This window comes from Amblyomma americanum, chromosome 8 (assembly GCF_052857255.1).
Source record: "Amblyomma americanum isolate KBUSLIRL-KWMA chromosome 8, ASM5285725v1, whole genome shotgun sequence".
NCBI classification, from domain to species: Eukaryota; Metazoa; Arthropoda; class Arachnida; order Ixodida; family Ixodidae; genus Amblyomma; species Amblyomma americanum.
In genome coordinates, this window is record NC_135504.1 from 56,362,527 (window position 1) to 56,506,705 (window position 144,179).

The following is a 144,179-nucleotide window of genomic DNA, read 5'->3' on the forward strand; positions in this document are numbered from 1 at the left end:
TATGGTCAGTGCGGATACTGGAGCATATGCTTGCAAAGTCGCCAAGTACACGACAGAATGCCTCTCCGGCAGATCGACATCACCGAAAAAGCGACCTCGCAAAGTTGGTCTTTGAAGCCCGCGTTGTGTCAAGCACGGCAGCTTTACGCTACATCCAGTTCTTTTGAAGCTTCATCACATATACCATGAAAAATAAATTTCAACTCTTGATAAACTTAAAAAAGATGTTAACGAAGACGACGGGCTGCCGCTGCTCACCAATTGGACACCATTGAGGTTGTTGCATGACATCGGCTTTAGTTTTTCACAAAAAGAAACGAAAGCTGGCGATCATCGAGTGTGATGACATCATCGCTTGGCACCGGATATACTTCAGAGCAATTTCATCATCATCATCATCATAATTAGCCTGACTATGCCCACTAGAAGGCAAAGACCTCTCTCATGTCTCTCCAATTAGCCTTTCTTTTGCATGCTCGCGCGTGGCCACTTAATAAGTGAAAAATCGTTGCCCGCCGCAATGCCTCACTCGGTAGGGCGCTCGGCTGCTCAGCCGGAGTCCTGGGTTCGGACCCGGCCGGGACGGCCGCGTTTCGATGGAGGTCAAACGCAAAAGGCTTTCGCGTGCTTTGCGATGTAAGTGCACGTTAAAGATCCCCAAGGAGTCGAAATTATTCCGGAGCCCTCCACTACGGCACCTCTTCCTTCCTTTATTCTTTCACTCCCTCCTTTATCCCTTGCCTTGCGGCGCAGTTCGGGTGTTCACCGAGATATGAGACAGGTAATGCGCCAGTTCCTTCCCTCGAAAACCAATATTGAACATTTTTTTCTGAAAGCGTAGAGCAGCCGACACTGTGGCTCAGTGGTCATTCTAGTTCACTGTAGATCGTCTGCTGACCAGAAAGAGGAGGGTTCGATCCCTGCCGCGGTGGTCGAATTTCGATGGAGGTAAAATTCTAGAGGCCCGCGTACTGTGCGATTTCAGTGCACGTTAAAGAACCCCACATGGTCGAAATTTCCGGAGCCCTTCACTACGGCGTCCCTCATAGCCTGACTCCCTTTGGGACGTTAAACTCCCGTAAACCAAACAAGCGCAGAGCTACATGTTGCTGCAAGCAGCATATGGCATGAAACTTAAAATTGCAGAGCAGATACGGCTTGCTTCATTTGCCTTTTACACATTCGAGCACCGCAAAATCTAAAAAAATTCAGCTTAATAATTCGTATCACAAAAAAATATCCCTCAGGAACAGATTTGTACTCTGGCCCTTCGAAGGATACCCGCCGCGGTGGCTCAGTGGTTAGGGCGCTCGGCTACTGATCCGGAGTTCCCCGGGTTCGATCCCGGCCACGGCGGTCGCATTTCGATAGAGGCGAAGTGCTAGAGGCCCGTGTACTGTGCGATGTCAGTGCACGTTAAAGATCCCCAGGTGGACGAAATCATTCCGGAGCCCTCCAACACGGTGCCTCTATCTTTCTTCTCTCAGATACCTTCCTTTATCCGTTCCCTTACGGTGAGGTTGAGGTGTCTGCCGATATGTGAGACAGATACTGCGCCTTTTGATTCTCCTAAAAACTCATTTTGATTTCCATTTTACCTTCGAAGGTCAAGTAGCCTAACGACAAAGTCATTGGGCCACCGCGGTGGGTGACTGCAAACATTTCTAAAAAAGATTATCGCTAAAAGAGCTTTGCATAACGATGATCGGCGTGTTCCAAAGCTGTAAATTGAATGAAGCTGTGGAATAGTGATAAAGCAAAATCAGTACTATTTCTAAAATGCCAGTACGCTTCTGTGCTGGAAGTTCCTTTAATCGCGGTTTGCAAAAAAGGTCTCTCTCGGCTTTCTTCTCTCATCGCTGGCTTCGTGGTTGCTTTGTAGAGCATTTCTTAACGCTGGCACACGGGGGATATCATGAAGTGATCATGAACTCAGTTAGGCTCAGAGAAATCAGACACTTGAAAGCCTCATCCAAGAGATGTTTCAAAAAGCGCGACGGCAAGAAGCAGCAGACGGCTACAGCGAAACCGGTCACCTTCAAAGCGTTACAAAAAAAAATAATAAACATGGCTTGAGGTCATTATCGCTTCGTTACCGGATGAAAACTCTGTCGCAATGTGACGCTACGGGAAAAAACGATGTCTTCGGTTATAGAATAACGCGAGTGAACCGTGCAAGGACAATTGGCGCACGAAAACCGGAAGCAGATGTCGCCACCTGCTGTTCGGCCATGAAAAGGCACCTCTGATTTATCGACTTTGCCATTTTGGTCTCCAAAGCACTTCCGAAATGATTATGTAAAGTAATGGAAGAGAAAAATAGCTCTGCTTTACTGCCGCTGCTAGTGCAAGTGCTGCGGTAGCGCACTTCGTTTTATGTTTTCATTCCCGCTCAGTTTATTACTGCACGTCAACTCCTCGACAAGCAGTGCCAAAGTTAATGGCGATAAATCAAGAGCTCGTGTTTTTTTTTCGTGTTGTCGCGCTGAGTGTCTTTTTTATTTAAACTGCATATATGCTGGGTGTTCAAAACTGTGCTCTTGGTATTTTATGAAATAAAAAAGATGAGCTGCGTAGAAAAACTGTTTTAAGCCGCCGCGGTGGCTCAGTGATCGTGGCGGTCGGCTGCTGACCCGAGAGACGCGGGTTCGATCCCGGCCACGGTGGTCGAATTTCGATGGAAGCAAAATTCTAGACTCCCGTGTAATATGCGATGTCAGTGCACGTTACGGAACCCCAGGTGGTCGAAATTTCCGGAGCCCTTCACTACGGCGTACATCATAGCCTGATTCGCTTTGGATCGTTAAACCCCCATAAATCATTAACCACAAAAACTGGTTTCGCACCTTTGTTTAGCGGCCTGGTGATAATGGAGAGTAAGAATTATCGCCGAAAATCTCCGAATTTAGCGAAAGAAAAACTTTCTTTAGATAAGCCATTTAACTTCCATGTTTATTTTGGAAATGTATAGGTGTTTGCATGGCTTGATTACTCCATTTGGTTATTTTATCATACAGCTGCAATAAAAGGTATTTCGTTCGAGATATCTTCCGTCCAATTTGCGACTCCACCTTCATAATTACCCTTCCAACTCTATAACCATCGCCACAAAACTCATCCCGATGTGGCGCAGCTTCTGAGCATCGCCTTTCAAATGCCGGTTGCGCAGAGGAACGGGTGAAGATGAACATTGTTTTACTTTCACTGTATGGGCTGCTGTATCGAAGAAAGGCCGTATGCAACAGGTACCTTAAAGCAAGCAGTAGTTTCGCGCCGAGCATCACCCACCTGCACGTGGAATTACACGGGTTAAGTTGCAACTTATAGGAGGCAGTTATCTTATAACATGGGCTCCCATATGAATTCAAATTAATTAAATATTCTAGGAACACGGTAGCCTCTAATGTTCCAATATAAATAAGCCTACCAAGTTGGGCAGCAAAAAGTTTTTATTTATTTATTTATTTGCGGTGACTGACCGCGACAGTAACCTATTTCTTTGCGCTTGTCTGGCCACGCAGCCTACGTTAAAAAAAAAAACTTTCAACTACTGCTGATCTCTTATTTTTGAACAAAATTTCAGAAACTCTGGATTCCAATTTTATGCATATTTTCCCTAAAAAGATAACTGGAGTCTGTTCCTTTTTGTCCATTAAGAACTCTTGCCCCGCGTCCCGCGTCTTGGGCTTGATATATCTTTGTATTTTTGCAGATTATTACAGAGTGAAATATAGCCATCAATTCCGGACAAAAGTATTTTCAACGGGAAAGCGTTTATGACCGAAATGTTTATGCATTGTAAAATTTCCTTATAGCAATTATTATACCTTCAGATCTTCGGTCTGCAGGCCTTCATTTTTGTTATTAACGTTTTCGCGATCGATGTGTATCCCATTGGTTTTCATCGCAGTTCCGCTGCTAGATTAGATTGATAGAAAAGCTTTGAAAGATTTTGCTACGCATCGGAGGAATTGACCATTATCTTCAATATTTTCATAACATTTTTTCTAAAAAATTTGAATATTCAAATTTTTTTCCAAGAATGCTGAACATGTGAGAGTGATCTTTAAATTGAAGAAACTGAAAGAATTAACTGAAGCAAAGTAATCAGGAAGGACTGTTGGTACCTTTAAAGTTCTAATGCGCTCGTTTCAGTTCTCCACACGTGCTCACTCCTCGACTGTTTCTCCTTTCCACTCCGTCAGTCCAAGTGCACGGCTCGACTGGTGACCCTCTCGTCACGTGGTTCGTTTAGCAGCAGCAGCAGCGCTATACTCTTCTGTTCTTACCCTTCCCTCCTTCCACGGTAACCACCTTCCGGACGGCATCCCTGGTAACTCTCCCCCTCCTTCAGGGTAACTACCCTCTGGTAGGTTGCTGTGGCAACCACAAATCGCTCGCTCCTTACGCTGTTGCCACACCCCCCTTTTTCCATTGTAACCGCGCTCGCGTGGTTTTCGTGGTAACCACCCTCATGTTGAGCCACACTCCACTCACGTCATACACTCCCGCTATACACATCCTCAGAGTAGTGCCTTACTACTATTATTACGACGACGACACGAAATCTAGGAACGGGAGGTTAACAGCTGCTCCTGTCAAACAAAACACAAAAATTGGGCCTTTCTTAACCATTTTCTTAAAGAAAAAAAAACGCGAGAGCATTTGGAAGTTGGCCCAGCCCCAAATATTACAAAATGACCCCCCCCCCCCCTCCCCGCCCCATTTCCAATTTGGAAGAAGGCAAACCCCAAACCATTGACAAGCGTGAATTTAGTGCGAATTGGTGGGTGTATCAAGGTAGGTTTGTGTGAGTATTGGATAGAATATCGTAGATTGGTGGGTGTATTAGGGCGTATCAATGGCTGGATAAGGGTGAAGGAGTGGGTAGAGTTAGTGCAATCCCATATGATAATTCAACGGATGGTCCTCGAATTTTCAAATTTTGTGTGTGGTGTTCACGTCACGACTATATAGACCAATAAGAAAATTTCGTTAAAGAAAAGTCCTGAGCTTTATGCAAGACGAAAATGTAAATGCTACGGCATTAAAATAAACCAAGAAAAAAGAATCGACAGAAATAAGCTTAGAAATGGAAGCACACGCGCTTCGCTAGCGAGTGGTGAACATGGAAAGCAAATCATGGCAGTCACACTCCGAGACAAAAATCACTGAAAGGCGTTAACTGCATGGCGGAACCTACGCATTTAACCCGCTTTGGTTGACTGCCTCTAGCAATGCTGTTTCGTAGTGACCGTATGAGGGCTGATGATAATTTTGTGATTTTATATGCGCAAGTGTATCTTATCAACAAATCAACATCATTAACGTGTCTCATCTGCGGTAGAGAATCATTATTGTCAAGCATCCACCACAGATAAACCGAGCAACTACAAGGCCAGAGGAAAGCTTATAAATTTTGAAATTTCCCGGGTTCCCGGCGCCCCTGGGGAAGTACTTTGGTTTGGGCAAGTTGGTTGATTGCTGTAGTTGATGTTAGGACGGCGCGAAAGTAACAAGGATAAGAGAGGTACAAGAATACAACAGGCGCCTGTCCTGTTTTGTTGTTGTGCATCCCTTGTCCTTGTTCCTTTCGCGCCGTCCTAACATCAACTACAGCCACTGGGGATCGAAACTGAACCTCACAATTGTTACATACCTAAAGCAGAACCGATGCGTTATGACTGCTATTTTGGGGAATACTTCTTGTGCCAACACTGTGAATTCCCCGATGATTAGTCCCGTAGCCAGCGTAGTGTCTACTGGGTACCTATGCGAGAGAATACGGGTACTAGCGATGAGCACGACTTTCCGTTGTGGAGGTGTTAGGGACATAAGAAGAGCACCGAAAGCAAGGTGTGCATCACAAGGACTTAAGTGCGGGAGACTAGAAAAGAAAGCTGGGACTAAGTTTGTCGAAAAGAGGAGTCATACGAGTGGTGGTCGTCGCCAGAGCAGCGGGCATCAGCAGCCATGGCAGAAGATGGCGTGCTCGGGGTACGATGTCTATCAGGTGCTCTGAAGACTGCGGTATCTCCAGGGTTCAACGAGCCCCATATTTATCGCACTCAGGACAAGGGGAGATTGTTTTTCTTCCGTTAACACGTGTGTTCACGAGTTCCTGAAAACCACCAAAAACATAAAACAACAAAAGCAGGAATGCAGATTACCTGCAAGGGCCAGAAAAGTTAAACATCGATGTATCCTGTCCTTCTGGCGATACAACATGACATGAGACCCCCTGCAGGGGAATGAACCTTATTCTTTTATTGAGTAGTAGCCGCAGCGGTCGAAGATAATGTGGATAATGACATCAGAGTGTCCCGGATGTGAGTTGGTTGTTTTTCTGAACGGATCAAGTGGACACCGTACTGCTAGGATAAGCTTGTGCATCCATCAATTACTGACACAAGCCCATTTTCCAGAGTACTATGCGCGTTTCGGTAAAGCGTTATTCTGGAATGCATGTGCCTGGAAACACAACTCCGCAGTTCTGTTTTATAAATCACTGAAGGAATAAAAGATCATGTTGTGAGTGCGTGCGGCTGTCATAAGCAGCACAAGGCATTGAGCAGTTTCAGTTCGTAACGCACATTACGAGCACGGCGGGACATTTTCCTAGTTGGGATCAATTAACGAAATAAAAGAGACCTGTATATGCTGTATAGGTTTCTTTTCGAGCCGCTTGGCTGAGCTTGGGTGGATACTAATGAGTAGTTGCTGTCCGGTTAGAATCATCCTTTATTTAGACCAGGGAAAAGCACATGTAGGAGGATAGCACTTGTACGTACAAACGAGTACGTATACAAAACGAATGAGACCAACATTATCATGTGAAATCATAATTAACAAAGTACAATGTGTAGCGCTGGAGGTAGCCTGTATATTCTGGTCAAGGATTGCGCACTGCATGCGCGGTATTTATCACCTCTATTGCTTTGGGGACGCATCAGTTTCGAACAACGTTTTCATGAGTTACAACCTCTGTGATTGTGCAGTGCACGAAATACTCTAGGAATACATGCACCACGGTTATGGCACGCCGGAGTACCTTGAGTTCGCATGATGAATTCCCTGTAAGGGTAAAGCGAAACATGAAGAAATTTGTTAAATATCACTAGGGTAATTACATGTGCAAGTACAAGAAAGCCACGTAGCAAGTTGAAAGTACATGACATCAAAACGCGAAGATTGCATAGTATAGTATATAGTATAGAGAGTTTAACGTCCACAAGCTGCACATACGCAATGTTGGACGCTAGAGTTTAACGTCCGCAAGCTGCACATACGCAATGTTGGACGCTGTAGTGAAATGTTCAAAATTTCGGCCACACGGGGTTCTTTAATATGCGCTAGCATCGCACAGTACAGGAATGGTTTTGCATCTCGCATTCACCGAGATGTGACCACATTCCGCATATGGACCTTCAAAACTTTCAATCGGATCTTTATTCCACTGTATGGGCAAAAACAATAACATGTAGCCCTCGAGCTTATAAACTCTCATCCAGTGCCTCCACAGCGAACTATTGACCTTATTTAAAGTGTAGATGCTCGCATAACGCCCGCCAGGTATTTTTTCGATTCCCCATCTTTGACTGCATGAGTAATGCACTAACCCCCAAACAACCTAATCAACATGGAGCGCCCACACACTTCAAATATTGATTAAGCCTAAAGCTGCTGATCTTTATAGCTGCTGACGTGGTCTGTGTGCACCGTGCCGCCAAAGTTTTCGTTTTATCGAATTTGACAACCTAGAGTGACTGAACTTACGATGGACGCCGTAGTGCAGGGCTCCAGTTACTTTTGGATCACCTGGAGCTACACAACGAACATTGGCATCACAAAGTACAGTGGTCTCTCGCATATCGCCTCCATCGAAAGATCAATGCCGCGGGACAAAAAAAAAATGTTCACTAAGCAGGAGTTTAAGCTGGCCGTAGTGAATTGATTAGTGCCTTCTCCGGAGTGTCATCGGTTAGTGTCACAAAAGGAGGAGCTTCTTGAAGCCATTAAATAGACAGAAAACTAATTTTATCCCAATCACCAGTTTTTTTCGTGCTCAAACTGAAGTGACGTCTAGACCGATTACAGCACGCCGCTTTATAAAGCATTTTCAATGAGCCTCACAAAAAAATCAGGACAACCTCTCTCTGCAATTATTCAAACGAGCTGGCAGGTTTTTGTGAAAAATACTTGAAAAAAGGCAATATTCACACTATCAATCAGGTGATCAGAGGTGCGCAGATTATAACCAACCTTATGTATAGTAATAATAGTTTACGAGAAAGCAATTGACTCAGTCAGAACCTTAGCAATCCTGTATGCACTGCGGAATCAGGGCGTAGTACAGCCGCATGTAAAAAAGCACGAAGATATCTATTCTGGCTGCAAAGCCACCATAGTCCTTCAAAAAGAAAGTAATAATATTCCAAAACAAAAAAGATTGCTAGACAGGGAGGCACTATCTCTCCACTGCTATTCAACGCTTGTCCACAGGAGCTTTTCACAGACCTGGATGGGGAGCAGTTGGGGTTAGGCTTAATTATAAATACCTGTGTAATCCACGATTCGCTGATGACATTGCCGTGCTAACTACTCAGAGGAGTAATTTCAAAGCATGATGGATAGCCTGGACAGGCAATGCCCAACGTTGGACCTAAAATTTATCTCAAATAATTTAATGCAATGTTTAACAGACTCGGAAAGGAAGAGAAGTTTACGATTGGTAGAGAAGCGCTGGAACTGGTAGCGGTATACGCCTATTTGGGGCAGGTAGAGACCGCAGATCTGCGCTAGGAGAGTGAAATAACTGGAAAATTGTATGGTGTAGTGGATTTGGCAGATACTCTCAGATCATGAAAGACAGGTTGCCAGTGCCCCCAAAGAGAAAACTATACAAATGCCGAACTCGCCGCGGTGGCTCAGTGGTTAGGGCGCTCGGCGGCTGATCCAGAGTTCACGCGCTCGAACCCGACCGCGGAGGCTGCGTTTTTATGGGGGCAAAACTTTGAGGCGCCCATGTGCTCTGCGATGTCAGTGCACGTTAAAGATTCCCAGGTGGTCGAATTTATTACGGAGCCCTCCACTACGGCACCTCTCTCTTCCTTTATTTCACTCTCTCCTTTATCTCTTTCCTTAAGGCGCGGTTCAGGTGTCCAAATATATATGAAACAGATACTGCGCCATTTCCTTTCTCCAAAAACCAATTATTATTATTATACAAATGCCGTATCCTACCGGTGCTCAAATATATAGCAGAAGTGTGGAGAGTAAAAAAAAAGGTTGAATTTCAATTGAAAACCTCGCAGTGAGTTATGGAAAGAAAAATAATAGGTGTAACGTTAATAGGAAGGAAGAGTTGAGAGTTGGACAGGGAGCGAACATGTGGTAATGACATCCTAGCAAAAGTTAAGAAGAAGAAATGGGCATAAACAGGACATGTCATGGAAGGAAAGATAACTGATGGTCGTTAAGGGTAGCGTAATGGATTCAAAGTAGAGACAAGCGTGGCAGGGGGCGACAGAAAGGTAAATCGGCAAATTAGGTTTGAAAGTTTGCTGAGGCGAGGTGGTCTGAAGTTGTAAAGAAGCGAGGTAATTGGAGAGACACGGAAGAGACCGTTCTCCTGCACTTGGCGCAGTATGGATGATAGTTGTTCTAATGTTGCTGCAGTATGTGCCCCTGCAGTAGTGCCGTTCTGCGGCCAAACTGTATTGCCTAGCATTTAATAAGCCTTGGGCATTCTAGGTGCTGGAGGTATGTAATCTTCCTCTCCCGAACTCCCTGCTGTCTTGCACGTCCCAGCCCGTCTAGGCAAACATGTCGTGTGTACGTCAACCGTTTGTTGGTGACATATTTGGTGGAGCAGCAGGGTAGCGTCCCAGGTATACTAACTTCGAGGACACCCTTGAAGTCAGTTTTTAACGCGTGGACTCAACACCCGTCCATAAGGCGAGACGCCGACTGCGAGGCCTACAACCGGAGTTGGCCAACTGACAACGCCAGTAAGGGCCATGACGCCCGCCACGACTAGACAGACAACTCAGAATTTTGGGGATGCCCCGCCGTTCGTCCTTCACACAACTCGGCCGCTGTCGACGTTTAACATTGGCAGGTTCAAGGACGTTGAACTCTGTTTGGCAAGCTTTGACCGAGTGGCGAGATTCAATGGCTATGTCGGAGAGCGCTAATTGTGCAACGTCTACTTTGTGCGGCAGGACTCGGCCAAGAGGTGTTTTGAGACCCACTAAGCTTTCTTCACAAACTGGGAGGTTTTTCGCCGAGAGATGCTAGAGATTTTTAGTACTAGCGGAAGGAAAAAGAAGGCTTTAATCGGCCTGCACTCGAGGTCACAGCAGACGAACGAGAGCATCGCCATGTTCATCGAGGATACGAGGCGACTCTTCAGCCAGGCCAGCTTGAATGTACGCCACTTAATGCGCGGCGTAAAAGAGAAGTTGTTTGCCCGACTGGTCCGTGACCCGCCAAGAACGGTGTCTGACATTATCAAGAAGGCGAAGGGTATGGAGCGTTCTCTGCCCACCGCTGCCCGCCGAGTAACTTCGGAAGCTTGTGACGAGCCTTGAGGGTGAAGAACTGGCGAAACTTTGCTTCGAAGCCCCACAGGCCAGCGTCGCTGCCGTAACGGACACGGTCCGTGAGGAATCCGGAGGATTCTTCAGCCCCCATCAGCTCCACAGAAGGCGCCCTACGTGATGAGCTACAGCGACGCACTACGACGTCCTGGGCCAGAGAAGCGAGACTTTTCCCCTGTCGCTCCTGCGCCTTCTCTGTGGTGCCCAATCGCAACAGTACCCTCCGTGCCACAGGAGTTCAGGCCCCCCATGAGGAAAGCGCACGTGTGGCGTACGCCTAACAATCGGTCGCTCTGCTACCACTGCGGGGAGCCGGGCCACATCGTCCGCCTCTGCATCTAGCGCAGAATGGGTTTAAAGGGATTTTCATCTGACGCACATTGACCGCGCTAGAGTGAATGGCCGCGAGATATCGAGCAGCGCCTGGCCGATAACGAGCAGCCCTCGACCTCGCAGTGACGCTAATTCCGATCGCCATCCCCAAGGCGGTTCTCTTCGCCCAGCTGCCCGTCGTCTTCTGGCTAGTTCAGAGGTACATCCTGACATAGGCAAAACTGAAGACGGCGTCATCCGGAGTTAGGGCAGCCGCTACTGGACCGAGTCAAGAGCCTCCACCTTACGATTCGCCGCAACGGACCGACTGACGACGACCTGACCCGACGACCTCAACAATGCGCTGCGACAGACTCGTTTCCGCCGAAATTCCGGTAGCCGTCGACAACCGAGGCGCTGTAGCATTTGTGGATACCGGCGATGATCTTTCTGTAATGAGCAGTCGGTTAGCCACTGCCCTGCGGAAGGTTCTGACTCCATGGTCTGGACCGCTGATCCGCACAGCGGGTGGCCATGTGGTGACACCGATTGCCATCTTCACTTCGCGAATAGAGATCGGCGTTGTTACTATCCCTGGTTGCTTTGCTGTGTTAACCCATTAGGGACCAGTTTCTTTTTTCTTGCTTTCTTGAAATAAATAAAATATATTAATTTACCTTTACACCAATAATTCACATGCAAAAATATTACCCTTGCTTGATTAGTTTTCGCAATATAGCCCGTAACCATGTGGTCACACTGGGCCCTTAGCTAACAATAAAAGCAGGAATTGAAAAACATCTATTTCAAGCCATGAGAGAAAACAAAAAATATACATAGCGGATAGATGAGCACTCATTTATTGTGATATGAATTAAAGCATGGAATACACAAGCCGACGTCATACTTTGTGAATTTTGTGCGCCCCGCACTGTTGCAATTATCTCTAGCACAGCTCCCCCTCTTGCTATTTGGTATTGGTTGAACAAACAGGGCCACTTCGTCATACCGTGCAAAAGCCAGGACGTCACCAGTCTTTGGGATTCTGCGTCGACCAGGTCCTCTAGGCTTATTGTCTCATCGCATCAGAAAGCTTTGTGCAATTTTCCTGCGAAATTCCAGCTGCGTGACGTTGTATCTAGTGCCACGAATTAGCGCCAAAGCGTTGCTGACAGATACATCACAGAGCCAAATGAACATCAACCACCACCACTTTCTGCCACGTATTCCAGTCCTCTAGGCGCCCACATTTGCATACATCTGGTCCGTCCGTGCCTCCCATGAAACGGTTGCTATGAGCAACCGTGTTTGGACGGGCCATCTTGATTCGCTCCTTCAGAACCCAGGAGTATCTTTCTGCAGATGACATTGGCTCTGCATCGTGAATGGAGAATTGTCGATGCAGCGGACAATTATCCCATCGTCGCTTCGTGCCCGCGAGGCTGGCGCTTGACGAATTCTGGTCGAGCGATAGGGCATTCTTTGGGAGCAAGGTTATGCCTCACTGTGCCCGTACCTTCGTAGCCCTGTACCTTGAGATGCGTGAGTAACTGCATGCTGGTGAATAAATCGACAAAGTAGAAAAGAAAGGAAGGTCGTGAGTCTCTGCTGGGAGTTCATCCACCATTTGCAGATGTGGCGCCGCTGCTTTTCCGAAGTCCTTTGCACATTTTTCAGATGTTTCCGGATCCCGCTGATTGCCTTGATACACTTCGAAGTTTACAAGGTATCCGTTGTTGACATTTAGGCACCAAACTGTATACCCGAAGCGGATAGGCTTTCCGCATATAAACTGCTTACAGCCATGACGACCATAATACTCATACTTTCGTGATAGATTAGGGGACGCACAGGTTGAAAGTACTCCAGGAACCTTATTTAAACAGCGCCATCAGTAGACGCAACTTTGTTAACGTGTCACAAAGTGTTAGGCTTGCATTGTCAGCGCAGTGCAGGAATCGCATTATCTGTACGAAGCGATTTCTTCACATAGCATTGTAGGGTTGCGCATATCCGTGCCGCTGTCTCAATTGTATTGCTTTCCTGGCAAACGGTTATTGTCGGACAAAACGAGCACTCCAACAAAGCATCTCAATTCTTCTTTGGTAACCTCCCATCGGGCGTATTCAAAAATAACGCATACTTTCTTGTTTGCTCGACGAGCAGCTCCCGGATGGCTTCGCCAAAAAAGAGTTCGAACAAATCAACACGTGAAAAGTCCCTGTAAGCAGCAAAGTTTCGGTCAGGAAATATGCCAGGGCTTTTGTGGAGGAACGCCCGCATCAACTACAGCAAAGAAAATTTCGGATATTCCGTCACCTCCTCCCCCGGGGTCGTCATCGTCTAAATAACATTCACTAATGTGGCGCCCGTCAGGCAAAACAGTTTCAGCGCCGGGTCGTAGTTGCCTCCCGCTTAGATTGTTAATGAGCCCGCCTGAGTCTTCATCGGCCGAGTCTTCATCCGAATAGGTGCTAGCCTGTGGTGGCTCGATAAAAATCGCTGACACGTCATGACCTTCCTCTCCGGATAGCTTCGCTATTTCTTCTAAAGTCAACCTATACAGACAATAAATAAGAAATAAGTACTGTGGGAACGCTCCAGAAGCCGTGCGAGATATGAGCATGCAGTTAAAAAAAAATAAAACTTTAGGTAGCCTAAAGGCCCAGCGTGACCATATGGAAACGCGGAAGGTAACACATCGTTCATGGCTAAGTCAAACATTAATATCTGGGAAATGCTCCTCAAAAGTCACATATTCAAAGAGCAATACGAAGGTAAGGATTTCCGAGTATTGCTTAAACAATTAGGTTGTGCAAAAAAACACACTTACCCCTTAAAGCGATGCATGGCGACGCACCTCGAAGAGCAAAACTTATTTCCGCCTTTGCAAGGAGCTCCCACAAAACGACTGACAGCTGCTGCCACCTGGTATCTATAAAGTGATCTCTGATCTGTTAAATGGCATGTCAGTTGTGATTTTGGCGCCGTTTTGTTAACCTGAATTAATTGAAATCCACTGTGCAGACTAACGTGACCATACGGTCACGTTGCTCTTCAATGGGTGCTGCAAGAACGTGATACTCGGCTTGGATTTTCTTCGAATGTACGGTGCCATGATCAACCTTCAGTGGTTAGTCGTCTCGTTTTCCACTCAGCGCCCTGTCCACGACGATGCCGAGCCACGCTTGATTAAGTTACGCTTCTGTGTCGTATTGATACCGTCAAGAGCCAGCATATTTGTAACCGCTTAATGTGATAACAGCTCCGTCACTCGTGGCATCGCTCAAACCGACATGTTGCTGCTCCTCTGTCAGCAAGTCAGCGCAGCTGGCGCAATAATTGAACTATACAATAGCCGCACCGCAGTTTTGACGACCAGCTTTGGCTGTGAACCTCAGTGTTTTCCGGTCAAAACAGCTACTTGCGTATACTGTGGCACGGATGCGCCAAAGGTACCACTGGCCCAGGGTGCCGCAGTTGTGAAACGTTACAACAGAACTTGCCGCGAGTACCAACGTCGAAAGACGCCGCCGATTAAGCCAGCCGGACTGCTGCAGCCTATTGATCCGCCACAAGTCCCTTCCTACAAAGTCGAGATGGATTTACTCCACCCATTGCATGTTATCTATGGCATCAAGGCTAGCATGAGAGGGTTCTCGCACAGCTTCCGCCCTAACCATTCGACTACGTAAATACCTACGTTCCTACGCTGCACTCGCGGTATTACACGAAGTGCTACGTCCGCCGCCATGGACGAGTGTGGCGCTGGTGAACACGGTCATGGTAAGCTTACACTGCACATAAATATCCCGGAAGCAGCAGATTGGACAGCCGTCGCCGTAGCTCAGTTCGCAGAGCACCGGACGCGAACTTCGGAGGCCGTGTTGGGATCCGACCGGCGGCATGTGGTTGTTTTCTTTTCCTTTTATTAATCTGCCATTGATGAAAAACTAGAAATAAAGAAAAAGACATCCTCTATTCTCCTTGGTTTCGGTGGCTGTTGGCTTCCGTCATATTTATACAGTAGTGAACAAAATGTATTACAATTACGATAAATTTAAGATACTGCAAATATAAACAGAGCTATTTGCTATTTCTGAATATAATGTTAAGTAACATAAACCTCTTCTGCCGCCAGGAGTTGTTGGAGGCGTAACTGTTTGCGTTCAGTTAATTTTTCATTTCTGTGCTTTCGCAGGCGCTTCCGATTGCATTCACTTTCCGCCCGTTCTAAATTACTACCCTGCTGTTCTTTTCAGGTGGCATATGGTACGGGTACATGAATCACTGCACATTTAGGGAAGTACTTTCTGGAGTATGTGATTAACGTAGCGTTACCAAGACTCATTAAATAACGGTAATCAACGGCCACATGTATGAGATGAAGCACCATCAGCTTTCTCTGGATCTCAGAGTAACACAGTTCATGAATTCACATAGTTTGAAGAGTTATAGGTTTAAATAATGTTTGGTTTTTCGATCTTCACAGGAGAAAGGCAGGAACAACGAACTCAATTTTTTGAGAAAGATATTGTTCGCGCTGGCCTAAAAATGTCTACAATGACGGCTATCAACATTTTCAAAGATTTCGCACTTATCACACTGTATGTAGCCCCATGAACTGTGAGCTGACATCTGCATTGTGTTGAACTAAACGACAGAAGCCCAGCTCAGAGCCCCGCCCAGCTGAGAAAATAATCGGGCTTCCAGTATGGTATAGGTAAACGAACACGTGGCGCACATAGGTCATGAAAGGAAAATAGTGACTTTTATTTTTAAATCTAAGTTTGCGTCGTGTGAAAATGATGGGAGTTGTTGTATACGTCTCCACAAAGGTAACTTCTATAGACATCGTTATGAACGCACTACGTTAAACCAGAAAGGTGAGAGCGCAATGGTACGCGGCGGATCCTCCGCTCATGGAGTTTGTGTCCTCGACTGCATTCATGGTAGCATCAGCGAATAGGATAATCAGGGTATTCTTCAAATGGTTATTCTTCCATAGGTACGCGAGGCTCTGTAATTTGGATATGTGTTTTTACAGAATTACGACAAGAAGCACACTTCTACGATTATAAAAAATTTGAAGATCAAGAGAACACTGGACAATAAGGAGAGGCCAAGGTGAGCTATTGGGATTATTCTAATTGAGTATATATGGATAAGCATCGCGTATTGTCTCAGGGATAAAAGAGCCAGCGGCGCTTAGCCCAAAGCCGAGAAGCTGCTGCAAAAGTGTGGAAATGGGATCTAGATGTTCACTAAGCCATTCTTGAGAGTATTCACGAGCGCAGGTGGTGAACGCTCAGTGGTGAACAGCACTGGTGAAAACTCTCAAGGTTCGCTTACACCCAATAAACATAAATACCCACGAGAGCAGCAGATTGGACAGCCGTCGCCGTAGCTCAGTCGGTAGCAGAACCGGACGCGATATTCGGAGGTCTTGTGTTCGGATCCCACCGGCGGCATGGTTGTTTTTTCTGCTGCTTTATAAGTAAACTTCTTTAAGCGATAGATTAATTTAAGTATTATTATCCCACTGATTAGTACTACAGATAAAAAAATTAAACAATCCCATGTGCCCCTTGGTTTCGGTGACTGTTGGCTCCCTTCATAAGTTTGTCAAAAGGAGTCCTTCAATTCCTTTACCTTGTCTGCGAGACAAGGTAAAGGAATATATATATATATATTGCAATCCCCTATATCAAGACTCCGGTTAATAGATTTTCAGCGAATGTTAAGAGGTTCAAAACTGCACAGAATATGTAATAAACTGACTTCTATTTATTCTAGAAACACTCTAAACACTTAAAAACATTTATATTCTCGCATTCACGTGAGACGTGTGGGTTGTAAAGTGGTGCAGAAGACATCTCCAGATTACGGCCACGTAGAGGTCCTTACCACGTACTCAAGTCTTGCTGCACACGAGTGTGTATGCATTGCGCCTCCATTAAACTGCGGCCGCCACAGTCCGTACACTATTGTGTGTGCTCAGGAGCATAATTCAACCGCCAATGGGGAACCTGCGCTGCAGAGGTGGCACTGCAATTGTTCCATTCCGTGACTCAAAACTGCTTTTGTCAGCCGCTTGGGCCGCAGCAAACGCGAGAACACATTCTGTGCGATTAGATACCCGCGTTTGGCTGACAGCATTCATTGCCTAGCTTCTCTCGGCGTATCCAAGATAAATGACGCACGGCACGTGCGCCTTCGACAGAGAACGGAGGCTCACGCCAATAAGCGCCTGAAGGTGGCGCGGAAAAGTACTAAGAGTACTACCCAAAACTGCTTGCTCTTCTCGCTAGGCAATGTGTTATGGCGCTGCAATTGGCACCGCAAACTTCAGAGCAAAATCCCCATAGGCAACTGCAGCAGGTGGTTTTCAGATTGAAAGTGATAAAGCTTCACTCCTTACTGCTTCTTTTCTTGCACTGCTATAAGCACCTTCCTTGTCTGCAGCTCAGTAGGCGCTTAAGTAAGTGGAAACGCGTCGAATTGCTTTGAACATGACACAGGACAACGTGGTTTTCGAGCAGAACATATGTATTGCTGGCGATACAGGTGCCACTTGATCACGTGCAGAATCTTCCGTGTTAATTAAATCATCCTTTTCTATATCGTATGTTTAGCTTACGACACAGAAAATAAGTTGCACATCCTTGACTATGAGGAATATTCTTGCTCGTCGTCGTCGTGTTACTTCGGGAAGTTTGCTCAGCCACCTACAAAGAAAAGTGTTTGATCAGATTCCCATTCCGTATTTTACGTAACGTACCAAGCTTCGGTAAGCAGCTTGCAACCAATACACAGCAAGCCCCAGTTTCTTTTTATATTCCTCAGAAGCTGAAGTTGAAGTGTAAAGCTGCCTAACATTTCGCTTTCTTTCTATTGATATTTTTTCAGCCACAAAACGGACATTTATCAAAGACGAAATTCGACTTAAAGATGAAGCCTTGTATTATGTGCTATTAACGCAGATTCAAGACCAGTAAGAACGCCGTGGTCACCATCGGAAATTGTTCGGAGACTTCACCGAGCCTTAGAGATCAGCGATGAAAAACAACTTGTGTGTCGCCACAACAGTTTCGTTTGCGAAAGTGCTGCTCTGTGGTGTCTACAACTAAATTTCAAATATTTCTACTCTTTTCCGGGATCTAAAAGCCTCATATTTTGTGCGATAAACATGTTTGTAATTAGACAGCGGCTACCTAACTTTGAAGGCCAGCGTCAGTTTGTGTCTAGTATCACTTGTAATGAGGATAGTACACAGATGTTGATCACTTCTGTTCAGACACAAAGTTCATGTTGTGAAATTCCAACATTTTGGAGATTGTTCCGAGTAGAACACATTGTTGGCGCCTCCACCGGGCGCTTAACAAAGGTGAGGCTGCAACTTACATTTGACTTGGAGTTTGATGGCGAGGACCAGTGTGGTACACGCGGCCTTTATGGCAATGGTGGCAGTCGCAGCAACGCCCTCCAGCAGGGATACCACGGCGCAGAGCAGCCCAGAGAGTAGGTTGCCAGGATTAGTGCCAAGCAGGACTCTCAGCAGGCACTGCGGAGAGCCAGGCTCGTTACTTCTCATTGTAGCGAGAATTTGCACATTTTTTATTTCTATGTGTGATTGAAGAAGTTCGTCTGATTCTGCAGTATTGTAGCGCTTTAATATTCTGCTCCCGCATTAAAGCAATGCTTGTCGAAGCCTAGTCACGTGCTTGCAGCGCGTTTCGCTCACGAGCATTCTATTTAATGCAGGAGCTGTAAAGGTTATGTAAGTGCGGTGATACTAGTAGAGACTGTGGAAAACTTTTTAGAGTACCGCAATCCCCCTCTCCTGGGCAACGGATTCGGAAGGTTTATGGCGGCCCGTGCCTGATGCTCCTGGCATGACAATCACGCCTACCTTTTATCTTCCTTCGTAATGTCCGTATTATAAATAGAAAAATAACGTACTGCGCAGTTAGCAGAAGCAGCTTTAGGGATATCGTGCGCAAACACTAGGAAGAAATTGGAAGCAGTGATCCTTGTATGTAACTTGTTTAGCAGAACCTTGGACGGCCACTGCTATATACAGTTACCTGCGCATTTTCGTGCTCGCTGAGCTGGTAACATTCGGCCGCGGTGACCATATACCTTCCAAGCGTTGCAGCGCAAGAAGAAGGAATGCGTTACAATAAAGTTTTCCAGCGACTGCACATACTCGAGGAGAACGCTTTGACAGTGCACCACCATCTAGCTTTCCTGTATATATCTCTTTCGCCGACCACCAAGGCTGCATACGCAGATGGCCACTCTGCATACGCAGGCTGCATGCACAGATGTTCCCTATAGGAACGAGGTGGAGGCGGCGCGTGGGGATAGTCTTCGCGGTGGCTGTTGGTGGCTAGAAACACCGGTATAGGATAGCGGTACATGCTAGTGCTAGGCTAAATGTTTCTAATCAAATATTTCAAATTATTTTTAACTTATGTTTGAATCGCAGACCGACGACTTGGCGACTTTTGGGCTCATGTCTCACTTTGTTATTGTTGACTTTTACATGTCAGTTTTTCATTCATTTTTTTTAAATTTTGAGCCTCTACCTCCATTTCATTTCTTCCTTTGTATTAAATTTATGGCCGGGAAAAGCTGTTGTGGTCCGGGCTTGACCTCTTTATCATATATGCATATTTTCTCTCATGAAAGAGGACTAATAGAGCAGTAAAAAGACATATGCGTGAAATAAGGCTGTTGACTCGCCAGATGTTGCTCAAGTATTTTAGGAAAGTGGTCAGCCCGTATAGAAGTTGTGCGGCTCAAGTGTTATCGCAGTTCGCGTGTCACAGGCCGGCAGTTTCGCTTAAAAGACTGCTCCACACCATAATTTCACACAAGCAAACAGTACTGTGCGATTCCAAATTGCCTTTCGGCTACGTTAACAAATAACAGTTGCAAAGTTGTTTTCACTGCAAAAGTCTTACCACTAAAGCCTTGACCAGGCTCACGAGAACTTCATCCTGAAACAGAAAAGAAATAGCGCTGTCACCAAAAAGCTCTCCTACGTAGAATAATTACAACTGACCGTTCTATCGTTTATTCCTGCCCGTTTGGTCAGCGCTGGTGACCACTCTCATATTGCAGTATGCGTTTTAAAATATTTGTTTTATATTAATTATGTGGAGCTGGGTAATTTTAAATAAGCCGCATGGTATTTCTGGCGCACTTCAGGCATAAGAAGACATGTAACGTAGTGCCTGGCAAATGACAACATTTCATCGGAAAGAATAATTCTAAAAACACGACAAAATTAACGTGCGTATACATTTTAGTTTCAAGGCTGGAACAATTTAACAAAGCACATCTCATCATTGAGGATGCTAACCGAAAACATTTGATCAGGAAGTTTTGTTAACATCATGCAGCGTTATCTGGTGGCCGCGTTCACCATATCTAGTTCGAACGTTTGAAATAGAAACCGTTTGCCTGGTGTAAGCACGTTTTAAATCTGAATTAAACTTAGTAACCGTAGAGAATATATGGCTCCCGTCCCACAGCAAGACTAATTTAAAATTGATTTCTTCAAAATATAGGAAAAAGCGCTATACATTCGCGTTTCTTTCAATGCGTTCTCCTTTTGGGCAATGATGGCTTTCGTTTTCTTAATTATGAATTAACTGTTATGTGACAAGCCGAAGCGCAGACTAACTATCAGGATTTAATGTACGAACTTACCTTGCAAGGATCGCCTTCTTTGCACAGAAGGAGAGCGTCGGTGAAGCACTGGAAAGAAAGCATTACATTAGGATTCAGTAAATGACGTCACGACTCGATCTCCGCGAACGGACACAGGCAGGCACTGCTGTAGTTCTATAACAAGGAGTTCGTATATACAATCCTTACCGTCACGTGAGGGAAGATTTCTGCGGCAAAAGCAGCATGTGCAACCCCCAAAAAAATATTTCACACAGTGTTTGCAGTCCAATGAGGACGTTTTTGACATCGGCAGCAATAAAATAACTTTGTGAATAGGCCCGCTTTGTGGCGGGTGTATGTGACCCGTAGGATTTAAAGGCATCGCATGTGACAGAACGATGTAGGCTGTCGTGCGCCTGCATTTCCTTGTGGTGCGCCACAAGGCAGACTTATCGCCGGCCATCTCTTCGTTAGAAAGAAAGTCAGCTCTTGTCCCTTTCTTGCTGTCTGCGTTCGCTTGTGCGCTGCCATTCGATTAAGATGCGAAATCATCTAGCCCAGTCTGCTGGTTTACTGGATTTGATTTCTTGTACAACGGGCTCTTTTATGTGTAGGAAAATTACCGCTTGTCTCCTTCTTTCTGTCTGTGTTTGTGCGCTGCCATTCCATTAAGATGCAGAACCAACTAGACCAGTCTTCCACTCCTTTAAGATGCAGCTTGTCCCTTCAATTTTTTTTTGAGTGTCAGTACACAGCGCAACACAAGCTTTTTAACATACGTTCACCTGTAATTGCTTTGCGTTAGCTATCAGGGGAAGGCAGGACGTTTCAGATGCGATTTGTTACACTAGCGGCGCTGCTCGCCAAGAATAATGTGCTTATGCCTTCCAGCCTAAAAAAACAACAGTCCTGCGACACTCCTAGACTTTTTTCCGCACAGCTCCTACGGGAATATTCGAAATACAAAAAAGAAACAACGCTTATTGGAACAGAATACACAGCAGGAGAACAAAAAAAACGGCAGGTCTGTCTTCATGTCTTCTGTCTTCAAAAATGTCTTCATGAGAACAAGACAGGTGAGCGCACGCGGCAAGTGATCAAGATGGATAAGTGTCAGATCATTTGCTTTCTATTTTTAAAAACTGTTTAGCAATTCTAATCTACGCCTGCGGCATTCCTTTTGGAACATTCACAATTGTTTTAGTGAGAGCTCAGAAAATTCGGTTAAGCGTAATGTTAGACGTGGGCTGTGCCTTTGGAAAATTTCTCGCAATGTTCTGAGCATGAATGTGGCAGCGACTTCAGCGTAAAACAAGGAGCATTTTGCACAAGGTTGAAGACCTTCGCTGTGGGAAACAGAGCGCAGATCAACGCCCGTTTTTCAGCTCTTTAGAGCCTTATTTCTTCGCTTCAAAGGCATGTCAGCGATTTTCAGAAAATTGTGACTGTTCCACACTTCTTTTGCACGTGAGTAACCTTCGAAAGGAAGTGGATAAACTTTTTTTTCTAAAACCGTTTTTTAGTCATATCAGTCCTTGAAGCATTTACAAACGGGCCGAAAAATTTCATTTTAATGCTCGCAGTATAGAGCGAGAAATTACAGTTTACTGAATCGCTTACGGCACGCCCTTTGAACTGGCTTCGAAGGTAATTTTCTATTTTCCCCTAAACTCCACGGCTAGAGAGGGCGACAGGGGAGGTGATATCCAAGAAAGTTGGACATGATGTTTACTGATGTCTTAGAAGTAATGCCGAAGTTGGAAGATGCTGCAATAAATTAGTGTGCGCAGGTCATAAACAAATCATCTGATCATGTGCTCTGCGGCTTACATGTGCTGACGGAAATAAAACCGTGAACCGTCGAAGAAGTCCAGGCTTACCTTCCCCACGTTGAGTTGCCCGGGAAGAGTAATTGGGATTGGTGTTTTGCACGTCTCAGTTCCTTTAAAGATCTTCTTGCATCCGGGCACGTTGGACACGCAGCAGAGTGGCTTTAATAATTGCGAGAGTTTGACCAGATCTGCAACGCCATAGCGACAGAACGGAATGAGCCAGCCATTTATGCTGTTTATCTTAGCCCTTAAAGACTAGAGGGGACTGCACACCTATAATCTGTGGTATTTCCACCTGTGCTGTACGTTTTATTTATAAGCTAAAGGGCATCTTCAAGGCCCCTTGATTCAATCAGCCGACACATTAACGGTGCAGAAAAAGCATGGGGAGATGACGAATGCATACAGAGTTCTGAGCCATTACACCTCTCTGGAGCCTCGGCTGTAACTACCAGAACTATAAATTCAAACCTTGCTCTTATAAAACTGTCCTCAGAGCTGAGCCGGAAAAGGGGCCTGAATGGGAGCTGATTGAATTATTCGCAATAAGGCCCACTTGGACCGAGAACAATGGAAGCAACGCCTTAGTTACCATCCCAGAAAGAAAGATTTACATGCTAAGGCAATCAAATGATTGCCTTGGCAGCTTGGAAAGCTTTGAGCATGCCAGGTGTTCCAGGAAATATTTTAAGTAATTTCAAAACTATAGCCTATTGTGGTATGAAGACGGCTTTTGTGGCAGATTAATATCGGTGTCAGTGGACATCAAAAAATCAAATGATTAAAGATTATTAGTTATTCGGTTAACTAAATTCTGATAATTCTGTTTTTAACACGCGCAGTTAGACACCTGGTCCAAGAAGAGATTTTGAAGCCGGTTGTTAGTAACAGCGATATCGGCTTTAAGACTTTCGAAAACGCAGTTACCCTCTGTGGTGTGGCTGGACAAAATTTGGATATTTCGACTTGTTATGTGCAATTGAAAGGTTGATTTACTTGCATGCTTTTTGAAGGCGCATGTACTTTGCCACAATGCATCCCAACTTCGCTGGGCCACAGTGCCGATGATAATTGCGTTTTAGAAATTATAAATATTGATACGGCCTTATTAAGACTAATTAAAAATTACTTCTTGCAACCAGGAGTTTATTTGGCATAGTTGAAAACTTTCAGAAATTCCGAAAATTCAGTTTTCAGAAATTCTGCTGTTTTTCTGTCTGCTGACGCTAGCATTAGTCTGCCCCAGAAGCTGTCCTCATTCAATTAGGGCCTAGTTTTAAAATTAAAGTCTTCACAGATACACCCAGAAATTCAGTTCCAGCCTAGATGATCATTTCGCGCCATTGATAAAGCCACGACTATCATTTGACCTAGTCTAAGGTAACGAAACACGGTTGTAAGGAAAGTTTTGAATTTGTGATGTGCATGTGTTTAAAAGCGTCTACCAGTTATACGAGAAAAAAAAGGTATAAAATTTCAGGACACACAGCGGAATTTCAAAACTTAACTTACTAGCGCTCTACCGATTTTCACTTCGATAATGAATTCCGCGCTTGAAGCAATTTTCCTTCTTAAAACGCGCAGATTATTTTGTCTGTTTTTACCGTCGTCCACTTCAGTTAGAATTGAGAAACTTTGTTCGAACGCACAAATGTGGTTGATCCAAACTACACGAACCACTCATGAAAAAGAGAAATAGGAGGAAAGCACCGGTATTTTTTAGTCACGCCTTCGAAAACTGAAGTTCCATAAATTTTGTAACATATGAGGTACATATTTATGACGACAACGATTTTTCGCTAAGAAATTGCAGTGCGACCATAATAAAATAATTAAAATTAAAAATAACAGCTGATAACTTTGTTTATTCGACTTTGGTTATTAATCGACTTACCAAGGCCTATAAGGCTGAGGATGAAATCTACAAGTTCCAACAAGGCAGCCAGGGCACTCAAGGCATCGAGTTTCAGTAGGGCTTCGATCAGGCACTGCAAATCAAGAGGGATTAGTTCTTACAGACAGCGGGTTCGAGAAAAAAAGACATCGTAATTAGTTATGCAGTGCTGATAACTATGACCGAGAAACACAGCTTTTCTGCTTTCATCCTGAATAATATTACCGATTAGGCATTGCGGGCATCAGCCAAAACAGGAGCGCATATGTACACTTCTTGTATGCAAGCTGGCTGCCCACTTTAATAGAGATTCTGCCTGTATAAAACGCATCAACTAGAAGGTGTGGGAAAAAGAAAAGAGAGGTTCCGAGAGTCACGTGCATTCTGTTAGCAGATAGTGGGTTTATTTAGTCCTTATTATTCAATTTTGAATTTGTGTTTTGATCTTGTTCTGCGGAAGCCGATAATAAAGTGGCCATTTCATGATACAGAATATGATGGCATGTAGAAAAACAATTTAACGCTTCTTTTAGGCTTTTCCTTGCGGTTGAAAAAGTGTTTGCATATAGTATTTTCAAAGTCATCCTACAGTTTCCTTATTTAAAATTGATTGCTTCGAATCAATTTCTGAGATTTGAAAATTGCTTTAGGCCACATTTTCGTAAATAATTTTTGACGCGGCAAAGATAGCGAAAGGCAGTAAATTATATCTTATGATCTACAAGAAGCATTAGGAAAAAACCTTACATTTTATAAGCTCCAACGCCTTTATATACAGCAGGCAATAAAGCAGATATATGTATTCTGCGTAATATTTTATCTAAAATCTTCATTCCCTATTCATCATTGTACCATTTTGTTATAGTACAAGTGCGATTCCCTGCAATAAGTCATCACTGTTCGAGCATGTACTGTACCCTTTCTAAATATTGTAGATGACAATCGGCATTTCCGGCCACCTTATATCCCCTATGACCGACACTTGATGTGGAACTGGTAAAAACATTATGTTATGTAATAAAGGGTTTCTATTTCGTCCTATGGTCATCCCTGAGGCCTTTGGATACTGAAATAACACCATTCTATTATTATATATCTTCATCGACTCCCCAAATGTGACAGCAGAGAAAAACAAAAAGCTCGCTTCGGACACTGGAAGACAGGTTTGCGTTGGCGCTGCTCCAATACAGCGCCGTTTACACAGACATAATGACGGCAGCCATGGCCAATTACGACGCCTGTGGCACCGAATTAGCTCGATTAGTCGAAGGTTAGCAAAAACGTTAGTTAATGTGCTGATATACGCTTCATGCGGCAGTTTTCACTTGCTAAAGTCAGAAGTAACCTTTACGGTTCCGGACTACTCATGCGGAGGCAATTTTTTTTTCTCAGCATGCTGTAAGCCGAGACTAGCAGTTACGACTCACAGCTTCAGCCGTACGCAGCCAACGAAAGCCGCAAGATGGCCGCCGTAAATAGCCATGCGCCACGGCGGTCCCATTTGCTCCTGACATTGGTCACATTTTGTGCCTCTCACTGTAGTGAGTTTTGGAATTGAACACATTTTCGCGGGTTCACGAGCCTGAGCTCAGTGATGCTTTTGTGGCCGTCTAATGTTTATGTGTCTCGCGTGACTTGCGACTGGCAGGATGCTTCAAGTTTTATGTTTTGTATCCCGTATGAAAATCTAGCATTGCTTTGTTTCTGTGCTTTGAACAGCGTCACCAAACCAGAAAAATAATTCATCGCCTTAAATTTCATCGCTGCTGATGACGGAAGAGAACCGAACCGTATGTCTCTATAGCCGTTGCATGCATTCGGATGCAGACAGAAGGGCTTTGTACTACCAGTCAGAAACGTGATTTCGCTGTAGTTACCGACCTTGCGGTGCAACACTCGTACAAAATGCATATATTTGCAAAGATATTGCATTGCGAGAGCGAACTGTGTGTTGAACGGTACGACGAAACAGCGCTGGCGGACGGGACGGTAGATGAGACAGACACATGCGCTTAGTCAGAGCATGTGTCTTTTTCCTCATCCGTCCCGCCGTTAGCGCTGTTTCGTCAAACCGTTCAACATGAACCAACCAGCCCGACTCAGCCTTCTCAATGGATTCAAACTGAATGCATTGCACGAATGCCCAGATAGACCGAAATTTTGTACTCACCTTCAGAAGCTTTACCAGGGCCGCAACAATGTCCGTCTACACCGCATAAATAAGACGCAAAAGAAAAAAAACGAGTTTATGCATTAGAATCACAGTGATACATTGAATTTTCACGTTCTATTCATATTGGTATTTTCTATGGTTCTCAAGGTCTACCATGCACTACACCTTTTCTTGACGATGTCTTGCCTGCTCGATAGACTGACTTCGCGACCGGCAACGTCCTTATTTGCTTACTTTCCCCTTTTGATTTCAATCAAGCTATTTTACCCTTCCGTTTATATCACTTCCCTCAGTTCAGATTAGAAATCCGGCACTTTGTTCGTCTTGACCCCCTCACCTTTACATCTCATTTTCTTCCTGTTTGTAAGGGAAGCACTAGTACCGATTCCGACACCCAGACAGACTTATGGCATGCACGCATTCAGCTTAATATCCGCAAATGACCGATTAGAGATTGCTTGATCTCAGAAATAAGCTCAAAAAATGACGCGATCGTTGGACGACGTTTTGTTTTCATAACAAAATGCGAAGCTTAAAATAAGACGTGTAATAAGTAGAAAGCAGTGTAATAAGATCTGTTTACGAATTTTTTTTTGTACAAAACTCGCTCACCTAACGTCGCGGCTATTTTTATTAGTGGAATGTAGAGAAGGTTGCTGAATTTTGCTTCTTTCGCTCTGTCCTCAACCCTTTCAACTGTTTTGCTGAGAGAAAACCGGAAATATTTTTATAGAAATTCCTACTCCGCACGTCAACCCTTGTCACTGTTCAAAAACCTTGCCTCTGGGGCGCTTTCGCATCATTTTTTATTTCGTGCATTGTATTGCCCATCTGGCAGGGCTCATGAGTTCATCGGTCAAGCCTGAACGAATATACTTGCGTAACGTGTAAATATATTTATGTTTTTTTCATTTATACATTTTCTTCATTCTGCCCTCAGCACACAAAAAAGCTTTGCACAATAGAGTGCTGACGTACCGATGAGCATAGCGCACACAAAAACAAGGAAATAATTTAAGCAAATTCTAGCCTGTTTTCATCACATAGTGAGGACGGGACCCCTTTCTGACGATGCAAAGACTTGTTCTGTACATCTTTCTCTCTTTTGTTTTACTCGTGTTAAAAACAGATGATAAACTGTGGCTTACCGTAGTTGCTTTGCAAAGATTCAGGGAAGACCCAAGGCACTGAAAGTAAAGTGTTTGGTTAACACGTAGTTCGCAAAAAAAATTATCTTAAAGGCATATCATTTTCAGGTTTCCTGCGTTTTGGTGTTGAGTGAAAATGGAAACGAATTTTTCCTGAGCACCACTCGTGCGCAGTAAACTTGTACGATTTTTCAAGCGCCTCATTCAGCAGCTTTGAAATATTTTAAAATTTTCATAAGTTATTATATATACTTTCAAATTCATATAAGTATGCAATTTGTGATGTCCAATCATCTCTAGGCAAGTATTTGGACGAACTGAATTAATATATCAGGAGCTTACTCTGCTATTTCCGCCGGCAATGGCGGTGAAATAGTGAGTACAAAACGAGGCCTTGTGGAGAGTTCTCAGTTCAGGAATTATTCTCGAAAGTACGTCTGGAAATGAGCTCAAGCTCCTGATCGTTTTATAGAATTTCTGGCAGGAGCGATGTTTGCTTTTTCTCCTTGAACGATTAAAGAATATGAAAGGATTCTAGCTTTGAAAAGCTGGTGGAAAAAGTGTATAAGAGCCTCAGTGTTGTTTCCACCACACTGGCACTCGGCACCTTTGCATTATGCTACCACTGACAATGATGAAGTTCCGTTCACCTTTCCAATGTCCAAGATGTCCGGCAGGGTGGCATTAAGGCACTGTGTAGCTGGAATGCAAACGTACACGTTACCGAGCATGTCTGAACAGGACACTAAGTGGGAAACTAAGCGAAACTGAGTTGCAAGGCTTGCGTTGCAAATATGTAATAGCAAATACGTGATTGTTAGTAATAACAGAGCACAAGCCAGAAAATTGCCTAAAAGCACGAAGCGAGTAAAAATGATGTACACGTGGCGTCACCTCTTGAGGATCCTTGCAACTGCACCTGGCCATGATTGACTCACCGCTTTTTCGTGCAGCGCTATTTAGACGGCAATAGGCAGGTGCCGTCACAGAACCGACCGCGCCTTATTATAGCACTGCACCTGCAGATGCTTTTTTTTTTACCGCGTGGTGCTAGAGGTTGGTAAGTGGATGAACAAGCACGCCCTATGATGCTGCCTCTAAGAGAACTTACACGCGCGATCTACGTCCAACAGAATTTGCACTCCGCCCCTGCGAATTACGGCAGAGTAAATTGGTGCTCTGTTTTCGATAAGATCCAGCAGTCCTTAAAAAAAAGGGCGTAAGGCTGCGGGTAACAAAAAAATATTACCGTTGAGATATCAAGTCAAAATCAGCTGCATTTCACCCTCTATCCGCCTTCATAGGCAGCACGAATTCATATGAAGGAAGAATTTTTACGTCATTGCCTATTCAGTTATTTGCACAGAACACTGAACGAGATCAACATGATCACAAGTAAAGAGAAACCAACGATAGCCCCCCCCCCCCCCTAAATTTACTGGGATACCAAGCAGTAAAGAACAACGAATATATAAAAGCGGTAAAATTTATTTCAGATTGCAACTCGAGGAGTACGAAATATTTTCCCCGCGACGAACAGAGGAACACAGCGAACGCGTCATGTAGCTCGCAGTATGATTACGAATAATCACTGCTCTCAGTACTTCGTCATTTGTAGACATTTCTTTCGCAAATTCCTGATGAGGAACGGGTGAGAGGCGGGCTGATGCAAACGGACGCCTACAAGCTGCATTTTTTTTTTCATGACATCAATGCCTTTCCCACAATGAGCCTTAGGTCCCCAAACCCCGCTGTCGACGTTTATCATAAATTCAGCGGCTGATACTGCGCAGACGCGCGCGATGCTGTGCCATGCACTCATTTCAGGATGTTATCTAGAGCAGCATTTCATTGCGTTTAGTGCCGTGTTGTTGCGACTGCCGCCCTACTTGTTGATGAAAAAAATTTGGGCAAGGCTCCTGACTGGGTACCTCGGCTTTTGAAGCCATCCCTTTAAAATTTTAGCCCTTCTTTGTCCTCACTTTCCCGTAGTTTTTTTTTTTTTCTTCACCACATCATCGCTTAGTCGAAACATCCGCCCTTCCACGTCTTCAGCATTCTTTCGGCAGTTTTATCTTTCAGCTGCTATTTTATTCTGTCGACATTTCATAGCGTTATTAGGCAGCAATCGGATATACATACAAATCATCGGAAGGTTATCAGCGCGAGAGTGTTTGCACTTGATTTTTCTAAAAGTTAGTGATTTTATCAGTTTTTATACATGAAGGATCAGATGCGAATCGGCCATGTCGTTGCGATCGTCAAGTCGTTGAACAGCCTCGCGTCGGACTGCGCATAAATTATTATTAGGGTAATTCTGTAAACTGGTACCCCCACGTTTTTGTGGTTACTGCAGAAAAAAAGTACATTTTTTCTAGCTGAAGCAGCATGATTGAAAAGTGTTGAAGAAATTGTTTGACGTTGATGAAGTAAACATTAAAGAAATACAGCTTAAACAAGCCTTGCTTCTAGTTACTATGCTTAAATTCAAACGACAGAAACAACTGCCGGCGACAGGATGCAAGTGACTATAGATTGTCGGCTCTAAAACTTCTTCCCGCACACCATGGTAGTTGCTGTCCGTCGACGCCATGTCACTACGTTAGATGTTGAGTAGATGAGGATGAGGACGCCCTAACGCAGGCAAGGCTAGGCCATTATAACTTTCCTCGTTCCAAAATTAGCTTCTTCATTAGCGCAATTAGCATTGTATACTTTCCACCATCTCACCATTTGCCTCATGACACGAGGCTATCAGTCTGTTCCGAAATTAAAAACTCAATGAAATACAAGGGCAATGAGGCTTATTTTTTGCCACTTGCTTAATTGTTTGGCTTGCGTTGAATGAAAAAAAATTAAGAGATGCAGCGAAAAGGGTTCCAACGCCACCATCATCAGTAGTAGCCATTGACACCTTAGAACAGGCCGTTCATTGAATTGTTTTTCATTATGTCTTGCCTTGTACTTTTTCTTTTTGTTGTTATTGTGACCCTCCTGCAGGCCTTTTCATTGGGCCCGCAGTATGCTCTAAATAAATAAATAAATATAAATAATAAATATATTTGTCAGCTGTCAGCTAGGCGAGAAAGATAAGTATTTGATTTCCTTAAATTTATGTTTTTTCAAAATCCGTCATAGAAAAGAAATATCAACAAACAAAAAAAACCAAGGAAGAGAGTCGGCGCTAATAAGCGTAGCAATGGGGGGCACGCGCTTTGTGAAGTAGTGCTAGAACATCGGAAACAAACCATCAAACTCAAGCTCCGAGTTTAAAGGCGCTGAAATGGAACTTGCTGCACCACGTAATCCACGCAACAAATAGCCTGTCGGAATCTAAACTTGGGCGATGCTACATTTGATTTTAAAGGATCATGTATAGCTTGTACAAAATACGGCATGGTTACCGCACTTGGCCTGAAAGAGAGGCTCTTTTCCCCAGGAATTCACCCAAGAGAAGCCCAGCACCAAGAAGGCCAAGGTAAAGCTATATACCTCTTGGAAGGCCCCTCAGCACCGGCGGCACTGGTAATTGAACGCCACAAATTTGTCATGCGTAAAGGAAAATGTTTGCCAAATAGTTCCTGGTGCAAAGATTGGTTGATGCAGCTAAATATTAACAAATGCAAAGTAATGTGTGTGCCTAGAAAAATTTCGTCCGCGCCTCACTACTACACCGATAACATTTCGTTGGAACCAGTTTCGTCATATAAATACCCAGACATTCGCATTGCTGCAAATCTTAACTGGTCTCTTCATGCCGAGAACATAATTAAAAATGCTGATCGCTTGCTAGGCTACTTACGTCGCAACGTTTGTAATGTTCCTTCGAATTCGAGACTATTGCTTTGTAAAACACTAATACGATCTAAACTCGAGTATGCAACACCTGTATGGGAACATCCTCAATTGTTGAGATGGCGCAAAATAACTCTGAACTTTTCAGCTTTGCTAACTGCAACCACAAAGCGAGTATAAGTGCTACGAAGTCTAACCTCTTACATCGCGCAGAAAAGTGTTTCGTATTGCCCTGTTCCACAAGCTGTATCATCATCCCGGTCTACGTGATCACCTCATTCCTCGCCAATATCTGTACCCCGCCGCATTGATCAGAATCACAAAGTCGGATTTGTGTCTTGCAACACGCAATGCATCCCGCAATCATTCCTGCCGCGAACCGCACGTGATTGGAGCCACCTTCCCGCAGAAGTTGCTGGCATTGTAAATTATGAGCAGTCCCGTGTAGCACTAGCTAACGTTGTGTATTCAGATGCTATTTAACATTCTTGCAACCAACTGTAATTTCTCTCTGTTTTTAGTGTATCTACAACTCGCCCCCTTTAATGCCACCGGCCGTGGGAGGTAATGTAAATAAATAATTAAATAATTATTGTGACAAGTTGACAATACTGGCGATGACTATCAATCAACTGTTTATTAAAGAGAAACACGTACGACCTGCTCTTTTTTCTACAACCACTGGTTGTGCGTAAGCACCCTTGTGTGCTTTTTTACGACTGTGAACTTGTGTATCCTGATTCACGTCATTGGAATATCACAGCTTCTGTTGGTGTAGCATGTGTGCTCCTGGGGCTGAAGAACGACTATATATTGCGCGTTTCTCTCGAATGAAATTACGCACGGCACTGAAGACTGCTTCCGTGCTCACGTGTCTAATCTTGAGCTCTACTGCAAGCCTTATTAAACATTCCATTCATTCTAATGACACATCTGCTCATTAGTATACAGTCGTAAGGAAAAGCATACGCTCGGTTCGCCATTATTCCCCAAGGACTAACGTGTGAACCAACTGCTTCCACGAATTCTTATTTCTTCAAAATGATTGCTTATCTTAAGGAAGTGTATTAACAGACGGATTTTTAAGCGGAGTGGTACTTCCTCTCGATTATGGCCTCTTTCGTCATCATCATCATCATCATCATCGGGCTAACTACACCCACTGCAGGGCAAAGCCCTCTCCCATGCTTCTCCAGTTAACCCTGTTTTTTGCCAGCTGCGCCCACCATATGCCTGGAAACTTCTTAATCTCTTCCGCCCACCTAACCTTCTGCCCTGCCCTGCTACGCTCGCCTTCTCTTGGAATCCACTCCGTTACCCTTTAGGACCAGCGGTTATCTTGCCTTCGCATTACAGGCCCTGCCCAAGCCCATTTCTTCCTCTTGATGTCATTAACCCGCGTTTGTTCCTTCACCCACTCTGCCCGCTTCCGGTCTCTTAACGTTACACCTATCATTTTTCTTTCCATGGCTCGCTGCGCTGTTATTAACTTAAGCAGAACCCGTTTAGTTAGCCTCCAAGTTTCTGCCCCGTAGGTGAGTAGCGCTAAGGTGAAGCTGTTGTACACTTTTCTCTTGAGGGATATTGGTAAACTGCCATTCATGATCTGTGAGAACCTGCCATATGCGCTCCACCCCATTCTTATCCTTCTATTTACTTCACTCTCATGATCCGGATCAGCTGTCACTGCCTTTCTGTTTAGTGACCTGAAACTGCTCTATCTTTTGATGTGACTTTTCTGAAGTTTCTTAGAAGCTTTGTAGATAGTTTATATAAACACAACATACATTGACTGTAGTAAATCTCATGTTTACAAAAAAATGGTTTTCGGCCCATGGGCTGCTTGCTCGCCTGGCAATATAATGACCCTCGATTCGATTCCCGGCATCTCCAGAAGCAAATTTATGTTTATTTTTTGCTATAAACGTCACTATCTTGCGACTTACTGATGACGTCATGCGGAAGCACAGTGCCTTATTTGAGGAATCTGTTGCCATGGACTCTGACGGACGGCGGCTTTTGTGGTAATGGGAGGTATACGGCTCTCGCCTTGAAACCTTCAGCTCATATTCTGCCCACTTTGTCCACTTCCTTTTGCTTTGCCTTTGCGCAGTTTTTTTTTTTCATCAGAATGTACCAACTAGCTCAACTCTGTGTTTTACTACCCGTGGAACTAACGCAACCCTTACTAACTGAGCACGCAGTACGAAACGTAATAGTGCCACTAGTGACAGATATTAGAGTGGGCAGAGAAAAAAGAAAGAAAAACAACGTTGCTCAGCCCGCACCGCCAATGGCACAACGGGCTTAAACTACTATAGTGACAGACAGGACTCTGCGTGGAGCCGATCACGGAAGAGAGAAACAGCACTGAAAGTAAGTCAGCCGCCTCAGTAACGAAAGTGCGGCACGCAAAACAGGTAATCTGTGATTACGTTAGACAAAAAGAGGTGCCTTACATGTGGCGCTGCTCCCCAGAGCAGCGGGCATCAGCAGAACCAAGACAAGGATTACGGGAGCCATGGCAGAAGATGATGTGCTCGAGTTGCAATCTCCCTTAGGGGCTCGGAAGTCTGCAGTGTCTTCATGGTCCAAAACCGTGGAGTATTTATTGGGCTCGGACGAAGGTGACCTTTTTTTTTTCTTCCTTTAGCACGTGTGGTCGTGAGTTCTGAAACGCAGCAAAAATGTAAAAGCGAATGAAGGAGAAAAGAACACCACCCGTACTGGCTGAAAACACCTGAACCTGGGTTAGGAAACAAGCCATACGCGGGTGCAAAACACGGGTATCGTGGTTTCCTCCCTCATTGCCTCCTGTAGTGCATTATAGAGCCCCGGAAATGAGTAGGCTGTTTTCCAGAAAGCCTTGAGTCGAAACCTGGCTGCTACGATGTGGGAGCTTTCGCTCTGCATTCTGCGACACACGCCAATTGCCTGAAATAATATGCGCAATTATATAACATGTTTTTGCGCGTACACGTGCCAAAAAAATTGAGTGCGCACTTTTATTTTGTATCACACCGAAGGAATAAAACCTCACATTGTTTAGGCGTGCTCTTAGATTAGTCAGAACGAGCCATGAGCAGCTGCTGCGGCCAGTAGCGCGCATGGTGAGCATGGGGAGGGGGGGGGGCTTTTCTTGATATGTGCCAAAAATATTGTGCGTGGTGCGGCGAAAGACACACGTACAGAAAAGTACACTAATACCTTCAACTGGGGTTCGTGTTTCGGCGAAGCTTGTTTTTACTCCACATGGGGTCGTTAATGAAGTTGGTGCCAAGCGAATGAGTTTAAAATTTTTATACAACACCATAGTTGAAACTCGAGTACGTGCAGGGTTAGTGGAAACGAGTATCGGGCTCGTGTTTTTAGAGGGTGCACGTGTCATACGTAGCATCAAGGCCTCCCTTTAATGATGGACCTGTCTTAAACCCCGAGATTCTCTTCTATAACCAGCGTGTTTACCTGGTGAACGAAGCACTCCTGGAATACATGCACGGCGGCTATGGTACGCCAGAGAACCACAAGATCGCATTATGAATTTCTGTGTTAAGTGCGACAGCATTGCGAAAAACGAGAACCAACTTTTAACAATTTCGTTTCAGGTTAGGAGACAAAACGGTGGCATAAGTTCAACTAGCCTCAATTTCGATCTCCGCTCCACTCTTCACATGATGACTTTCACTTTAAGGAGAAGTACGCGTGCCCTAATTCTACGTTGCCCATTCCCCTCGGTCAGAGCTTGACGACATTCGAGTAGGCGTCCTTTAGAAGGATGAGATCTGCGGCTGCCCTTACCCTGCCGCTGCATTCCCGATGGGGTTCTTGAGGAGATATAGCCCTTAGCACATGCCTTGAATGCTGTACGGTGGTAGTGGATGTGCATTTTCTCCAGCGCCTTTGAACATTTTTTGGAACAAAGTCTTCAGGAATAGGACATCTACTAAGTTCTGCTAGGGAGCAATACATCACTCTGTGTCTGACCGATAACGCAAACAGCTAAAGCCTGCTCACGTATCTAGATGAAGTCAGCCTTTATGACCTTCTATAGCATATTGACACCCATATATTATGCAACATGACAAGACCTCAAAATTAAAAAAATGCAAAAAATATTGATGACGTTTATTCTCCAGGCCATGTAAACCCGAAGTCTTAATGCTGCAGTATATGGGATACGGGGTTGTGCAGGAAGGTAGCAACATATATTACCCTTAGCGGGCTGCCAACGCTAGGCGGCAGTCCCCAATATACCAAACACTTCACATTAGCAGTGGCAGAATGCTTGGCCCAGCTCATGGATGGATGGATGGATGGATGGATGGATGGATGGATGGATGGATGGATGGATGGATGGATGGATGGATGGATGGATGGATGGATGGATGGATGGATGGATGGATGGATGGATGGATGGATGGATGGATGGATGGATGGATGGATGGATGGATGGATGGATGGATGGATGGATGGATGGATGGATGGATTGATGGATGGATGGATGGATGGATGGATGGATGGATGGATGGATGGATGGATGGATGGATGGATGGATGGATGGATGGACAGTCGGACGGACGGACGGATGGACAAGTGGGTGGATGGATGGGTTGATGGAAGTTTGGAGAGCTTCTTTTGAAGTGCGATGGTAGGAGTTGCCACCATGCTCGCCTTTTAAAGCTAAAGCTATACTGGCCTAGCGGCGCCCATCTCGCCGTGGGCTGCAGTTTGACCTTGATTTGACCGGCGTTGCACCGCCGGCGGTGGCTTGGCGCATTCGCTCTCGGCAGCTGGGTCGCGGCCTGACTACGTGACTCGCCGCCCGCCTGGCTAAGATAAGCGCCGCGCTGGCATAGTCAGTGCTAGCGAGCTTCGTGCATGAGAGCGAGGCCGGGCCGTCTTCTCTGAGCGTTGCGCTGGACCGGGAGGCTTTGAGGCGTAGTCGGAAAGCCGCGTCTGACCACCCCGCGGATATCGGCCGGCGAGCTGCTTCACTGGAGAGGTTCCGGATTTCCAAGCGCGCGACGCTAGCGTCAGAGACTGAACAAGAGCGAAGTGGCGCGTCGGACTTGCGAGCGCAGACGCCGTGGGGAGAACGCCGAGGAGTCTGCGTGCAGTGCACGCGCTCAGTACTATCGGAACCGGGCAGAGTCTGAGCATCCAGCCGACAAGACCACTTCACCGACCATCGGGCAGTCTTCGTAGCAATTATAATAATAATAATTGGTCTTTTGGGGAAAGGAAATGGCGCAGTATCTGTCATATATATCGTTGGACACCTGAACTGCGCCCTAAGGGAAGGGATAAAGGAGGGAGTGAAATAAGAAAGGAAGAGAGAGGTGCCATAGTGGAGGGCTCCGGAATAATTTCGACCACCTGGGGATCTTTAACGTGCACTGACATCGCACAGCACACGGGCGCATTAGCGTTTTGCCTCTATAAAAACGCAGCCGCGGGGTCGGGTTTGAACCCGGGAACTCCGGATCAGTAGCCGAGCGCCCTAACCACTGAGACACCCGCGGCGGGTTCGTAGCAGTACAGGAGCAAAAAGAGAGGGATACTACAGCTCAACGATTGTATCAAACTCTCCGTTAAAAATACTCCTGCAACTGTGATTAACCAAGCTTAACCTTAGCCTAATAAAGATTTCGCTTCCATATCCAGGATTAGCCACAGTTAAGGCACAACCATTTTTTGTCTATTTTCTTTAAGTAATTCGTCAAACTTAAACCTGGAAGACCAGCGACGCGTGTTGGACAGCTGAAACATTCTCCGTATAGGTGTTCCACCATTCGGGATGAAAGGCTTCGCTCCACTGAATAAACATTGGTCATTCATTCATTTCAGTTTCTCCCAGCATGTGGTACCTTTGTTGTGTGTATGCTGGCGGATAGGGAGTCACATTTTTTTATCTCGATTCTCCATCTTATGAATACTTAACTGAAAGGGCAACTGCGATGCTTCTGTACCTTCACGGATTTTGTTGAATCATTTACGGTAAATCTGGCATAATTGTCTGATCATTCGTGTCAAATTTCACAGGCAGGAAACATCTTGTTGCGGCATAAATGAATTTTAAAGCCTTTCCATTTCGTGCCTCAATCGAGTTGATTTTTACGCGTAAACTTGCGTGTGTGACGTGAAAGTTTGACACACGCGTTAACGTTTGCTCCGAATTTGCTGAAGTGCAAAGTTTTTAGCTGGTTTCGGTTACACCAAACAAATAATGACCCAAGATGTCGCTTATAGTCGCCAAATTAGCCAATAAGAACGCATACGATACGTTTTGGGATAATATCTGTTACGTCATAGGCTGCTATGTCATGCCGTCATACTTACGGTTGAAACCCAGATTATATTGCGTTGTTCGTGCTGTTTTCCTATATATCTGGTCGGTATTTTTCAAAACGGTTGTTGTCCCAGTGAAAGTAGACACTCAAGAATGTGGTGCGATTCTATACCCAAAATTTTTAAAAACTTTGGGTATATAATCGCACCACATTCTCACAGGATGGTTACGACTGTGTAACGCGATGTTCAGTGACAGCTGTTCAGGCGTTTAGTTTTGGGGTTATTTAGAGGTAGATAAGATACAGTGATCTCATATCGCTCTTGTGTAGGGGCCGAGTGATGCACCCCTGCACTGGCAGGCGGCTGTTCCAAACAGAACCACCCGTAGGTTTATGCGACCCACGTCGACGGTGACAAATGTCACGTGACATAAATGTCAGTGACCGTGACATTAACGCACCCATCGGTTACGACCACGACCAAGAGAAAGCTAGGGACAGGCGCCTAACAGCTATCTTTGTAAAAACTTGCAGTTGCCATTTATCATAATAACACTAATGCTTATTTGCACCAAGTATAACATACACGACGCTGGAGGTGTGCAGAAAAAGATGTCATCAAGACAACTTGACGGGGCCGCAGGCAGTGAACCCCAAAAAATGTTATCAACATGGAGCTCCACTATACGGCTAAAATAACCACAATTTCGCTTGCGGCTGCTGGTACTCGTGGCTGCTAGCAGTCTTGTGCGGATCATGCTCCATTACACAGAATAAATGGACACTGAGCAGAAACTGAAGTTAGCCTGAATAGATAGATTAACGCCTTTTAATTCATAATAGGCTGGTGTAACTCCAAAGAGATATTTGAAGCTATAGATCGCCAAAAAATAAACCATTGCCATCGACAACATCGTCCGTTTTGGCGAGCATAGTGAAATGACCTCAAGACAGATTAGTAGTCATTGGGACAAGGCAGTACCCCCAAGTTACACGACCTAGGTGTTGTAAGCGTCTTTCGTTTAGTGGATGACTGTTTTGTGTTATTAGACTGAACATCTTTTAAGTCTTACACGGGAGTCTTTTAAGTATTTTAACATGCTTAAAAGGGTGCCTTTAGCCGTTGTCCTTAACTCACGAGGTGCCCACGCACAATGGCATTAAATTTCTTGATTTTAGGATTATTTTCATGCCGACAAACTCTTGCTAGATGTATGAACCGAGAGCAAACAAGCCGCTGTTAACAATTTCATCCGCACCTTCAAAGCTTGTAAAGAGAACTGCAATCGTCTATCTCGTGAAGGTTTGAGAAATATTGCCATGATTTAATGCATGAAATGTTTCACTTGCAGGTGTCCCTCTCGGAAAGAGGAGGCTTTCCAAAACAGCTTCTTGTAGCGATAGCTGAACATATTGACCGCAAAAGACAAATTTAAGAAAAGCTGAACGAAGAATAACAAGGTTCAGAAGTCGTAAGAAAAGCCTGAGCAAGAAGGGGGCAAAAAAGGCTTCCATATTGTACATTCAGAGTATCCCATCTACCCACGAAGATAGGATATTGCTAGCAACGTGGTGCAAACAGCTTCCCAACAAAACGACTGCAAGGTGGAGATAGAGCGCCAGAAGAAATTTAGGGACAGTAAAGGAGAGGCATAGTGTATCTGGTGCCATTATCACTTGGGATATGCATTATCTTCCAAACTGGCCGAGGCGCATATGAGCTCCTGGGCGAGCATTAGCGCAAGACTGGGCAAGGCAGTGAGACACACAAGGCAGAGACTTGTCGTTCGTACAGACGGTGCAGTCCTATCTTTAATTTATGCCGTATTTTGTATTGCCACTGGATTTAGCGGTCCCAGGAGATTGGCGGGGCCAGAAAAAAATCAATATGGTTCCTTTTGCGTGAGTGCTCCATTAGTCGTTTTACTGGATGGAAAATTGAAGTCATCGGATGAAAAAATTCTCTGTGGTTTAGCTCTGGTTAATCCTAGCTGAATTGCGAAATCTTCGTTTCCTCGGCACGTCGTCACGCAGCGTCTCATACCGACGCTCTCGAGAACTGAAACCGGTCTCTTCGGCAGTTGGAGTACCTCCGTGACGTGGCATGACTTCTTCTAGCCGCATCTTCGTTAGGACGCTTCTCGAGTCGTGCGGCGCGTTCTTCTGGCACCTCTTGAGCGCGTTGTCTCTTCGTCGCATCGTTCTGTCGTTGATGCGTCTCTTTTGCGCTCTCCATAACGACTACAATACACTGAGGCGAAGAGCATATATATCTACCCCCCGCGAGGGGACACCTCCTCTTCCTCTACCCCAGTGGAGCACACCTGGTGGAGCGAGCGGCGACAATAGCGCCGTCGACGGCGGCACCACCTGTTAGGGCGCGGCTGCGGGGTTGCTAGGCAACGGCGGCTCAAGGTCGTTCGTCGGCAACGGGCATACGGCTGAAGTGCGACCACGCGACGAGCCGGGCTGGCTGGCGTGATTGACCGACCACGTCGTTGTCCACGTGGTCGGTCACGTGGTGCGGAGCAGCTGCCGGCGGCGCCGGGGCTGGTCACGTGGTTCATTACGCGCTGGTCCCGCGACCAGTCAGATGGTGCGGTTTCCAGAGAATGCGTAGACCGGCAAAGACCGCGAGGCGGCGGCGGCTCCGGCGCGCCAGCTGTGCGCCGTGTGAGGTCACTGCTCCTTGCGCATGCGCAGCACGGCTCTCCAGGAGCCACGCTAAACTGCTCAACCTCGGTCACCATAGCTTACGCTACAAAATGGTATGACAGTGTCGCTTGTCGCTTTCGCCAGATGTGGCATTGCAGTTCTTGTATTTCTCTTGTCTGACTGATCGCGCTGCATATGTATTTCTGGCGATATGATGAAATAACTTTATTTGCAGCCGTCAAGGAATCAGAGGGCGAAAAAGACGAGTCTTGACCGCCGTCATCTTCCTCCCCTTTCAGCAGGCTGGGATCCCTTGGGATTCAGCGGTGTCCAGGGCCAGACGGATGACTTCTTTTTGTTCTTCTTCTTTCTGGCTGGCCATTAAAGCCTCCCAGGACTCTATATTCCTGTCTGGTTCGTTGTGGCTAGGGCATGTCCACACCATGTGGATCATGTCTGCTATTTCATTACACTGTTTACACCTGGGGTCTTGGATCGCCGGATGCCATCTGCTTAGTGCGAGTGGGTTCGGAAAAACTCCCGCCTGTAACTTCCTCCCCTTTCAGCAGGCTGGGATCCCTTGGGATTCAGCGGTGTCCAGGGCCAGACGGATGACTTCTTTTTGTTCTTCTTCTTTCTGGCTGGCCATTAAAGCCTCCCAGGACTCTATATTCCTGTCTGGTTCGTTGTGGCTAGGGCATGTCCACACCATGTGGATCATGTCTGCTATTTCATTACACTGTTTACACCTGGGGTCTTGGATCGCCGGATGCCATCTGCTTAGTGCGAGTGGGTTCGGAAAAACTCCCGCCTGTAACTTTCTCCATATGACCTCTTCCTTTTTGCTGAGGCCCTTGCATGCTCCAGGAAATGTCTGTCTTCCTAATCTGTAATGGTTAAGAATATCTTGGTAAGTGTTCAGCTCCTCGCTCGTCTGAAGGGACTCTCTACTCGACGAGACCGCATTGGGGTCCCGGTGTGTGAGTCCTCGGGCCAATGCGTGCGCTGTCTCGTTTCCCCGGAGGCCCTCGTGGGCCGGAGTCCAAACAAGGTTAATTAGTTCTGCCGGTGTCGGGCCGGCTGTGAGAATTTTGACTGCTTCGACAGATACCCTGCCTGCGTTGTAGTTGCGGATAGCCGATTTGGAATCTGTTATAATCACCCTAACATTCCGTTGAGTTAAAGCCAGCGCAATGGCGACCTCCTCGGCCGCTGTTGCATCACTCTGTTGGGTGCTGCAGCACGAGACTCGGTCTCCGCCCTCCCTGGTCGCCAGGGCTACGAAACCCGTTCTGCCTTCATATTCCGCCGCGTCCGTGTAAACCACGTCCTGTCTATTGGCTAATTTTTTCTGCAGAGCTTTCGCTCTGTCCTTTCGCCTACCCTCATGGTGTACCGGATGCATATTCCTTGGGAGTGGTGGGATTCTGATTTTGTTCCTTATGTCTGTTGGGATATTCTCTGTGTGTTTGAGCCACGCTCGAGGTTCGAAGCCTAGCTTTTCTAGTATTTTTAGCCCCGAATGGCTGCGTAGAAGTCGTTGTTGTTGCGCTACTCTGGTAGCCTCAATGAGCTCGTCTAGGGTGTTTGAAATCCCCATGTTCAGAATTTTCTGGGTGGATGTGTACGGGGGGAGGCCCAGAGCGGTTTTGACGCCCTTCCTAATTAGGATTTCAATCTTGTTTTTTTCTGCTTTGGCTAGCCGTAGGTATGGTGCCACGTATGTGATTCTGCTGATTACAAATGACTGAACTAGTCTTAAGAGGTTCGTCTCCTTCATTCCCGCGTGTTTATTTGCTATTCTTTTGAGTAGCCTACACGTCTGGCTTACACTCGATTCGAGTTTCGTATCGTTTCGGTGTTCTTACCGTTTGTCTGTATCCTAAGACCCAGTACTCTAATCATCTCCACTGATGGTATTTTGTCCCCGTTTACCGTTAGCGTTATCCCATGTTCATGGGGCTTTGCTTGTCTCTTTTTAGGGCCGAGGAAGAGCGCTTCAGATTTCTCGGCAGAACATTTGAGTCCTACTTGTTTTAGGTACGACTCAATTTCCTCGATCGCTCTTTGGAGGGTACCTTCGATGTGCGCGTCACTGCCTCTGGTAACCCAGAGGGTGAGGTCGTCCGCGTATATTGTGTGGTTGAGCCCTTCTATACGCGTCAATTTCTGTGGTAAGCCAATCATTGCAATATTGAAGAGTGTCGGTGAGAGGACCGAGCCTTGGGGAGTACCTTTGTTGCCCAGCCTTATGCCTTTCTCTTCCTTCCCTCCTAGGCTGATAGTAACTGTTCTGTTTGAAAGAAAGTCCTTCACGTAGTTGTATACCTTTCCCTCTACATTTAGAGTTTCTAAGCGTTCCAGTATGGCTGCGTGGTCAACGTTGTCAAAAGCTTTGGCCACGTCAAGGCCGACTATTACTCTGGTATCAGCTGTTTCGTTGTCTAGCACTTGTTCTTTAAGTTGAAGCATAACATCGCATGCAGAAAGATGTGTCCTGAATCCGATCATTGTGTCGCGGTAAAGCTTTTGTTCTTCTAGGAATCTGTTTAGCCTCGTTTGAATAACGTGCTCCATTAGCTTACCTACACATGAGGTAAGCGAAATGGGCCTCAGGTTTTCGAGACTTAGTTTCTTACCTGGTTTTGGAATAAGGACTAGGTTGGCCTCTTTCCACGAAGGTGGTATTCGGCCCTTGTCCCAACATTCCTGCATGTACGCTGTTAGGTTTCTAATTGATGCATCATCCAAATTCCTCAGCATGCGATTGCTGATTCTGTCTGGACCTGCCGCAGTTTTAGTTCTGAGTCTGTTCAACTCCGCCCTAACCTCTCCGATGGTGATGGGCCCATCTAGAAGAGGATTCTCTGCGCCCTTGTACTCGGGGAGGGGTGTGGGTGGTGTGCACCTCAAGTACCTGTCCCTCACTTCAAAGATTAGTTGATCGCTAGTGCCTTCGTATTTATATACGAGTTTCTGTAGTTGTTGTCGTGCCTCATACTTTGTCTTGTCCGGGTCTAAGAGATGTCTGAGCATTTTCCACGTGTTGGCTTTGCTGATTCTGCGGTCCATCTGCTCGCAGATACTACCCCAGTTTTGTCTGGTTAAGTTCAGCGCGTGCTCCTCGATATCTCTATTCTGTTTGGCTAGGAGCTTACGTATGTTTCTGTTCCCCTTGTTTTGAGCAAGGTAACAATAAAATTCAGCAGAAGCTTACGACTGTGCGCGTGCCCTTTCGTTTCCTCTCTTGTGTGTGCGCAAATATTTCCGAAAGCATGAAGAACCTACTAGCTCAAAGCGTAACGCTTGGGAAGAGAGAGACCGATTACGTTAGCCGCAATTCGGCACCTTACGTTTGGTGCTCTCTCCTAGAGCAGTGGGCATCAGCAGAACCAAGATGAGGATTACAGAAGCCATGGCCGAGGATCATAATCTTCTGCCATGGATCCAGTAATCCCTGTCCTTTCCCTGCTGATGCCCTCTGGGAGTTGCGATCTGCCGTGCTGTCTTCACAGACTAACACGGTGTATATATATCGAGTTGAGGAGAAGGCGAACTTTTTTTTATTTACCGCATCAAGTCGCGAATTCTTAAAAGCATCAAAAACACACAAGCTACCCAAGCAGGAATACGCGCCGCGTGCACGGACTAAAAACTTCTAAGCCTAGATAGGTTTAAAAACACGCCTTAGGGGTGTGCAAAACACACCATCGTGGCATCGGATGTGAGTAGGCTGTTTTCCGGAAGTGCTGAAGTGGAATCCGGGCTGATGCGATACGCGAACCTCGTCCTTCAGTTGCTCAGACACGCCCATTGGCTGAAGTATCATGCGCAGTTAGATTTCATCGGGCATACACGTGCCTCAAAATCTGACTGCGCAGTTACATTTTATGGCCTAGTGAAGCACCAAAAATCTCATTGCTTATGCATGCCCCTATGTTATTCTGGACAAGGCCTGAGCAGCTGCTGCAGCCAGCAGCATCCATGACAAGCATGGCCGGTGCCTTTGCTTGTTTTTTCCTCTATTCGTTTCCGTAGGGCGGGAAACGACAATGTACTACTACCTAACGGTACAGGAGTCCTTCCTTCTGGAATGCTTATTTGCCACCCACACCTGGCTGTGAATGTAGTTGCGCCCTTCCGGTTGTTATTAGCATTTCACTATAACACCAGAATTAGGACCGGCGCACGTGTCGGTCTAGTGGTAGCCAGTGTACGCCGTTGTTGATTTTGTGCGCTGGACGAGTCGCGTTCAGCATCCCAGTTTTTCTTCAGTAACGCGTCAGTCTTTAAAACCGTACGTGTTTCTGTATTACAACTTGCTTGTTTATGTAGTACAAGAAGTACTCCTGGAATATATGCACGTTGAATTTGGTACGCTGGGGTACCTCGAGCTTCACTCAAGTTTTCCTCGGGCTAGATACCAAATGATTTGTCTTCAAAGTATCGTGAGAAAATGGAGATATGAGAAATAAAAAGCCGAGAAAGCTCATACTCCAGGCCTTCTAAATGGCGAGGGCCTTAGCACGCTATATGAGATATGGGTCTTAAGGCCAAAAGCTTTACATGGGCTTTAAGAAAGGCTTTCTTTTGAAATCGCGTACCAACTCGGCCACGCATCAGGTCTAATTTTAATAGACGCCGCAGTGGAGGGTTTAGAATTGATTCAGGCTACGTAGCGATCTTTTAAATGTGCTGACAAAGAACAGCAAAGGGCTATTTCGCATTTCTCGTAATCAAAATGGGGCGCAATATTTATACAGAACCTGACATCTTAAAACCCCGTGTCAGAAGCAGCTTAAGCAAAAGGCCAAGGCCACTCTGCAGTAGCTCATTTTAAAAACGTCCTTCCTGTGGGTCTAGCATGATTGACCTTGTTTGAAGTGCAGCTGTTTGGAGAAGGCGAGCCGGGGTATTTCTTTCCTCCTCTATTCGCCATCATCTAAATACGCAACTCAAATACTGAGACCTGAACAGTTTTATATACAAGGACTGACAATTATATGCAACAAAGATTTAGTCTACACTTGCTGGCCATGGTGGCTGCTCACATGTCTTGCGCGGATGACGCCGGGACACAAAGAATAAAGCGACACTGGGCAGAAATTGAAGTTGGCCAGAATTGATAAATTAGCTCCTTGTAATGAGTAATAGTCATGTGAAAGTATATAACTAGTTTTCTTAACCTACAGAACGCCATAACAAGAAAAATTCATATTGCTACCCCCGGCCGTCTTCACGAGAAAACTGCAGTGACATTAAGACTGATTATGAAACGCCGATTTCTAGGGCTATGCTACATCAAGACTCACTGAAAAACGCTTATCAAGAAGTCTTGCCCAGTCACTATATTGCGAGTTGGAATTAAGTGGCAGGAAAAAAGTTCCTGAGCAATGAATGCGTTTTTTCCGCCAAACAGTCATCGTCACAGCCACGAAGTGCCAAGGAATGAATTTTTATTGAGTATAATATGTGGGTGGCATTGTACTCAGTGTCGCTTCGCGATGGCTTCAAGCCAGGGCAGTAACGTCATCCCTCCAGTCACACTGAAGCGCTAACCCGTTCGATTATAGTGCTCCTCTACGAATTATACTGCTCCTCTATATATTGTGCTCCTCTAAGAATGCTCCTCTCTTCATAGTGCTGGTGTACGTATTATAACAGACAAACGTCGTTTTACCTAATACTGATTCTACAAATGTTTGGCAATAAAGAAGTATTCCTAAATAATTTTTAACAAATGCATGCATTTTACATGTCTATATATCGAACACAGTTCTCCATATAACAGACATATCGGAATGCCGAGCGCCCAACTGCGCCAGCTGGAATGGCCTGCGGCATTATTTGCCTCAGTGCAGAGCTGACTAGCGTTGGTGCGGCAAGTGTTCACGCCACTGTTCACGCTTTATCTCTCATTTTCCAACAGCGAAACACAAGATATAGATGCGAGAACAGCTGGCACCCAGGCGGTCGGCATTCGTGTGCGTCCTTTGCAGCTGTCGATGGGGCCCCGTAACCAGCGACATCCAGCTTTCCAGTAGCCATCCTTTTTTTTTAACTCAGTTTTTTTACAAAATTTTAGATTACGAATTCCGGCTATATCAAACTATTTTAAATTTTTTGTATATTTTTTATGACAAGGTTTCTTTGTATTGTCGTACCTGCATTGACGGTGAAATTCCGTATCCTTCCAACCGAAAAGTCTTTTGCACCGTCTCTGCTTCTCTGTAAACAGCAAGGCAGCCGTATCACTCCTCGATATACCGGTATACAATATTCCGGTACTCAATGGTCATAGTCATATAATTACGTGGTAATACCACCACAGCTTGGAATATACCACCACCCTGTTAAGCTCAGTCAGACCTTGTGAGGCATTGTAGGTTACGAAATCGGAAGTGGCACCACAAGGAGTAGAGCTCTCGCTCAAAAAACACGCATTAAAAAGGTTGTCTCATTCCTTGCGCAGTACAAAATAGAAAATCGGATCATATATCTGACATTTGAATGGAACAACAGATTTACGCAGCAAGTAGATGCGTAAGCAACGCATAGAAGACAACAAGGGTGACAGGTACAATTCGCCTTTTTAAATAGAGCTCCGAAAACCATGTATTCACACGTCATTGTCTGAGAAGCTCATATTGTGGCCTGAGGTCCATGTTCATAAATCATAACTGCCTTTCTTGTTTGTTCACAGTTCAGCATGGGCGCGCCGTTTGCAGTAGATTGCGTCACACAGATATATACGAGCTAAAAGCCATACCGAAATATGCCCGGAAATTTACACCGACATGGCACATCTTTTGTTCTTCCAGCCGTTGGCTAGTGTATAGCAACAACCACAATTAACCACCCGAGCCCAGCTGTAAGTGCTTCTTAGCCATCTTTTACAAGCAGGCTAAAATTTAGGGCACTTTGGAAAGCATAGACGTCTCAACCATTTAACAACTATGATTGTGACACCGCATGAGATCCAAACAGAATTAAAACCGCCACAGCGGACAAACTAAACCGAGCACACCTGTGTGGTACTAGTCATTGGAATGTGTTTGTAACGCACTGCGCTCTATACGCCGCTTCCGCACGTGCGTAGAAAATTGAGCAAGAAAGAAAGAACGCTTGGAAACGAAAATGGAGGGTAAAAACAAACCTGAACAAAAATGTTAAATGAAATAGCCCGGAGTAAAAAATATGAGCACGTGGAGGGCCATAGTTGCGTTAAGCAAAGAAATGATATAACGACAAAAAAAGTTACCTCGTATTCGGTATGGCATAAAGGCACACTGAGAATTCCCTAGTAAGCGAGCCATCAATTGCGGCTGGCTCAATAATTTGAGCTAAGGGTTTTGTTTTCGAACAATATATGCAATTGTCAAGCTAAGTTAAAAACTACAGAGCAAGAACCAGCTTTCACGTTGAAAAACACGAGTCACTTTATACCACATTCATTTTGACGCCAAGCATTCCAGATAAATGGAAGAATATTGCTGCCAGAATAATTCTTTAGAAAAGAAGTAACAAAAAACTCAAAAATTATCCACCGATGAGACGACAGTTCATAAGCCTAGTTTTCGGAAAACATATCGACAGTAGAGGCTCGTTACGGGTCCTTCAGGTCCTTAATATCCTCAATCAGGGATGAAAACTGATTTCATTCACTTGAAACATAACGACTCATTTATGGTTATACTTCATTACATTTTCTTTCTATACGAGTTGGTATGTCCTCATTTAAAAAAAAATACCAGCGCGAACACAAGAATGTACAGAACGAGAGAAGAAGAAACGAAGAATTTGAGGAAGTATCTAATTGGTCAGCAAATATGGCTCTCCTGGTGTCAGAGAACGGTGCTGTATAGTAAGGCTTGCGTTGCTCGTAGTCCTTCTACCACGTTTCGAAAATACATAAGCTGGAAGCATATCGAGCGTCTGCGGCGATTAATTAGGCGGATTTATGCATGCTGTTTTGATTTAGATGTGCATAATCCTGTTGTGGTGGACACGCAGGTAGTAATTTGGTTTATAGACGTTTAATGTATCAACGCCAATCAGGCATGACAAACGCCGTAGTGGAGGGATTCGGATGATTTCGTCCACCTGCAGTTCTATAACGTGCACTTACATCGCACAGTACACGGACCTCTAGCATTTCGCCTCCATTGGAATGCGACCGCCGGGGCCAGGATTGGACCCGCGTTTTTGTGGTCCGCAGCCGAGCACCGTAACCATTGTGCCTCCGCGGCGACTTGTAGATTGTCATTTGCTTGCCACGGCATGCGGCCTTTATGGACTGTTCAGAATCCAGGACCTCCGTTGATACCTTTATCGAAGTAAATACATACCACAGTACATCGAGACATCCTATGTCATACAGGCCGAACGGGATAGCGTGTAGCTGGAAATTGAAGTCGTTGATTCAGTTGCTACTCTAAATATATGTTGTCACCACGCCTGCTGCACGGATGTCTTCACAGGAGCCTTAATGTCATCGAATTCCTTCTCCTGGAGACGAAGACCTTATAGCCAACCTTCGCTCCGTACACGCCCCACCTTTTAACATTCCAGTAGAGCGTCTAGAAGACATGATGGTTGAGTTTCATAAAACATTGGTATTCACGGGTCCGCTCGATTCGAAGCTCTAGGCTTGCATCAACACGCAATTCCTTCTATGGCTTAAAGTCTTGCCAAGTATTCCTTGCTTAAATGGCACAATTCGGGGTGTCTTAAAAGGAGGAATTAATTGTAGATTTTTGAAATAGTGTATATTACGTTTAGCATTGGAAAGTATATGTAAAACAACGTTAAAAATTATATTACAGGCAGCAGTTTTGATATACGTGTAGATGATATAGACTGAATGATCATGGCTATATATTTTCGCAACTGCAAGAAAATGCTGCAGTTTCTGAAGCTGAAATTAAATAAATACTCAAAGATTACATCTACTGAGTTAGTACCGAAAACACGCATTAATAACACTGGCTGTGCTAGGGCGTAAACAAAAATAGAATTCGACATCTGACATTTGCTTGCCTGAACGGACGAAAAGAGCAAACAGTGACAAGGGAGTAATTACTCACTGCATCCGCCCAAGCGTAGCCATACGGCTACAAAGAAGAGCTATGCAGCTTCCTAAGAAACTTCGTAGTTAAAGAGAAATTACTCCCCTATTAGAAATCTTCTCCACCTTGAGGGATTCCCTTAAATATTTGACCAATACTGTTCCCGCTTCCGACTTATTGGTCAATTCGCTCTCGCCCTGGCATAAGCTTGCTTTCCTGGTTAGCTCAGTTGATAGAGCGACTGCTCCGGTGTTAGCGGTGGTCATGTGCTCGAACCCCGGACAAGAACAAATATTTCTTGAACTATAAAGTTTACAAGGAAGCTGTATAGCTTTCTTTTGTAGCCGTATGGCTGCGCTGGAATGGATTCGAATGAGCAATTACTTCCTTAATACAAATGTCATTTACCTTGGGGGATTCCCTTAAGCATTTGACCAGCAAGGCGCAGACAGATTTGTAAAGAATGGCTAATGTACCTACCAGGTCGGAGACTGGCGAAATCGCCCTTTTAAAAGTAGCCGCGGAAAAACCTTGCATTCGCAGGCTGAGCACAAGGAAATTTCTTCAAAAAAAGTTCTATAACGCTTCCTGAGATCCATTTGCATAATGCGTGTTATCTTTCTGCTGTTCGGAACTCTTCATTTGAAGTACAGTTCATTGAACAGAAGTATACAATCTTGAAAATGTGCTGGAATCTTCCTGGAAATTTACACCAACACGGGATTCACTTCACATCGTTATTTCTACATGGTAGCAAGAGTATAAACATCGAGTGCAATCAAGCTCAGACACCCTATGCGATGAGCCTGAAATGTAACCTTATCTCTCAAGCATAGCCACCCTGTACCGTATAAAATCCACGATTCTGAGACCGGAAACGATTACAAAAAGAAACACAGCTGCTACAGAGGACAACACAATGCGAACACAGAAGCGATGTTTTTTGAACGTACAGCGTGCTGTTTAACTCGCGTTCACGTCCGCACGGATGAGACGAAGAAAAAAAAGTGGTTGAAAAAAATAAGGATATGATATGAAACTCCTCACTTTCTGCATTTAAAAGCCAACACTGTCCATTTCAGGTGCAGATCTAAATTTGTACCATAGTGCGTATGAATGGAACTTGCGGAGTCCGTATATGCGGTTTTTTCCCGTAGGGTCTCCACTCGCCGGCAACTAAATTATAAAAAAGGTTTGCACTGTGTCGTTCATTCGGACTACCGACTCTCAAGCGAGAGGTACATCACCAGTGCCATACCATCGTCAACAAGAAGTTATCATAACCTTAATCTCTGACTATGACCTTACTTTGCTCGCACTAATGTGTTTAAATAAAATTCTTACCGTGTACCACAGAACACTGCAATACATTGCCCGGTCCAGTGCGTTTCCTCCCAGTAGACATATTTATGCATGCCATGACTGATTCATAATCTCTTTGTATTGTCACGCTTCTGACATTCTGCCGGCATCACCTGGTGGCCGAAGCTTATCTCATAGCGCGTGGCCGAGAGTCTTTTTTGTCCAAAACGAGCGCGGCTGTTCGGGGAACCTCGCCCCAGGAAACGGCTTTGCTTCCCGCCTACTGCTACGCTTCACGGTAACAATATACTGTTCCCATGCTCCCAATCTGTGTAGTATTCCCTATGTTTTCAATCTTGTTGTTTTAATCTTTGCTGGCATGTCTTACAGTTTTGACTGTATCTACGATGATTTGTCCACTCATGCGATAGCCACTATAGGGACTGCACTACGTACAAATTAATAAACAGAAGTAACAGCAACATTCTCCACTGTTTAAAATCGAAATCACACAATGAACGGCAAACTTAACCGATCATGTCGATCGCCGGCATCATACATACATACATACATACATACATCTTTATTTTCCAGAAGACAACTGGATGGTCTCTTGGGCTATATATATCATATGCGGTCAAACCTTCATCTTTAGGTAACGAACAAATTCTGCGTTTTTCGCTTGTTGGAAGTGGCATGCAGCTCTGCGATATGTTTTTAACGACAGAGGTCTTTCTTGGTGACGGTGATCATGCATGGTGTGGCCTCGCGTGCACGTTTAAAACCCTGGTGCTATACTGCGTTGGCTACTTCACCTCATAACCGTGCTTTTACTTGAATTTCTTTATTTACTTCGCGCCAATATCTCTTGAATCAGGGTAAAACGCCGTTCTTATTTGTATTGGTTCATTTTTATGGATAGCACGGTGCAAACACAGGATACGAGTCTCGGAATGAACACCTCTATTGCTAGTAAGCGCTTCTCTTGTGTGCCTTCGTCACATGTCTCCGCTCTTTATCGATGTGCTGTCCATCAAAATGAACGAATTCTCTTCCATTAGGTGAAAATTTGAATCCCTTGCTAGTGTTCATTCTATTATCACGAACTAAGGATTGCCAGAACCAAATAGAAATAAAAGCCAGAATAAAGATAGTGTTCTCTATAACAGAAGCGGAGGAAGTGTGAAAGTCTTTATTTTGGCATTAAAAAGTGGTTAGAAATAGCGGTTACAAAAAAAGTACTCAAATACAACCAACTAAAACAAAATCAAGATGCTTCGCGGACACAAACAAGACTGTCGCCATTTCTTTCTGGGATGACTAATGAATGTTTCGGGGCTCAGTACTGGTATATGATAGCCATATTAATAACCAGTAAGAAAGATAAAGTGAAGGAACTGAAAAAAGTAGATACGAATGTGCCTACAATGTACTGCATGCGAAATATTTGCTCAGATATTCGCTGTTAGCTTCAGAGCCACCATAACCTTCAATGAGCCAAGGAAACAGGCTAGTTTTCGAACGCGTACAACACATAAGACCATATTTGCACGTCTGTGAGATTATAAAAAAGTGTGCAGACTTTGATCACACCTTATAACGAGCCTTTATAACAAGCAAAAAACACTTCAAATAGCTGAAACATCCGTTACGATTAAATCATTTTGTAATCACCGGGAGAGGAGGCTTATGAAAACTTGACAGAATATCTAAAAGGGCTGCACAGGCGCCGTAGTACTCAATAGGAGCAATGAGAGGTTACTAGTCAAAAACGGTTTAAGTTACAAAGAATTACCTCTGCCCTCTCCTTCATGTTTACGAGAGTACAGATGTTTTGGCGGGCGGAAAACTGAGGCGCTCATGGCTTCCGCAGAGTGGGCGGTGCGTTTGCACTCACACGCTCGGCTTTTCTTCCGTTCGTGCAGCACATGAGTGCTGTCTCTGTTAGCAACAATGCTTCTGAGCGGCAGGCTCCTCAAAGCGGCTAAACAAACGCACGTTACCGCAGCAGCGACATGAGGTAAGGCCCAAACTAGCGTCCACACGGGGAAGTTTCACAAGGTCCCCGCTGTGGTGAGGCAACTCCGCTTGCGCAAGCCACGCTTCCGCCGGCCTGGGCCAGTAGCCGAGAAAGTTCTAGAACATGCCAGGGTAAGGGCATCCTTCCAGGTTCTACAGTGGGGTCCACTGGTACGAATTAGCCCAGCATCACAAAGTTCCACTAGGCGCAAGAGAAGGTCCGGGTGCTAGCAGGCTGTATCTTCAACGCCAGCGCGGTATTTTGTTGCTTGGTCAATTTGTGCCCGTTTGTGTTCAAGCATGCAGCGTTTATGACGGCCCAAAATAAACCGCCGTGTGAAACCTTGCTTGGAGGGTGTTACGGAGAGATCATGGCAAGAATGCCTTTAATCAGAAGCCGGCTACTTCGAAATATATATCACTACTACTAAACACGGCTTTAGCATGCTTTGATTTGTTGTTGGTATTGTCATATAAATATTTGTGGATGTTGTCCATATTCATTATTAACAACCACAACATGCGAAGTGAACGACAAAGTTTAAAACATGATATGATGGAGACCGGACTAGTTGAACAATCTGGAAAAGAAACATCTACGATAATAATAAGAGATTAGAAAACTGATGGTTGTACATCTATATGGGAGAAGTAGCGGCCTGAACCATGGAGGGGCGGAAAGCGCAACACGAACGGCCGTAAGTTGGAGCAAGAGATAACACGATTTGCTGGGACGACGTGTTCGGGATAAGAGCGAGGACAACTATTCGGATATTTTGGGGATTTCATTACCTTGGGTGTAACCTGGCTCTCAGCGGTAATTAGCATGGCAATGTTCGCATCACCTGTCAGATATATGACTACTTCAGAGAAAGATTGATCAGAAGCGGAGTGTGTCTTCTTTATTGACTAGAGCTGTCAATCCTGCAGAAGCGAAACCAGTGTGGAATGTTCGTATTGCGTAACAACTAGACGAATAGAGCATTTAAAATTTCTTCGTAATGGGGTCTTTTGCAAGGCGGGGACGTAAAAACGACGACAAAGGCAAGCGGCGCATGTCTCTCTTTTCAGAGTGCAATGGAAAACGACCGTGTGGAATTTAGTGAACAACATCCACGAGCACTTTGGTAGGTGAAAGTTTTGAAAAGGAGTCAGTTTCATGAGCGAATATGAGTGCTCGAAAGAAACTCGCTGGTTATGAAAGCGGCAAACAAGCTCGCCAATGCTCGAAGTCAGAAGGATCGCTGATCGCGGGAATGGTCTCTATAGACAGACAGAGACAAGATAGAGATAGTCTTTACTGTTGTACAAGGCGCCTGCCGTGATAACGTTCCTCGCTAATGCTGATGACAGGACTGAGGGGGACATACACGAGACCTCAATGGTTCTCGTCAGCTTACTTACAGCCCCTTGACTTGGTAAACCAACACTGGCCTTGTTTCTTTAAGGGCACAGGGAACACCTCCTCCCCAAACCCCACTGTGCACTGAGGCGCAATTTGAGTGCAGTAAAACGGAGTTTCTTAAACTGCGCCTACAGATACTGCGGTGGCTCAGTGCTTATGGTGCTTGACTGCTGACCCGAAAGACGCTGCATCGATGCCGGCGCCGCGGTCGCATTTCGATGAAGGCGAAATTCTAGCGGCCTGTGCATTGTGGAATTTAAGTTGACGTTAAAGACATCCAGGCGGTCGAAGTTATTCGACGCCCTTCACGGCGGCGTCCCCCTACTGAATAATGTATATAGGTTTGAACGGGTCAGCAAATAGGATTATGGCACATTTGGTTTGGCTTTATAGGATGGACGTCCCAAAGCGGCTCAGTCTATGAGGGACGCCGTAGTGGAGGGCTCCGGATAATTTCGACCACCTGGGGTTCTTAACGCGCACTAACAATGCACAGTACATGGAATTTTCACCTTTTTCCTCCATCGAAGTCCTACCGTAGTGGGCCGGTTCGAACCCACGACTTGCATGCACTGTGTGATATAAGTGCACGGTAATTAACCACGGGTAATGGTAGTTATACGGAACCCTCCACTAAGTGGTCACTCAAAGGCTGAATCGCTTTGGAAGCTCCATCCTATAATGTTAAACGAAATGTGCCATAATCCTATTTGTCTCCTATTCAAGCCTGTACACATTTTTCAATAGGGGGCCCTCATAGCCTGAGTCACTTTGGAACGCTCAACCCCCATAAGTTCATAAACCTTAATCTGCGCCTACGGCATACGAAACAAATGTGCGGCCAAAACCCAGTGCCCGTTTGGCCGTTATAGTATCAAACGTGTTTGGTGTGTATTAGGCCAACATGAGTAGACTTGCACGACAGAGCGCTTTCAGGCTACACCTCATGCGAATGTTCTAGTCAAGTTCAGGACAAAGAACACGGCCATTCCGCCTGCGAATTGCGCTCTAAATGATATCCTGCGAACACCACATAAAAGCAGACAAAACATCCGCTGTACGGTGTTAGGACGAAACATAGAAATAAGTTCTATTAACAGTGCGTGCACTCCACCCACTGTGTCGTCGTCGCCGTCGTTGCCAGCTGTGCCATGGAGTGAAGGTAGAAACTTTCACAAACTGCGTGTGGAGCTCTATTAGCTATCACACAGTCGTACATCACGTTTCACAGTCTATACAAGAACCAAACTGCGTCTAAAGTGGACAGGTAGCCTTTTTTATAGGTTCGCACATTAATAAACGCTACACGCTTTTTTTTTTCTAAGAAGAACCGGGCCTCGCCTTAAAAGAAGTAAAAAAAGATTGCAAATTCAGGGGAGACTACGCCAGCCACTAATACAAGCTTTCACACCCCAAACGTCTCAGTTTCATGATGAAATAGGTTATAAGGCCAATAGCGCGCTCTGTTGGCGGCTGCGCCTCTAAACAGGGCCGCAAAATTGGTACAGCCAAGGTGAAAAGTTAAAAGCTCGAGGGGCTTTCTTCTAGGCCATGCCACGTGGGTAGTTCTGCATCCCCAGTGTTATAAATCTCTTGGAGGGAAGGAAACGTCTCCTGTTCACCCTTCGCAAAGTTTAATCTTCCACAGATTCTCAATAAGCCGTATTGGAAGGCTTAAAGGCGAATCATTTGGGTGCCTGATTTCATACAAAGAATATTTCACTTTGTCAAACACCCCTTTGACTTGTACGATTGTCTAGTGGGGCGGGCTGCCGGTTTCCTGTTTACCGCTTGACACACGAAGCAAGACCAATCTGGTCTCCAAGGTTACTGCGACCTTTTATGAAACATGTAAGAAACATGACTGAGTTCATAAACTACTAGTGTAGGTGAAAGAGGACCCCCTTCTTCATTAGTCACACGCAAATGACATTAGTGATTCGACGAAACGGAATTCTGTTTAAACCCGGTTGTCGAACTTCAACGCAGGCATAACCGGAGGACATTTCTGGCCTTGTAGATACCAGCCACCCTCCAGAGATGGGTTGGAAATGGCGAGCAGCAAATTTTTAGCTTGACCGAAAATATGCGACCGTATTGTGCAGTTTATGCCGTAAGGGCAGGCTTTGCAGTCATGTTAACTGCAGGCAGTGCAAGCAGGCGCTCGTTCGTGTTTAAGAGGACATTTATCCTAGTCGTGTTGGGCTATAAAAATGGGTTTTGCGCGGTGATGAAGGCGCAGCTGCAAGCTCTGGCACAATGATGTGTGCATAGAATGGCTATATAGCATTTCGGTTTCAGATACTGCTGCGTTCAGGGAGTATTGAAATCATGCAGGTAGCTCGGCTTAATTTCTAGCTACGCACTGTGCACGGCGTCTTGTTTTGGCTCATGTTATCGCTTCGAGGCCAGGGTGTTATTTCCACTCTGGAAAGCCAAACCGTTGAACCGTTCCGGGGAGCTTCTGTCAACTTTAACAGCGGTTTTGGGGCCTTCAGGGACAAACTGAAAAGCCATCTATCCTGATGGGCTCATTCTGTTATCCCTGTTGTAGGTTTCGGTAAGAGGAATAGAACAGATCACGACACGTCAAGGCCACGGTACCGTCTACATCTGCAGACACTTCACAGATAATTGTTCCGAAAAACAAGACCATTGTTAGGTGTGAAGTCACAGGTGATGCCATTTCACAGTCGGTATCCCTCCACCTCAGCCAATGCCGCCTCGTGCCGACCCGTACGATAGGTGTGCTAACAGAAGCATCCTGAAGGCAGTCCACGTCGAAAGGGACACTAAGCAATGTGTGCTAGCAGGAGACTGCAGATACATGCCGGTAAGCATGATAGCGGCTCCAACTTAACAGCTGCGCGGACTAGTAGGTATCGACGACAGCATGAAAGGGTTATCCTCTCCCAGTCGTGGTATCGCTCAGCCTGGAATAACGACAGGCAGCGATCACCCCACTGCCTAGACACACAGGCGCCTAGAACCGAAAGTGTTACCAGCGCGCGCGTATGCGAACAATTAGAGTCATGGTAGCTTTGCTTTTCTTGCTGGCTGTCTTTAAAGATAAAAATCTATTCCCTTCGACTCACAGTAGAAAACATAGAAATTCGCATGGGACTAAAACCATAAAGCGCCTTCAGACATCAAGAGAAATATATAACTGCGGAAATAATCGCGGCTCTAAGGTCTATATGATCGAAACTTTGCCATGGCGGCCACAATTTAGCCGACGCGAAATGCAACTGTGCACTTAAAAGAAGACTAGGTGGTCGAGATAATTTCAGAGTGCATCACTACACTGCCATTCGTAGCCCATGTGCACGTTTTTTACCTTAAACATGACACACAATAACATAAGTACCACACTAAAGCAGACTTTTTCAGTACCACATCCGAATGTCTGCACACTACGTTCTTTTTGTCCCCCAGCCCAAAGAAAAGCGCTAATGGTCCGCAGACACCTTTCAATAGTTATTTTTGATGCCATTTCCCTACGCTCATTGCGCTCAGTATTTTATTTTTAACTTTCCCAACGTGAATTTGAATAATAAGATGTCGAAACATCTCAAGAATCTTTCTTCTGCGATAATAAGATGACGCTCTCACCTAGCTTTTATTTTTTTTTGGCTGCGCACTGAGATGGCTTCCCAAGTGTGCCACGCTATTGTGAAAAAATGTGTGAAAGGTGATCGTGTTCTTCCCCGGACGGTATTAAGGAGGTGTGACGCGTGCCTCGCGATTTGCAGAGAAGCAGAGAGGGCGCGAAAGTGGATTTCGGTTGCGACGAAAGAGTGAATCCAGATGCGAGTAACATAAGACACACGGGAAACACTATCGATTGGGGAAAAGAAAGCCTTATGGTTTCGGTGTGGCTGGAGCGAGGGCGCCAATTCTGTTGCTTGAAGCGAATTGAAAGGGGTATTTAGGACACCGCTACACACTTTTTGTTCTTATGGAGAAGCAATTTTTCGACCCTTGCTTGCTATGACAGTGCTTGGGCAGTAAAAAAAAAAAACACGCACAAACATTTATTGCAGAAAAAAAAATAGGATATAAGAACTGAAAAAAATTTTCCACTCTTTCATTGCAGGTGCTGATGTAAGGACCGGTAATGGCTGGATGATCACCGTTTGAAAGCGAGATCAGCCTCAGAGATCAGCGACTAATAATCGGTCTTGAGGTCATTACACCACGCTCGCCAAAACGGACTATGTTGTCGATGGCAGTGGTATATTTCTTGGTGTCCTGTAGCTTCAAAAACCACTTTGGAGTTACGCCAGCCTATTATGCATTAAAAGGCGTTAATCTGTCTATTCAGGCAAACTTCAGTTTCTGCTCAGTGTCCATTTATTCTGTGTAATGGAGCATGATCCGCACAACACTGCTGGCAGCCATCAGTACCAGCAGCTGCAAGCGAAATTTGGTTATCTTAGCCGCATATTGGTGATCCATGTTGATAGCATTGTTTGGGGTTCACTGCCTGCGGCCCCGTCAAGTTGTCTTGATGACATCTTTTTCTGCACACCTCCAGCATCGTGTATGTTATACTTGGTGCAAATAAGCATTATTGTTATTATGATAAATGGCAACTCTAAGTTTTTACAGCGATAGCTGTTAGGCGCCCGCCCCTAGCTTTTTCTTCGCCGTCGCCGCCGGCGTAACCGATGGGTGCGTTAATGTCACGGTCACTGACATTTATGTCACCGTCGACCTGGGTCGCATAAACCTACGGGTGGCTCTGTTTGGAACAGCCGCTTGCCAGTGCAGAGGTGCATCACTCGACCCCTACACCAGAGATCACTGTATCTTATCTACCTCGAAATAACCCCTAAACAAAACGCCTAAACAGCTTTGACTGAACATCGCGTTACACAGTCGTAACCATGCTGTGAGAATGTGGTGTGATTATATACCAAGAATTTTTAAAAATATGGGGTATATAATGGCCCCACATTCTTGAGAGTCTACTTTCACTGGGACAAAAACCGCTTTGAATAATACCGAGTAGATGTATTGAAAAACAGCACGAACAACGCAATATAAACTGGGTTTCAACCGAAAGTATGATGGCATGACTTACCAGCTTATGACGTAGTAGATATTATCGCAAAACGTGTCGTATACGCTCTTATTGGCTAAATTGGCGACTATAAGCGACAGCTTGGGTCATTATTTGTTTGGTGTAACCAAAACAAGCTCAAAACTTTGCACTTCAGCAAATGCGGAGCAAACTTCAACGCGTGTGCCAAACTATGACGTCACACACGCAAGGTTACGCGTAGAAATCATCTCGATTGAGGCACGAAATGGAAAGGCTTTAAAATTTATTTGTGCCGCAACAAGATGTTTCCTGCCTGTGAAATTTGACACGAATGATCAGAAAATAATGCCAGATTCACCGTAAATGTATAAACAAAGTCAGTGAAGGAAAAAAAGCATCGCAGTAGCCCTTTCAGTTAAGAAGTTATAAGGTAGAGAATCGAGATAAAAAAAATGTGACTCCCTATCCGCCAGCATACACACAACACAGGTACCACATGCTGGAAGAAACTGAAATGAATAAATGAACAATGTTCATTCAGTGGAGCGAAGCCTTTCATCCCGAATGGTGGAACACCTATACGGAGAGTGTTTCAGCTGTCCAACACGCGTCGCTGGTCTTCCAGATTTAAGTTTGACGAATTACTTAAAGAAAAAGACAAAAAAGGCTGTGCCTTAACTGTGGCTAATCCTGGATATGGAAGCGAAATCTTTATTAGGCTAAGGTTAAGCTTGGTTAATCACAGTTGCAGGAGTATTTTTAACGGAGAGTTTGATACAATCGTTGAGCTGTAGTATCCCTCTATTTTTGCTCCTGTACTGCTACGAACCCGCCGCGGGTGGCTCAGTGGTTAGGGCGCTCGGCTACTGATCCGGAGTTCCCGGGTTCGAACCCGACCGCGGCGGCTGCGTTTTTATGGAGGCAAAACGCTAATGCGCCCGTGTGCTGTGCGATGTCAGTGCACGTTAAAGATCCCCAGGTGGTCGAAATTATTCCGGAGCCCTCCACTACGGCACCTCTCTCTTCCTTTCTTCTTTCACTCCCTCCTTTATCCCTTCCCTTAGGGCGCAGTTCAGGTGTCGAACGATATATGAGACAGATGCTGCGCCATTTCCTTTCCCCAAAAAAACAGTTATTATTATTATTATTATTGCTACGAAGACTGCCTGATGGTCGGTGAAGTGGTCTTGTCGGCTGGATGCTCAGACTCTGCCCGGTTCCGATAGTACTGCGCGCGTGCACTGCACGCAGGCTCCTCGGCGTTCTCCCGACGGCGTCTGCGCTCGCACGCCCGACGCGCCAGCTCGCTCTTGCTTAGTCTCTGACGCTAGCGTCTCGCCCTTGGCAATCCGGAACCTCTGCAGTGAAGCAGCTCGCCGGTCAATATCCGCGGAGTGGTGAGTCGCCGCCTTCCGACGACGGCTTAAAGCCTTCCGCTCCTGCGCAACGCTCTGAGAAGACGGCCCGGCCTCGCTCTCATGCATGAAGCTCGCTAGCACTGACTATGCCAGCGCGGCGCTTATCTTAGCCAGGCGGGCGGCGAGTCACGTAGTCAGGCGGCGACCCAGCTGCCGAGAGCGAATGCGCCAAGCCACCGCCGGTGGTGCAACGCCGGTCAAATCAAGGTCAAACTGCAGCCCACGGCGAGATGGGCGCCGCTAGGCCAGTATAGCTTTCGCTTTAAAAGGCGAGCATGGTGGCAACTCCTACCATCACACTTCAAAAGAAGCTCTCCAAACTTCCATCAACCCATCCATCCACCCACCCGTCCGTCCGTCCGTCCGTCCGTCCGACTGTCCATCCATCCATCCATCCATCCATCCATCCATCCATCCATCCATCCATCCATCCATCCATCCATCCATCCATCCATCCATCCATCCATCCATCCATCCATCCATGCATCCATCCACCCATCCATCCATGCACCCATCCATCCATCCATCCATCCATCCATCCATCCATCCATCCATCCATCCATCCATCCATCCATCCATCCATCCATCCATCCATCCATCCATCCATCCATCCATCCATCCATCAACCAATACATGAGCTGAGCCAAGCATTCTCCCACTGCTAATGTGAAGTGTTTGGTATATTGGGGACTGCCGCCTAGCGTTGGCAGCCCGCTAAGGGTAATATATGTTGCTACCTTCCTGCACAACCCCGTAGCCCATATACTGCAGCATTAAGACTTCGGGTTTACATGGCCTGGAGAATAAACGTCATCAATATTTTTTGCATTTTTTTAATTTTGAGGTCTTGTCATGTTGCATAATATATGGGTGTCAATATGCTATAGAAGGTCATAAAGGCTGACTTCATATAGATACGTGAGCAGGCTTTAGCTGTTTGTGTTATCGGTCAGACACAGAGTGACGTATTGCTCCCTAGCAGCACTTAGTAGATGTCCTATTCCTGAAGACTTTGTTCCAAAAAATGTTCAAAGGCGCTGGAGAAAATGCCCATCCACTACCACCGTACAGCATTCAAGGCATGTGCTAAGGGCTATATCTCCTCAAGAACCCCATCGGGGGAATGCAGCGGCAGGGTAAGGGCAGCCGCAGATCTCATCCTTCTAAAGGACGCCTACTGGAATGTCGTCAAGCTCTGACCGAGGGGAATGGGCAAGGTAAAATTAGGGCACGCGTACTTCTCCTTAAAGTGAAAGTCATCACGTGAAGACTGAAGCGGAGATCATAATTGAGGGTTGTTGTACTTACACCGCCGTTTTATCTCCTAACGTGAAAAGAAATTGTTAAAAGTTGGTTCTCGTTTTTCGCAATGCTGTCGCACTTAACAGAGAAATGGATAATGCGATCTTGTGGTTCGCTGGCGTACCATAGCCGCCGTGCATGTATTCCAGGAGTACTTCGTTCACCAGGTAAACACGCAGGTTATAGAAGAGAATCTCGGGGTTTAAGGCAGGTCCATCCTTAAAGGAAGGCCTTGATGCTACGATGACACGTGCACCCTCTAAAAAACACGAGCCCGATACTCGTTTTCACTAACCCTACACGTACTCGAGTTTCAACTATGGTGTTGTATAAAAATTTAATATCATTCGATTGGCACCAACTACATTCACTACCAGATGTGGAGTAAAAACAAGCTTCGCCGAAACACGAACCACAGTTGTAGCTATTAGTGTATTTTACTGTACGTGTGTATCTCGCCGCACCACGCACACTATCTTTAGCAAAAATCACGAAAAGCCCCACCATGCTCATCATGCGCTCTACTGGCTGCAGCAGCTGCTGATGGCTCGTTCTGACTATTCTAACAGCACGTGTAAATAATGTGAGGTTTAAGTACTTCGGTGTGACACAAAATAAAAGTGCGCACTCAAATTTTTGTGGCACGTGTATGCGCAAAAACATGTTATCTAATTGCCAATATTATTTCAGGCAATGGGCGTGTGTCGGAGAATGCAGAGCGAAAGCTCCCACTTCGTAGTAGCAATTTTTCGACTCGAGGCTTTCTGGAAAACAGCCTACTCGCTTCCGGGACACTATAATTCACGAGAGAGGAAACCACACTACTCATGCTTTGCACCCGCGTATGGCTTGTTTCCAAACCCAGGTTCAGGTGTTTTCAGCCAGTACGGGTGGTGTTCTTTTCTCCTTCATTCGCTTTTACATTTTTGCTGCGTTTCAGAACTCACGACCACACGTGCTAAAGGAAGAAAAAAAAAAGGTCACCTTCGTCCGAGCCCAATAAAAACTCCACGGTTTTGGACCATGAAGACACTGCAGACTTCCGAGCCCCTAAGGGAGATTGCACCTCGAGCACATCATCTTCTGCCATGGCTCCCGTAATCCTTGTCTTGGTTCTGCTGATGCCCGCTGCTCTGGGGAGCAGCGCCACATGTAAGGCACCTCTTTTTGTCTAACGTAATCACAGATTACCTGTTTTGCGTGCCGCACTTTCGTTACTGAGGCGGCTGACTTACTTTCAGTGCTGTTTCTCTCTTCCGTGATCGGCTCCACGCAGAGTCCTGTCTGTCACTATAGTAGTTTAAGCCCGTTATGCCGGTGGCGGTGCGGGCTGGGCAACATTGTTTTTCTTTCTTTTTTATCTGCGCACTCTAATATCTGTCACTAGTTGCACTATTACGTTACGTACTGATTGATCAGTCAGTAAGGGTCGCGTTAGTTCCACAGATAGTAAAACACAGAGTTGAGCTAGTTGGTACATTCTGATGAAAAAAAAAAACTGCGCAACGGCAGGCCAAAAGGAAGTGAACAAGGTGGGCAGAATATGAGATGAAGGTTTCAAGGCGAGAGCCGTATACCTCCCATTACCACAAAAGCCGCCGTCCGTCAGAGTCCATGGCAACAGATTCCTCAAATGAGGCACTGTGCTCTCGCATGACGTCATCAGTAAGTCGCAAGATAGTGACGTTTATAGCAAAAAATTAAAATAAATTTGCTTCCGAAGATGCTGGGAATCGAATCGAGGGTCATTAGATTGCCAGGCGAGGAAGCAGCCTAAGGGCCAAAAACCATTTTTTGTAAACATGGTATTTATTACAGTCAAAGTATGTTGTGTTTATATGAACTATCTACAACGCTTCTAAGAAACTTCAGAAAAGGCACATCATAAGACAGAGCAGCTGCAGGCCACTAAACAGAAAAGCAGTGACAGCTGATCCGGATCATGACACAGAAGTAAATAGAAGGATAAGAATGGTGTGGAGCGCATATGGCAGGTCCTCACAGATCAGGAATGGCAGTTTGCCAATATCCCCCACGAGGAAATTGTACCACCCCTTTTAGCTTAGCGCTACTCACCTACGGGGCAGAAACCTGGAGGCTAACGAAACGGGTTCAGCTTAAGTTAAGGAGAACGCAGCGAGCCATGGAAAGAAAAATGATAGGGTTAACGCTAAGAGACCGGAAGCGGAAAAAGTGGGTGAGGGAACAAACGAGGGTTAATGTCATCAAGAGGAAGAAATGGGCTTGGGCAGGGTCTGTGATGCGAAGGTAGGATAACCGCTGCTCCTAAAGGGTAACGGAGTGGATTCCAAGAGAACGCAAGCGTAGCAGGGGACGGCAGAATGTTAGGTGGGCTGATAAGATGAAGAAGTTTCCAGGCAAATGGTGGGCGCAGCTGGCAAAGGACAGGGTTAACTGGAGAGGCATGGAAGGGGCCTTTGCCCTGCTGTGGGTGTAGTTGGCCCGATGATGATGATGATGATGATGACGAAAGAGGCCATAATCGAGAGGAAGTGCCACTCCGCTTTAAAATCCGTCTGTTAATACATTTCATTGAGATGAGCAATCATTTTGAAGAAATAAGGTTTCGTGGAAGCAACTTACTCGCACGATAGTTCTTGGGGAATAATGGCGAACCGAGCGTATGCGTTTCCTTACAACTGCATCCTAATGAGCAGATGTGTCATTAGAAATGATGAAATGTTTAATGAGGCTCGCAGCAGAACTCAAAATTAGACACGTGGGCACAGAAGCAGTCTTCACTGTCCTCGGTAATTTTATTCGAGAGAAACGCGCATATATATAGTCGTTCTTCAGCCCCAGGAGCACACATGCTACACCAACAGAAGCTGTGTTACTCCAATCATGTGAATCAAGATGCACAAGTTCAAAGTCGTACAGAAGCACACAAGGGTGCTTACGCACAAATAGTGGCGGTAGAAAAAAAGAGCATGTTGTACGTTTTTCTTTTTATTAAACAGTTGATTGATAGTCATCTGCAGTGTTGTCAACTTGTCACAATCATTATTTATTTATTTATATTACCTCCCAGCACCGGTGGCATTACAGGGGGCGAGTGGTAGATACACCAAAAATAGAGAGAAATTACGTTTGGTTGCAAGAATGTTAAATAGCATCTGAATATACAATGTTCGCTAGTGCTACGCGGAACTGCTCATAATTTACAATGCCAGCAACTTCTGCAGGACGGTGGTTCCAGTCACGTGAGGTTTGCGGCACGAATGACTGCGGGATGCATTTCGTGTTGCAAGACACAAATCCGACTTTGTGATTCTGATCAATGCGGCGGGGTACAGATATTGGCGAGGGGATAAGGTGATCACGTAGTGCAGGATGATACAGCTTGTGGATCAAGGCGATACAAAACACTTTTCTACGCGATGTCACAGGTTAGACTTCGTAGCACTTTTACTCGCTTTCTGGTTGTAGTTAGCAAAGCTGAAACGTACAGAGGTATTTTGCGCCATCTCAACTAATGAGCATGGTCCCATACAGGTGTTGCATACTCGAGTTTAGATAGTATTACTGTTTTACAAAGCAATAGTTTCGAGTTCGAAGGAACATTAAAAGCGTTGCGACGTAAGTAACCTAGAAAGCGATCAGCATTTTTAATTATGTTCTCGGCATGAACAGACCAGTTAAGATTTGAAGTAATGCGAACGTCTAAGTATTTATATGACGAGGCTGATTCCAATAAAATGTTATTGGCGTTGTGGGGCGGCGGGGACGAAATTTTTTTAGGTACTCATATTACCTGGCATTTGTTAATATTTGGCTGCATCAACCAATCTTTGCACCAATAACTATTTGGCAAACATTCTCCTTTACGCATGACAGATTTGTGGCGTTAAATTCCCAGTGCCGCTGGTGCTGAGAGGCCTTCCACGAGGTATATAGCTTTCCCGTGGCCTTGTTGGTGCTCGGATTCTCTTGGGTGAATTCCTGGGGAAAAAAGCCTCTCTTTCAGGCTAAGTGCGGTAACAATGCCGCATTTTGTACAAGCTATACATGGCCCTTTAAAATCAAATTACAGCATCAAGCCTTAGAGAATAGCTCATATGTGGCATCGCCCAAGTTTTGTTAATATTTTTTTTCAATGACGAATTGCAAAAATATAAATTTAAGGAAATCAAATACTTATCTCTCTCACAAAGCTGACAGTTGACAAATTTATTTATTTATTTATTTATTTAGGTATTTATTTATTTTTTATTTATTTAGAGCTCACTGCAGGCCCAGTGAAGGGGCCTGGCAGGAGGGGCACAATAAGTACAAAAAGAAAAAGTACAAGGCAACTCATCAACAAAATCAATTCAGTGAACGGCCAGTTCTAAAGTGTCAATGCCTACTACTGATGATGGTGGCGTTGGAACCATTTTCTCTCGATCTCTCTTTTTTTTTCATTCAATGCGAGCCAAACAATAAAGCAAGCGGCAAAAAAAAAAGAAGCCTCATTGCTCTTGTATTTCATTGAGTTTTCACTTTCGGAACAGACTGCTAGCCTCATGTCATGAGGCAAAAGGTAAGATAGCGGAAAGTATACAATGATAATTGCGCTAACGAAGAAGCTAATTGTGGAACAAGTAATGCCATAGTGACCTTGCCTTGCTTGGTTTAGGGCGCCCTCATCCTCATCTACTTTACTCCAAAGCAGTGACATGGCGGCGACAGACACGAAATACCACGGTGTGCGGGAGGAAGCTTTAGAGCCGACGATCTACAGTCACTTGCATCCTGTCCCCGCAAGTTGTTTCTGTCGTCTGATCTTAAGCACAGTAACGTCAAGCAAGGCTCACTTAAGCTATATTTGTTTAATGTTTACTTCATCAACGTCAAACAATTTCTTCAACACTTTTCTATCGCGCGGCTTCAGATAGAAAAAATGAAAATTTTTTTTCGCAGTAACCGCATAAACATAGGGGTACCAGTTTACAAAATTACCCTAATAATAATATATGCGCAGTCCGACGCGAGGTAGTTCCACGACTTGACGATCGCAACGACATGTTCGATTCACCTCTTTTATTCCATGTATGATGCAGCAGGGCTTCAGTTTAAGCTAGTTGGTGAGTAGGCACCGTAAACAGAATACAACGGCGCAAGAAAGCAGGGACATGTCCTGTGTTTTGCGTGTTCCTCTTAATGTTTTCTTGCGCCGTTATATTCTGCTTACGGTCTTCATGTATAAAGTCTCATAAAATCAGAAATGCTTGAAAACTTCAAGTGAAAACGCTCTAGTGCTGATAACCTTCTGATGATTTTATGTTAATCCGTTTGCTGCTCAATAACACTGGGAAATGATGACAGAATAAAATAGCAGCTGAAAGATAAAACTGCCGAAAGGGACGCTGAAGACGTGGAAGGGCGAATGTTTCGACTAAGCGAAGATGTGGTGAAGAAAAAAAGAAACTACAGAAAAGTGAGGACAAAGGCGGGCTAACATTTTAAAAGGATGGCTTCAAAAGCCGAGGTACCCAGTCTGGAGCCTTGCCCAAATTTTCTCTTCAACAAGTAGGGCGCCTGGCGCAACAACACGGCACAAAACGCAATGAAATCCTGAAATGAGTGCATGGCACAGCATCGCGCGCGTCTGCGCAGTATCTGCTGCTGAATTTATGATAGATGTCGCCAGAGGAGTTGGGGGACATAAGGCTCATTGCGGGAAAGCCATAGATGTCATGAAATAAAATGCAGCCTGTAGGCGTCCGTTTGCACCAGCCCGCCTCTCCCCCGTTCCTCATCAGGAATTTGTGAATGAAAAGTCGACAAATGACGAAGTACTGAGAGCAGTGATTATTTGTAATTATACAACGAGGTACATGGCGCGTTCGCTGGGTTCCTCTGTTCGTCGCGGGGAAAATATTTCGGACTCCTCGAGTTGCAATAATAAATAAATTTTCCGCTTTTATATATTCGTTGTTCTTTACTCCTTGGTATCATAGTAAATTTCGGGGGGGGGGGGCAGTCTTATCGTTGGTTTCTCTTTATTTGTGATCATGCTGATCTCGTTCAGTGTTCTGTGCAAATCACTGAATAGGCAATGACGCAAAAATTCTTCCTTCATATGAATTCGTGCTGCCTATGAAGGCGGATAGAGGGTGAAATGCAGCTATTTTTGAGTTGATTTCGCAACGCTAATATTTTATTGTTACCCGCAGCCTTACGCCCTTTTTTTAAGGACTGCTGGATCTTATCGAAAACAAAGCACCAATTTACACTGCCGTAATTCACAGGGGCGGAATGCAAACTCTGTTGGACGTAGACCGCGCGTGTAAGTTCTCTTAGAGGCAGCATCAGAGGGCGTGCTTCTTCATCCGCTTACCAACCTCTAGCACAACGCGGTAAAAAAAAAAAAAAACGTCTGCAGGCGCAGTGCTATAATAAGGCGCGGTTGGTTCTGTGACGGCACCTGCCTATTGCCGTCTAAATAACGCTGCACGAAAAAGCGGTGAGTCAATCATGGCCAGGTGCAGTTGCAAGGATCCTCAAGAGGTGTCGCCACGTGTGCATCATTTTTACGCGCTGCGTTCTCTTTGGCAATTTTCTGGCTTTTCAGTGCTCTGTTATTACTAACAATCACGTATTTGCTATTACATATTTGCAACGCAAGCCTTGCAACTCAGTTTGGCTTAGTTTCCCACTTAGTGTCCTGCTCAGACATGCTCGGTAACGTGTACGTTTGCATTCCAGCTACCCAGTGCCTTAATGCCACCCTGCCGGACATCTTGGACATTGGAAAGGTGAACGGAACTTCATCATTGTCAGTGGTAGCATAATGGAAAGGTGCCGAGTGCCAGTGTGGTGAAAACAACTCTGAGGCTCTTATACATTTTTTCCACCAGCTTTTCAAAGCTAGAATCCTTTCATATTCTTTAATCGTTCAAAGAGAAAAAGCAAACATCGCTCCTGCCAGAAATTCTATAAAACAATCAGGAGCTTCAGCTCATTTCCAGACGTACTTTCGAGAATAATTCCTGAACTGAGAACTCTCCACAAGGCCTCGTTCTGAACTCACTATTTCACCGCCATTGCCGGCGGAAATAGCGCAGTAAGCTCCTGATATACTAATTCAGTTCGTCGAAATACTTGCCTAGAGACAATTTGACATCACAAATTCTATACTTTTATGAATTTGAACGTATATGCTATAATAATTTACGAAAATTTTAAAATATTTCAAAGCTGCTTAATGAGGCACTTGAAAAATCGTACAAGTTTACTGCGCACGAGTGGTGCTCAGGAAAAATTCGTTTCCATTTTCACTCTTAACACCAAAGAGCAGGGAACCTGAAAATGATATGCCTTTAAGATAATTTTTTTTAGCGAACTACGTGTTAACCAAACACTTTACTTTCAGTGCCTTGGGTCTTCCCTGGATCTTTGCAAAGCAACTACGGTAAGCCACATTTTATCAGCTGTTTTGAACACGAGCAAGAGAAAACAGAGAAAGATGTACAGAACAAGTCTTTGCATCGTCAGAAAGGGGTCCCGTCTTCACAATGTGATGAAAACAGGCTAGAATTTGCTTAAATTATTTCCTTGTTTTTGTGTGCGCTACGCTCATCGGTACGTCAGCACTCTATTGTGCAAAGCTTCTTTGTGTGCTGAGGGCAGAATGAAATAAATGTATAAATAAAAAATACATATATATATTTACACGTTACGCTAGTATATTCCTTCAGGCTTGATCGATGAACTCATGAGCCCTGCTGGATTGGCAATACAATGCACGAAATAAAAAATGATGCGAAAGCGCTCCCAGAGGCAAGGTTTTTGAACAGTGACAAGGGTTGACGTGCGGAGTAGGAATTTCTATAAAAATATTTCCGATTTTTTCTGAGCAAAACAGTTGAAAGGGTCGAGGACAGAGCGAAAGAAGCAAAATTCAGCAACCCTCTCTACATTCCACTAATAAAAAATAGCCGCGACGTTACGTGAGCGCGTTTTGTACAAAAAAAAATTAGTAAACAGATCTTATTACACTGCTTACTACTTATTACACGTCTTATTTTAAGCTTCGCATTTTGTTATGAAAACAAAACGTCGTCCAACGATCGCGTCATTTTTTGAACTTATTTCTGAGATCGAGCAATCTCTAATCGGTCATTTGTGGATATTAAGCTGAATGCGTGCATGCCATAAGTCTGTCTGGGTGTCGGAATCGGTACTCGTGCTTCGCTTACAAACAGGAAGAAAATGAGATGGAAATGTGAGGGGGTCAAGACGAACAAAGTGCCGGATTTCTAATCTCAACTGGGGGAAGTGATATAAACGGAAGGGTAAAATAGCTTGATTAAATCAAAAGGGGATAGTAAGCAAATAAGGACGTTGCCAGTCGCGAAGTCAGTCTATCGAGCAGGGATGACATCGTAAAGAAAAGGGGTAGTGCATGGCAGACCTTGAGAACGATAGAAAATACCAATATGAATAGAACGTGAAAATTCAATGTATCACTGTGATTCTAATGCATAAACTCGTTTTTTTTCTTTTGCGTGTTATCTATGCGGTGTAGACAGACATTGTTGCGGCCCTGGTAAAGCTTCTCAAGGTGAGAACAGAATTTCAGTCTATCTCGGCATTCGTGCAATGCACTCAGTTTAAATGCAAGCAGAAGGCTGAGTCGGGCTGGTTGGTTCATGTTGAACAGTGACGAAACAGCGCTGACGGACGGGACGGAAGAGGAAAAAGACACATGCGCTGACTAAGCGCATGTGTCTGTCTCCTCTTCCATCCCGTCCGTCAGCGCTGTTTCGTCGTACCGTTCAACACACAGTTCGCTCTCGCAATGAAATTTTTTGGCAATTATATGCATTTTATAAGAGTTTTGCTCCGTCCAGTCCGCAACTACAGCGAAATCACTCCTTAATTCAGCCCAATATGAGCGAGCATTTTCCCAAGAAAAATTCATTCTCAATCGATAAAACCGAGGAGCTACAGGCCACCTGCCTTGCCCAAGGTGTGTTGCGAAATAGGTGTTAAACTGTGGCCTCCACGTTTCTGACTGGTAGTTCAAAGCCCTTCCATCTGCATCCAAATGCATGCAACGGCTATAGAGACATACGGTCCGGTTATCTTTCGTCATCAGCAGCGATGAAATTTAAGGCGATGAATTATTTTTCTGGTTTGGTGATGCTGCTCAAAGCAAAGGAACGAAGCAACGCTAGATTTTCATACGGGATACAAGACATAAAACTTGAAGCTTCCTGCCAGTCGCAAGTCACGCGAGACACATAAACATTAGACGGCCACAAAAGCATCACTGAGCTCAGGCTCGTGAACCCGCGAAAATGTGTTCAATTCCAAAACTCACTACAGTGAGAGGGACAAAATGTGACCAATGTCAGGAGCAAATGGGACCGCCGTGGCGCATGGCTATTTACGGCGGCCATCTTGCGGCTTTCGTTGGCTGCGTACGGCTGAAGCTGTGAGTCGTAACTGCTAGTCTCGGCTTACAGCATGCTGAGAAAAAAAAAAATTTGTCTCCGCATGAATAGTCCGGAACCGTAAAGGTTACTTCTGACTTTAGCGGGTGAAAAGTGCCACATGAAGCGTATATCAGCGCATTAACAAAAGTTTTTGCTAACCTTCGACTAATCGAGCTAATTCGGTGCCACAGGCGTCGTAATTGGCCATGGCTGCCGTCATTATGTCTGTGTAAACGGCGCTGTATTGGAGCAGCGCCAACGCAAACCTGTCTTCCAGTGTCCGAAGCGAGCTTTTTGTTTTTCTCTGCTGTCACATTTGGGGAGTCGATGAAGATATATAATAATAGAGTGGTGTTATTTCAGTATCCGAAGGCCTCAGGGATGACCATAGGACGAAATAGAAACCCTTTGTTACATAACATAATCTTTTTACCAGTTGCACATCAGGCGTCGGTCATAGGGGATGTGAGGTTGCCGGAAATGCCGATTGTCGTCTACAATATTTAGGAAGAATACAGTACATGCTCGAACAGTGATGACTTATTGCAGGGAATCGCACTTGTACTATAACAAAATGGTACAATGATGAATAGGGAATGAAGATTTTAGATAAAATATTACGCAGAATACATATATCTGCTTTATTGCCTGCTGTAGATAAAGGTGTTGGAGCTTATAAAATGTAAGGTTTTTTCCTAATGCTTCTTGTAGATCATAAGATATAATTTACTGCCTTTTGCTATCTTTGTCGCGTCAAAAATCATTTAACAAAATGTTGCCTAAAGCAATTTTCAAATCTCAGAAATTGATTCGAAGCAATCAATTTTAAATAAGGAAACTTTAGGATGACTTTGAAAATACTATATGCAAACAATTTTTCAACCGCAAGGAAAAGCATAAAAGAAGCGTTAAAGTGTTTTTCTACATGCCATCATATTCTGTATCATGAAATGGCCACTTTATTATCGGCTTCTGCAGAACAAGATCAAAACACAAATTCAAAATTGAATAATAAGGACTAAATAAACCCACTATCCGCTAACAGAATGCACGTGACTCTCGGAATCTCTCTTTTCTTTTTCCCATGCCTTCTAGTTGATGCGTTCTATACAGGCAGAATCTCTATTAAAGTGGGCAGTCAGCTTGCATACAAGAAGTGTACATATGCGCTCCTGTTTTGGCTGATGCCCGCAATGCCTAATCGGTAATATTATTCAGGATGAAAGCAGAAAAGCTGTGTTTCTCGGTCATAGTTATCAGCACTGCATAACTAATTATGATGTCTTCTTTTTCTCGAAGCCGCTGTCTGTAAAAAAACTAATCCCTCTTGCTTTGCAGTGTCTGATCGAAGCCCTACTGAAACTCGATGCCTTGAGTGCCCTGGCTGCCTTGTTGGAACTTGTAGATTTCATCCTCAGCCTTATAGGCCTTGGTAAGTCGATTAATAACCAAAATCGAGGAAACAAGGTTCTCAGCTGGTATTTTTATTTTAATTATTTTATTACTGTCGCACTGCAATTTCTTAGCGAAAAATCGTTGTCGTTATAAATATGTACCTCGTATGTTACAATATTTATGGAACTTCAGTTTTCGAAGGTGTCACTAAAAAATACCGGTGCTTTGCTCCTATTTCTCTTTTTCATGAGTGGTTCGTGTAGTTTGGATCAACAACATATGTGCCTTCGAACAAAGTTTCTCAATTCTGACTGAAGTGGACGACGGTAAAAAGAGACAAAATAATATCCGTGTTTTAAGAAAGAAAATTGCTTCAAGCGCGGAATTCATTATCGAAGTGAAAATTGGCAGACCGCTAGTAAGTTAAGTTTCGAAAGTCCGCTGTGTGTCCAGAAATTTTAGACTTGTTGTTTATGCTCTTCTTGTTTTATTGGCAGACGCTTTTAAACACATGTACATCACAAATTCAAAGCATTCCTTACAACCGTGTTTCGTTACCTTAGACTAGGTCAAATGATAGTCGTGGATTTACCATTGGCGCGAAATGATTAGCTAGGCTGGAACTGAATTTCTGGGTGTATCTGTCAAGAATTTAATTTTAAAGCTAGGTTCTAATTGAATGAGGACAGCTTCTGGGGCAGTCTGCGGCTGGCGTCAGCAGACATAAGAAAACAGTCGAATAAGTTCAGGTACTTGGCTCTTAACTAATTTCTGATAACTCAGTTTTTGAATTATCACAGATAAGCTCCTTGTTGCAACAAGTGATTTTTAATCAGTCGTTAATAATAGACGTATCAATATTTTTTAATTTCAAAAACGCGAGTATCCTCGGCGCTGTCGCCCAGCAAATTTGGGCTGCATATTGTGACAAAATACATGCGCCTTCGAAAAGTATGCGAGTAAATCAACCTTTCCATTACACATAACAAGTGGAAATATTCAATTTTTGTCCGGTCACTACACCGATGGTGACTGTGTTTTCAGAAGTCTTAAAACCGATTTCGCTGTTACTAACAAGCGGCTCCAAAATCTCTTCTTGCGACCAGGTGTCTAACTACGCGAGTTAAAAATTGAATTGTCAAAATTAGGTAACCGGGTAACTAATTATGTTTAATCATTTGATTTCTTATGTCCACTGACGCTGATATTAATCTGCCACAAAAGCTGTCTTCATACCACAACAGGCTATATTTTTTAAATTACTTAAAATATTCTTTGGAACACCTGGAATGCTGAAAGCTTTCCAAGCTGCCAAGGCAATCATTTGATTGCATTAGCAAGTAAATTTTCCTTTCTGGGAGTGTAACTACGGCGTTGCTTCCATTGTTCTCGGTCCAAGTGGGCCTTATTGCGAATAATTCAATCAGCTCCCATTCAGGCCCCTTTTCCGGCTCAGCTCTGAGGACAGTTTTATAAGAGCAAGGTTTGAATTTATAGTTCTGGTAGTTACAGCCGAGGCTCCAGAGAGGTGTAATGGCTCAGAACTCTGTATGCATTCGTCATCTTCCCCATGCTTTTTCTGCACCGTTAATGTGTCGGCTGATTGAATCAAGGGGCCTTGAAGATGCCCTTTAGCTTATAAATAAAACGTACAGCACAGGTGGAAATACCACAAATTATAGGTGTGCAGTACCCTCTAGTTTATAAGGGCTAAGATAAACAGCATGGTTGGCTCATTCCGTTCTGTCGCTATGGCGTTGCAGATCTGGTCAAACTCTCGCAATTATTAAAGCCACTCTGCTGCGTGTCCAACGTGCCCGGATGCAAGAAGATCTTTAAAGGAACTGAGACGTGCAAAACACCAATCCCAATTACTCTTCCCGGGGTACTCAACGTGGGAAAGGTAAGCATGGCCTTCTTCGACACCGAATTGCATGCTATACTTTGAAAATCAACAAATAGAAATTGTTGAAGAGCACGAAATCCTTGGAGTCTATTTTTCGTGTCATTTAAGCTGGGATGCCCACATCGTACACCTCTGTAAAAAAACTCTCGTCAGTCTGCGGAGCCCTTTCGCGATGCCGTGAAACTTTACCTTTAAAATGTAAATTAAAAATTTATTATGCATTATTTTTCTCTCACCTTAACTACTGAAGCTTAGTATGGGCCACAATGACTAAAAATAACATAAATAAGCTTCTGGTATTTCGAAAGAAAATTGTTCGAATAATCGCCGATATAGATATCATGACTACTACGAAATACGCCTTCCAAGCTCATAACATTGTCCGCTTTGATCTTTTGTATAAGTTTAAGTTGTTGCAAAAAATGTATTTTTCTACGGCATCTATCGTCAGTTTTTAATCCACTTTAGCATATTTAGACACGCGTGGTGCTAAAATACATACAAGAAGTACGAGCTCATGGAACATACCCCGCTTTCGCACCGACTATAAATTACAAATGTTGTCTTATAATCTGCCCCATGTTTTAAACACTTATCAACATACAACTAGATATACAAAAGCTGAGCGGCGGAAATATTTTGTTTAAATACCATTGTATGCCTCCACTTGTTGATTGTTGAAAGTTTTGCTTGTGTGTTAATATTTTCAATGTTTCTTATTTTTTCAACATATGTACGGCCATTTTAGTGTTCTAACTTTTTTTTAAACATTATCCGAGTCAGTATATATGTGTCGGGTGTTTTTCTTGAAATATTATACTACTGTATGTGTGACGAGTTTTGAAAATTTCTTGTACCGTTCGTGTGCTACTGCTTGTAGGGGTTTCCAGGACCCAGTCAAGCTGTTCATGCAGCTTTTAGCCAGGAAACCCTCCAGTTGAAACTGGAAATAAACTTTTCTCTATCTGTATCTGTTCACATTTTTATTTTCATCACCAGACGTAAACCGTAGAGCACATGATTAGGTTATTCGTTGACGACCTGCGCACACAAATTTATTGCAGGGTCTTGCATCTTCGTCAGTACCTGTAAGACATCAGCAAAAAACCTTGTCAAACTTTATTGGATATCACCTCCAATGCCGCCTTCGCTAGCCGTCGAGTTTAGAGGAAATGTGAAAATTGCCTTCGAAGCCAGTTCAAAGGGCGTGCCGTAAGCGATTCAGTAAACTGCAATTTCTAGCTCTATACTGCGTGCATTAAAATGAAATTTTTTGGCGCGTTTTTAAATGCTGCAAGGACTGATATGACCTGAAAACTGTTTTCGACAAACAAGTTTATCCACTTCCTTGCGAAGATTACTCACGTGCAAAAGAAGTGTGGAAAGTCACAATTTCTGAAAATCGCTGACGTGCCTTTCAAGCGAAGAAATAAGGCTTTAAAGAGTTAAAAACTGGGCGTTGATCTGCGCTCCGTTTTCCACAGCGAATGTCTTCATCCTTGTGCAACGTGCTCCTTGTTTTACGCTGAAGTCGCTGCCGCATTCATGGTCAGAACATCGCGACAAGTTTTCCAAAGGCACAGCCCACGTGTAAAGTTTCGTTTAACCGATGTTTCGGAGCTCTCACGAAAACAATTGTGAATGGTCCAAGCAAAATGCAGCAGGCGAGGATGAGAATTGCTAAACAGCTTTTTTTTAAATTAGAAACCAAATGATCTGAAGCTTATTCATCTTGATCGCTTGCCGCGCGCGGTCACCTGTCTTGTTCTCATGAAGATATTTTTGCGCAGACCTGCCGTGTTGTGTTCTCCTGCTGTGTATTCTGTTCCAATAAGCTTTGTTTTTTTTTTGCATTTCGAGTGTTCCCGTAGGAGCTGTGCTGAAAAATTTCTAGGACTGTCGCAGGACTATTGTTTTTTTAGACTGGTAGGCATCTTTGGCGAGTAGCGCCACTGCTGTAAGAGATCGCATCTGAAATGCCCTACCTTCTCCTGATAGCTAATGCAAAGGAATTACGGGTGAACGTATGTGAAAAGGCATGTGTTGCACTGTGTACTGTCACTCCGAAAAAAAAATTGAGAGGACAAGCTGCACCTTAAAGAAGCGGCAGACTGGGCAGGCTGGGCTAGGAGAGAAGCGCTAATTTTGCTACACATAAAAGAGCCCGTTGTACAAGAAATCAAATTCAGTAAACCAGCAGACTGGGCTAGATGACTTTGCATTTTCATGGAATGGCAGCGCACAAGCAAACGCAGACAGAAAGAAGGGGACAAGTGCTGACTTTGTTTCTAACGAAGAGATCGCCTGCGATAACCTTCCGTGTGACGCACAACGGGAAATGTAGGAGCACAACCGCCTACATCGTTCTATCACATGCGATGCCTGTAAAGCCTACGGGTCACATGCACCCGCCACCAAGGGGGCCTATTCCCGAAGTTATTTTTCTTTTGCTGCCGATGTCGAAAGCGTCCTGATTGGTCTGCAAAAACTGGATGGAATACTATTTAGTTTGGAGTTTCCACATGCTGCTTTTGCCGCAGAAATCTTCCCTCACGTGACAGTAAGGGTTGTATATACGAACTCCTTGTCATAGAACTACAGCGGTGCTTATCTGTGCCCGTTCGCGGAGATCGAGTCGTGACGTCATTTACTGAACCCTAATGGTATGCTTTCTTTCCAGTGCTTCACCGACGCTCTCCTTCTGTGCAAAGAAGGCGATCCTTGCAAGGTAAGTCCGTACATTAAAGCCTGTTAGTTAGTCTGTGCTTCGGCTTGTCACATAGCAGTTAACTCCTAGTTAAAAAAACGAAAGCCATCATTGACCAAAAGAAGAATACATTGGAAGAAACGCGAACGTATAGCGCCTTTTCCTATATTTTGAACAAATCAATTTTAAATTAGTCTTGCTGTGGGACGGGAGCCGTATCTTCTCTAGGGTTACTAAGTTTAATTCAGATTTAAATGTGCTTATACCAGGCGAACGGTTTCTATTTCGAACGTTCAAACTAGATATGGTGAACGCGGCCACAAGATAACGTTGCACTGGATGTTAACAAAACTTCCTGATCAAATGTTTTCCGTTAGCATCCTCAATGAGAAGATGTGCTTTGTAAAATAGTTCCACCCTAGGAACTAAATTTTATACGCACGTTAATTTTTTCGTGCTTTTTAAAATTATTCTTTTCGATGTATTGTTGTCATTTTCCAGGCACTACATTACATGTCTTCTTATGCCTGAAGTACGCCAGAAATACCATGCGGCTTATTTAAAATTACCTAACTCAACATTATTAATATATAACAAATATTTTAAAACGCATACTGCAATATGACCGTGGTAACCAGCGCTGACCAAATGCGCAAGAATAAACGATAGACAGGTCAGTTGCAATTATTCTGCGATGAAGTGGCGTTATTATTACTCAGTAGGAGAGCTTTTTGGTGACAGCGCTATTTCTTTTCTGTTTCAGGATGAAGTTCTCGTGAGCCTGGTCAAGGCTTTAGTGGTAAGACTTTTACAATGAAAACAACTTTGCAACCGTTATTTGTTAACGTAGCCGAAAGGCAATTTGGAATCGCACAGTACTGTCTGCTTGTGTGAAATAATGGTGTGGAGCAGTCTTTTAAACGAAACTGCCGGCGTCCGACACGCCAACTGCGATAACACATGAGCCGCACAACTTCTATACAAACTGACAGCTTTTCTAAAATGCGCTTGAGCAACACCTCGCGAGTCAACAGCCTTATTTCACGCATATGTCTTTTTACTGTTGTATTAGTCCTCTTTCATGAAAGATAAACAATGCATATATGATAAAGACGTCAAGCCCGGACCACAACAGCTTTTTCCGGCCTTAAATCTAATACAAAGAAAGAAATGAAAGAGAGGTAGAGGCTAAAAAATTTAAAAAACATTGGTGGAAATACTGACTTGTAAAAGTCAACAATAACACAGTAAGACACCAGCCCAAAAGTCGCCAAGTCTTCGATCTGCGATTCAATGATAAGTTAGAAATAATTTGAAATATTTGATTAGAAATATTTAACCTAGCACTAGCATGTACCGCTATCTCATACCGGTTTTTCTAGCCACCAACAGCCACCGCGCCGACTATCCCCACGCGCCGCCTCCATCTGGTCCCTATAGGGACCATCTGCGTATGCAGCCTGCGTATGCAGCCTGCGTATGCAGAGTGGCCATCTGCGCATGCAGCCTTGGTGGCCGGTGAAAGAGATACATACAGTAACGCTAGATGGTGGTGCACTGTCAAAGCGTTCTCCTCGAGTATGTGCAGTCACTGGAAAACTTTATTGTAACGCATTCCTTTTCCCTGCGCCGCCGCGCTTGGAAGGCATATGGCCAGCGCGGCCCAATGTTACCAGCTCAGCGAGCACGAAAATGCGCAGGTAACTGCATATTGCAGTGGCCGTCCAAGGTTCTGCTAAACAAGTTACCTACAAGGATCATTGCTTGCAATTTTTTTCTAGTGTTTGCGCACGATATCCCTAAAGCTGCTTCTGCTAATTGCGGAGTACGTTATTTTTCTATTTATAATACGGACATTACGAAGGAAGATAAAAGGTAGGCGTGATTGTCATGCCAGGAGCATCAGGCACGGGCCGCCATAAACCTTCCGAATCCGTTGCCCAGGAGAGGAGGATTGCGGTACTCTAAAACTTTTTCCACAGTCTCTACTAGTATCACCGCACTAACATAACCTTTACAGCTCCTGCATTAAATAGAATGCTCGTGAGCGAATCGCACTGCAAGCACGTGACTAGGTTTTGACAAGCATTGCTTTAATGCGGGAGCAGAATATTAAAGCGCTGCAATACTGCAGAATCAGACGAACTTCAATCACACATAGGAATAAAAAATGTGCAAATTCTCGCTACAATGAGAAGTAACGAGCCTGGCTCTCCGCAGTGTCTGCTGAGAGTCCTGCTTGGCACTAATCCTGGCAACCTACTGTCTGGGCTGCTTTGCGCCGTGGTATCCCTGCTGGAGGGCGTTGCTGCGACTGCCACCATTGCCATAAAGGCCGCGTGTACCACACTGGTCATCGCCATCAAACTCCAAGTCAAATGTAAGTTGCAGCCTTGCCTATGTTAAGCGCCCCGCGGAGTTGTCAACAATGTGTTCTACTCGGAACGACCTCCAAAATGTTGGAATTTCACAATATGAACTTTGTGCCTGAACGGAAGTGATCAACATCAGTGTACTATCCTCATTACAAGTGATACCAAACACAAACTCACGCTGGCCTCCAAAGTTAGGTAGCCGCTGTCTAATTACAAACATGTTTATCGGACACAATATGAGGCTTTTAGATCCCGGAAAAGAGTAGAAATATTTGAAATTTTGTTGTAGACACCACAGAGCAGCACTTTCGCAACGAAACTGTCATGGCGACACAGAGGTTGTTTTTCATCGCTGATCTCTAAGGCTCGGTGAAGTCTCCGATCAATTTGTGATGGTGATCCCGGCGTTGTTACTTGTATTGAATCTGCGTTAATAGCACATAATACGATGCTGCATCTTTAATTCAAATTTTGTCAGCAATAAATGTCCGTTTTCTGGCTGAAAAAATATCAATAGAAAGAAAGTTCAATGTTATGCAGCTTTACACTTAGACTTCAGCTTCTGAGGAAGATTAAAAGGAACTGAGGCTTGCTGTGCATTGTTTGCAGCCTGCTTACCGAAGCTTGGTACGTTACGTAAAATACGGAATGGGAATCTGATCCAACACTTTTCTTTCTAGGTGGCTGAGCAAACTTCCCGAAGTAACACGACGACGACGAGCAAGAGTATTTCTCATAGTCAAGGTTGTGCAATTATTTTCTGTGTCGTAAGCTAAGCATACAATAAACAAAAGGATGATTTAATTAACACGGAAGATTCTGCACGTGATCAAGTGGCACCTGTATCGCCAGCAATACATATGTTCTGCTCTAAATCCACGTTGTTCTGTGTCATGTTCTCAGCAATTGACGCGTTTCCACTTATTTAAGCGCCTACTGAGCTGCAGACAAGGAAGGTACTTACAGCAGTGCAAGAAAAGAAGCAGTAAGGGGTGAAGCTTTATCACTTTCAATCTGAGAAGAACCTGCGGCAGTTGCCTATTTGGCGGTTGAATTCTGCTCCTGAGCACACACAATAGGATGCGGACCGTGGCGGCCGCAGTTTGATGGAAGCGCAATGCATACACGCTCATCTGCTGCAAGCAACTCCACGTGGCCGTAATCCGGAGTTGTCTTGTGCACCACTTTACAACCCACACGTCTCACGTCAATGCGAGAATATTAATGTTTTTAAGTGTTTTTAATGTTTTTAAGAATGAATAGAAGTCAATTTATTTTATATTTTGTGCAGTTTTGAACCTCTTAACATTCACTGAAAATCTATTAACTGCAGTCAGGATATAGGCGAGTCCAATATATATATATATATATATATATATATATATATATATATATATATATATATATATATATATATATATATATATATATATATATATATATATATATATATATATATATATATATATATATATATATATATATATATATATATATATATATATATATATGTTGCAGACAAGGTAAAGGAATTGAGGGACTCCTTTTGACAAAACTTATGAAGGGAGCCAAGAGTCACCGAAACTAAGCGGCAGAGGGGAAAGTTTAATTTTTTTATCTATAGTGCTAGTCAGTGGGATAATAATACTTAGATTAATCTATCGCTTAAAAAAGATTACTTATAAAGCAGCAGAAAAAACAACCTTGCCGCCAGTGGGATCCGAACCCACGACCTCCGAATATCGCGTCCGGTGCTCTTACCAACTGAGCTACGGCAACGGCTGTCCAATCTGCTGCTCTCGTGGGCATTTATGTTTTGCGTGTAAGCGACCATTGAGAGTGTTCACCACTGCTGTTCACGACTGAGCGTTCACCACTTGCGCTGGTGAACACTCTCAAGGTTCGCTTACACCCAATAAACATAAATACGCACGAGAGCAGCAGGTTGGACAGTCGTTGCCGTAGCTCAGTTGGTAGAGCACCGGACGCGACATTCGGAGGTCGTGGGTTCGGATCCCACCGGCGCATGGTTGTTTTTTCTGCTGCTTTATTAGTAATTTTCTTTAACCGATAGATTAATCTAAGCATTGTTGTCCCACTGATTAGGACTACAGATTAAAAACAAATAAGTAAAAGTTCCCCGATGCACCTTGGTTTCGGTGACTGTTGGCTCCCTGCATTAGTTTGTCAAAACGAGCCTTTTATTTCCTTTACTTTATCGGCTAATATATATATATATATATATATATATATATATATATATATATATATATATATATATATATATATATATATATATATATATATATATATATAATAAAGAAAGAGAGAGAAAGAGTGTTCGGCCTTTAGGAACACCATAAGGTAGTAAAAAACGTGATTTGGTAATTGAATTTCTCTAATTGACCTTTTCTGTTGCGGTAACTTTCCGAACGAGGCATGTGTGGCGACAATATCACACGTATTAGACAGTAGCTACCGATGTTTATCGTCACAATAACCAAAACTTTATTCCCGCACAAGATTTGTTTAAAAAACTGCTATCTGCGCTGCGTAAAAGTATCAGCTATTATATGCTTCGTTATTGCAAAATGAGCGCAAATTTTGAAAATTCCTTTTTTAGACTAACCAACTGCGTCAGTACTTGCCACGCAAACATTTGCTGGATATCGCTGTTTGACTACTCCGAAACAGTCCTGAAAGCTCCTAGTGAACATATAGATCCCGTTTCCGCACCTTTTCAGCAGCTTCTCGGCATTGGGCTCAGCGCCGCTGGCTCTTTTATCCCTGAGACAATACGCGATGCTTATCCATATATACTCAATTAGAATAATCCCAATAGCTCGCCTTGGCCTCTCCTTATTGTCCAGTGTTCTCTTGATCTTAATTTTTTTTATAATCGTAGAAGTGTGCTTCTTGTCGTAATTCTGTAAAAACACATATCCAAATTACAGAGCCTCGCGTACACTATGGAAGAATATCCATTTGAAGAATACCCTGATTAACCTCTTCGCTGACACTGCCATGAATGCAGTCGAGGAGACAAACTCCATGAGCGGAGGATCAACCCCGTACCATTGCGGTCCCACTTTTCTGGTTTAACGTGGTGTGTTCATAACGATGTCTATAGAAGTTACCTTTGTGGAGACGTATACAACGAATCCCATCATTCTCGCACGACGCAAACTTAGATTTAAAAATAAAAGTCACCATTTTCTTTTCATGACCTATGTGCACCAGGTGTTCGTTTACCTATACCATACTGGAAGCCCGATTATTTTCTCAGCTGGGCGGGGCTCTGAGCTGGGCTTCTGTCGTTTAGTTCAAAACAATGCAGATGACAGCTCACACTTAATGGGGCTACATAGAGTCTGATAAGTGCGAAATCTTTGAAAATGTGGATAACCGTCAGTGTAGACATCTTTAGGCCAGCGCGAACAATACCTTTCTCTAAACTGAGTTCGTCGTTCCTGCCTTTCTCCTGCGAAGATCGAAAAACCTAACATTCTTTAAACCTATAACTCTTCAAACTATGTGAATTCGTGAACTGCGTTACTCTGAGATTCAGTGAAAGGTGATGGTGCTTCATCTCATACTTGTGGCCGTTGATCACCGTTATTTAAGGAGTCTTGCTAACGCTACGTTAATCTCACACTACACAAAGTACTTAAATAAATGTGCAGTGATTCATATACCCCTAGCATATGTCAGTTGAAAAGAGCAGCAGGGTAATAATTTAAAACGGACGGAAAAAGAATGCAATCGGAAGCGCCAACGGAAGCACAGAAATGAAAAACTCACTGAACGCAAACAGTTGCGCCTCCAACAAGTCCTGGTGGCAGAACAGGATTATGCTACTTAACTTATTCAGAAATATCAAATAGCGCTCTTTTATTATTAATAATAATAATAATAATAATAGTTGGTTTTTGGGGAAAGGAAATGGCGCAGTATCTGTCTCATATATCGTTGGACACCTGAACCACGCCGTAAGGGAAGGGATAAAAGAGGGAGCGAAAGAAGAAAGGAAGAAGAGGTGCCGTAGTGGAGGGCTCCGGAATAATTTCGACCACCTGGGGATCTTTAACGTGCACTGACATCGCACAGCACACGGGCGCCTTAGCGTTTTTCCCCCATAAAAACGCAGCCACCGCGGTCGGGTTCGAACCCGGGAGCTCCGGATCAGTAGTCGAGCGCCCTAACCACTGAGCCACCTCGGCGGGTCTCTTTTATTCCCAATATCTTAAATTTATCGTAAAATAATTTAATATATTTTGTTCACTATTGTATATATATATATATATATATATATATATATATATATATATATATATATATATATATATATATATATATATATATATATATATATATATATGACGGAAGCCAACAGCCACCGAAACCAACGAGAATAGACGAGGTCTTTTTTTAAATTTCTAGTTTTTCATCAATAGCAGATTAATAAAAGCAAAAGAAAACAACCACAAGCCGCCGGTCGAATCCCCAACACCACCTCCGAATTTCGCGTCCGGTGCTCTACGGCGACGGCTGTCCAATGTGCTGCTTCCGGGGTATTTATGTGTAGTGTAAGCTTACCTTGACAGTGTTCACCAGGGCCACCCTGGTCCATGGCGGCGGACGTAGCACTTCGTGTAATACCGCGAGTGCAAAGTAAGAACGTAGATACTTACGTAGTCGAACGGCGAGTGCGGAAGCTGTGCGAGAACCCTCTCATGCCAGCCTTGATGCCATCGATAGCAAGAATTGGGCCGAGTAAATCCATCTAGACTTGGTGCGAAGGGACTTGTAGCGAATCAATAGGCTGCCGTAGTCCGGCTGGCTTAGTCGGCGGCGTCTTGCGACGTTGGTACTCGCGGCTAGTTCTGATGTAACGCTTCACAACTGCGGCAACCCTGGGCCAGTGGTACCTTTGGCGCCTCCGTGCCAAAGTATACGCATATAGCTGTTTTGACCGGAAAACCCTTACCTTAAACTAGTCACCAGAAGCACGGTGCGGCTATTGTTTAAAATTTAAGCAGCGCTAACTTTTAGGACGAATACACAGAAGACCAACTAGCCCCGCAACGTGTTTTACTAGGCTATTGTTTAGTTCAAATATTCCGCCAGCTGCACAGACTTGCTGACCGAGGAGCAGCAACATGTCGGTTTGAGCGATGCCACGAGTGACGGAGCTGTTATCACATTAAGCGGTTACAAATATGCTGGCTCTTGACGGTATCAATACGACACAGAAGCGTAACTTAATCAAGCGTGGCTCGGCATCGTCGTGGACAGGGCGTTGAGTGGAAAACGAGACGACTAACCACTGAAGGTTGATCATGGCACCGTACATTCGAAGAAAATCCAAGCCGAGTATCAGGTCCTTGCAGCACCTATAGAAGAGCAACGTGACCATATGGTAACGTTAGTCTGCACAGTGGATTTCATTTACTTCAGGTTAACAGAACGGCGCCAAAATCACAATTTACATGCCATTTAACAGATTAGAGATCACTTTATGAATACCAGGTCGCAGCAGCTGTCAGGTGTTTTGTGGGAGCTCCTCGCAAAGGCGGGAATAAGATGTGCTCTTCGAGGTGCGTCGCCATGCATCGCTCTAAGGGGTAAGTGTGTTTTCTTGCACTACTTAATTGTTTAAGCAATAGTCAGAAATCCTTACCTTCGTACTGCTCTTTGAATATGTGACCTTCGATGAGCATTTGTCAGAGATTAATGTTTGATTTAGCCATGAACGATGTGTTACCTTGCGCGTTTCCATATGGTCACGCTGTGCCTTTCGGCTACCTAACTTTTTATTTTTTTTAACTGTATGCTCACCTCTCGCACGGCTTCTGGAGCGTTCCCACAGTACTTATTTCTTATTTATTGTCTGAATAGCTTGACTTTTGAAGAAATAGCGAAGATATTCGAAGAGGAAGATGATGAAGTGTCAGCGATTTTTATCCAGCCATCAGAGGCTAGCACCTATTCGTATGAAGTCTCGGCCGATGAAGACTCAGGCGGGCTCATTAACAGTCTAAGCGGGAGGCGGCTACGAGCCAGCGCTGAAACTGTTTTTTCTGATGGGCGCCGCGTTTTCGAACGTTATTCAGACGATGACGACCCCGGCGGCCAAGGCGATGGAACATCCGAGGTTTCCTCTGCTGTAGTTGATGCGGGCGTTCTTCCAGAAAAGACCTGGCATATTTCCTAACCCAAACTTTGCTGCTTACATGGACTTTTCACGTGTTGAGTTGTTCGAACTCGTTTTTGACGAAGCTGTCCTGGAGCTGCTCGTTGAGCAATCAAGAAATTACGCGTTATTTTTAATATGCGCCCCGCCGCGGTGGCTCAGTGGTTAGGGCGCTCGACTACTGATCCGGAGTTCCCGGGTTCGAACCCGACTGCGGCGGCTGCGTTTTTATGGAGGAAAAACGTTAAGGCGCCCATGTGCTGTGCGATGTCAGTGCACGTTAAAGATCCCCAGGTGGTCGAAATTATTCCGGAGCCCTCCGCTACGGCACCTCCTTCTTCCTTTCTTCTTTCACTCTCTCCTTTATCCCTTCCCTTACGGCGCGGTTCAGGTGTCCAACGATATATGAGACAGATACTGCGCCATTTCCTTTCCCCAAAAACCAATTATTATTATTATTATTATTATTATTATTATTATTATTATTATTATTATTTTTAATATGCCCGATCTGGAGGTTACCAAAGAAGAATTAAGATGCTTTCTTGGAGTGCTCGTTCTGTCCGGCTATAACCGTTTAACAGGAAAGAAGTGCTATTGCGACAGCGGCACGGATTTGCGCAATACAATGGCCTACAATGCTATGTGAAGAAATCTCTTCGTAAAGATAATGCGATTCCTGCACTGTGCGGACAACACAAGCCTAACACTTAGTGACAAGTTAACAAAGTTCCGTCTATTGATGACGCCATTTAAAGCAAGGTTTCTGGAGTAATTTCAACCTGTGCGTCACCTAAGCTATGACGAAGGTATGGTTGAGTATCATGGTCATCATGGCTGTAAGCAGTTTATACGCGGAAAGACTATCCGCTTCTGGTGTACAGTTTGGTGCATAAATGCCAACAACGGATACCTTGTAAATTTCGAAGTATCTCAAGGCAAGCAGGGAGATCCCGGAACATCTGAAAATTATACAAAGGACTTCGGAAAAGCAGCGACGCCACTTCTTCAAATGGTAGATGAACAGCCTGCAGAGACTCACCACCTTCTTTTCTTTTCTACTTTGACAATTTATTCACAAGCATGCAGTTACTCAGGCATCTCAAGGCACAGGGTGAGGAAGATACGAACACAGTGAGGCAGAACCTTGTTCCCAAAGAGTGCCCTATCGCTCGACCAGAATTCGTCAAGCGTCAGCCCCACGGGCACGAAGGGCGCGTGCTACGCGACGATGGCATAATTGTCGTCTGCTGCATGGACAATTCTCCAATCACGGCGCAGAGCCAATGTCATCTGCAGAAACGTACTCCCGGGTTCAGAAGCAGTGAATCAAGGTGGCCCGTCCAAACACTGTTGCTAAGAGCAACCGTTTCATGGGAGGCACGGACCAGATGGATGCAAATGTAGGCGCTTACAGGATCGAAATCCGTGGCAAAAAGTGGTGGTGGCCGATTTTCATTTATCTCTGTGATGTATCTGTCAGCAACGCTTGGGCGCTAATTCGTAGCACTGGATCCAACGTCACGCAGCGGGAATTTCGCAGGGAAATTGCACAAAGCTTCCTGATGCGATGAGACAATAAGCCTAGAGGACCTGGTCGATGTGAAATCCCAATGACTGGTGATGTCCTGACTTGTGCGCGGTATGACCAAGTGGCCCACTTTGTTGCACCAATACCTAATAGCAAGAGGCGGAGGTGCGATGGAGATAATTGCAACAGTGCGGTGCGCACAAAATGCACACAGTGTGACCTCGGCTTGTGTATTCCATGCTTTAAACCATATCACACTAAATGAGTGCTCAACTATCCGCTATGTATATTTTTGTTATCTCTCATGGCCTGAAATAAATGTTTTTCAATTCGTGTTTTTGCTGTCGCCTAAGGGCCCACTGTACCATATGGTTCCGGGCTATATTTCAAGAACTAATCAGGCAAGGGTAATGATTTTTCCATGTGAATTATTGGTATAAAGGTAAATTAATATATTGGATTTATTTCAAGACAGCACAAAAAAAGAAACCGGTCCCTAATGGGTTAACACAGCAAAGCAACCAGGGAAATAACACCGCAGATCTCTATTCGCGAAGTGCAGATGCCAATCGGCGTCACCACATGGCCACCCGCTGTGCGGATCAGCGGTCCAGACCAAGGTGTCAGAACCTTCCGCAGGGCCGTGGATAACCGACTGCTCGTTACACAAAGATCATCGCCGGTATCCACGAATGCTATAGCATCTTGGTTGTCGACGGCTACCGGAATTTCGGCGGAAACGAGTGTGTCGCAGCGCATCTTTGGGGTTGTCGGGTCGGGTCGTCGTCAGTCGGATCGTAAGGTGGAGGTTCTTGACTCGGTCAAGTAGCGGCTGCCCTATCCCCGGATGACGCCGTCTTCAGTTTTGCCTATCTCAGGACGTACCTCTGAACTAGCCAGAAAACGACGGACGGCTGGGCTAAGAGAACCGCCTTGGGGATGGCGATCGGAAATAGCGTCACTGCGAGGTCGAGGGCTGCTCGTTATCGGTCAGGCGCTGCTCGATATCTCGCGGCCGTTTACTGTAGCGCGGTCGAGGTGCGCCAGATGAAAACCCCCTTAAACCCATTCTTCGCTAGGGGCAGTGGCGGAGGATGTGGCCCGGCTCCCCGCAGTGGCAGCAGAGCGACCGATTGTTAGGCGTACGCCACACGTGCGCTTTCCTCATGGGGGGCCTGAACTCCTGCGGCACGGAGGGTACTGTTGCGATTGGGCTCTACAGAGGAGGCGCAGGAACGACAGGGGAAAAGTCTCGCTTCTCTGGCCCAGGACTTCGTAGTGCGTCGCTGTAGCTCATCACGTAGGGCGCCTTCTCTGGAGCTTGTGGGGGCTGAACAATTCTCCGAATTTTCATCACGGACTACGTCCTTTACGGCAGCGACGCTGGCCTGTGGGGCTTCGAAGGAAATTTCCCCAGTTCTTCACCCACAAGGCTCGTTACAAACTTCCGAAGTCACTCGGCGGGCAGCGGTGGGCAGAGAACGCTCCATACCCGTCGCCTTCTTGATAATGTCAGACACCGTTCTTGGCGGATCAAGGTCCAGTCGGGCAAACAACTTCTCTTTTACGCCGCGAATTAAGTGGCGCACCTTCAAGTTGGCCCGACTGAAGTGACGCATCATATCCTCGATGAACATGGCGACGTTCTCTTTCGTCTGCTGCGACCTGGAGTGCAGGGCGATTAAATCCTTCTTTCTTTCGCTAATACTAAACTTGTCTAGCAGCTCTCGGCGAAAAACCTCTCGGTTGGTGAAGGAAGCTTAGTGCGTCTCAAACCATGTCTTGGCCGAGTCCTGCAGCACGAAGTAGACGTTCCGCGATTTGCGCTCTCTGATCTAGCCATTGACGCTCGCCACTCTGTCAAAGCTCGCCAAACAGTCTTCAATGTCCTCGAACCTATCAACGTGAATCGGTGACGGCAACCGAGTTGCGTGAAGGACAAACGGCGGGGCATTCCCGGAATGCTGAGCTGTATGTGTAGTCGTGGTGGACGTCACGGCCCTTACTGGCGCTCTCAGTTCGCCGAAATTCGTTTGTAGGCCTCACAGACGACGGCTCGCATTGTGAACGGGTGTTTAGTCCACGCGTTGAGAACTGGCGTCAAGGATGTCCTCGAAGTTAGTATACCTGGGACGCTACCCCGCTGCTCCACCAAATATGTCACGAACAAACGGTTGACGTACGCAGGACAGGATTACCTATACGTTCCGGGGCGTCCAAGACAGTAGGGAGCTCAGGAGCGAAGCAAGACAAACCTCTACCCCAAGAATGCCCAAGGCTTGCCACGTGCTAGGTAATACAGTTCGGCCGCGGAACTTTAAAACTGGAGGTGTAGGTACTTACTGCAGCAACATTTGAATTATCATCAGCCATACTACGCCCAGGACAGGAGAACAGTCCCTTGTATATCTCTCCAATTACCCTCTTCCTTTGCGACTTGAGACCACCTCGGCTCAGCAAACTTCCTAATCTCATCCGCCGAATAACCTTTCTGCCACCCCCTGCTAGGCTTGCCTCTACTTTTAATCCAGTACGCTACCCTTAACGACCATCAGTTATCTTCCCTTCGCATGACATCTCCTATTTATCCCAATTTCTTCTTAACTTTGGCTAGGATGTCATTAACACATGTTTGGTCCCTGACCAACTCACAACTCTTCCTTCCTAATGACGTTACACCTATTAATTTTCTTTCCATAACCCACTGTGAGGTTTTCAATTCAAATCCAACCTTTTTTGTTACTCTCCACACTTCTGCTCCATAGCTGAGTATCGGTATTGGATACGACATTTGTATAATAGTAATAAGTGGATATCGGGAAAGGAAATTACGCAGTATCTGTCTCAAATATCGTTGGACACCTTAATTTCGACCACGTGGGGATCTTTAACGTGCACTGACATACATCTCACAGCACACGTGCGCCTCAGCTTTATTTCATCCATAAAAACGCTGCCACCGCGGTGGGGTTCGAACCCGGGAAATCCGGATCAGTAGCCGAGCGCTCTAACCACTGAGCCACCGCGGCGGGTACGACATTTGTATTGTTTTGTGTTTGGAGGTACTGGCAACCTGTCTTTCATGATATGAGAGTATCTGCCAAATCCACTACAGCATACAATTTTCTAGTTATTTCACTCTCCTTGTGCGGATCTGCGCTCTCTACCTGCCCTAAGTAGGCGTATACCGCTACCAGTTCCAGCGCTTCTCTACGAATCGTAAACTGCTCTTCCTTTCCAAGTTAGTTAAACATTATATTAAACTCTTGGTGATAAATTTTAAGTCCAACGTTGGGCATTGCCTGTTCAGGTTATGTATCATGCATTGAAATTACTTTTCTGAGCAGTTAGCACGGCAACGTCATCAGCGAATCGTGGATTACACAGGTATTTATAACTAACTCTGACCGCAACTGCTTTCCATCCAGGTCTATGAAAAGCTCCTGTGGACAAGCGTTGAATAGCAGTGGAGAGATAGTCTCCCTGTCTAACAATCTTCTTTATTTTGGAATGGTATTACTCTCTATATGAAGGACTATGGTGAATTTGCAGCCAGAATAGATATCTTCATGCTTTTTTACATGCGGCTGTACTACGCCCTGATTCCGCATACCATACGGTATTGCTAAGCTTCTGATTGAGTCAATTTCTTTCTCGTAAACTATGATTACTATACATAAGGTTGGTTATAATCTGCACACGTCTCATCACCTGATTGATAGTGTCAATATCGCCTTATGCCAAGTATTCTTTGCAAAAACCTGCCTGCTCCTTTGATTAATTGCAGAGAGAGGTTGTCCCGATTTTTTTTTTTTACTCTGCTCTTTGAAAACAATTTATAAAGCGGCGTGCTATAATCGGTCTAGATTTCACTTCAGAATGAGCGCGAAAAACTGGTGATAGGAATAAATTTAGTTTTTGTCGATTTAAAGGCTTCAAGAAGCTCCCTCTCCTGTGACACTAGCCAACGACACTCACGAGAAGGCACTAATCAAATCACTCAGGCCAGCTCAAACTCTTGCTTAGTGAATATTTTTGTCCCGCAGCGTTCATCTTTCGATGGAGGCGATATGCAAGAGACCAATGTACTTTGTGATGCCAATGTGCGTTGTGCAGCTCCAGGTGATCGAAAATAACTGGAGTCCTGCACCACGGCGTCCATCATAAGTTTAGTCACTCTGGGGTGTTAAAATCTATAAAACGAAAACTGTGGCGGCAAGGTCCACAAAGACCACATCAGCAGCTATCAGGATCAGCAGCTGTAGGCTTAGTCATTATTTGAAGTGTGTGGGCGCTCCATGTTGATTAGGTTGTTTGAGGGTCAGTGCATTACTCGTGCAGTCAGAAGATGTGGAATCCAGAAAAAAATACCTGAAGGTCGTTATGCGAGCAGCTACATTTTAAATAAGGCCAGTCGCTTGCAATGCAGGCACTGGATGAGTGTTTATAAGCTCGAGTGCTACCGATTATAGTTTTTACCTATAGAGTGGAATAAAAATCCGATTGAAAGATTTGAAGCTCCATATGAAGAATGCGTTCACATCTCGGTGAATGCGAAATGCAAAACCGCTCGTGTTCTGTGCGATGCTAGCGCATATTAGGTAACCCCGTTTGGCCTAAATTCTTAACATTTCACTACAGCGTCTCGCATAACGTAGTGCAGCTTGCGGGCGTTAAACTCTCTATACCATATACCATACTATGCAGTCTTCGCGTTTTGATGTTATGTACTTTCAACTTGCTAGGTGGCTTTCTTGTACTTGCACTTTTATTTCCCCTAGTGATATTAAACAACTTTCCTCATGTTTGCCTTGACCCTTACAGGGAATCCATCATGCGAACTCACGGTACTACGGCGTGCCATAACCGTGCTGCATGTATTCTGAAAGTACTTCGTGCACTGCACAATCACACAGGTTGTGACAAATAAATATGTTGTTCGAAACTGATGTGTGCCTAAAGCAATACAGAGGTGTTAACTACCGCGCATGCAGTGCACAATCCTTGACCAGAATATACTGGCTACCATCAGTGCTACACCTGTGCTGTGTTAATTATGATTTCACATGATAACGTTAGTCTCATTCGTTTTGTGTACGTACTCGTTTGTACGCACAAGTGCAGTCCTCCTACATGTGCTTGTCCCTGCAATAAATAAAAAATGATTCTAACCGGACAGCGACTACTCATTAGTATCCATCCAAACCCGGCCAAGCGGTTTGAGAACAAACCTATACAGCATATACAGGTCACTTTTAATTCGTTAATTGATCCTAACTAGGAAAACGTCCCGCCATGCTCGTAATGAGCGTTACGAACTGAAACTGCTCAATGCATTATGCTGATTACGATAGCCGCACGCACTCACAATGAGATCTTTTATTCCTTCAGTGATTTATACAACGGAACTGCGGAGTTGTGTTTCCAAGCACGTGCATGCCAGAATAACGCTTTATCAAAACGCGCATAGTACCCCGGAAAATGGGGTGTGTCAGTAATTGATGGACGCACGCGCTTATCGGAGCAGTACGGTGTCCACTTGACCCGTTCAGAAAAACAACCAACTCATATCCGGGACACTCTGATGTCATTATCCACATTATCTTCGCTCGCTGCGGCTACTACTCAATAAACGAATAAGGTTCATTGCCCTGCAGGGGATCTCATGTCATGTTTTATCGCCCGCAGGACAGGATACATCGATGTTTAACTTTTCTGGCCCATGCAGGTAACCTGCATTTATGCTTCTCTTGATTTTATGTTTTTGGTGCTTTTCAGGAACTCGCGACCACACGTGTTAACGGAAGAAAAACAAACTCCCCTTGTCCTGAGTGCGATAAATACGGGGCTCGTTGAACCCTGGAGATACCGCAGTCTTCAGAGCACCTGACAGACATCGTACCTCGAGCACGCCATCTTATGCCATGGCTCCCATAATCCTTGTCCTGGTCCTGCTGATGCCCGCTGCTATGGCGACGACCACCACTCGTAAACCTCCTCTTTTCGACAAACTTAATCCCAGCTTTCTTTTCTAGTCTCCCGCACTTAGGTCCTTGTGATGCATACCTTGCTTTCAGTGCTCATCTCTTCTCTCTAACAGCTCCTCAACGCAAAGTTGTGTGCGTCGCTAGTACCCGTATTCTATCGCATAGGCACCCAGTAGGAACTACGCTGGCTACGTGATTAATCATAGGGGAATTCGCAGTGTTGGCCAAAGCAGTATTCCCCAAAATAACAATCATAATGCATCGATTTTGTTTTAGGTATGTAACAACTGCGAGGTTCAGGTTCGATCCCCATTGGCTGTAGTGGATGTCAGGACGGCGCGAAAGGAACAAGGACAAGAGATGCACAACAACAAAATCGGGCAGGCGCCTGTTGTGTTCTTGTGTCTCTTTTGTCCTTGTTCCTTTCGCGCAGTCCTTACATCAACTACAGCTATCAACCAACTTGCCCAAACCAAAGTACTTCCCCAGTGGCGCCGAGAATACGGGAAATTTCAAAATTTATACGCATTCCTCCGGCCTTGTAGTTGCTCGGTTTTTCTGTGGTGGATGCTTGACAATAATGCTTCTCTACCGCAGATGAGACACGTTAATCATGTTGATTTGTTGATAAGATATACTTGCGCATATAAAGTCACAAAATTATCATCAGCCCTCATACGATCACCACAAAACAGCATAGCTAGAGGCAGTCAACCAAAGCGGGTTAAATGCGAAGGTTCCGCCATGCAGTTAACGCCTTTCAGTGATTTTTGTCTCGGAGTGTGACTGCCATGATTTGCTTTCCATGTTCCACCACTCGCTAGCGAAGCGCGTGTGCTCCCATTTCTCAGCTTATTTCTGTCGATTCTTTTTTCTTGGTTTATTTTAATGCCGTAGCATTTACATTTTTGTCTTGCATAAAGCTCAGGACTTTTCTGTAACGAAATTCTCTTATTGGTCTATATAGTCGTGACGTGAACACCACACAAAATTTGAAAATTCGAGGACCATCCGTTGAATTATCATATGGGATTGCACTAACTCTACCCACTCCTTCACCCTTATCCAGCCATTGATACGCCCTAATACACCCACCAATCTACGATATTCTATCCAATACTCACACAAACCTACCTTGATACACCCACCAATTCGCACTAAATTCACGCTTGTCAATGATATGGGGTTTGCCTTCTTCCAAATTGGAAATAGGGCAGGGAGGGGGGGGGGGGGGGTCATTTTGTAATATTTGGGGCTGGGTCAACTTCCAAATGCTCTCGCGTTTTTTTTCTTTAAGAAAATGGTTAAGAAAGGCCCATGTTTTGTTCTTTGTTTGACAGGGGCAGCTGTTAACCTCCCGTTCCTAGATTTCGTGTCGTCGTCGTAGTAATAGTAGTAAGGAACTACTCTGAGGATATGTATAGCGGGAGTGTATGACGTGAGTGGAGTGTGGCTCAACACGAGGGTGGTTACCACGGAAAACCTCCGGAACACGGTTACAATGGAAAAAGGAGGGTGTGGCAACAGCGTATGGAGCGAGCGTGGGGTGGTTGCCACAGCAACCTACAAGAAAGTAGTTACCCTGAAGGAGTGGGAGGGTTATCAGGGAAGCCTTCCGGAAGGTACCACGGACGGAAGGAAGTGTTAGAACAGAAAAGTATAGCACACTCCATCTTCGCCAGCTGCTGCTAAGCGCACCACCTGACGAGCGGGTCACCAGTCGAGCCATGCACTGGGAGGGGCGAAATGGAAAGGAGATACAGTCGAGAAGCGAGTATGTGTGGAGAACTAAAATGAGTGCCTTAGAACTTTAAAAGTACGAAGAGCCCTCTCTGATTCGTTTGCTTCAGTTAATTCTTTCAGTTTCTTAAAATTTATGATCACTCTCACATATCCAGCATTTTTTGAAAAAAAAAATTTGTATATTCAAATTTTCCAAAGAACTGTAATGAAAATCTTGAGCATAATAGTCCATTCTTTCGATGCGTAGCGAAATCTTTCTTTCAAAGTTTTCCATCGATTTAATCGAGCAGCTGGATAGCGATGAAAACCGATGAGGAACATTTATGACGATCGCAAAACCGTTATTGGCAAAAATGCAGGCCTGCCCACTGAATATCTGGATTATATTCATTATGGTAGTGAAATTTTACACTACATAAAAATTGCGGCCATAAACACTTTCCCGTTGAAAATACTTTTTTCCGGAATTGATGGGTATGTTTCGCTCTGTAATAACCTTCAAAAAGACAAAGCTATATCAAGCACTACAGATGGGGCAATAATTCTTAGTGTACAGAAAAGAACAAACTCGGGAGTTCCAAATAAGCGTAATATTGGAATCTAGAGTTTCAAAAATTTTGTTCAAAAATAAAAGATCGGCACTAGATGAAAGTTGTTTTTGAACGTAGGTTGCGCGACCAGACAAGCTCAAAGAAATAGGATACTTTCGCAGTCAGTTACCGTAAATAAATAAATAATTGAGAAACTTTTTGCGGACTAACTTAGTAGGCTTCATTGTATCGCAACCTTTGAGACTACGATGTTCCTAGAGCATTTAAATAATTTGAATTTATATGGGAACCCATGTTTTAAGATAACAGGCTCCTATAAGTTGCAACTTAACCCGCGTAATTCCACGTGCAGGTGGGTGATGCTCGGCGCGAAACTACTGCTTGCTTTGAGGCACCTGTTGCATATGGCCTTTCTTCGATACCGCAGCCCATACAGTGAAAGTAAAACAATATTCATCTTCGCCCGTTCCTCTGCGCAACCAGCATATGAAAGGCGATACTCAGAAGCTGCGCCACATTGGGATGAGTTTTGTGGCGATGGTTGAAGGGTTGGAAGGGTAATTATGAAGGTGGAGTCGCAAATTGGACGGAAGATATCTCGAACGAAATACCTCTTATTGCAGGAGCTGTATGATAATATAACCAAATGGAGTAATCAAGCCATGCAAACACCCATACATTTCCGAAATAAACATGCAAGCTAAATGCCTAATCTAAAAAGAAAGTTTTTCTTTCGCTAAATTCAGAGATTTTCGGTGATAATTCTTACTCTCCATTCTCACCTGGCCGCCAAACAAAGGTGCGAAAACAGTTTTGTGGTTAATGGTTTATGGGGGTTTAACGACCCAAAGCGACTCAGGCTATGAGGGACGCCGTAGTGAAGGGCTCCGGAAATTTCGACCACCTGGAGATCCTTATCGTGCACTGACATCGCATAGTACACGGGCGTCTAGAATTTCGCCTCTATAAAATTTGACCACAGCGGCCGCGATCGAACCTGTGTCTTTCAGGTCAGAAGCCGACCGCCATAACCACTCAGCCACCGCGGCGGCTTAAAGCAGTTTTTCTACTTATATTTTATTTGATAAAATACCAAGAGCAAATTTCTGAACACCCAGTGTATATGCAGTGTAAATAAAAAAGACACTTAGCACGACAACAAGAAAAAAAAACACAAGCTCTTGATTTATAGCCATTAACTTTGGCACTGCTTGTCGAGGAACTGACGTGCAGTAATAAACTGAGCGGGAATGAAAACATCAAACGAAGTGCGCTGCCCCAGCACATGCGCTAGCAGCGGCACTAAAGCAGAGCTATTTATCTCTTCAGTTACCTTACATAATCATTCCGGAAGTGCATTGGAGACGAAAATGGGAAGGTCGATATATCAGAGGAGCATTTTCATGGCCGAACAGCAGGTGGCCAAATCTGTTTCCGGTACACACGAGGCAGCCTTCTATGCCCTAGCGTCACATTGCGACAGAGTTTTCATCCGGTAACGAAGCGATGATGACCTCAAGCCATGTTTATTTTATTTTTTTTGCAAGGCTTTGAAGGGGAACGGTTTCGCTGTAGCCGTCTGCTGCTTCTTGCCGTCGCGCTTTTTGAAACAGCTTGTGGATGAGGCTTTCAAGTTCCTGATTTTTTTAGCCTTCAACTGAGTTCATGATCACTTCATGATCTCTCCCGTGTGTCAGCGTTAAGAAATGCTCTCCAAATCAAACACGAGGCAAGCGATGCGGCATGATAGCTGACAGGCACCTCTTTTGCAAACCGCAATTAAAGGCACTTCCAGCACAGAAGCGCACTGGCATTTTAGAAATAGTACTGATTTTGCTTTATCCCTATTCCACAGCGACATTCAATTTACAGCTTTGGAACACGCCGATCATCGTTATGCAAAGCTCTTTTAGCGATAATCTTTTTTAGAAATGTTTGCAGTCACCCACCGTGGTGGCCCAATGACTTTGTCGTTCGGCTACTTCACCTTCGAAGAGAAAAAGAAAATTGGTTTTTGGGACAATCAAAAGGCGCAGTATCTGTCTCACATAGGTGCCGTAGTGGAGGGCTCCAGAATAATTTCGACCACCTGGGGATCTTTAACGTGCACTGACATCGCACAGCACACGGGGGCCTTAGCGTTCTTCCTCCATAAAAACTCAGCTACTCCATCAAAATGCGACCGCCGAGGCTGGAATCGAACCCAGGTACTCCGGATCAGTAGCCGAGCGCTTTAAACACTGAGCCACCGCGGCGGGTATCTTTCGAAGGGCCAGAACACAAATCTGTGCCTGGGTGATATATATTTTTTGTGATACGAATTATTAAGCTGAATCTTTTTAGATTTTATGGTGCTCGAATGTTTAACGGGCAAATGAAGGAAGCCGTATCCGCTCTGAACTTTTAAGTTTCATACCATATGCTGCTTGCAACAACATGTTGCTCTGCGCTTGTTTGGTTTACGGGCGTTTAACGTCCCAAAGCGACTCGGGCTATGAGGGACGCCGTAGTGAAGGGCGCCGAAAATTTCGACCATCTGGGGTTCTTCAACGTGCACTGAAATCGCACAGTACGCGAGCCTCTAGAATTTTCCTCCTTCGAAATTCGACCACCGCGGCCAGGATCGAACCCGCCTCTGTCGAGTCAGCTGCCGATGTAAAGTGAACTAAAGTGACCACTGAGCCACCGTGGCGGCTGCTCTACGCTTGCAGAAAGAAAAAAGTTGGATATTGGTTTCCGAGGCAAGGCACTGGCGCATTATCTGTCTCATATCTCGGTAGACACCCGATCTGCGCCACAAGGGAAGGAATAAAGGAGGGAGTGAATGAAGAAAGGAAGAAAGAGGTGCCGTAGCGTAGGGCTCGGGAATAATTTCGACTCCCTAGGGATTTTTAGCGTGCACTCACATCGCGCAGCACGCGGCAACCATTTGCATTTGACCTGCATCGAAACGCAGTCTTCCCGGCTGGGTTCGAACCCCGGACTCTGGTTGAGCAGCCGAGCGCCTTACCCAATGAGGCACTGCGGCGGGCAATGGTTTTTCACTTATTAAATGGCCACGCGCAAGCATGCAAAACAAAGGGCTCATTGGAGAGACCTGGGAGAGGCCTTTGCCTTCTAGTGGGCGTAGCCAGGCTAATTATGATGATGATGATGATGAAACTTCTCCGAAGTATATCCGATGCCAATCAATGATGTCATCAAGCTTGATGATCGCCAGCTTTCGTTTCCTTTTGTGAAAAACTGAAGCCGATGTCATGCAACAGCCTCAATGGTGTCCCCTTGGTGAGCAGCGGCAGCCCGTCGTGTTCGTTAACCGCGTTTAGAACTTCATTAAACGTTGCAATTTATTTTTCATTGTACATGTGATGAAGCTTCGAAAGAACAGGATGTAGCGTAAAGCTGCCGTGCTTGACACAACGCGGGCTTGAAAGAACAACTTCGCGAGGCCGCTCTTTCGGTGACGTCGATCTGCCGGAGAGGCATTCTGTCGTGTACTTGGCGACATTGCAAGCATATGCTCCGGTATCAGCACTGAAAATATCAAGGGATTGCGCGACTGTTTTTGAACCGAAAGCTTCACTACGCTAGGTAAAGCCGCGCTTCGCGTGGCACTAAATCTGACCTTCACCGAGTTAGATGTCATGCAAGGGTATAAGTCGCGCCACAGCTGAGCCCTTCAGCCGAACCTTGAGGACCGTCATGGTGTCGCACCACATGGTCCTGACCTTTGACATTGACCTCTGGCTTTTCGATTCGCCTGTAGAGGGCGGTAGAACAGTGACGTGACAATCGCGTGATGTCGTGCGATAAAACTTGCCGTTGTCACGTCAGCCTGGATGAAATGTAAACCGGAGCCGTGCACTTGACTTCGACGTCATGCTGGAGTGCGGCGAGGAGCGCACGTTTAGCGTTCAATAAGTGACCAACCTGTCGCTATCAGCCATTAACTGGAGCGCTCCTGCCAAGGTGGGGGCGCTGCCTGTCCAGTGTGCGGAAAGCACTATACGTTACAGACGCCAAGCTGCGTCTATTTGCCCGACAGACCCCAGCTTTCGCTCTCTAATCAGGTTCAGTAATCGTTTAACAGCAGCTAATGTTTGTTTTTTTTCTGGAAGCGTGCCCTTGTCGCTGGTTGCACACTGACGATAAGCCGCTTGCACTCCCTGGAAAAATGCGCAGAACATATCTTCGATAAGAAGTGCCGATGCGATGCGCTTCAGGGCTGAAGGAGGAGGTGCCATTTTCTTCCTATCGGCTAGCAGGACGCTGCAAAACCTGACCCGAATTAAGACGGATATGAAAGTAAGAGGCTTTCAGTACTGGACCTTTAGCGGATTTACAATGCGTTGAGTTTGAAGAAAAGAACGTCGCACGACTGGTTCCCTATGTCAATTATGACCTAAGTCGCGCTTTGAGGTACATTCGTCCAAGCAGCTGTCTAGAGCAGTCGAGCGGCGCACCGGGAGTACACTTTTCAGATTTACAAATGCTGCATCGCTCGAAATATGAACTTATCGTCCATGCACATTGCCACGGATCGCGTTTAACACCTTGTGTCTTTAAAGGTTCTGTTGGGCACTCCAGTTAGCGGCGATTGCCATACGTGCAGAACGGAGCGCGCCGTTCGAGGACTGTATAGAAGTCTGTGGATGAATGTATGCGGCGGATGTGCAAGAAACTATGCTTTTGCACAATATTTTATGGTTAGCAAATTTAAACCTCCAGCCATTATTTTCCCGCGCTGTTGCATACTGGAACGACCTGTCCAATGGCATCGCTGCCATCATGTGCCCATCCACTTTCGTTGAAAGCGCTGACAAATTACCTTTAATTTTGTTAACACTTGGTTGTCATAATGATTGTTCGCTCACAATGTCTAAAAGGTAATAAAGCGAGAAGAAAGGAGTAGTGTTGCGCGTTTCTGCGCCATTGAATATCGTGGTTTACGTTACGCCTACTTCCTCACTCTTGGATCAGCAAAAGCAATTGGAGACATCGTAAGACTTCTTAGGTAACATGCATGCTATTTTGCATTCCAGCCCCCAAGTGCCTAAATGCAACTCTGCCGAACATCTTGGATCTTGGAAAGGTGAATACAACATCATTGACGTTGGCACCATAATAGAGCACTGTTGAGTTCCAGGAAAGACTGTATTATAGGCTCTCTAGATGACCCTTTGAAAGCAAGGTGTATCTTAATGCTAAAACATTAGACCGACCAAAAAGGCGAAAACTGTCAGGCGGCGTCGGCATCGTTGTGAAGCCTCAACCTGATAGGTGGTGGTTAGGGGGATTTGCCTCTCTTCACCGCCAACTAAGCCACCCCGCTGTTCCCCAGCCGGTCTTGCAATCTTCACTTCTGGGGGAGAGGAGGTAAAAGCCAGAAGAAGTTTGAGTTAGCAAAATTGAAAATGATTAAGAAAATAACCAGATAACACCATGCCCACGTGCAACATTAGCAGCTCCCCGAAAAACTATCTGCGCCAAAATCCAGCTTCCGGGAGTTATTTCTCTTCGCATTGCTCGGGAAAGCAACTCGGCCTCACAAGTCCCACCGGCGGCATCGTTTGAAACAACCAGTTCCTAGTTAACTGGTGCGCATTTTGCCTACTTCCTTAGTCGAGATTGAAATAAAGTCAGATTCAGATAGATTGAGGAATGAAAAAAAATGAACTCAGAATTGGAATAGATTGGCGAGTGAAAGAAGCATTTTATCGGATTTCCTCTGCATAAATTCAATTGATCGGCACTAATTTTTATCGTAAATGTCTGCAAACAGAAAGCAGCCATTGGTCCTGCTATAAAATTTGATAAAGAACCAGTCGATTCTGCAGATCTCCAGAAATACGTTTGCGTAGAATTTTTAGATTCAGGCCTCTCAACATGGCCTCTGCTCACGCTCACTAATCACAGTCATCGACGACGGGAATTAGCTAAGTTTACGTCAGAAATATTCTAATCTTCCAAATTTATAAAACAAATTCTCGAGAATTCTAACGACTTTGTAAATGTTTAAAACTGAACCTATATATCTAATTCCCTTAAGAAAAGCTACAATTACCGAACTTCGACATCTCTCGAATCAGGCACTTGAGATTTTGTACTTGTTAATGTACACTAGTGGTGTTCATGCAAAAGTCTCCGTTTCTATTCTTACTCTTCAGACCAGATAGAAAAGAACACACATATGTAACGCCTTTAAAAAATCCTTTATAAAACTGTGTCTTATTTTGCCAATGATTTTACTTACAGTGCCTTGGGTCTTCTCTGAATCTTTGCACAGCTACCGTGGTAAGAACCATTTTGTCAATTATTAGGAACGCGAAGGGGACGTAATAATGAACGGTATCAGAAAAAAAAATCTCGGCTGTTTACCACAGTGTTTTTATTCACACTAGGGACAGAAAACAGTGGCCAAAAGTACAAGGGGGTAAATGAGGGGAAAAAAAAACGAGCACGCGAAAGGATTCGCACGACACCGATGCACTCCACCGTGCAAGCCCTAAGTTTTCTGTTTCGGCTCAATCGCTTGCTGAGTGTTGAGAAACGTCGGTGTGAGGTTCTCTCCTCAAAAATAGTTTAGTCATCCACACTGTGAAGTTGAAAGCGCAGCTGTTGTATTTCCAAGCAGAAACAATTATGTTTTAAACCAAAGCGCACACTAAAGCACGCAAACTAAAACTCTGCCTGGTCTGCCGCAGAAAACGTATCCTTCATTTACTTCCGTATATTTCTTTTCGATTATTGTATTTCTCAACTTGAGTTCTCGTTTATTTTGAATTGTGTCGTTACGTAGCTTATGTTTCGCGCTTTTCTTGTGAGGTATGCCCACCTGTGCTACAGCTCTCCACACTGATGTCTAATTATGTGTCTTAGGGAGAATATAGAAAAAGTATTGTTAGCATATTGCCGCAAAATTTGTACTGTTTGTTCACGCCCAAAGCCGCCGTCACGGAAGATTAACACTTAGTGCCCCGAGATGCGACGATGTGTATCTCGCATGGTCAGAGCAAGGCGAAACTGTTTCTACATAGTTCGAGGATGTCGTAGTTGATTTTAGTGCCAGATCCCTACGTTTCTTGGTCAACTTTAAACTGAGCTTAACCCTAACCACGGTGAGTCTGCTCCTTCACGACCGCCGAGCCCGTTCGTTGCCGTTGCCGCCTCCAAGTTGTGTAGTTCTTCGTAGGCGCAAGTCAGTGCAAAAAAACAATTCATTGCAGGGCTGATCCATTCTCCTCCTGATTTGTCCACACCGTTGTCTGTACCAGTTGGCAATATTCAATATGTTTTAAGAGAAGCTCATAGAGACTATTGGATGAGGAAAACAATACTCCAAAGCATACAGTGACACTGAAAGACGCGCAGAGGTAAATTTCGTGAACACAGACAAGGGTCATCTTACACTGAGGTGTTTTATGAAAAATAATTAGCCGTTTGTCCCATCATGATCACTGACAGAAAATAGGATGCGTCAAATGCGGACGGGAAAGTAAGTAACCTGAACTCCCCTGCTTTGAGAAAACCAAGCGGTGCACATACGATAATATGTTTTCACTGAAAATGTTTGGAGCTCAGATCAACTTGACTTCGTCCGTGTCTTTACGACAACTTAGAAAACCAATCCACTGACTGCCTCATTCTTTGACTGTACTGCGAAGATGAAGAATTCAAAAAGAGTTCATCCCTGAACATAAACTACGTTTTTTGCTTGGCACTAGTTTATCGCGGTTTCTATCAGTATATATATTTTCTATATGTAGATAGATGAAATTGAATTGTAAAGGCGATTAGGCGGACAAGAACAGGGCACCGGTTTCATAGCCTGCACTGTGCAGGTTGGGGATGAAAGGGAAGAAAAAAGGGCCGAGTGAAAATGAAGGGTCTTAAGTAAGGAAATATGGCACAGCCAAAGCTTGTTGCGGATGCATGAAAAACTCAACATATGGAGCACGGCCTGATCGGTTTTCGAAAACTTCGAAAATTCTCATGCGAATGAAATGTAGCAGATATAATATAAGGCCGTGAACCTAATCTGTAAACGGTAATTTATGCTTCATTGCATCTCGTTTTATGGCGCAGGAGGACATTGTGGCTGCCGTGGTGAATCTTGTACAGGTGAGCACACAGTTTCAGTCCATCTCCACTTCTTGCAGTCGCGTTCAATTTGCTACGCAAAAGAAGTTTTTCACAGTCCTCCACTGTGCAACACACTTTTTGCATTGTCACGTAGTATTGCACCGCAAACTAATCTCTCAATTCAGGCCACTGTGCCTGAACATTTGCTGAAAGAGAATTATTTTTACTGTATGGACGTGCCCGTAGACCTTCAGGCCATCTGCACTACCCATTGGGTGTCTCAAACTCGATGCTAAAAACATCCCCTACGCGTGTGCTATATAGAACAAAGCCATGGCTTTTGGATCGGAAGCTCCATGCAACCATTATGGAGCCCCACCAGTTGGTTACGTTTTTTTTTCGCTTAAAAGGAGACCAAGAAACTGAAATATCTTTAGAGTTGCTAGTCTACCTATAACACCACAAATCGACCAAAGCTAAGTACTTCTACTCGGCCAAGCCTCAGTGCACTGCCAGCCACAACTCATGCAACGGTCATCCTGAGTGGAGCTCCACTAATGCATTACGAAAGGCTACGCTGAGGCTAGTAAACAAACCCAAATTTTCTAATCCCTGAATTAGCGACAGTGAGGGTCAGAAAACGGTGATCAGTTAGAGTTGCAAATTGACCTGCTCCTCTCTATCACTCATCCTGGCAAATGTTTCGGGGTGTTCATTGATTCAACGCCACTGCAGCTTTGTATAGAATCTACTCGTCCTTGATAACGCATGTCTCGTAAAAGGAATTCCCACTCGTGAATTGTTGAGAAAAAATGACTACCCGTGCTTTTGCCAAGTGAAATGTAGCCCAGGAAGTGAAACTGATCATGTTGCCAATTGCCAATCACGCCGCACTGCGAGCTTGGGCGCTCATGATAGAATGAAGTTTTGAGAAAGGAAATCCAATCATTAATTATTACTAAAAATGCGCAAATCTCGAGCTGTCACTCAATAAACTTGCTTTCATTATTACACACTTTAAAGGCCGTAGCCTCCGCTGTCAGTGAATTGGAGAGCCTGATATGAAATTTGACATATGGTGTTCTTTGGAGCACAGACACGATGAAATGCGCAGCCGCTTCAACACTTCGTTCCCGCCCGAAATAATAACGCTGTGGCTGCGTGCACGGTCATGAATGCGGTGAATTCCTTCGGTTGTGGATCCCGCTTGTTCACCTAATAACGGAAGCGGGATATCGAACACTTTCAGTGAGATCTGCTATTCTTCTAACGAGAAGTTGTAGGCCATTATTTTATTTTAATAAGCGCGGAGCGAATGCAAACAAGAAGGAAGCATTGCTAAGAGAGCCCAGGGCGCCCTGTAGAAGTCGCCATAAGCTGTAAAATGAAGTGGGCAAGCTGTACTGTTGACTTCGTCAAAGAAGAAACGAGACAGAGTTCAAAAACTGTACATTAGTGACGGAACAAAGTAGCGTCCAGTAAAGTAAACGTCCCAATCTTGGACCCTCGCTCTTTTTTTTTTTGAACATTTGAGTTGATGCATGTAGTAGACGCAGATACACTATCAAGGGGAGTTATCAACTTGTACACAAAAGCGATGTACTGTATACACGGTTTGCTTTTTGCCAAGTCCGAGATACCTAATGGTGAACTTTCGACAGGGTAGAAAATAGTGAAAACTGTGTTTCTCGGTCAGTCCTGCTTCTCTACATTGGTAATGTGCTCATTGTACCTTTCTTTACATCAACCTGCTGTGTGTAAATTAAAAATTTCTGTTGCTTCGCAGTGTTTGATTGCAGCTCTACTGAAACTTGATGCCCTGAGTGCGTTGGCCGCCTTGATCGATATTATTGACCTCGTCCTCAGCCTCTTAGGCCTGGGTGAGTCTACTAAGCATCGCACTCAAGGAAAGCTTTACATGCGATTTAGGGCGCCCTTCCTTGTATTATGTCTTCACTTCCAAGCTTTGCGTACTTAGAAGATCTATTATTAACTTTTATAATAACGCAATATATGTGCAATTTTAGTTTTCTAAACCTGTTTTTAACTCCTCAGAGCTTCTGATTTTTTATTAGACTATCCATAAAATTGTGCGTATTCCACCAAAGATTTCTGTCGCTATTGTCGCATTTATGAATGAGGATAAAACTACAATTCATAATCTGTTTGTATTGGCAAAGAAATTTCGTTTCAGACCGAAGAACTTTATCAGCCGAATGTCTGATGAAGCCAGCTTTCTAAATAAGCAGTTATCAGAGACCATAGTTCATCAAAGAATTCGTTACTTGTTGTTTATGTTGATATCCTCGTAGTATAATCCTAGTATAATATGCCGCAGCCTTCAAAAACTCCTACATCCAAATATTGAGACCGATAATTTTAAAAGCTTGTGGTACCCTAGATTAAGGCAGATGCGTAACTTTAAGAATGGCGTGAATTGTCTACAAACAATGAAAATAAATTTGCTAAAATGTTTGTATTCCTTCAAGGCAAATTAGCGTATCTGGTGAATAAGAACAGCCGGAGTTTTCTCTTTTTTTTCTCAGCAAGACTATTCTAATAGCAAGTTTGGAACTTAGATCGTGTGCTTGAGCGCAAGATTTAAGATGCTTCAGTGCAAACCAGCGAAGGTATATCAGCGGCACAGTCCACAGCGATGAGTCGAAGTCCGCGAGACGTATTCTTTTTTGGGCTACTTCTTTCCGACGTTCTGCCGTCTCCAGTGACGTAGCAGACTACGCACAGGCAAGGCATTTGTGAGGAAACAGCGCAAAACACCGGGACCAACATGCCCAACATGCCCAACAAACCAACATGCCCAAGGTGCTGTACAAGCAAGGCATGACGGTAACTTACTCCGTCCACAGCGCGCGAGCGCCTCCGGTTGGTTCTAATCGGACCACGTGTATTCAAAAGCAGATAAAACCGGAAAAACAAAAGCATAGGCGCTCCGCTCTTGAACGTGCAAACTACTCCGAATCTGCGATCGGAATGCACCCTGGGGTATGGTAGGTTGTAAATGTGGCAGTTCTAATAGGTCTTGTGAACACTTAATTTCCGAATTTAGAAATCAGCCCACTTTCCTTAATCCCGTGTTACAATGCGGGCCTAACTGCTCTTGAGATACACGCGATAAACCAGATGCCCCACCTCAGCATTTCTTGGGCGGGCAAAACTCTGAGCAGAGCACTAGTCACCTCATTAAAAAAAAATCTAGAACTGAGCGAATTTTGTTGAAGATCGATGTTTCTATGCGCTGTTTACCCTACAGGGCCAAAGCATGAACGATGAACACGACAACAGCGGCTAGGTTACTACCTATGAAAATGTAGTCGCTTCCATATGAGTTCGGTGTGACATTTTGAAGCGTTAACATAATCTCAGTAACAATCTAAATCACTCTTTCATACAGTTTGCGTCATGCGAATGCAACTGAAGCACTGCGGGCACTGTTGTTGGTTCTGATATGCGTTATGTGCAATGAATTAATATGCTGGCATTCATGCCTATTTTCTGGATGAGCTCAAACGTTATATAAAAGTTTTATAATATTTATAAAGTTTTATGAGGTTTAAAAATTTTATAAAAGCAAGGTTTTAACATACAGTGATGGCAATTTTCGGCCAGGCAGCTGAGCCGGCTCAAAAATTTGCAACCCTCAAAGCCTCTGTAAATTTCCATGTCCTCTTATTCAACCGGAAAGCTTAAACCGCTTGAATTGCTTAGCCTTCACAACGTAAGAATTATCAGATGAAAATATGCAGCACAGTTGCGAATAGCGTGAATTTTAAGTGACCGGCTCGCTGAAATGCTTTAGGGCGCTGACTAGCAGTATGGTTGGCTCATTCTGGTATGTGGCTTTGGCGCCGCAGATGGGTTGAAACTGACGGGACTTATAAAGCCCCTGTGCTGCGTGTCCAACGTTCCCGGATGTAAGAAGATCTTTACCGGAACTGAGACCTGCAAGACACCGATCGTCGTCAGTCTCCCCGGAAACCTCAACCTGGGAGAGGTAAGCCAGGCTCTATTGGATGACTCATGTTTTCATTTTCAAGATTCGCTTGCCACAAAGTGCATGATTACGTTATTCGTTTTAATAAAATGAGGATACAAAATTATTTTAGCGTATTTTATCTTTGCTATGACGCGCAATTGAGACATCAGTAAACATCGGTCGCCACATAGAATTCGCTTCTGCAAGGCAAATAATCTAAAATTTTAATTCTTCTCCCCTCTAACAGCAGTTTTGATTTCAGCAACCTAGCAACGGCCTTGACTTCAGAAGCACAGCTCAGGTCATGTAAGGAGCAGAATAATTGCAATTTAATTGCTTCTTCGTTGTTATAAATTACTGCAGCTTTCAGACCAGCCTACCCAAAGATCCCCAATGTTTTCGAATGAAAGCTATTATTTTGCAATTCTCTTACATTTGTCGTGTCTTCAGCACAGTTCTTATAGTTATGACCGCAGTGTTAACTGAAGCCGGGTTGTTATTAGGCAGGAAATTCAAATGCTTACTTTTTATACAGCGTGAATTACACGACGTAATGATTTCACGGCTCATTAACACATCCGGCTCGTTTAAACTCATCAAATTCAAAACCCTATTCAGTTGCCCTTTAAGGGCAATAGGGAACTCCATTTTCTCATTTTGTTGTCTCGAGATGATAATAATAATAATAATAATAATAATAATAATAATAATAATAATAATAATAATAATAATATTATTATTATTAAGGTTTGACGTAGTTGCATACTGCGTGGTGGTCTCCGCTTCATTTCCAAAAGCATTACTCTTCGCCGTTGTCGAAACGCATGCTTGTTTTACGCTCAGCTTGTGGACTCATTTATACTCAGAACTTTACGTGAAATTCCGCACAGTATTTTCACCATGTCTCACACTCAGACAAATCAAAAATTCATTGCCCTTCCTTGAACGGTTTATGTGGTAAAAACGAAAGCCACCGGTGACGAGAAGAGTTTAACATCTATTCAAAGGATGAAGCAGAAAATCTAGAGTTTTCGAGTCGGCATCGCTCGACGCGTGCGGTCAGCAATCTTCTTCTGGTGGAGAAAATTTTGGGGAAACTTTTAGTGTTCAAACGCTTTTTATTTATTACCATTAAGCTTTGTTCTTTCTCTGCCATTTAAACGCTCGCGCAAGATTGATGTTGAAAAAAAGGTGCCGTATTGCAACATAGCAAAAAGCGAACAGACATAAAATACTGGGCCGACGAAGGACTCTTTTAGGCTGATAGGCGCGCATAGTTCAACAGGTGCGAACAGCTTCATCGGTGAAATAGATCACAACCGAAACGCGTTCTAAATATCTAACGGAAGAAAATGCACATGTAGGCGGAGTGTTGGCACTCTGAAATATAACAGATGGCTTTTTTGCACATATGAGATGCAGGGCTTTGATTTTTTATTTTTTATTTGCCATGAAATGTACCATTGTTCGGCGAAGACTGCACAAACTCACATGGATACCGAACGACCTGTTTCACACGGGAAGGTGTGATCGGTGTGGAGGTGGTCATTAAAAAACTAATTATTTGTTCTCTTCAACAAGGCCGTTTTCGAAAGCTTCTGGTCGTTTGTTCTCACCTCCGGCACAAAGCAATAGCCGCGATGTGCAAAAAGCGGTGCAACATGTGAAACACTTGTACACCACAGCCTACGCGATTACATCACATTGGTTCCTGTGAGCTACACTGGAGGCAGGCGGCCGCCAGATCACATGACTAAACACGGGATAGTCTCTGAAGTACCAAATTGCAGCCCAGCTCGAAAGCCTAATTGGACTTCAAACACGATGGAGAGGTTTTTCGTTACTTTGTCCAGTAAGCCCCTACCGGCTCAAAAAGCTACCCTAAAGGAAAATCAGGGGCTTTACGTACAAATTGCTTGTTCGAAAAATGGACTTGTGCACTGATATCGCCTGCTGCGCAGGAAGACGTGACGCCACTTATTGAATCTCAATAACGTAGTTTCATATTTTCGATTCATTCTTTTGCAGTGCCTCACCGACACTCTCCTTCTCTGCAATGATGGCGGTCCTTGCACGGTAAGCCCGTTCATTCAAGCCGGTTAGTCCGTCTGTGCATATGCTCGTAACATTTTAACTAAGTCCTAGTGAACAGTCCGCCTTATGCTGCCTACTCTAAAGCGTTGCAATAAGCAAGAAAGCTATCAGTCTCCGAACTCGGGAATGCATTGAAAAAAATAGATATACAAAGTACTTCAACATTTTGAAGAAAAAGGTACGTCAGATTAGTCTTCCAGTCATACGGCCACGTAATCTTCTTTATAAATGGTGGCAGAATTATTTTATTTAATAGCACAAATCTAGGCCACGAGAAAGTTTTTTATTGCAAAGTTCCCATTATCTATGGTGAAAATCCACGGCAGTATTATGGTACAATATTCCTTTACAAGCTGGGCAATAACATTATTTTGATAAATTACTCAATAAAACCGGTCTGTTGCAAACTATCGCAGCCTTGATACTCCTAGAAATGTTTATTTTCAATTTCATTCTCTCTTCAATCAGGCATTGCCTTAAGAGCGTTTCTATGACCTAATCGGGATTAGAATTGTTACTAGTTCCTCAATATATATATATATATATATATATATATATATATATATATATATATATATATATATATATATATATATATATATATATATATATATATATATATATATATATATATATATATATATATATAAAGTCACCAAAAATTGAAGACACATAACAGGATTTAATTCACGACGTTTCGGCTGGAGGACCACTCGAAAAAGGCTGGTCCTCCAGCCGAAACGTCTTGAATTAAATCCTGCTATGTTTCTTCAATTTGTGGTGATTTTATATTATATTGACCAAATCAGCTGCCAGAAATCACTTTTGGTATATATTGTAACGGAAAACAGGGAGACAGGTCGCTAACCAGCAGAATACAGCAAGCAGCCAGCCAGCCAGCGCGAGACACTTCAACGTCTTCGAAGACACTTCAGCGCCACCTGAGAACACCAGGTGGCATTACTCCCCCTCCAAAAAAAAAGAAAAACAAAAGCGGGGTTGCAGTATGGGCAGTGGAAAGAGAAAAAAAAACAGCACAAGCACACAAAAATGTACAAGGGAGGTGGGCGAAGGTGTCCCACGCGAAAACTAGCAGAACACTGAGCGTACTATCCATTACCGCGTGAAGTAGGGTTTCATGCGGACAACGTGCACAACCTCAGAGCGGGGTGGACGACGCTGAGGCTGCACAGTCCCGTCAGGAAGAACTTCGTAGGTCACTTCGGTGACGCGGCGCAAAACTCGGTACGGTCCAAAGTAACGGCACATCAGTTTTTCAGACAAGCCTGGGCGGCGTACCGGGGTCCACACCCAAACTTGGTCTCCCGGATGGTATTCGACGTGCCGATGACGGAGGTTGTAGCGGCGTGCATCCGTGCCCTGCTGCCGCTGAATGTGAAGACGGGCAAGTTGACGTGCTTCCTCGGCGCGCTGAGCGAACTGCTCGGCGTCTGGCGTGAGTGGGTGGTCATCAGTGCTGCATGGAAGCATTGCATCCAGCATCGTCTGAACGTCACGTCCGTAGACCAGACGAAATGGTGTAAATCGGGTCGTCTCCTGGGTGGCCGTGTTGTAAGCGTATGTGACGTACGGGAGAATCTCGTCCCAGGTTTTGTGCTGCGAGTCTATGTACATTGCGATCATGTCGGCGATCGTTCTGTTGAGTCTCTCTGTGAGCCCGTTCGTCTGTGGGTGATAGGCAGTAGTTTTGCGATGGTTCGTGAGACTGAGCTCGAACACGTCGCGCATGAGCTGTGCCGTAAACGCCGTACCTCGATCAGTGATTACGTGGGACGGTGCGCCATGACGCAGCACGATTTGTTGCATAAAAAACTGGGCGATCTCAGATGACGTACCGCGCTGCACCGCTTTAGTTTCCGCATACCTTGTTAAATAGTCGGTCGCGACTATGATCCATTTATGACCGGCCGATGACACAGGGAATGGGCCCAGAAGATCGATGCCGACTTGATCAAAAGGCGTCCGAGGGGGTTCAATAGGTTGGAGCAAGCCCGCTGGCTTGAGAGGAGGCGCCTTACGACGTTGGCAATCGCGGCAGCCTCTGACGTAACGCTGGACGGCGTGAGAAAGTTTGGGCCAATAATACGCCTGGCGCACGCGTGCAAGTGTGCGGGCAAAGCCCAAGTGGCCGGAGGTCGGCTCATCGTGACAAGCAAGAAGGATATCGGCGCGGAGATCTGCCGGAACGACGAGGAGGTGCGCTCGGTCAACAGTGCTGGAGTTTTTCTTAAACAAAATGCCGCGAGACACTTCAACATCTTCGAAGACACTTCAGCGCCACCTGAGAACACCAGGTGGCAATATATATATATATATATATATATATATATATATATATATATATATATATATATATATATATATATATATATATATATATATATATATATATATATATACTGCTGTACGGGGGTGAGGACCTTGTCAAGCATTAACCGCTTTTCTCCTCATCCCCTCCAACACTGCATGGTGATGGAAATAAACTATATATATATATATATATATATATATATATATATATATATATATATATATATATATATATATATATATATATATATATATATATATATGAGCAGACAAACAAATGAAATGAGGGGCTCGTTTGACAAACATATTAAGGAAACGAACAGTCACCGAAAACCCAGGTGCATAGGAGAATTTTTTCTATTTTTTTTTTAATTTCTAGTGCCAATCAATTGCATTTAAAGAAAATTATTTCATAAAGCAGCAGAAAAAACAACCATGGCGCCGGTGGGATCCGAACCCACGACCTCCGAATATCGCGTCCGGTGCTCTTACCAACTGAGCTACGGCGACGACTGTCCAATCTGCTGCTTTCGTGGGTATTTATGTTTTGCGTGTAAGCGAACCTTGAGAGTGTTCACCAGCGCCACCCTCGTACATAGCGGTGGACGTAGCACGTCCTGTAATACCGCAAGTTTGACGTATAACGTCATCTAATGGCGAGAGCAGAAATTGTGCGAGAGCCCTCTTATACTACCTATGGCATCAAGACTGCCAGAACCGAGACCCCCGTTAAGCTATGAGCAGACAAACAAATGAAATGAGGGGCTCATTTGACAAAAATATAAAGGAAACGAACAGTCACCGAAAACCCAGGTGCATAGGAGAATTTTTTATATTTTTTTATATTTCTAGCGCCAATCAATTGCCTTTAAAGAAAATTATTAAACAATTTTCTTTAAAGGCAGTTGATTGGCACCAGAAATTGAAAAAAATAGAAAAAATTCTCCTATGCACCTGGGTTTTCGGTGACTAAATAATTTTCTTTAAAGGCAATTGATTGGCACTAGAAATTGAAAAAAATAGAAAACATTCTCCTGTGCACATGGGTTTTCGGTGACTGTTCGTTTCCTTAATATGTTTGTCAAATAAGCCCCTCATTTCATTTGTTTGTCTGCTCATAGCTTAACGGGGGTCTCGGTTCTGGCAGTCTTGATGCCATAGGTAGCATAAGACGGCTCTCGCACAGTGTCTGCTCTCGCCATTAGATGACGTTCTACGTCACACTTGCGGTATTACAGGACGTGCTACGTCCACCGCTATGGACGAGGGTGGCGCTGTTGAACACTCTCAAGGTTCGCTTACACGCAAAACATAAATACCCACGAAAGCAGCAGATTGGACAGCCGTCGCCGTAGCTCAGTTGGTAAGAGCACCGGACGCGACTTTCAGAGGTCATGGGTTTGGATCCCACCGGCGGCACGGTTGTTTTTTCTGCTGCTTCGTAAGTAATTTTCTTTAAGTGACAGGTTAATCTAAGTGCCATTCTTCCGTTTATTGGGTCTACAAATTAAAAAAAAGCTAGAAACATTCCTCTATGCACCTTGGTTTCGGTGACTTTTGGCTTCCTTCATATGTTTGTCAAACGAGCGCCTCATTTCATACTTTTATATATATATATATATATATATATATATATATATATATATATATATATATATATATATATATATATATATATATATATATATATATATATATATATATATATATATATATATATATATATATATATATGCCTAAAATTAGCTGTGTTATAAAGCATACTGGAAAGCGATCTTGTTCCGAGGAGCCAACCAACAGTGCAGGAGTAAACAACAGTCATATGCCTTGCAATTTTTCTACTGCTATATTCCGCTATCACTATTCCCAACACCCTTTTCTCAGGATATCACTATCTTTTTTCGGTTTCAGGATGACGTTCTCGCCAGGCTGGTCAAGGCATTGGCCGTAAGTTATACTGCGATAACAAGCTTTTAGCAGCGGTTTCATTGAGCGTGGCCTGAAAGCAATTTTAAATTGCACAATGTTATCTTCTTCTGTGGAATAGTGAAGCTGTCTTTTGAAAGGAACTTAGTGCCAATACGTGCAAGAAGCATTAACAAATAAAATGTAGAAAAGCTATAGATATTGAAAGCTTGAAGTATATGGCGAGCGTAAGAACCAAATCCTGAATATATGCCTTTTCACCCTTTTATTGCTCCTCCCAGAAAATATAAAAATAACCTACAAGATAGAGAGAGGTAACCCTGACCATCAACACTTTGCCAGGCTTAACACCAATTAAGTGTAAATGAAAAGGAGCTAAATACACAAAAGATTTAAAAATTAAACGGAGAAGTAGGCCAGTACAAACAAGTGCTAAACTAAAGAAATGAAAAAATCAGTCACAATACAGCCAAGGTCTCAGTAACAATCACAAACAGTCAAAACACACAGTGCAGGCCACGACGAAAATCACGGAAGTGAGAACAAAAAACTAAACAAAACCCAAGTCACAACAGAGTTACGGTGACAGTAACACAGTCAAAGCACAGTATGCATGCCACGACAAGAGGCACCCGCTCCCAACAAAGGAGCACGGAGCCTTCCTCTAGGCAGAGCTTCTGTAAGAGAAGTTAGAGGAAAGAATCAACCTACGGGCCAGCACTTGGTGACACCTGCGCATGTGGCCTTTCGGAAGATATTGCCGCGAATCTTCGCAGTGTTTGTTCCTTCTTGAAATCTGCCGCCACGCCACTTTATCGCTTTGTTTGCGATGCTAGACGCGACCAGATTTATCTTGATTGGTCGCATCCAGGCAGAGCGGATTCTGCCTCGTTCCAGAATGTTAGTAGTAACTTTGCACGCTTTATCTCGAAAGTTCGCTATCAGCTTTAAACTGAGCACGGCCGAGAGCGGCGGGCATTCTGTTTGACGACCGCTGAGCATGCTTGCTGCTACGCCGCCGCCGAGTGTTCAGTCCATTGTGGGCCTAAGTCAACTGAAATGAAGAAATTTTGTCTAGGCGCCAATTTAGCTGTCGTTCTGATTTCCGGATCGCAGTCACCACTTCGTGACAATATTTAGGGCTGCGCCGCATAATAGCCCCGCACTAGATATTTCTATTTTAGTATGACGACACTAAAAGTACCCTTTGTAGTCGCTTGTTTAAACAAAATTCTGGTGGGCGAAACACACAGGTGCGCCGTAGCAGGCGACAGAACTTTGGTAAGCGTTTGTTTTGGCGGGAACAGTGTATCAAACCACTAGAAGCATGCAGATTGCGAGGAGTTCTAAATTACAAAAAGGAAATAATGCATTCCGCAACTTGTCGCTGTAATGACAAGTAAGAAGCCTGGCTCTCCGCAGTGCCTGCTGAAAACCCTCCTTGGCACGAACCCTGGCAGCCTGCTGTTCGGACTGGCCTGTGTCGTGGCAGGCCTACTGGAGACCGTTGCGGTGACTGTCACCATTGTGATAAAAATCTTGTGTCTCGCAGTGGTCGCTTCCATCAGACTCGTTGTAACATGTAAGTTGGAGTCCACTTTTTGTAAAGCGCCCCGCGTCGCGGCTTACGCAGAACTGCATTTGCAGAACGACTTGCATAATTTTGGGAACTATGCAACGTTCCCTTATTTAACTGAACAGGATTCATTAACACTTGCCTAATTACCTCTTTTCCTTTTTTTTCATCTGTTTTCGATGACATTTGACCAGTTCTTTAAATCGGTAATCTATTAGGCTAGCTGCATCCCTGCGCAGTTCCAAGCGGCGACAATGGCAACCTTGCCGAGCTTCAAGTTGAATCGCGACTATAAATCGGTTAGCGGCAATAAAAAAAATACTCATAAATTCAATTTTCTCAGCAATTAATAGGTGTATGGCACGCAACAACAAATTACCCTAGCCTGATTGAGGCAGTATAATTGTTTTCAGCGAAAACAGAAAATATACAAGAGGTTAAAGAACAAGCACTTAGATCTGAAGCTTCGCTCGCCCTGACGCGGCGGCTGTCTGCATGTCGCAAACTTTCTCCTCCTCTTGAGACAGGTCGCCTTTGGTCCGCTTAACTTTATCACCATCTTCATAACCCTAACCGTTTTTGGTAAACACTTACATGATTAGCGAGAATTAGGTGACAAGGCCGGTGCGCCCCGCGGTAGCCACCGCAAGCGGCCAGTTCTTCAGCGATTGTTAGAAAAGCGGTTTCAGAATGCGTCTCGCGCCTTATTCTTATATTTGAGCACTGCCAGCACCCACCAGCATCGCGAGACACCATACGCAGCGATGAGGATGTTTATCCTCCAGTAACTTTCTTCGTTTCCTGAGACTTACATCCTAAGAGCACATCGCCGTTTTTTATGAGGAACCTTAGATTCTTTTGAATACGTATAGCAGTACAGAAAACTGCAAGTTCTTACGAAAAATAATATCTTAAATGGTTGATGGCTTTTCACTTGCTCATTAATTATTTGGCCATGTGTATGTTCCTCCGAAAAATGTTAACAAAACGTAATAAAGGAAAGGTAAACAGGAAAGGTAACCGCTAAAATATACTTTGGTTTGGGGCAGCGGGCAGAGTGCGTGATGCGAAAAAAGGAATAAACAAGTGTGCGCAGACAGCCGCTCAGTGCAGCCCAAGCTCATCAATTACGCAAATCAAGGGCAGCAAACGAAACAACGCCTTCGAAGGCCTTTCAGCCATTGCTAAATGTGTTTCGCATTTATCTTTACACTTGTGCTGTTAAAGGAGATAAAGAACACCCATTTCTTCCTTTTTCTACATTCCAGTTGGTTTGTTAACGCTTGGTACATTGCGAATCCTACGAAATGTGAATGTCAAGGAAATTTTTTCATTCCAGGTGGCTAAGGAAGCAGGCCGAAGTGACAGGATGACGGCGAGCAACAATACCTGTCATAGTCCCGAATATGCATGTTTTTTCTTGTCGCAAGCTACACAAAAAAGAAGAAACAGTCCCTACATTCAACGCGCAAGATTCTGAATGCAATGAAGTGCCACCAGCGTCGTTAGCAATACATACGTTCTTTTCAAATCCACATTGTCTTTTGTCTTGTTGTCAGCAATGCGCCCTGTTTTCAGTTTGTTTACGAACTCATTGAACCGTGCACCAGCGTTTCTCTCAATGCAAGTAATTAAGGGATCATCGGGGAGTGCAAGTTTGGAACATTAAAAAATGAAAAGCACCTCTTCGCGGTAGCTTAGTGGCTATGGCATAAATCTTCCGAGCCAAAACACGCGCGAACCAACACCGGCAGTGGCGGCGGCATTTTAAGGGAGGCGAAATTTTGCAGAGACCTTTACTACGGCACACCTTTCTTCCTTTCTTATTTCACACGCTCCTTTACATCTTCCCTTGCGGCGCGGATCTGGTGTCCACAGAGATATGTGAAACAGTTACTGCGTCATTTCTTTCCTCAAAACCAATTTTCAACTTTCAATTTTTTTCAAATGCTAATGCTCCAGTGTCGCGCGATTGTAATGCTTGGTAAGGAACCCCAAGTGGTCTAAATTCCTCCAGAGCGTCTTTCATAGTCCCGTGTCAGGTCGCTGCAGGTAACTTGCACACAGACAGAAAACTTTATTTAAACGAATGAATTCGAGATACGCAGGCCTCTGGGTCCTCTCAAGAACTAACTGATCTCAATAGCTCATGTTTCTAATGTCCATATCACTGGCAGCTCGGCCGGTGGCGATTGTCTGCACGGCCGGAAGCTCCGAGCCTCAGCGCCGTCTCCCAGTCTTCCCAGATCTTGGAACTCAAGGTCTAGTAATCTGTCTGTGGGTGTGTTGGGAGAAGCCGTAGCGAGACTTTGTATGCCTTGCTGATCAAGACGTACAATTTCAGTTGTAGGTATGATAGTTGTATTTATAGATAGTTGTAGATATGCGGCAGTGCATACAGCACGCGTTAAGCTGTAGAGGGGGCTTAGAAACAACCGATGCAGCTCCTTGTAGCAACTTTTCTTGTACGTGGACCTTTTTTGCTAAATTTAAGGAACTCCCTAAAATACAAAAAAAAGATGTTATTGCGCTCGTTAACTACCATACTGCAGTGGTTCCAAGCGCGTAAAGAGTGAACGATGCGAGCGCGCTGACTGCCTCGAACTGAGCGGCGCACGCCGCTCTAACCGTCTTGAAAATGCGTCAGCACATTCTTCCTGGATTTCGAAAGCACGAGCCGTGACCTCGAGATAAGCATAGGCAGTCGATCGGCAGCTAACACAGACGGTGCTAGACACTGTTTCCCTTTTCCAGCCCGCCGAATTCAGCGGCGGCCACTCACATGGGTGCGTTTCACTCGCACAAAACACGGCTGGGAGCGCTTGAATATGGTAGCGCGTGAGCAGAATCAGGAACTATAAGGCTATCATTGGAGCTGTCGGAGAGTGGCGTTGCCTATACTGGGAAGATAGTGGCGAGGGCGGTTCTTCGTAGTATCAGATTTGCCAATACTTTTCCCCATCTGGGACCGAAGTGGCTGCTATAAGCAGTCATGCTAATTTCACCGCGTTGCCGCCGGGCAAGTGTGGCGCCAGTGTCATGGCCAATTTCGCCGATGCGAAGTTCCATGTGGGCTGATGCATAGAAATGAGCCAAGACAAGTGGAGCTAGCAGGGCAGTTAGTTTTCAGAAGGCGCTAGCTTGGTCTTGCACCGAACAGAATGTACGTCCTTCTTCAGAAGCGTAGTACTATGACGCGGAATGTATGAAAAGTTCCGAATGAACAGGGTGTATATACGAGCGCAGTTCAATGAATCAGCAAAGGAAGTCCAAGAAATACAAGAACGCCAGAGTTTTTACGACTGGGACTGCCGGTTAAAGAACACCAGGGGCTCGAAAATATTCTGGAGTCCCTGATACAGTGTCTCGCCCAGCCAATGTGCAACTTTGGTGCGTTAAATATACACCATAAAATTAACACAGCAGTTCAGCCCAGCCTTTCAGTACTACGTACAAACGTCAACATATTACACTCTCAATGCGCACTACCTTACGGCCAAGCGCACTATGTGCATGTGCCATGTGGACCTTGTACCAGTTACTTCAGACGCCATTCCCCAACACTGATTGCGGCCATCATTTTCTGCTTAACTTTCATAACGAGACTTTGAGTGCGTAATACGCGTATTTTCCGGGGCTGTCTTCCCGAAATTACGATTTCGTTTCACTTGGCTTGCCTTATGTTTGGGCTGCTGTGCGTCGCGAGCCACTTCTAGAGTGCTGTCGTGAACAGGTGTCTGAATGGGGACTCTTGTGGGCTGCTGAAGCAATTCGAGAGTTAATAACCAATCCGACTGTTTGCAGAAAAAGAGATCTGGTACAAAAAAGATTTCGCATAAAACGAAACAGAATGTCAACGTCATTCTTAACACGGAAATTAGAGGGTGCAGAGGAGGTCCTGATAGATGGGAAAATTAAACGGTTTACCTCTGTGCTGCGACTCGAATGATGGCGTTGCTGCCATGGCAGCAAGTGAATTCCAACGGACACTGTGTGCAGCTCTACACACATTTTTATATTGATAACACTTTGTTTTTTCGCTATTCATAGCGGCAGAAAACATTTCTATTACGACAAAGATATGGTTTTCTTAAAAAAATAATTTTTACTGTCTCATTGTTTAGCCTCATTATGTCACGACCGGAAAGTATCCTGGAATCAGAGCTAGGAAGCAAATCGAGGTGTAGCTCATCCTCAGCGATTCGCCTGGCGTATTGATCTTACCGCTGCTGCAGCTTGTTCGCGGAAACAACGAGTAATTTTAATGCCAATACTTCATAGTTTATGGTGTTTAATACTTTAAAAAACATTTGCTTCCAGCGGATGTAGCTATAAGTCATTAGTAGGCAGTTATATTTTTATTCAGAAAAACGTAAAGTTCTTCTCTGTGCCTCTTTATTTTCTGCCTTGCGGAACGATCCTTACAAGACACGTAAGAAGCCTTTAGTACCATAAGCTAAAACCTGAACGACTGTTATTTTAGCCCCGTGATCGGCACTTCATGTTTGAAAGATTGTTTTGGGGCTGAGTCCCTGACTCAAGTTATTAGCAGCTCGGGAATCAAGAGGAACAATCTAATTCGTTTTCGGCGAGAAGCTACATTTCAGTAAAGTTCAAGAAATGGTAGGGAGCCACTTGAAAGATTTTTAAAACTCATCAGCTGCGTAATGTATTTTTTTTGCGTATAATACAAGCACCAGAGATTCGATTCAAATTTGTCAAGAACCGAACAAACACTGCAGCCGCAATTGGTGAACACGAATTGCAAAAAACTCCCCGCGCTATGCAATGTCAGAACACGTTAGAAAGCATGAGCTGGTCGCAATTAATCTTCTACCCTCCACTACGGCGTCCATCATAGACAATGAGCAGCTTAGAAACGTGGAACCCCATATATCCAATAACCTTCCCGGTTACACGCCCTATTCAATACAAACTTTATCGGCTGTATTTTTGTATTTAAGGTAACACTTTCTGCACGTAATTTTTAAAAAATCCTTCCTGTTTGGCTTAACCCTTCTAATTTAATACAACGTTTTGGCAGACTAGTGAGCTAAGCATCCTGTATGGAAAAGCGCGAACACAGACAAGCACAAGTCTGTTTCCTCGTCTCTGTTATCGCCTGTGTTCTCGCTGTACGATACAAGGCTTTAAGAGAAAAATTTATGACGCGATCATGTGTTGCGCTTAGGTACCATAGCTGATATGCATGTATTCTAGGAGCACTCTCTGTATAAAGACGTGCACAGGTGTTTATACGCTGAAACAGGCTGTTCAGGACTGCTGATTCTCTACAGCAAGACACAGATCCTAAATACGTTATTTGCACTATGTAAACCACGGCCACAATACCCTGGCTTCCACTTTCGTTACAGGTGTGCTGTTTTAGTATGCTGTTATATGGAAATGTTGGTCTAATACAGTTGGAATTGATTGCAATCACAGCCAGATTCATCTAATTATCAGCGTGGCAGAAGGAAAGACCCAATTGCTAGGTGCGCCGTAGTAGGGTACGCTAGCCGCTACATGTGCCCTTGCCAGCTCTTCGCTACGGATAATTTGTCAAAACTACGAATAACTCCTGAAATGCTCGTTACGTGCATTCCCGCCAACAACTGCTGAGCGCCTTGTTTTCTAATGATTTTGTTTATTTTCCTACTGATATTATTGGCCGGTGGCCGTTGCAGCATTCTTCCAAGATTTAATGTGGAGATAGTAACGCTGCTCTATTCAAAAAAAAAGATCAAACAAACAATAAACTAGAACTGACATAACTATAAACTAAGCAACAGCCTATAAAAATATATATGAAGGCGTCGTGATTTTTTCACAGATAGTAGAAGAAACAACAAAACACAAAGTTGTTCAATTAGACAACTCCTCATCAGTACTGTATTAGTTACGTAATCCGGCACAAAGCATGATGTTAAGTTAATTTTGGATTGAAATTTGTTTACTGTGTCTCCTGCTATTTCATGTGGCAGCGAGTTTCACTCGACTCCAGACACACACCATATGTTTACAAACTTAGGACGCGCTCGCTGACACCGCAGCTGACTTGGGGTGGCAATAGTGTAAGCGACCGCAGGAATACACGGAAGCAAACGTTTTCAAAGTAGTTTTTTGCTTTCATATTGCAGCTATAATGTCCTTTCTTTGGGAAGAAGAACCAGGCTCATACTACAAAAAACAGTAAAAGCACGAATTTTAAATTTGAAAGCGAAGTATTTTTAGAATGCAGCGTTCCGTGCTCGTGGGGGGTGATTCCCGGTTGAGGACATGCCACGGGAGCACGGCTAATTGAAACAGATGTAAGCAATAGATTCAGAAATAGTTTTCTTGTCTTCAAATGTACCCATGGAAGCGGCTCTTTGTTAAGCGTTGGCGGGCGCTTTGAAGGAGAGTGTGACAAAGCTTGCGGGATTATTTCTAAATTATCGTTTTTTAAAATGGAACGATAAGTGTGTCTTGTCAAGCCGGACATATCCCGATAAGGCGCTGTATCCGTTGGGTGTGTACCCGAATCGTGCAAGCTTCTCGGGCAAACTGACATACTCCCACAAACGCTGAGTCTGCTCACTGAAACTGTCGTTTTAACTAGCCAGCCCAGACAATTTTACCTGAATAAAGTGGTCATCGAATGTCATGGGAAGCGCACGAAAGAGAAATACGAACTATAGGAGACGGCGCCGCAAACGTTACCCCCCCCCGACGCCTCCGGCTCCGCCGTGCGCCAGCGCCACCTATGTGTGTAGTAACGGTTTTAGTCGTCTGCATCCGTGCACGGTTCGTTTATCGTCCTGTCTCAAGACTCTCTTTAATGAAACCATGCATTTTTTGAACGGCAGTATTTGTGAGGTAACAAAGCGTGTCGTGCCTAAATGCCAGCCTACACACGAAGCTTGCGCCATGAGAGGCAACACCCAGCGAAGAGAGTGCCATTTCGGAGTGTTTGCTGCTTCATAGCAATATTATCGTGGCGTTTTAAAAATATAGCTTCGAAATGACGAAGCATGCTTAGTCACACTCTTCTTCAAAGCACTCGCCAACTGATAACCAACAGTCGCCTGAATGGGTACTTAATGAAACCAGAAAGTATTTTTGAAATTTTTGCTTAGAGGCATTTCAATGGGTCGCGCTCCTGCCCTGTACCCCAACCGCGAACCACACCCACGCGCGCATAATGCGGTGTTTAATAATACGTCGCCTTGGAAATTACAATTTATAGACTGACAATCTGTTCTAGGATGCACTAGGTTATTCTTCGCGAAGGGACGACATCGCCGGACCACTGTGATATCAGAACAGTACTTTGGAAACATAGGCTTACATGTATTCGTAAAGGAGCTATCCCAATTTACTCTCCCCAGGTTTCCCACCCGGCGACATCCACGCCACCGCATCATGGTTTATTCGTAGAACAGTGTGGGCATATAGTTCTTGCCGAAGCTATAGCTCTTGCGGTGAGCTATAACTCTTGCAGGCATATAGCTCTTGCGGTAAGTGTACATCGACCCGTGTACGGTGTTTGCTTCAGAGATGTATGGTGAAGCCATCACAAATACCCCGAAGGCCCAAATGGTGCCTGAAGGTGAGGACAATGACTTTGCATCTTTTCAGGCTGACGTGGGTTGAATTTGTCTTCGTGACTACTTGATACTGTAAAAGAACAACGCTTACTGCAATGACAGGTTTAATATTTCACTATGTTGGAAATCCAAACTGGCACACTGATTTCGACGGCACGTGTATGTCCGAAAACACGCGTTATCTAAATGCGTTTATTGTTTTAGGAAATTGCCGTATGTCGGAAACTGAACGACGCACGCGCATATCGAAAGGTCCATTTTATACTTGACCCCTTATGAATAACGGCCTTCTCATATCCGGAACACTCAGACGCCACTACTAGTGCTCCTGAGACAGGAAGCACCGATGCACCCCGTTTTTCTACCGCATAAGGCTGCTTGCTTTTCATATCAAATGTCTCGGTAGTGAAATCAACATCCCGGATGCCACGGTCATCCGAATAAAATACGCTTGTCACAGAGAGGAAGTCAGTATCCTCGGAGGTAGCAGCCACAGATGTGGCCTGCAATAAACAAATCGGGTTCAATCTACTACAGCGGGACTCATGCCGTGTCTTATCGCCCGCAGCAGACTATAAACCAATGTTGAGTTATTTAGAGCCGATGCAGGTCGTGTGCCTTCCTCCGTCCCTCTTTTCTGTTTTAATTTTTTTTCAGGAACTCTCTCAACGACACGTGCTGTAGGCAGAAAAAATGTATCCTCCTCCCAAGCCAGATAAATACTCATGGCGATAGACCGCATTTACTGCACTCTTCTGAGTCCCTGAGAGAGATCGCATCGCAAGTGGACAATCTTTCATCATGGCTCCCGTAATCCTTGTCCTGGCCCTGCTGATGCCCGCTGCTCTGGCGACGAACACCAATCGTAAGGCTCCTCTTTGCGAATAACGTAATCCCAGCTTCACCTTCTAGCCTCCGGCACTTAGGCCCTTGTGATGTATATCCTGCTTTCATTGTTCTTTCTCTTTCCTAGCGGCCACATCATTCACAGTTCTGTCCGTCGCGATTGCTCTTTTATTTTTGCATGCTACTCTGTGAGCCAGTGGTGTCTAAAGAGGTAATAAGGACTGCTTTTTAGAGGACTCTTAGAAACCGTTCGCCTCTAAGAGAGCAATTATTAAGCAACGATTGTCATTAGGGTACGTCAGATTGGTGGGCTTCTATGCTCAGTGCCGTCAATTATCCAGGACTTTTCCAAATGGTTTGAGCTTCTCATCGGCTTGGTCGGTGCTCGGCTTCTCTTCAGCGAAGTGCAGGTAAAAATGCATCGCTATCCTGCAGGACAATCATGGTAATCATGGCGCCTTTTGTACAAGCCACTCCATCGCCTTAAATATTAAACGTCTTCATCAACTCTCTTAGAGCCGCCACATGGGGTACAAGCCCCGGTTAGTCTACCAGAGACTGTTTGGAGCACGGATATGTTGCAGTTAGCGCTATTTCGGCTCTGTTTGTCTCTGTGTCTCGCGATTCGTGTTTTCGTGGACTAGTTTGCAGGAAAATTCCAAGTGCAGTAAATCACGAAAACTAACGAAAATTAACGTTGTCGCGTCTGCCAACTTTCACCAAACTGTTTCTCACTGTCGTTGCTTTTCGTTATTGTTGTCTTTGAACGTTTTATTGGAGACAGCAGAAGCGAATTATCTTTCTGTCGCCTTTTATTCTGGATGCAGTTATACACTTATTTTTAAATATAAAGATGGACGCTTCGTGCCAAACAATAAAATTTGCTTATTTTACTCATTTAGTATATACTACTAGTCGGAGTTATTACTCTTCAAGCCGCTTCGTTGAAGAGCCAACGTTAAAAGGGCTGGCAGAATTTTTTTTCTGCTGTCGTTTTTCCAAATGATGCCTATGACATTAGGAAACTTGAATCACACCTATGTAATTCGCTAGAGTTTAATAAATAGCTATTTTAATTTATCTAGCTGTGTAAATTATATTTCAGTTTCAGGTTTACGAACTTCTCTTCGACGCCATAAGTAAATATGAGATCACAAGTGGCGTACAAAAGTCGCAATATAATCGTTACTTTGTCATTTTATTAACTGCATTCCTTTAGTTATCAACTGTTTCAGAAGCAGGGTTGGCATAGACTGGAAAAAGAGCTATTGCAGTGGAGTTTTTGTGTGCCTACGTGATGTGATATTCACGTGTGACGTCGCAACTATTTTTCAGATCAGAAAGCAACACCGAAACTGCGTAGGAAAGCATTTCAAGTATAGATCATTTACAAAGCTTAAATGCACAGCAAAAAATGTGGCAACTCTACTCCTTCATGAAAATGTTTGTGGCGCAACATACCATCTTCTACAAAAACACAACGAAAGCCCAATTTATGAACATTCATGCACAGGAAGCAAACCAGACACAAAATGAAATAATCAAAACGGGCAGGCTTTCTAATTATCACCATAAAACATCACGCCGTTTGGCATGAAAATGGCCTGGAGTAATAAAAAGAAAGTAATTAAATACACCAAATTAAATGCTTTAGTCTCGCACATACACTAGAAGATGTAGTAAATTAGATTTATTTCTCTGTCTAATAACTTTTACACACTCATCGAGATCTGCACAGGACAGGAAATTAGCGGACTTGTTAATACAGAATCGAGACGTATTCAGCGGGTTTACAGAACAAATGCTCAAATGCAGGAGCATAAACAGAAAATTTTATGCACCACTCCTTTATGCCGCCGACACAAGGCGTAGTTCAGATGACCCGAGGGATACAAAAAAAAATGTGTTATAGCTTGGAAAAGAACCAATTAACACTCTACGGGGCAGCAAATTATGGCCACATCGCGCCCAAATACATGCGCTTCCGGGAAGGTCGCAGGCAAAGTAACCTCTCCAGGCCACGTAACTCATTGAAATAGTCAAAATTTGTTCGGCCGCCGCGACAAGAAAATCCACCACATGGAAACAGTTAAAAAGTTAACTGTTGAATATTTGTCAACCATCCTGCTAGATAGTATTTCTTAGGTGTAAGCCGATTCACTGCACCACTGACAATGTTATGCCGAAAAAAGTGCGCTTCTAACTCTAAACGCCCGACTTTAAAAATTGTATAAAATTTTAGGTGAAACGCCCTGTATATAATGGAACCGACAAAGCCGAAACATGCTCAGCAGGTTATACTCTTAGACAACATGCGCATCGATTTCATGTAATAACTTTCTCATAATGCTATTTTGTGAGTGCAGACAATATTGTTATCAGCAAGTAGATTCATGTTGCTTTATCGTGAAGCTGACTACGCGTTTTTCTTCGGGTTAAACCCGCGTTTTTACTCTTGGATGAGCTATGCCAGCAGTAGTTATCGTAACATATGTAAAGTGACATGCACGTTGTTTCCATTCCAGCCCCTAAGTGCCTGAATGCAACTCTGCCGAACATCTTGAATCTTGAAACGGTGAATGCAACTTCATCATTATCGTTGCTACTATAATAGAGCGCAGCTGAGTACCAAGGATGTTAAACTGTAATATGCTCCTAATACGATCCATTGAAAGCTAGAATTCTTTTTCTACTAAACGTCCTGAAGATAACATAGCCATTGCTTCGGCTATAAATTTTATGAAACAATCAGGATTGCCACCTGGTCTCCAGATATACCTTCGAATTGAATTTTTCAAATTAGGGCCTTCCGCGTGGCCTCCTCCTTTGCTTATTATTTCGTCGTCACTGAAGCGGAAACTAGCTAAGCAGGCATGTATTATGCAATGTCAGTTTGGCAGATATGCATACCAAAAATGTCTCGGAAATTGATAGTTGGTTTTCAAATATTAGAAATTGAATGCACAGATAATTTCTCAATTATATTTGAAGAACTGCAAAGTTCGAAAACTGCTAAATGAGGAACTTGAAGTTTCTTGGAAGTTAAATGTACACCAGTGGTTGTCAGTCAAAAGGCTTGATTGCTTTTTTTTACTCTTCCGGCTACAGAGAATACAACATTGAAATGTAGTGCCTTTAGAATAATCTTTTACAAAATTAAGTGTTAATTCCTGAATGACTTTAATTTCAGTGCCTTGGGACTTCTCTGGAGCTCTGCACAAACACCGTGGTAAGCGCCATTTCGCCATGCATATACACGTATGGAGCACATGCGTAAGCATAGAGTCCATCCTAATGCACAAAAAGTATCGGCGGTGTGGGAAAAGGGTGTCATCTATGCTAAAGCAGGATAACAAGGGCAGGAAAGCGAACAGGTAAGTCAGCAAAAAGGATTAAGCACGCGAAAGCATTCGTGCTGCTCGTAGCCACTCCATCGTGCAGGCTTGAGGTTTCCTGGAAGCCCTAAAACACTTGAGTGTTTAGGGACTTGTGGTACCGGAGCTCGTCTGAGAGTATTCTCTGCTACAAAACCCTAAAACAAATCGGACATCCACGCGGTCAGGTTTAAAGCGCTGTGGCTGTTTGTCTAAGGAGAACTGAATGTCTATGTAGAAGCTAACGTAATCCCTAGCGCTTAATACTCATACTCACATCCGTCTTGCAACTGAGCGCATTTTCTTAGCGTAGTGCCTTGACTTATTGCCTCGGTAATTACTGCTTCGAGTTTGTGTATTCGTTTATTTTGGAGATGTAGTTTCGCGCAGCTTCAATTTTGTGTTTTTCTTATGCGCAATGTCCACCAGTTAATCAGTCCAAAACACTGCAATGTTTTTGTGTCATGAGGGCATAATATAATACGCATGAAAACCACTCTACCATGTTCCTTAGATAGTTTGTAATGATTGTTCATGCCCAAAGCCGCCTATGCGGGGCATATCATTTTTCCTGCGACCCGAGAAGCAACCAGGTTTATCTCCAATGATCGGAGTGGCGAGCAATTCCTATATTTTTGAGATTTTTCTGAGTTTCTTTTGGCGCCTTGTCTCGAATGTTGTAGGTAAACTTTAAATCAGCGGAGCCGTGAGCGTAGCGATTCTGCCCTTCGACTGCATTCAAGCAGGTTTGTTGCCATTATCGCGGTCGCCGATTGTTTCATTCTTTGTGAGCGCAGCTTAACCCAATGACATCTTTGGTGTACTATGCTAACAGTTACGGGCAACCGAAGAGCGATTTGACGGAACACGCGAACAAACCGGGCTCTTGATGTCCAGAAGGCTTTTAAACTCTTAAAATACTTAATAATAATACTTAAATTAATCTAACGCTTAAAGAAGATTACTTATAAAGCAGCAGATAAATCAACCATTCGGAGGTCGTGGGTTCCGTTCCCACCGGCGGCATGGTTGTTTTTCCTGCTGCTTTATAAGTAATCTTCATTATGGGACAGATTAATTTAAGTATTATTATCCCACTGATTAGCTGTGCACATTAAAAGAACATTCCCCTATGCACTTTGGTTACTGTTTGCTTCCTTCATAAGTGTGTATATATATATATATATATATATATATATATATATATATATATATATATATATATATATATATATATATATATATATATATATATATATATATATATATATATATATATATATATATATATTTAATTAACAGATTAATACACACTACAAATATTACACTACAAATTTAAAAAAGTTAATCTCCTGTGCGCCTTCGTTTCCGTGACTGTTGGCTTCCTATATATATATATATATATATATATATATATATATATATATATATATATATATATATATATATATATATATATATATATATATATATATATATATATATATATATATATAAAAGTGAAACAACGAACTGAAATAGAATGTTGAAAAATGAATAAGGCTCCACGATCGCATTGCTGTAACCATTTTTTTCTTTGCATCTTGTTTTGCGGTGCAGGAGGACATTGTGGCGGCCCTATGCAAGATTGTGCAGGTGAGTACACATTTTCAGTCCGCCTCAAAATTTGTGCAGTGGAAGTGAGTTTGCTCAGCATTGGAAGCGATTCGCAGTTACGCACTGTTGACAGAAGCTTTTCGCATTGTCAGTGTGAAAAACGCAGCAAAATGAGGTCGCAATCAAAACCACTGTCCCGAGCATTGCTGAAAAAAATTATTTGTTAGCCGTCGACTGAGCTGTGGAGCTACAGGCGTGCTTTCCTACCTAAAGGCGCAGCAAAATCATTGCTAAAAGCGGCCTGTCTGCTTATTCGCCCTTGTGTAAAGTTGCATTGTCTAGAATGGTATGCATGAAAGTGACATCGGCACACACCGTTCAATTTTGCTTCGCCATCACTTGCAACGAGGTTAGGGCACTGAAATATTTTGAAGGTTGGTAATGCTGCTAAAATGTGGCAAAACAACAAAAAATTATAGCTTATACATCGAGCAAGAAACAAGCAGCGAAGTTAATGAGTCTTCACTGTCGCAAGTTGTGCTCAAGTCATCGAGAGAGGAGCTCAACAAATGCAATACCGAGGAGTGCTCCAGCAGCTTATGACATAGCAAACTTGCACAAACATCAAATATAAGCCCATGATCACTAAGCCCGTGCTTAACATTGAGCTTTGCGCAAGTTTGCTTCGTCGTAAAGCGCAGGAACAGTGAAGAAGATGCCGCCGCGCACCCTAGCTAAAGAATTGGCTGGCGGCACGGTGCATTGAAGTCGTTGAAAGGTATAAAATGCAATTTCTTTATTTTCATTGCGTTGCGTTGCTCATAAAACGTTTCTTATAAGTCTTTGGCGCAGTGGCATAAAAGTGCTTGCGTAGAGGAAAATATCCTTTTTAAACAAAACTGAGCGCAGCTATGACGTCGCGAATAATACAAGCAAAGCATCAAAATCATTTTGCAAAAATTACAGAGCCGAAAAGAAATCCTAGGTTTTTTTTTTCTTCCAATAAGCGTGGAGAAGATGCAAAGAGGCAGGAATTATTTCCACGAGTGCATGGAGGTTGGTAGAATAACTCACAACCTATATAATAAGATGGGCAAACTTTCTTATTCATTTTCGCAGAACAAGAAACGAAACAAGAAATTACAAACTGAAAAATAACGACTAGACCTCACTGTCCTATAGAATAACATGCCTCACTCTAGAAACATTGCAGTTTTTCTCAACAACTTGCAGCTGATGCATGTGATGAGGCCGGTACAGAATTAAAAGTAGGGGTCAGGCTGCACACATCAGCGATGTGCATCAGCAGCTGCTTCTGTGCTGACGCCCGCAATACCTAATGACTGAAATTGCTTCGGATAAAGAGAGGAACTGGTGTTTGCCGGTAATGCTTGCAGCAACTGCTCAACTGTTCATGATGACATTCTTTGGATGAGCCCACTGTCTGTAAATGAGAAATTCTTGTTGCTTCGCAGTGCCTGATATCAGCCCTTCTTGAACTCAATGCTGTGGGTGCGGTGTCTGCCTTGCTGGATATTATCGAACTCGTCCTCGCCCTCTTAGGCCTGGGTGAGTCTAAAAAGCATAACACTGGATAACATTTCAACAGGCGTTTTAGGGCGTGCCCCTTATCAAGCATATATGTCTTTCTTCCTGTTATTAACTTCTCTAAGGCCGAAATGAATGTGGCCCCAGTTTTGGGATGTGCAGTCAAAACTTTGGGAACTTAATCTATATTTCCGCTGAGCTTAGTGAGTGTTTGACAGATTTTTGTTCAGCATAACATTTACAACAACCACCAAAGATTTCTTTCGCAATTTTGGCAGGAGTGAACGGTTATAAAAGTAGAATAAATTATCCGCTTCTGTTAACAATGAAAGTTCATTCAAGAGCGAAAAACTTTTTCCAGATGTCGCCAGCAGAGTCCTACTTTGTAAACGACCGCTGGTCAAAATGCACAGTCCATCTAGGAATCCTTTATTTGTTATTATATTTCAATACCAGTGCGCAGATTAACTTTTCAATATTCTGGCATTAAAAATTAAAACCGGTACTTATAAACCGGTTCTCTTTCCATAGGCTAAGGTAAATTGTTGTCGAAACTTTAACTGTGCTATGAATGTTAAATTAATTTACTGGCGATACTGGCATTCCGAAAAAAGAAGCATTTATGTCTACACTATAAATCGCTCTTTTTGTTATTTTTTTTTCAAATACCGGCGATACTAACTACATAAAGAGATATTGGGGGAGTGCTTCAATGAAGGATTAGAAACAGTTCCCTAATTGAATTGGTTCTGTGTAGAAGACCGGTGGACTGAGCACAAATTGCTGTATTCTGTCGGAATTCCGCGAGCTGTTTTATCTTTCGGAAGGTGTTCATTCCGATGTCTTGCCTTCTACACTTACATATGAGACCATGTTCCCGCTAGAGGCGCCAAGAACTTCCTCCGCTAGCAAAGCGCGACCGCCCCCAAGTGGTTTCGATCTCGCCACGTGTGTTTCAAAAGCAGATTCATGGAGTGCACACAGCTTAATTCTGCCGCTCCGTAGGGAGACGAGTAGAGCTCTCCAGGTATGAGATCAAAACCCAACTTTAGAATATTGAAGTCCATTCAATTGGCGGTTCTAATAAGCTTTGTTAACAGTTAACATCCAAACTTAGCTTCAAGCACTTTTTATAAGATATTGGAACGTGCAGGAAACTTTGTTTGATATGCGACACGAGTTGGCCGAGTTCAGTATTTACTGTGTAGAGAAAGCACAAAGCAGAGAACCCCTCACATAATTAAAAGAACGGGAACAGAGCCAAGTTTATAGTGCACCAGCATTCGTGCGCGCTGAGCACAGTGATGGAGCTCTAAAACAATAATGATCACGACATGGCACACAAGCGCGAAGTGTGCAATATCACACGAGCAAATGTGCCTAATAGTTTACTTTTGAAATATATTTTAAACGATAAGCTATGACAGAAACAAAAACGGGATGATAGCCGCACATGGCCGCCTAATGCAATCATCTGAACTACTGCTCGCAGCAATACTCGAAGTTGACTTACTCTATAGATTTTTCTTTCTATGAGTGGAACTGAATCGTTACTGGTACTTTTGTCGGTGCAGACTTTCGTTATCGGTAGTATATAACTCAGATCCCGTTCAATCGTGTTTTTGTTGTTCAGCTCAAAGGATAGATTCATTCAATGTCGGTATAAATTAGCAGCGTTGAAAATTTTACGACAGGCTGTTCATTGGCGTAACTGTTAGCAACCATGTACGCCTTTGTCATCATCACTGTCCTCGTTCTCAGCCGGCATGCTGTCGGGTGGTAGAACTACCTAGGCTTCACAATACTTTTTCAGTTAGCAAATAAAGGCATGCACTGATGTTTTGAAAAGCATAGCTTTAAAGTTAACATTTTAACATTTTCGGTTAAAATTTCTCTTCAGTTCTTTAGGCCTATGAATAAGAGGATGTTTGGCTCATTCCGCTGTTTTGCAATGTCGTCGCAGATGCGGTGAAGCTCACGGCAGTAATAAAACCCCTGTGCTGTGTGTCCAACGAGGCCGGCTGCTACACAATCTTTAAAGGAACTGAGACTTGCAAGAAGCCGATCACCATTACTCTCCCCGGAAACCTCAACCTGGAGCAGGTAACTCAGGCCGTCATCGACTTCTCATGGTTTTTATTCCTTTCTAGACGCTAGCTAGTGGCAGAGCACAGAATTACGTTATTGTTTTTATTGTGGAGTAGGTACTTAAATATTGTACTGCTTTCTTGCGATGATGCGCGATAGACCAACAAACATGAATCGTAACGTAGAATTGGCCTGGGCCAAGTAACTATTCTGCTATATAATTTCTCCTGCCATTGAGTTTCGTTTTTTTTTTGTTTCCGGCCTCGTGACAGCGGCCTTGACGTCAGAAGCAGAGCTCGGGTCGTGTGAGCAACGTATAAAGTGGAATACAATATTTTAATCCTCGTTTTAATTTACTACTGCTTTCACATCATCCTGCCCCTAGATCGACATCGGCAGGAAGTGAAGCGCTGGTAATATGTTGGTGTTTTTGCTCGTAGTATATTGCTAATTGGTAACTTATTGTTACTGTGTAATGATGCTGAGGATCTTTTCAGTTACGAGGTACGGTGTTCCTCTATCACCGTAAAAAAATCCCTCGTCTGAAAACAGGAGTTTAAATACTAATTCTACATTCCAACTTTTAAATTGCGCTCACATATTCGCTGTGGCGAGGACGATTGCCGACCTCAGTTACAGATATCTAATGGTGCGGTTTCATGCTTGAAAACAATTCCTTTCCAGTGCTTCGCCGACCCCCTACTGCTCTGCAATGAAGGTGGTGCCTGCACGGTAAGCTAGTGCATTCAAGTCCTTAGTTTGCGCATGTCCTTGTCATATAGTAACTAACTCCTATTGTACAGCCAGTATTGTAATCTCTGCAATAAACCGTCTGAACAAAAACGAAAGATCCCGGTAACCAGTGGAAAATCGCCTAGCTGGAAACTCGCCTGTGTATACATTATTATTTTTTGAAATACTGCACTGTTCTTGCTGTCGGACTGCAGCAATTTCTTCCGTACTGTTATTAATATATTGTTTTTATCTATAGAATTCAAATGTCTTCAATTATGTATTATGTATCCCGCCGCATTCATCGTAATCACAAAATCGGAATTGTGTCATGCAATACGAAATGCTTCATTACTGCCGCGAACCTCACGTGACTGGAACCACCTTCCCGCAGAAGTTACTGGCGTTGTAAATTATGAGCAGTTCCGCGCCGCACAAGCTAACATCCTATATTCTGATGCTACTTAACATTATTGTAACCAACTGTATTTTGTCTATGGTTTTTATATTTAGCACTCCTCCTATGTAATGCCACTGGCCCTGAGGGGCAATTAAAATAAATAATAAATAAATATAGCCAACGGTTCCTACACGGAAATCTTAAGCAATCTTCCAACAAATTTTTATCGGCGTCCTCCTGAAACAAAAGCAGTGTGTAGTTAAATTGCTCCTCGTTTACACTCCCAATAGCGAGATACAGCACGTTAATTTCCTTAGTGCATTTTCAAACTACTTTTTCTATTTCTCGATATTATCTGGTAGACACCGCCTTACAAGCCTTGCTGTTGCTTAAGCGCACCCAGAATTGTGGCTTCTTCCTTTAACGCAGGAAATATATATTATTATTAAATGCGTTAAAACGCAATCACCAAAGCTACCATGCCCTGAGTGCTGACAAAGGCCTCAAGACTAACGACAGACAGGCCATTTTAATTATTAGAGCGTTTTGTTCCTTTACTCCTACTTCGTAGGAGTGCTTTCAGTGACGTTGCTCTTTCTCTTCTGTTTCAGGACAATGTTCTCGTCAGCTTGGTCAACGCTTTGTTGGTAAGACGTGTACACGATAACAACATTTTTAAGCTCCTTTTTTTGCGAGCGTAAAGATAACCTAGGATAGGAGTTAATTTCAACTCGGTAAAAAAGCTTAGAGCTCTGTCAAGCAAAATGAGGTAATATTTTAAATTCTGAACTGCTGTGTGTTGAGAAATTCTTGCCAAAATAGCAGGATAAACATTTGACGATTCAAGCAGCATATCTCCACAATATTATCTGAGCGCTGACATGCACCACCATCGTATGCTGGTACCTCCAACCACAAACAGCACATGCGCACATAATCTCCACAGTCAAGCCAGCACCAGCTCTCTCGGCGCCACATGTGCACGCACATCTTTCGGCTTTCGTAAGATATATACGGTGGCATTACGTACGCGCACTAGACGTAAACAATGTACTCTGGTATTACTGTGCAAACGCTGCAGTTAGAGCGCCTGCTTTAAACTTAATGCACACACGCGCATCGCGCACGCTGGTGGTACGTGACTTCACTTAAAAGACCGGCATATCAAAGTGATTCATGTCTTCATATTAATAGAACACGTAGTCAGAAACCGAAATAAAAATTCCGGCAACTGTTGCTACATGACGAGTAACAAGCCTGGCTCTCCGCAGTGCCTGCTGAAAATCCTTCTTGGATCGAACCCTGGAAGCCTTCTCTACGGGCTGGCCTGCGCCTGTGCAGGCCTGCTGCAGAGCGCTGCTGTGACTGCCACCCTTCTAATAAAGGCTGCTTGTCTCGCCGTAGCCGCTGCCATCAAACTTTCCGTCACATGTAAGCTGCTGCCGCCTGGCATTATTTATTTATTTCTCCAGACTGGCAATCCTATACGTGAATTGACATCATGGGTATGAATTGAACAATATTCGTTAAAGATAACACACTAAGCCAAGTCAGCATATCACACAGCTTTGTGGGAGTAAGGTGTTAAAAAGTTTTTCCAAGTTTTAGAATACAAGCTTTCAATCGTACAGAGTAAAGCTGCAAAAGTAATTAGTGAACCCACACCAAGTACTAGATGTCATGGGCTGAGCATACTGAAAAACAGAGTAAAATAGAACATAACAAAGCGGGGAAAATGTGCTCTGACGTGAAACCACGCATGCAATGAGCTTCTTCGGTAGCTGCTTGCTGGACGTGCTCACTTCCATAAACCTTTCATGACTATTGTTTTATTGTTTTCTATGTATAATGCTTTCTAGGAGAGCTACAAAAATTTTAACGATGACCAATTTGTGATGGTTGGGTCAAAGCTATTCCATTCATGTATGACTAGCGCGGCGGCGAATAAGTGTTTAAAGCAGTCGGTCCCGATTGTGTACTCGTTTATTGTGTGCGAGTGCTCATGGCGTGTGTGATTGATATCTGTAATCGAGATATATTGAGAGATGTCAGTATTAAGCCGATAATTAAGTAGTTGGAGCATGAATCTAAGACGTGCAAGTTTGGCTATCTTCTGAACGGTAAGCATACTAGCTCGGTTGTGTAGGTCAGTTGGTGAGGCAGGCTATATTTAATAAAAATGAACCTGATATCCTACCTTTGTATTTGTTATATTTTGCTTACTTGTAGTTCTGTGAAGCGAAACCAGAAAGTATTAGAGTATTCCGGAATTCGCCATATAAGTGCATTAAAGACGAATAGGTTTGTCTCTGACGGTGCTGGTTTGATAAGCCTTGTGAGGAACAAGAGTCTTGTTAAAGCTTTGGGTATGATATTGTTTATATCATAGCTACATCAAAGGTCATGGGATGTGATCACACCGAAGGGTTTGTGCTCTATAACTTAATTGAATGGATTGCTATAAATAGTATATCGAAAGATTGATTTTTGTTTTGTCTTGGTTATGATAAACCCGGAAATTTTTTTACACTAAGGTTAATTTACCAGTCAGTACACCAATTGTTTACCGCTTCGAGGTCGTTGTTCAGAGCTACATTGTCTTCGGGTGAATCAATCTCGCAGTTGATTGTGCAATCACCGGCGAAGAGCCTGATGTTAGAGAAAATATTCGCTTGTCATCCATTAATAAAGGTAAGAAACAAAACAGGGGTTAACACGGAACCTTGTGCCGTTCCGGATGTTACAGATACTAAGTTGTAAGTCTCCTGGAAAAGTAAAACGTATTGTTATTTGTTATTTAAATATTCTTGAATCCAGGGAACCCAACCCTTATTGCAGCTTTATTATTAATTTCGGATGGGACACGCGTATAAACCTTTCAAAAAATATTGTACAACTATATCTAATTGTTTTTATTATCGATACTGGAACACAAATCATGTACTACTTGTATTAGTTGTGCGGTTGTAGACAATCCTCGTTGAAATACATCCTCTAAAGGGGATAAACTGTGTTCATGTTCAAGACATGCCGTTATGTATTTTACGATCATGTGTTCTAGAAGTTTGTAAGCAGTGGAAGTCAGTGATATAGGCGTGTAGTTTGTGACACCGTCTTTCTTCTTGAGCACCTCGCGTGGTCGCTGAAAAAGGCATCTATTGGCGCTGCGACTAATTTGATTTTTGGAATTTGCAATCTTCCTTAATGAAATTTCCCCCTCAAGAGGAATCAAAGATATTAGTTTATTTTCCTGTTTTCAATAAATACTGAATAGAAATCGAAATTTACCTGCGCTGTGTAGTATAAAGCGTTCTGATGACAAGCAGGTTTCTTTCAATGAAAGCGGGGCTTTTATAGGGCAGTAAATAATAAAAATATTGAAAAATAAATGTTCTCCTCAGGGAACGTTTTCCCAGCCATATGAGGGCAAAGATTTATTCAAACGCGCATCCCTTTAGAGTCTTTAGACATTTTAGAGTCTCATTCCTCATGATGCTCTCCTTCCAGTTTACCTTTGCGGCCTTAAAAGCCTGCCGCAATCTCAAGATATTAATAGTGCCATATGAAAACTTGCAGGAGTAGCACGAATGAGGTGACACTGTATTGCGCCCCCCATCGGTAACCATTGCAGGCAGCCATAAATGCGGTCTTTGTTGGATATATAGTTATGAGGATTGATCCGGCACCTTATTCTCATAATCGAATATCGCTAATGTTCGGCAAATTCGCCAGACACCATTCGGGGAGATGAGAACGTTTATCTATTTAGTTTTTTCCCGCTTCCTGAGCTTTCCATTCTAAGAGCACACGACTATTTTACATCATGTACCACAGATTTTTTCGATTAAACCGATATAAACAACTGCAATTATTTGCCAATATTAGATTTTTCAATTGACGATGGTTTTCGATTTACTTATTTCTTTCATATTTGTAAATTCTTTTAGTAAATGCAAACCAAAATTAGAAAAGAAATATAGAGAAAACCTCAACCCAAGTATATATCTGGTTTGCTTCCACTTATTAGGTAATAGAATACTGGACAGAAAATGTACAGAGATAAAGAATGAAGAGTGCCTGCGAAAAAGGTCGCTCAGTTTATCTAAACAAACTCGATAAGGGAAGTTAAAGAGAGCAACTGAAACAGCGCTTCGTAAATGTTTGCGCCTGTCAGATATAGGTTTCTTGTTCAATGTTTAAGAAAGGTGAACTGAACATGCAGCTTCTATTTTAAGCGGGCACTTTCGCTCTTGTTGCTTGGTTCACTTCGTGACGTACGAATTGTGAATCTCATACAACTCTTTCTTTTGCAGGTGTCTAACGAAACTGGCCGAAGTTACGCGACTTCGAGAAGCAGAAAAGTTTCTTATCGTCCAAGCTGCATAAGTTCATTTGCATATCACACGCTACATAACCAAGAAGACGAAGATGCCGTAATCGTTACACGCATAATTCTGCACGAAATCAAGGGCATCAGTATCGTCAGCAATACACGCCTCCTGTTCAAAAACAATTTTGTCCTGTGTCTTGTTCTTAGCAATGCGGCTTGTTCTGAGTATAGGAACCCACTGAGTAGAACAAAAGCTGCGGACTTCTTTTGATCCAAAGAATGAAGTTATGCGCGAGAAGGTTTTGCCACTTTCATAATTCAGCAGCTCTCCACTAGAGCGTCGGCCATAGCTTTATAATCAAATACTTTTGAGGGATAAAATTATTGCATTACTAGTTTCGCATTTATCAACCCACCAAATTGAAAAAAAAACACGCAAAAATTCCGCTTTCCTTCCTTGTATTGATGAATGCTGAGGTCCTTGACATATAACAGGTGTTGCAGGCTAGGCCTAATTTTTTAAATGTTTAAGTTTTTGAGTTAGAGGGAAGTTGTTTGCAGTGTACTGATACCTGTGTTGGCGAACGTCGAAAACAGGCGAACCGTGTTAACTAGTAGAGTAAGTAACTCAGTTCTAATATTTAACCTTTAACTGTTACAGATAGGCGCCCAAATTATGCCGAAGTGCCTACTGTTTCATAGAACATGTGGGCCAGTTGTCCGTTATAGATGCAAAGAAAGAACTGCGCAAATAAGACACGGATGGCGAAGAGGCAAAGACGCACACAAGCGCAGACTAACAATTTTATTACACGAAGGAACACATGGAATATATAAAGCGATCTCTGCATCTTATCCTACATGCCAGTATGTAAACACGTGCGCAAGAAAAAAAAAACTAGTGCAAAACTACGGCTTTGTAAACGATAGCCCCAATCTGGGCCGGCCTACTGTAAGAAAACACAGAAGCCATAAACGTCGCAAGTGAAAGCACACAGACGAGGGCCACCCGTAATAGATGGTGGAAACTGCAACAAATTGACCGGAACAAAATCCTAATCAGTCTTCAAGCACAAGTGCGAATACCTATCAACGTTAGGCAAGCACCCAGAACAGAATAAGAACCGAACTATCCACTCCATTCTACGTCATTAAACAACAAAGCAGCGAAAAAAGGCACCACGTCACAACAGCACATAACACACAGTATAAGCTCACAAAAGCTGCGACATAAATCAACAAAAGAAAGTTAAAATAGGCACAAATCAAATGAAATCAAAGAGAAACCACACAAAAGCTGTCCTGCTCCAAAACTTTAAAAATATGAAAAAGCGGAACTATCGTACAAGCTGACTTTGTCTAACGACCCTTTCACTGAACACAGAAAACGCTTACCAATGAATCACGAAAATAAACAGAACGACTCCTCTAACGGAGAACACCAAAACTACAGAACCTCCACATTGCCTTTCAAAAACGAAAATTATTTGGATTACAAGGGAATGGAAGAGTTACTTACGCAATTGTTTGTGGCGCCATTGTGGAAAGTTTCATTAAAGAGGCGCTCCGATTTGTCTTTATACCTTGCAAAAACTGCGCCTTCTGTAAGCATGGTACCCAGTCCCGTTTGTTCATGATTTTGCAGTCCGCGCAATGCTCAGAGAAGAACTCCCCTGCGTTGTTAGATACTTTTAACCTGTGCTTTCTTGCTCTTTCTTGAAGCATCTGCCGGTTTGGCCTACATGTAAGCTTTGCCGCAACTAAGGGGTATGCGGTACATCGCACCAGATACGCAATTCGGGACCTTCCTTCTATGACTGACAGCGCATGGGACGTTCTTAGCATACTTCATCATCACGCACACATTCGAAAATTTGATTGGACCGGTGAAAGCCAAATTGACGCCGCATTTCTTCGCGATTCTCTTGACATTGTGCAACAGTTAGTGAATGTAAGCAATCACGTGGGTCTTCTTAGGCTTGGCGTCATCGTTATCTTTGCTGCCAGTTTTCATTCTTTGCAGTAGGTTTTCGGGCACGCTCGAAATGACATCCGGAGGGCACCGAGCGCAACGGCTGAAGCTGTAGTCCTGGAATCTGTCCCCGACTTTGTGATTGCACGACTTATTCACGGCTGACGTGACGCACAACGAAAGGATGCCTCTCTTAACCAACTCAGAATGGGCGCTGGTTTGAAGGTTCAGCAAAGACGCTGTTCTTTGATGTGCAACTCCAAGTCTAGGAATTGAAGATCCCTGTCTGACGTTGAATTGAAGCCCACAGGAAAGAAAGGAAAAAGTAGACACGTCCGTAGAGACCATTTCCCAAAGGTTGCCATTTCTCGGGACACCCACGAAAACCGAGTAATCTTTTACAAACCTGCACACACATGTGACACCCAGATGCCGCAATTTGCCTTGTAGGCGTCTGTCAAAGGATGACAGAGAAATGTCACCGAGAACTGAAGCTATCATTGAAGCTAAACAAATTCCTTCTCTTTGAATATGACACGGCCTATTGTAATGGATGGCTGTGGCCTACAGGTAGAAATCTAAAAGTTCCAAACAATTTCCTGAGCTCAGGCTAACCGACGTCTCAAACCGTAGCTCTCCGTGACACTCGACGCCTTCTGTGATGGCGGGGAACAGACCTTCGTGCGGAATAGAATAATACATATCTTCAATGTCTACAGAAAAGGCTCTAGTAGAAACCGTTAGCCCTTTCTCAATAAGCTGGACTGCTTCCTTGAAGCTTCGAGCAAGAAAGAGGTCATTCTGCAGTAACAGCTTCAGATTGTTTTGAAGAAAGCTTGCGAGCTTCCGCTGCCAGCTGCTCTTATCGGACATCATGAGTCGAAAGGGGCAACTGGCCGCCGCGGTGGCTCAGTGGTTACGGCGCTCGGCTGCTATTGAATTTGAAACGTCCTTCCTAATGGCTTTTGACGATATGGTTAGAAACCCAGGCTCCCGGTTTCTCGTGGCGCCTTAATAAAATTTTTGGTCTGCTAGTACGCTCAAGTGAGCTCGGCCGCTCCTGCATCGTTCCTGCATCGTGTGTCCATCGCCTCATTGGAGGTAGTGGTTGTAAACACTTGTTTACTATGTACAAGGAGGTGTTTGGCCCTATGATCCAGGTCCTCACAAATCTTGGTGAAGCTCCTATTACGGAGCCCCAATGGCATCTAGCACCGCTCGCGCAATGGCGACCAAGGTGCGTTGGAACTGTAAGTCAATGCCGCTGACCAGAGACGCATCCCAGGCCTCCCTAGAAGGGTGGGAGATGAAGGATTGGGAAGGGTGAGGATTTGAAAGGCAGTCCCAGACCGTATGGAAAACGTCCGGGAACGGTCAATATCCGGTAAGCAGGATGTGCTGACGCTGCAGCGTCACGTGACCAAGGTTGCCCGCCTGCCTCCTATGTTGATCTCTGGGCACCAACTGCTATAGAGTCATGCTCCTGATTTTGCGCTCACAGCGCTGACCCCTACGCGAAAACCTACCAGAAAACACCGACACGTACGACAAAACACCGATGTCGATGCCGACAACGCCGACACCGGATTTTCTGGACAACGAGGTCTTTAGCGCTATCGCGGTAAAAGTTTCCATAGTGTTCTTATTTCCCAGTAAAGCTAAAATGTCGTCAATTCATGAAAAATAAACAAGTTGATAACAGATTGCAATAATATGAATAGTCAATCCCAATTTCTTTTTGTCTGGAGGAAATATATACTCTGCCTTCCGACAAAGTCTATAAAAATTTCAAATTCTTCTTGCACTTCATGCCGAGGGGATCCCTGCAGTGGGCGGTCCCAACTATTCCGGGAGTCTCCATTTCTTTCGCTCTTTCGGGAATTAAAAAAATATATTGGATGAGGACAATCCTACGCCCTCCTGTATACTGTTTTTAGAAGCCTCGAAAAGCCTCATGTAATACCCCTGTAATGGGGCCATTGAGGTTGTAATAAATAAATAGATAAATAAGTAAAAGCTCCTTTTCGTTGTACTGGGACGTATATTGTAAACACAAATGAAGAATATTTAATACTAACAGGTAAAGCGAGGAACGGCAGATTTTCCTGCTAGTAATGGTGCCCGCAAACTGTACTGCATCAAACGAACACGCTCTTCGCTCGAGAAAATTCCACTTCAACTTTCGATCGTTAGTGCCCAACGTGCTTAACTCAGTAACGTTTCATCATCGATTCCACGTTTCTCGCTAAAGTATCCTGAAAATAAAGAGGCAAAGACGGCTTTGACAATTCAAGGGTGTGCCCATCTCTTAGAAACGCCGTTACAAGAGTCTCAAAGAGTATGGTCCTCTGCGCGATAAGCATCTGCCATTTTACCTTTCCCGTTTGCATTCACGTGGAAAAGTGTTGCGACGCAACGATTACAAAGCCAGTATTTTTTTTTCTTTCGATAAACCTGCTGTTTTGGAGATGATGACACACTGATGTCGCTCATAGCAGTTTTGTAAACACAAACACACACAATAAAAGACTTTGTTTCCAACTGTTAAGTTATTCGAAAAGTGTGCCACACACTATTCGGTGGGGGACGCGGTGTATACGGACGAAAAAGTGAGGTTCCGGTTTTGTTTTCGCGAAAACAATGCGCTTTTATGCACGAGTGGAGAATGCAAGTTTTTAATCCAATTTCACTATGTGTTCTTGGATACCAGTTGAAGCTATACGCGGAACGACTGCGAAATGTAAGCATACAACCGTGAAATGGGTTTGTAGCAAGACTTTCATTTGAGCTAGTTGGTTGTAGCTTGACATGGTTTACGCCAAAAAGCGTACAGGCGCTAAAAGACGAAGACTGTCTTGAGTGTGCTTGTCTTCGTGTTTTAGCGCCTGTACGCTTTTTTGCGTAAACCATGTCAATGGGTTTGTGTTTCACATTTTACCTATTTCACCGCGGGACGGCGGAAAATCGCTCGGGCAGCAAGCAACGGTTTGCGGAGATGTGTCGATGTCGTCGTCGTGTTCTCCCGTGGATTACGTCGATTACATTTCGAACGAAATCCAACTTATTCGTCTCCTCACGGTACGTCTGCACGGTTATGTTTGATTAATGCGATCTCCCAAACCATTCTAAGACGCGCTGTGTGTGCAGTACAGACTATATGCGCAGCAGTAATCTTACTATCCCGTTAGTACTCTGCATTAGAAGCAGCGGACTGCCGCTTATATCTGAGCCGCTAAGTTGTTCCTAATGCGCAGAAAGGCAGTCGATGCGAAACCCTTGATGGTAGCTGCTCCTCGTGAGCTGTCTACTGGCTTTTTTTGCGTTGCAAGATGGCTGTGTGGCCAGAAATGTTAGTTAGCCCCTGAATGACGGCCACAATGGAACTACAGGCGTTGGCGCTGTGTGAGCTCGATTTACTTGGCGCCCCCAGAAACACACACTAACGTTATGAGTTGGATTACGTTTATTTTTAAACTGTTTGTGTTATCGCCTCTTTGGACCACGTAGTGCTGTTCATTGAGATGTGTGCAGTGCTCGTACGCATAGACTCTCGCTCGGCGCATGTCGTGAACAGTGACGTTTCACCAAAGATGTTTTGTAGTGCTATAGACTGGAGCACGGGACGTTTGTCACAGTTGTCGACAAGCAGCGCTGGAGGAATGCTTATAGTGTGATGGTGGAATAAAAGTCGTTGCCATCGCGGACGGTCAGTGTGGGCAAACATCGTGAAGAACCTACGAGCTGCATCCCGTCTCTCCTTACGTTGCACGCGCATGGATTCGTCTATCCGTGTTATTCGAGCCGCTGTCCTGCGCTTTCATTTTGAAAGCTGAGTTAAAGTCGCCCCGACGGGAGGTGCCTTACAGTTTGTTCCGAGAGGCTAGTTCATTAATCCCGATGACGCGTGCACAAATTTCTTTAACAA

General features: G+C 44.2%; 2 protein-coding genes and 1 long non-coding RNA gene across 3 annotated transcripts; 2 read left to right on the forward strand and 1 right to left on the reverse strand.

Annotated features, from left to right (window-relative positions):
• Positions 1 to 17,457: 17,457 nt before the first annotated feature.
• LOC144100349 (uncharacterized) lies at positions 17,458 to 34,006 on the reverse strand. The gene is made up of 10 exons (XM_077633326.1): positions 33,896 to 34,006; positions 28,292 to 28,341; positions 27,642 to 27,680; positions 26,491 to 26,526; positions 24,321 to 24,414; positions 22,475 to 22,614; positions 20,634 to 20,681; positions 19,883 to 19,918; positions 18,318 to 18,477; positions 17,458 to 17,641 (listed from the first exon to the last, which is right to left on the reverse strand). Exons 1-10 carry the CDS (start codon positions 33,957 to 33,959, stop codon positions 17,634 to 17,636), a joined length of 675 nt encoding a protein of 224 aa, XP_077489452.1. The 5' UTR covers positions 33,960 to 34,006; the 3' UTR covers positions 17,458 to 17,633.
• Positions 34,007 to 62,972: 28,966 nt separating this feature from the next.
• LOC144100350 (uncharacterized) lies at positions 62,973 to 80,631 on the forward strand. The gene is made up of 10 exons (XM_077633327.1): positions 62,973 to 63,094; positions 68,654 to 68,703; positions 69,321 to 69,359; positions 70,476 to 70,511; positions 72,727 to 72,820; positions 74,547 to 74,686; positions 77,370 to 77,417; positions 78,160 to 78,195; positions 79,617 to 79,776; positions 80,452 to 80,631. The coding sequence occupies exons 1-10, from the start codon at positions 63,031 to 63,033 to the stop codon at positions 80,457 to 80,459; spliced, it is 675 nt and encodes a 224-aa protein (XP_077489453.1). The 5' UTR covers positions 62,973 to 63,030; the 3' UTR covers positions 80,460 to 80,631.
• Positions 80,632 to 126,739: 46,108 nt separating this feature from the next.
• On the forward strand, positions 126,740 to 130,734 carry LOC144100946 (uncharacterized). Its single transcript, XR_013307901.1, has 4 exons — positions 126,740 to 126,789; positions 127,405 to 127,443; positions 129,188 to 129,223; positions 130,660 to 130,734. It is a non-coding gene; the product is annotated as an uncharacterized LOC144100946 (long non-coding RNA).
• The last annotated feature ends 13,445 nt before the right edge of the window (positions 130,735 to 144,179 follow it).

Bases quoted from the DNA above. Each gene is read 5' to 3' on its own strand.
- LOC144100349 (XM_077633326.1), bottom strand. From the start codon at position 33,959: ATGGCTCCCGTAATCCTTGTCTTGGTTCTGCTGATGCCCGCTGCTCTG. The intron at 27,681-28,291 runs GTGAACGGAACT...CTTTACTTTCAG, and splicing joins ACATCTTGGACATTGGAAAG to TGCCTTGGGTCTTCCCTGAA. The intron at 19,919-20,633 runs GTAAGTTCGTAC...TTTCTGTTTCAG, and splicing joins AAGAAGGCGATCCTTGCAAG to GATGAAGTTCTCGTGAGCCT.
- LOC144100350 (XM_077633327.1), top strand. From the start codon at position 63,031: ATGGCTCCCGTAATCCTTGTCTTGGTTCTGCTGATGCCCGCTGCTCTG. The intron at 72,821-74,546 runs GTAAGTCGATTA...ATGGCGTTGCAG, and splicing joins CCTCAGCCTTATAGGCCTTG to ATCTGGTCAAACTCTCGCAA. The intron at 74,687-77,369 runs GTAAGCATGGCC...CTTTCTTTCCAG, and splicing joins GGGTACTCAACGTGGGAAAG to TGCTTCACCGACGCTCTCCT.